Raw genomic sequence first — 144,179 nt, 5'->3', positions numbered from 1 at the left:
CCGCCATCTTGTCCGTCATTTTGGCCGCCATCTAGTCCGCCATCTTGTGTTCGCCATCTTGTCCGCCATCTTGTCCGCCATCTTGTGTCCGCCATCTTGTCCGCCATCTTGTCCGCCATCTTGTGTTCGCCATCTTGTCCGCCATATTGTCCGCCATCTTGTGTCCGCCATCTTGCCCGCCATCTTGTGTCCGCCATCTTGACCGCCATCTTGTCCGCCATCTTGTCCGCCATGTTGTCCGCCATCTTGTCCGCCATCTTGGCCGCCATCTTGTCCGCCATCTTGTGTCCGCCATCTTATCCGCCATCTTGTCCACCATTTTGTCCGCCATCTTGTCCGCCATCTTGAACGCCATCTTGTCCGCCATCTTGTTTCCGCCATCTTGTCCGCCATCTTGTCCGCCATCTTGTGTCCGCCATCTTGTCCGCCATCTTGGCCGCCATGTTGTCCGCCATGTTGTCCGCCATCTTGGCCGCCATCTTGTCCGCCATCTTTTCCGCCATCTTGTCCGCCATCTTGTCCACCATCTTGTCCGCCATCTCTTCCGCAATCTTGTCCGCCATCTTGTCCGCCATCTTGTCCGCCATCTTGTCCTCCATCTTGGCCGCCATCTTGACCGCCATCTTGTCCGCCATCTTGTCCGCCATCTTGTCCGCCATCTTGTGTTCGCCATCTTGTCCGCCATCTTGTCCGCCATTTTGTGTCCGCCATCTTGTTCGCCATCTTGTCCGCCATCTTGTCTGCCATCTTGTCCGCCATCTTGTCCGCCATCTTGTGTCCGCCATCTTGTCCGCCATCTTTTCCGCCATCTTGTGTCCGCCATCTTGTCCGCCATCTTGTCCGCCATCTTGTCCACCATCTTGTCCGCCATCTTGTCCGCCATCTTGACCGCCATCTTGTCCGCCATCCAGTGTTCGCCATCTTGTCCGCCATCTTGTCCGCCATCTTGTGTCCGCCATCTTGTCCGCCATCTTGGCCGCCATATTGTCCGCCATCTTGTCCGCCATCTTGGCCGCCATCTTGGTCGCCATCTTGTCCGCCATCTTGGCCGCCATCTTGGCCGCCATCTTGTCCGCCATCTTGTTCGCCATCTTGTCCGCCATCTTGTGTTCGCCATCTTGTCCGCCATCTTGTCCGCCATCTGGTGTCCGCCATCTTGTTCGCCATCTTGTCCGCCATCTTGGCCGCCATCTTGTCCGCCATCTTGTCCGCCATCTTGTGTCCGCCATCTTGTCCGAAATCTTGTGTCCGCCATCTTGACCGCCATCTTGTCCGCCATCTTGTCTGCCATCTTGTCCGCCATCTTGTCCACCATCTTGTCCGCCATCTTGACCGCCATCTTGTCCGCCATTTTGTCCGCCATGTTGTCCGCCATCTTGGCCGCCATTTTGTCCGCCATCTTGTCCGCCATCTTGTCCGCCATCTTGTCCGCCATCTTGGCCGCCATCTTGACCGCCATCTTGGCCGCCATCTTGGCCGCCATTTTGTCCGCCATCTTGGCCGCCATCTTGTCCGTCATCTTGTTCAACATCTTGACCACCATCTTGTCCGCCATCTTGTCCGCCATCTTGACCGCCATCTTGTCCGCCATCTTGTCCGCCATCTTGTGTCCGCCATCTTGTCCGCCATCTTGTGTCCGCCATCTTGTCCGCCATTTTGGCCGCCATGTTGTCCGCCATCTTGTCCGCCATCTTGGCCGCCATTTTGTCCGCCATCTTGAAAGCCATCTTGTCCGCCATCTTGTCCACCATCTTGTCCGCCATCTTGTCCGCCATCTCTTCCGCCATCTTGTCTGCCATCTTGTCCGCCATCTTGTCCACCATCTTGGCCGCCATCTTGACCGCCATCTTGTCCATCATCTTGTCCGCCATCTTGTCCGCCATCTTGTGTTCGCCATCTTGTCCGCCATCTTGTGTCCGCCATCTTGTCCGCCATCTTGTCCGCCATCTTGTCCGCCATCTTGTCTGCCACCTTGGCTGCCATCTTGTCTGCCACCTTGGCCGCCATCTTGTCCGCCATCTTGTGTCCGCCAACTTGTCCGCCATCTTGTCCGCCTTCTTGTTTCCGCCATCTTGTCCGCCATCTTGTCCACCATCTTGTCTGCCATCTTGTCCGCCATCTTGGCCGCCATCTTGTCCGCCATCTCGTGTCCGCCATCTTGTCCGCCATCTCGTGTCCGCCATCTTGTCCGCCATCTTGGCCGCCATCTTGTGTCCGCCATCTTGTCCACCATCTTGTCCACCATCATGGCCGCCATCTTGACCGCCATCTTGTCCGCCATCTTGTCCACCATCTTGTCCGCCATCTTGTCCACCATCTTGTCCGCCATCTTGACCGCCATCTTGTCCGCCATCTTGTCCACCATCTTGTCCGCCATCTTGTCCGCCATCTTGTCCGCTATCTTGTCCGCCATCTTGTCCGCCATCTAGACCGCCATCTTGACCGCCATCTTGTTCGCCATCTTGTCCGCCATCTTGTCCGCCATCTTGGCCGCCATCTTGGCCGCCATCTTGGCCGCCATCTTGTCCGCCATCTTGTCCGCCATCTTGTCCGCCATCTTGGCAGCCATCTTGTCCGCCATCTTGTCCGCCATCTTGTCCGCCATCTTGTCCGCCATCTTGTCCGCCATCTTGACCGCCATCTTGTCCGCCATCTTGTCCACCATCTTGTGTCCGCCATCTTGTCCGCCATCTGGTTCGCCATCTTGTCCGCCATCTTGACCGCCATCTTGACCGCCATCTTGTTCGCCATCTTGTCCGCCATCTTGTCTGCCATCTTGTCCGCCATCTTGTCCGCCATCTTGTCCGCCATCTTGTCCGTCTTTTTGTGTCCGCCATCTTGTCCGCCATCTTGTGTCCGCCATCTTGGCCACCATCTTGTCCGCCATCTTCGCAGCCATCTTGGCCACCACCTTGGCCGCCATCTTGGTCGCCATCTTGTGTCCGCCATCTTGTCCGCCATCTTGTCCGCCATCTTGTTCAACATCTTGACCACCATCTTGGCCGCCATTTTGTCCGCCATCTTGGCCGCCATGTTGTCCGCCATTTTGTCCGCCATCTTGTCCGCCATTTTGTCCGCCATCTTGTCCACCATCTTGTGTCTGCCATCTTGGCCGCCATCTTGTCTGCCACCTTGGTCGCCATCTTGTCTGCCACCTTGGCCGCCACCTTGGCCGCCATCTTGTCCGCCATCTTGTGTCCGCCATCTTGTCCGCCATCTTGGCCGCCATCTTGTGTCTACCATCTTGTCCGCCATCTTGTCCGCCATCTTGTTCGCCATCTTGTCCGCCATCTTGTGTTCGCCATCTTGTCCGCCATCTTGTCCGCCATCTGGTGTCCGCCATCTTGTCAGCCATCTTGTTCACTATCTTTGCCGCCATCTTGTCCGCCATCTTGTGTCCGCCATCTTGTCCGCCATCTTGTGTCCGCCATCTTGACCGCCATCTTGTCCGCCATCTTGTCTGCCATCTTGTCCGCCATCTTGTCCACCATCTTGTCCGCCATCTTGACCGCCATCTTGTCCGCCATTTTGTCCGCCATGTTGTCCGCCATCTTGGCCGCCATTTTGTCCGCCATCTTGTCCGCCATCTTGTCCGCCATCTTGTGTCCGCCATCTTGGCCGCCATCTTGGCCGCCATCTTGGCCGCCATCTTGGCCGCCATCTTGGCCGCCATTTTGTCCGCCATCTTGGCCGCCATCTTGTCCGCCATCTTGACCGCCATCTTGTTCGCCATCTTGTCCGCCATCTTGTCCGCCATCTTTTCAGCCATCTTGACCGCCATCTTGTCCGCCATCTTGTCCGCCATCTTGTGTCCGCCATCTTGTCCGCCATCTTGTGTCCGCCATCTTGTCCGCCATTTTGGCCGCCATGTTGTCCGCCATCTTGTCCGCCATCTTGGCCTTCATTTTGTCCGCCATCTTGAAAGCCATCTTGTCCGCCATCTTGTCCACCATCTTGTCCGCCATCTTGTCCGCCATCTCTTCCGCCATCTTGTCTGCCATCTTGTCCGCCATCTTGTCCACCATCTTGGCCGCCATCTTGACCGCCATCTTGTCCATCATCTTGTCCGCCATCTTGTCCGCCATCTTGTGTTCGCCATCTTGTCCGCCTTCTTGTGTCCGCCATTTTGTCCGCCATCTTGTCCGCCATCTTGTCCGCCATCTTTGCCGCCATCTTGTCCGCCATCTTGTCCGCCATCTTGACCGCCATCTTGTCCGCCATCTTGTCCGACATCTTGTCCGCCATCTTGTCCATCATCTTGTCCGCTATTTTGTCCGCCATCTTGGCCGCCATCTTGTCCACCATCTTGGCCGCGATCTTGTCCGCCATCTTGTCCGCCATCTTGGCCGCCATCTTGTCCGTCATTTTGGCCACCATCTTGGCCACCATCTTGGCCGCCATCTTGGCCGCCATTTTGTCCGCCATCTTGTCCGCCATCTTGGCCGCCATCTTGTCCGCCATCTTGGCCGCCATCTTGGCCACCATCTTGGCCGCCATCTTGTGTTCGCCATCTTGGTCGCCATCTTGTGTCCGCCATATTGTCCGCCATCTTGTCCACCATCTTGTCCGCCATCTTGTCCGCCATCTTGTGTCCGCCATCTTGTCCGACATCTTGTCCGCCATCTTGTCCACCATCTTGGCCGCCATTTTGTCCGCCATCTTTGCCGCCATTTTGGCCGCCATCTTGTCCACCATCTTGTGTCCGCCATCTTGACCGCCATCTTGTCCGCCATCTTGTCCGCCATCTTGTGTCCGCCATCTTGTCCGCCATCTTGACCGCCATCTTGTCCGCCATCTTGTCCACCATCTTGTCCGCCATCTTGGCCGCCATCTTGGCCGCCATCTTGGCCGCCATCTTGGCCGCCATCTTGGCCGCCATCTTGGCCGCCATCTTGTCCGCCATCTTGGCAGCCATCTTGGCCACCATCTTGGCCGCCATCTTGGTCGCCATCTTGTGTCCGCCATCTTGTCCGCCATCTTGTCCGCCATCTTGTTCAACATCTTGACCACCATCTTGGCCGCCATTTTGTCCGCCATCTTGGCCGCCATGTTGTCCGCTTTGTTGTCCGCCATTTTGTCCGCCATCTTGTCCGCCATCTTGTCCGCCATCTTGTCCACCATCTTGTGTCTGCCATCTTGGCCGCCATCTTGTCTGCCACCTTGGCCGCCATCTTGTCTGCCACCTTGGCCGCCACCTTGGCCGCCATCTTGTCCGACATCTTGTGTCCGCCATCTTGTCCGCCATCTCTTCCGCCATCTTGTGTCCGCCATCTTGTCCGCCATCTCTACCGCCATCTTGTCCGCCATCTTGTCCACCATCTTGTACGCCATCTTGTTCGCCATCTTGTCCGCCATCTTGTCCGCCATCTTGTCCGCCATCTAGACCGCCATCTTGGCCGCCATCTTGTCCACCATCTTGTCTGCCATCTTGTCCGCCTTCTTGTCCGCCATCTTGTCCGCCATCTTGTCCGCCATCTTGTCCGCCATCTTTGCCGACATCTTGTGTCCGCCATCTTTTCAGCCATCTTGACCGCCATCTTGTCCGCCATCTTGTCCGACATCTTGTCCGCCATCTTGTCCATCATCTTGTCCGCTATTTTGTCCGCCATCTTGGCCGCCATCTTGTCCACCATCTTGGCCGCGATCTTGTCCGCCATCTTGTCCGCCATCTTGGCAGCCATCTTGTCCGTCATTTTGGCCACCATCTTGGCCACCATCTTGGCCGCCATCTTGGCCGCCATTTTGTCCGCCATCTTGTCCGCCATCTTGGCCGCCATCTTGTCCGCCATCTTGGCCGCCATCTTGGCCACCATCTTGGCCGCCATCTTGTGTTCGCCATCTTGGTCGCAATCTTGTGTCCGCCATATTGTCCGCCATCTTGTCCACCATCTTGTCCGCCATTTTGTCCGCCATCTTGTGTCCGCCATCTTGTCCGACATCTTGTCCGCCATCTTGTCCACCATCTTGGCCGCCATTTTGTTCGCCATCTTGTCCACCATCTTGTCCGCCATCTTGGCCGCCATCTTGTCCGCCATCTTGGTCGCCATCTCTTCCGCCATCTTGTCCGCCATCTTGACCGCCATCTTGTCCGCCATCTTGTCCGCCATCTTGGCCGCCATCTTTTGTCCGCCATCTTGTCCACCATCTTGTCCGCCATCTTGGCCGCCATCTTGTCCGCCATCTTGTGTCCGCCATCTTGTGTTCGCCATCTTGGTCGCCATCTTGGTCGCCATCTCTTCAGCCATCTTGGCCGCCATCTTGTCCGCCATCTTGTCAACCATCTTGTCCGCCATCTTGTCCGCCATCTTGACCGCCATCTTGTCCGCCATCTTGTCCGCCATCTTGTCCGCCATCTTGGTCGCCATCTCTTCAGCCATCTAGGCCGCCATCTTGTCCGCCATCTTGTCCACCATCTTGTCCGCCATCTTGGCCGCCATCTTGTCCGCCATCTTGTCCACCATCTTGTCCGCCATCTTGACCGCCATCTTGTCCGCCATCTTGTCCGCCATCTTGTCCGCCATCTTGGTCGCCATCTCTTCAGCCATCTTGGCCGCCATCTTGTCCGCCATCTTGGTCGCCATCTCTTCCGCCATCTTGGCCGCCATCTTGTCCGCCATCTTGTCCACCATCTTGTCCGCCATCTTGGCCGCCATCTTGTCCGCCATCTTGGTCGCCATCTCTTCCGCCATCTTGTCCGCCATCTTGTCCGCCATCTTGTCCGCCATCTTGGCCGCCATCTTTTGTCCGCCATCTTGTCCGCCATCTTGTCCACCATCTTGTCCGCCATCTTGTCCGCCATCTTGGCCGCCATCTTGTCCGCCATCTTGGTCGCCATCTCTTCCGCCATCTTGGCCGCCATCTTGTCCGCCATCTTGTCCACCATCTTGTCCGCCATCTTGTCCGCCATCTTGTCCGCCATCTTGTCCACCATCTTGTCCGCCATCTTGGCCGCCATCTTGTCCGCCATCTTGGTCGCCATCTTGGTCGCCATCTCTTCAGCCATCTTGGCCGCCATCTTGTCCGCCATCTTGTCCGCCATCTTGGTCGCCATCTCTTCCGCCATCTTGTCCGCCATCTTGTCCGCCATCTTGTCCGCCATCTTGGCCGCCATCTTTTGTCCGCCATCTTGTCCGCCATCTTGTCCACCATCTTGTCCGCCATCTTGTCCGCCATCTTGGCCGCCATCTTGTCCGCCATCTCTTCCGCCATCTTGGCCGCCATCTTGGTCGCCATCTCTTCCGCCATCTTGGCCGCCATCTTGTCCGCCATCTTGTCCACCATCTTGTCCGCCATCTTGGTCGCCATCTCTTCCGCCATCTTGTCCGCCATCTTGTCCGCCATCTTGTCCGCCATCTTGTCCGCCATCTTGGCCGCCATCTTTTGTCCGCCATCTTGTCCACCATCTTGTCCGCCATCTTGGCCGCCATCTTGTCCGCCATCTTGTCCGCCATCTTGGCCGCCATCTTTTGTCCGCCATCTTGTCCACCATCTTGTCCGCCATCTTGGCCGCCATCTTGTCCGCCATCTTGGTCGCCATCTCTTCCGCCATCTTGTCCGCCATCTTGACCGCCATCTTGTCCGCCATCTTGTCCGCCATCTTGTCCGCCATCTTGGTCGCCATCTCTTCAGCCATCTTGGCCGCCATCTTGTCCGCCATCTTGTCCACCATCTTGTCCGCCATCTTGGCCGCCATCTTGTCCGCCATCTTGGTCGCCATCTCTTCCGCCATCTTGTCCGCCATCTTGTCCGCCATCTTGTCCGCCATCTTGTCCGCCATCTTGGCCGCCATCTTTTGTCCGCCATCTTGTCCACCATCTTGTCCGCCATCTTGGCCGCCATCTTGTCCGCCATCTTGGTCGCCATCTCTTCCGCCATCTTGTCCGCCATCTTGTCCGCCATCTTGTCCGCCATCTTGTCCGCCATCTTGGCCGCCATCTTTTGTCCGCCATCTTGTCCGCCATCTTGTCCACCATCTTGTCCGCCATCTTGTCCGCCATCTTGTCCGCCATCTCTTCCGCCATCTTGGCCGCCATCTTGTCCGCCATCTTGGTCGCCATCTCTTCAGCCATCTTGGCCGCCATCTTGTCCGCCATCTTGTCCACCATCTTGTCCGCCATCTTGGCCGCCATCTTGTCCGCCATCTTGGTCGCCATCTCTTCCGCCATCTTGTCTGCAATCTTGTCCGCCATTTTGTCCGCCATCTTGTCCGCCATCTTGTCAACCATCTTGTCCGCCATCTTGTCCGCCATCTTGTCCACCATCTTGTCCGCCATCTTGTCCGCCATCTTGTCCGCCATCTCTTCCGCCATCTTGGCCGCCATCTTGTCCGCCATCTTGGTCGCCATCTCTTCAGCCATCTTGGCCGCCATCTTGTCCGCCATCTTGTCCACCATCTTGTCCGCCATCTTGGCCGCCATCTTGTCCGCCATCTTGGTCGCCATCTCTTCCGCCATCTTGTCTGCAATCTTGTCCGCCATTTTGTCCGCCATCTTGTCCGCCATCTTGTCAACCATCTTGTCCGCCATCTTGTCCGCCATCTTGGTCGCCATCTCTTCCGCCATCTTGGCCGCCATCTTGTCCGCCATCTTGGTCGCCATCTCTTCCGCCATCTTGGCCGCCATCTTGTCCGCCATCTTGTCCACCATCTTGTCCGCCATCTTGGCCGCCATCTTGTCCGCCATCTTGGTCGCCATCTCTTCCGCCATCTTGTCCGCCATCTTGTCCGCCATCTTGTCCGCCATCTTGGCCGCCATCTTTTGTCCGCCATCTTGTCCGCCATCTTGTCCACCATCTTGTCCGCCATCTTGTCCGCCATCTTGGCCGCCATCTTGTCCGCCATCTTGGTCGCCATCTCTTCCGCCATCTTGGCCGCCATCTTGTCCGCCATCTTGTCCACCATCTTGTCCGCCATCTTGTCCGCCATCTTGTCCGCCATCTTGTCCACCATCTTGTCCGCCATCTTGGCCGCCATCTTGTCCGCCATCTTGGTCGCCATCTCTTCCGCCATCTTGTCCGCCATCTTGACCGCCATCTTGTCCGCCATCTTGTCCGCCATCTTGTCCGCCATCTTGGTCGCCATCTCTTCAGCCATCTTGGCCGCCATCTTGTCCGCCATCTTGTCCACCATCTTGTCCGCCATCTTGGCCGCCATCTTGTCCGCCATCTTGGTCGCCATCTCTTCCGCCATCTTGTCCGCCATCTTGTCCGCCATCTTGTCCGCCATCTTGTCCGCCATCTTGGCCGCCATCTTTTGTCCGCCATCTTGTCCACCATCTTGTCCGCCATCTTGGCCGCCATCTTGTCCGCCATCTTGGTCGCCATCTCTTCCGCCATCTTGTCCGCCATCTTGACCGCCATCTTGTCCGCCATCTTGTCCGCCATCTTGTCCGCCATCTTGGTCGCCATCTCTTCAGCCATCTTGGCCGCCATCTTGTCCGCCATCTTGTCCACCATCTTGTCCGCCATCTTGGCCGCCATCTTGTCCGCCATCTTGGTCGCCATCTCTTCCGCCATCTTGTCCGCCATCTTGTCCGCCATCTTGTCCGCCATCTTGTCCGCCATCTTGGCCGCCATCTTTTGTCCGCCATCTTGTCCACCATCTTGTCCGCCATCTTGGCCGCCATCTTGTCCGCCATCTTGGTCGCCATCTCTTCCGCCATCTTGTCCGCCATCTTGTCCGCCATCTTGTCCGCCATCTTGTCCGCCATCTTGGCCGCCATCTTGTCCGCCATCTTGTCCGCCATCTTGTCCGCCATCTTGTCCGCCATCTTGTCCGCCATCTCTTCCGCCATCTTGGCCGCCATCTTGTCCGCCATCTTGGTCGCCATCTCTTCAGCCATCTTGGCCGCCATCTTGTCCGCCATCTTGTCAACCATCTTGTCCGCCATCTTGTCCGCCATCTTGACCGCCATCTTGTCCGCCATCTTGTCCGCCATCTTGTCCGCCATCTTGGTCGCCATCTCTTCAGCCATCTTGGCCGCCATCTTGTCCGCCATCTTGTCCACCATCTTGTCCGCCATCTTGGCCGCCATCTTGTCCGCCATCTTGTCCACCATCTTGTCCGCCATCTTGACCGCCATCTTGTCCGCCATCTTGTCCGCCATCTTGTCCGCCATCTTGGTCGCCATCTCTTCAGCCATCTTGGCCGCCATCTTGTCCGCCATCTTGGTCGCCATCTCTTCCGCCATCTTGGCCGCCATCTTGTCCGCCATCTTGTCCACCATCTTGTCCGCCATCTTGGCCGCCATCTTGTCCGCCATCTTGGTCGCCATCTCTTCCGCCATCTTGTCCGCCATCTTGTCCGCCATCTTGTCCGCCATCTTGGCCGCCATCTTTTGTCCGCCATCTTGTCCGCCATCTTGTCCACCATCTTGTCCGCCATCTTGTCCGCCATCTTGGCCGCCATCTTGTCCGCCATCTTGGTCGCCATCTCTTCCGCCATCTTGGCCGCCATCTTGTCCGCCATCTTGTCCACCATCTTGTCCGCCATCTTGTCCGCCATCTTGTCCGCCATCTTGTCCACCATCTTGTCCGCCATCTTGGCCGCCATCTTGTCCGCCATCTTGGTCGCCATCTTGGTCGCCATCTCTTCAGCCATCTTGGCCGCCATCTTGTCCGCCATCTTGTCCGCCATCTTGGTCGCCATCTCTTCCGCCATCTTGTCCGCCATCTTGTCCGCCATCTTGTCCGCCATCTTGGCCGCCATCTTTTGTCCGCCATCTTGTCCGCCATCTTGTCCACCATCTTGTCCGCCATCTTGTCCGCCATCTTGGCCGCCATCTTGTCCGCCATCTCTTCCGCCATCTTGGCCGCCATCTTGGTCGCCATCTCTTCCGCCATCTTGGCCGCCATCTTGTCCGCCATCTTGTCCACCATCTTGTCCGCCATCTTGGTCGCCATCTCTTCCGCCATCTTGTCCGCCATCTTGTCCGCCATCTTGGCCGCCATCTTTTGTCCGCCATCTTGTCCGCCATCTTGTCCACCATCTTGACCGCCATCTTGTCCGCCATCTTGTCCGCCATCTTGTCCGCCATCTTGGTCGCCATCTCTTCAGCCATCTTGGCCGCCATCTTGTCCGCCATCTTGTCCACCATCTTGTCCGCCATCTTGGCCGCCATCTTGTCCGCCATCTTGGTCGCCATCTCTTCCGCCATCTTGTCCGCCATCTTGTCCGCCATCTTGTCCGCCATCTTGTCCGCCATCTTGGCCGCCATCTTTTGTCCGCCATCTTGTCCACCATCTTGTCCGCCATCTTGGCCGCCATCTTGTCCGCCATCTTGGTCGCCATCTCTTCCGCCATCTTGTCCGCCATCTTGTCCGCCATCTTGTCCGCCATCTTGTCCGCCATCTTGGCCGCCATCTTTTGTCCGCCATCTTGTCCGCCATCTTGTCCACCATCTTGTCCGCCATCTTGTCCGCCATCTTGTCCGCCATCTCTTCCGCCATCTTGGCCGCCATCTTGTCCGCCATCTTGGTCGCCATCTCTTCAGCCATCTTGGCCGCCATCTTGTCCGCCATCTTGTCCACCATCTTGTCCGCCATCTTGGCCGCCATCTTGTCCGCCATCTTGGTCGCCATCTCTTCCGCCATCTTGTCTGCAATCTTGTCCGCCATTTTGTCCGCCATCTTGTCCGCCATCTTGTCAACCATCTTGTCCGCCATCTTGTCCGCCATCTTGGTCGCCATCTCTTCCGCCATCTTGGCCGCCATCTTGTCCGCCATCTTGGTCGCCATCTCTTCCGCCATCTTGGCCGCCATCTTGTCCGCCATCTTGTCCACCATCTTGTCCGCCATCTTGGCCGCCATCTTGTCCGCCATCTTGGTCGCCATCTCTTCCGCCATCTTGTCCGCCATCTTGTCCGCCATCTTGTCCGCCATCTTGGCCGCCATCTTGTCCGCCATCTTGTCCACCATCTTGTCCGCCATCTTGGCCGCCATCTTGTCCGCCATCTTGGTCGCCATCTCTTCCGCCATCTTGTCCGCCATCTTGTCCGCCATCTTGTCCGCCATCTTGTCCGCCATCTTGTCCGCCATCTTGGCCGCCATCTTTTGTCCGCCATCTTGTCCGCCATCTTGTCCACCATCTTGTCCGCCATCTTGTCCGCCATCTTGTCCGCCATCTCTTCCGCCATCTTGGCCGCCATCTTGTCCGCCATCTTGGTCGCCATCTCTTCAGCCATCTTGGCCGCCATCTTGTCCGCCATCTTGTCCACCATCTTGTCCGCCATCTTGGCCGCCATCTTGTCCGCCATCTTGGTCGCCATCTCTTCCGCCATCTTGTCCGCCATCTTGTCCGCCATCTTGTCCGCCATCTTGTCCGCCATCTTGGCCGCCATCTTTTGTCCGCCATCTTGTCCGCCATCTTGTCCACCATCTTGTCCGCCATCTTGTCCGCCATCTTGTCCGCCATCTCTTCCGCCATCTTGGCCGCCATCTTGTCCGCCATCTTGGTCGCCATCTCTTCCGCCATCTTGCCCGCCATCTTGTGTCCGCCATCTTGTCCGCCATCTTGTCTGCAATCTTGTCCGCCATTTTGTCCGCCATCTTGTCCGCCATCTTGTCAACCATCTTTTCCGCCATCTTGTCCGCCATCTTGGCCGCCATCTTGTCCGCCATCTTGGTCGCCATCTCTTCCGCCATCTTGGCCGCCATCTTGTCCGCCATCTTGGTCGCCATCTCTTCCGCCATCTTGGCCGCCATCTTGTCCGCCATCTTGTCCACCATCTTGTCCGCCATCTTGGCCGCCATCTTGTCCGCCATCTTGGTCGCCATCTCTTCCGCCATCTTGTCCGCCATCTTGTCCGCCATCTTGTCCGCCATCTTGGCCGCCATCTCTTCCGCCATCTTGTCCGCCATCTTGTCCGCCATCTTGTCCACCATCTTGTCCGCCATCTTGGCCGCCATCTTGTCCGCCATCTTGGTCGCCATCTCTTCCGCCATCTTGTCCGCCATCTTGTCCGCCATCTTGTCCGCCATCTTGTCCGCCATCTTGGCCGCCATCTTTTGTCCGCCATCTTGTCCGCCATCTTGTCCACCATCTTGTCCGCCATCTTGTCCGCCATCTTGTCCGCCATCTCTTCCGCCATCTTGGCCGCCATCTTGTCCGCCATCTTGGTCGCCATCTCTTCAGCCATCTTGGCCGCCATCTTGTCCGCCATCTTGTCCACCATCTTGTCCGCCATCTTGGCCGCCATCTTGTCCGCCATCTTGGTCGCCATCTCTTCCGCCATCTTGTCCGCCATCTTGTCCGCCATCTTGTCCGCCATCTTGTCCGCCATCTTGGCCGCCATCTTTTGTCCGCCATCTTGTCCGCCATCTTGTCCACCATCTTGTCCGCCATCTTGTCCGCCATCTTGTCCGCCATCTCTTCCGCCATCTTGGCCGCCATCTTGTCCGCCATCTTGGTCGCCATCTCTTCCGCCATCTTGCCCGCCATCTTGTGTCCGCCATCTTGTCCGCCATCTTGTCTGCAATCTTGTCCGCCATTTTGTCCGCCATCTTGTCCGCCATCTTGTCAACCATCTTTTCCGCCATCTTGTCCGCCATCTTGGCCGCCATCTTGTCCGCCATCTTGGTCGCCATCTCTTCCGCCATCTTGGCCGCCATCTTGTCCGCCATCTTGGTCGCCATCTCTTCCGCCATCTTGGCCGCCATCTTGTCCGCCATCTTGTCCACCATCTTGTCCGCCATCTTGGCCGCCATCTTGTCCGCCATCTTGGTCGCCATCTCTTCCGCCATCTTGTCCGCCATCTTGTCCGCCATCTTGTCCGCCATCTTGGCCGCCATCTTTTGTCCGCCATCTTGTCCGCCATCTTGTCCACCATCTTGTCCGCCATCTTGTCCGCCATCTTGGCCGCCATCTTGTCCGCCATCTTGGTCGCCATCTCTTCCGCCATCTTGGCCGCCATCTTGTCCGCCATCTTGTCCACCATCTTGTCCGCCATCTTGTCCGCCATCTTGTCCGCCATCTTGTCCACCATCTTGTCCGCCATCTTGGCCGCCATCTTGTCCGCCATCTTGGTCGCCATCTCTTCCGCCATCTTGTCCGCCATCTTGACCGCCATCTTGTCCGCCATCTTGTCCGCCATCTTGTCCGCCATATTGACCGCCATCTTGTCCGCCATCTTGTCCACCATCTTTGCCGCCATTTTGGCCGCCATCTTGTCCGCCATCTTGTCCACCATCTTGTCCGCCATCTTGGCCGCCATCTTGTCCGCCATCTTGGTCGCCATCTCTTCCGCCATCTTGTCCGCCATCTTGTCCGCCATCTTGTCCGCCATCTTGGCCGCCATCTTTTGTCCGCCATCTTGTCCGCCATCTTGTCCACCATCTTGTCCGCCATCTTGTCCGCCATCTTGGCCGCCATCTTGTCCGCCATCTTGGTCGCCATCTCTTCCGCCATCTTGGCCGCCATCTTGTCCGCCATCTTGTCCGCCATCTTGTCCGCCATCTTGTCCACCATCTTGTCCGCCATCTTGTCCGCCATCTTGGCCGCCATCTTTTGTCCGCCATCTTGTCCGCCATCTTGTCCACCATCTTGTCCGCCATCTTGTCCGCCATCTTGGCCGCCATCTTGTCCGCCATCTTGGTCGCCATCTCTTCCGCCATCTTGGCCGCCATCTTGTCCGCCATCTTGGTCGCCATCTCTTCCGCCATCTTGGCCGCCATCTTGTCCGCCATCTTGTCCACCATCTTGTCCGCCATCTTGGCCGCCATCTTGTCCGCCATCTTGGTCGCCATCTCTTCCGCCATCTTGTCCGCCATCTTGTCCGCCATCTTGTCCGCCATCTTGTCCGCCATCTTGGCCGCCATCTTTTGTCCGCCATCTTGTCCGCCATCTTGTCCACCATCTTGTCCGCCATCTTGTCCGCCATCTTGTCCGCCATCTCTTCCGCCATCTTGGCCGCCATCTTGGTCGCCATCTCTTCCGCCATCTTGGCCGCCATCTTGTCCGCCATCTTGTCCACCATCTTGTCCGCCATCTTGGTCGCCATCTCTTCCGCCATCTTGTCCGCCATCTTGTCCGCCATCTTGGCCGCCATCTTTTGTCCGCCATCTTGTCCGCCATCTTGTCCACCATCTTGTCCGCCATCTTGTCCGCCATCTTGGCCGCCATCTTGTCCGCCATCTTGGTCGCCATCTCTTCCGCCATCTTGGCCGCCATCTTGTCCGCCATCTTGTCCACCATCTTGTCCGCCATCTTGTCCGCCATCTTGTCCGCCATCTTGTCCACCATCTTGTCCGCCATCTTGGCCGCCATCTTGTCCGCCATCTTGGTCGCCATCTCTTCCGCCATCTTGTCCGCCATCTTGACCGCCATCTTGGCCGCCATCTTGTCCGCCATCTTGTCCGCCATATTGACCGCCATCTTGTCCGCCATCTTGTCCACCATCTTTGCCGCCATCTTGGCCGCCATCTTGTCCGCCATCTTGGTCGCCATCTCTTCCGCCATCTTGTCCGCCATCTTGTCCGCCATCTTGTCCGCCATCTTGTCCGCCATCTTGGCCGCCATCTTGTCCGCCATCTTGTCCGCCATCTTGTCCACCATCTTGTCCGCCATCTTGTCCGCCATCTTGGCCGCCATCTTGTCCGCCATCTTGGTCGCCATCTCTTCCGCCATCTTGGCCGCCATCTTGACCGCCATCTTGTCCACCATCTTGTCCGCCATCTTGACCGCCATCTTGGCCGCCATCTTGTCCGCCATCTTGTCCGCCATATTGACCGCCATCTTGTCCGCCATCTTGTCCACCATCTTTGCCGCCATCTTGGCCGCCATCTTGTCCGCCATCTTGGTCGCCATCTCTTCCGCCATCTTGTCCACCATCTTTGCCGCCATCTTGGCCGCCATCTTGTCCGCCATCTTGGTCGCCATCTCTTCCGCCATCTTGTCCGCCATCTTGTCCACCATCTTGTCCGCCATCTTGTCCGCCATCTTGGCCGCCATCTTGTCCGCCATCTTGTCCGCCATCTTGTCCGCCATCTTGTCCGCCATCTTGGCCGCCATCTTGTCCGCCATCTTGTCCACCATCTTGTCCGCCATCTTGTCCGCCATCTTGTCCGCCATCTTGTCCACCATCTTGTCCGCCATCTTGTCCGCCATCTTGTCCGCCATCTCTTCCGCCATCTTGGCCGCCATCTTGGTCGCCATCTTGTCCGCCATCTTGTCCGCCATCTTGGCCGCCATCTTTTGTCCGCCATCTTGTCCGCCATCTTGTCCACCATCTTGTCCGCCATCTTGTCCGCCATCTTGGCCGCCATCTTGTCCGCCATCTTGGTCGCCATCTCTTCCGCCATCTTGGCCGCCATCTTGTCCGCCATCTTGTCCACCATCTTGTCCGCCATCTTGTCCGCCATCTTGTCCGCCATCTTGTCCACCATCTTGTCCGCCATCTTGTCCGCCATCTTGGCCGCCATCTTTTGTCCGCAATCTTGTCCGCCATCTTGTCCACCATCTTGTCCGCCATCTTGTCCGCCATCTTGGCCGCCATCTTGTCCGCCATCTTGGTCGCCATCTCTTCCGCCATCTTGGCCGCCATCTTGTCCGCCATCTTGTCCGCCATCTTGTCCACCATCTTGTCCGCCATCTTGGCCGCCATCTTGTCCGCCATCTTGGTCGCCATCTCTTCCGCCATCTTGTCCGCCATCTTGTCCGCCATCTTGTCCGCCATCTTGTCCGCCATCTTGTCCGCCATCTTGGCCGCCATCTTTTGTCCGCCATCTTGTCCACCATCTTGTCCGCCATCTTGTCCGCCATCTTGTCCGCCATCTTGTCCGCCATCTTGTGTCCGCCATCTTGTCCGCCATCTTGGCCGCCATCTTGTCCGCCATCTTGGTCGCCATCTCTTCCGCCATCTTGTCCACCATCTTTGCCGCCATCTTGGCCGCCATCTTGTCCGCCATCTTGTCCGCCATATTGGCCGCCATCTTGGCCGCCATCTTGCCCGCCATCTTGTGTCCGCCATCTCTTCCGCCATCTTGTCCGCCATCTTGACCGCCATCTTGTCCGCCAGCTTGTCCGCCATCTTGGTCGCCATCTCTTCCGCCATCTTGGCCGCCATCTTGTCCGCCATCTTGGTCGCCATCTCTTCCGCCATCTTGGCCGCCATCTTGTCCGCCATCTTGTCCACCATCTTGACCGCCATCATGTCCGCCATCTTGTCCGCCATCTTGTCCGCCATATTGGCCGCCATCTTGGCCGCCATCTTGCCCGCCATCTTGTGTCCGCCATCTTGTCCGCCATCTTGTCCGCCATCTTGTCTGCAATCTTGTCCGCCATTTTGTCCGCCATCTTGTCCGCCATCTTGTCAACCATCTTTTCCGCCATCTTGTCCGCCATCTTGGCCGCCATCTTGTCCGCCATCTTGGTCGCCATCTCTTCCGCCATCTTGGCCGCCATCTTGTCCGCCATCTTGGTCGCCATCTCTTCCGCCATCTTGGCCGCCATCTTGTCCGCCATCTTGTCCACCATCTTGTCCGCCATCTTGGCCGCCATCTTGTCCGCCATCTTGGTCGCCATCTCTTCCGCCATCTTGTCCGCCATCTTGTCCGCCATCTTGTCCGCCATCTTGTCCGCCATCTTGGCCGCCATCTTTTGTCCGCCATCTTGTCCGCCATCTTGTCCACCATCTTGTCCGCCATCTTGTCCGCCATCTTGGCCGCCATCTTGTCCGCCATCTTGGTCGCCATCTCTTCCGCCATCTTGGCCGCCATCTTGTCCGCCATCTTGTCCACCATCTTGTCCGCCATCTTGTCCGCCATCTTGTCCGCCATCTTGTCCACCATCTTGTCCGCCATCTTGGCCGCCATCTTGTCCGCCATCTTGGTCGCCATCTCTTCCGCCATCTTGTCCGCCATCTTGACCGCCATCTTGGCCGCCAGCTTGTCCGCCATCTTGTCCGCCATATTGACCGCCATCTTGTCCGCCATCTTGTCCACCATCTTTGCCGCCATTTTGGCCGCCATCTTGTCCGCCATCTTGTCCACCATCTTGTCCGCCATCTTGGCCGCCATCTTGTTCGCCATCTTGGTCGCCATCTCTTCCGCCATCTTGTCCGCCATCTTGTCCGCCATCTTGTCCGCCATCTTGTCCGCCATCTTGGCCGCCATCTTTTGTCCGCCATCTTGTCCGCCATCTTGTCCACCATCTTGTCCGCCATCTTGTCCGCCATCTTGGCCGCCATCTTGTCCGCCATCTTGCCCGCCATCTTGTGTCCGCCATCTTGTCCGCCATCTTGTCTGCCATCTTGTCCGCCATTTTGTCCGCCATCTTGTCCGCCATCTTGTCCACCATCTTGTCCACCATCTTGTCCGCCATCTTGGCCGCCATCTTGTCCGCCATCTTGGTCGCCATCTCTTCCGCCATCTTGTCCGCCATCTTGTCCGCCATCTTGTCCGCCATCTTGTCCGCCATCTTGGCCGCCATCTTTTGTCCGCCATCTTGGCCGCCATCTTTTGTCCGCCATCTTGTCCGCCATCTTGTCCACCATCTTGTCCGCCATCTTGTCCGCCATCTTGGCCGCCATCTTGTCCGCCATCTTGGTCGCCATCTCTTCCGCCATCTTGGCCGCCATCTTGTCCGCCATCTTGTCCGCCATATTGACCGCCATCTTGTCCGCCATCTTGTCCACCATCTTTGCCGCCATTTTGGCCGCCATCTTGTCCGCCTTCTTGTTTCCGCCATCTTGACCGCCATCTTGGCCGCCATCTTGTCCACCATGTTGTGTCCGCCATCTTGTGTCCGCCATTTTGTCCGCCATCTTGTCCGCCATCTTGTCCGCCATCTTGTGTCCGCCATCTTGTCCGCCATCTTGGCCGCCATCTTGGCCGCCATCTTGGCCGCCATCTTGTCCGCCATCTTGTCCGCCATCTTGTCCGCCATCTTGTCCGCCATCTTGTCCGCCATCTTTTGTCCGCCATCTTGTCCGCCATCTTGTCCACCATCTTGGTCGCCATCTCTTCCGCCATCTTGTCCGCCATCTTGTCCGCCATCTTGTCCGCCATCTTGTCCGCCATCTTGGCCGCCATCTTGTGTCCGCCATCTTGTCCGCCATCTTGTCCACCATCTTGTCCGCCATCTTGGCCGCCATCTTGTCCGCCATCTTGGTCGCCATCTCTTCCGCCATCTTGGCCGCCATCTTGTCCGCCATCTTGTCCGCCATATTGACCGCCATCTTGTCCGCCATCTTGTCCACCATCTTTGCCGCCATTTTGGCCGCCATCTTGTCCGCCTTCTTGTTTCCGCCATCTTGACCGCCATCTTGGCCGCCATCTTGTCCACCATCTTGTGTCCGCCATCTTGTCCACCATCTTGTCCGCCATCTTGTCCGCCATCTTGTCCGCCATCTTGTCCGCCATCTTGGCCGCCATCTTTTCACCGCCATCTTGTCCGCCATCTTGTCCACCATCTTGTCCGCCATCTTGTCCGCCATCTTGGCCGCCATCTTGTCCGCCATCTTGGTCGCCATCTCTTCCGCCATCTTGGCCGCCATCTTGTCCGCCATCTTGTCCGCCATATTGACCGCCATCTTGTCCGCCATCTTGTCCACCATCTTGTCCGCCATCTTGGCCGCCATCTTGTCCGCCATCTTGGTCGCCATCTCTTCCGCCATCTTGTCCGCCATCTTGTCCGCCATCTTGTCCGCCATCTTGGCCGCCATCTTTTGTCCGCCATCTTGTCCGCCATCTTGTCCACCATCTTGTCCGCCATCTTGTCCGCCATCTTGGCCGCCATCTTGTCCACCATCTTGGTTGCCATCTCTTGCGCCATCTTGGCCGCCATCTTGTCCGCCATCTTGTCCGCCATATTGACCGCCATCTTGTCCGCCATCTTGTCCACCATCTTTGCCGCCATTTTGGCCGCCATCTTGTCCGCCTTCTTGTTTCCGCCATCTTGACCGCCATCTTGGCCGCCATCTTGTCCACCATCTTGTGTCCGCCATCTTGTCCGCCATCTTGTCCGCCATCTTGTCCGCCATCTTGTCCGCCATCTTGTCCGCCATCTTGTGTCCGCCATCTTGTCCGCCATCTTGACCGCCATCATGTCCGCCATCTTGTCCGCCATCTTGTCCGCCATATTGGCCGCCATCTTGGCCGCCATCTTGCCCGCCATCTTGTGTCCGCCATCTTGTCCGCCATCTTGTCTGCCATCTTGTCCGCCATTTTGTCCGCCATCTTGTCCGCCATCTTGTCCACCATCTTGTCCGCCATCTTGTCCGCCATCTTGGCCGCCATCTTGTCCGCCATCTTGGTCGCCATCTCTTCCGCCATCTTGTCCGCCATCTTGTCCGCCATCTTGTCCGCCATCTTGTCCGCCATCTTGTCCGCCATCTTGTCCGCCATCTTTTGTCCGCCATCTTGTCCGCCATCTTGTCCACCATCTTGTCCGCCATCTTGTCCGCCATCTTGGCCGCCATCTTGTCCGCCATCTTGGTCGCCATCTCTTCCGCCATCTTGGCCGCCATCTTGTCCGCCATCTTGTCCGCCATCTTGTCCGCCATCTTGGCCGCCATCTTTTGTCCGCCATCTTGTCCGCCATCTTGTCCACCATCTTGTCCGCCATCTTGTCCGCCATCTTGGCCGCCATCTTGTCCGCCATCTTGGTCGCCATCTCTTCCGCCATCTTGGCCGCCATCTTGTCCGCCATCTTGTCCGCCATATTGACCGCCATCTTGTCCGCCATCTTGTCCACCATCTTTGCCGCCATTTTGGCCGCCATCTTGTCCGCCTTCTTGTTTCCGCCATCTTGACCGCCATCTTGGCCGCCATCTTGTCCACCATCTTGTGTCCGCCATCTTGTCCACCATCTTGTCCGCCATCTTGTCCGCCATCTTGTCCGCCATCTTGTCCGCCATCTTGGCCGCCATCTTGTCCGCCATCTTGTCCACCATCTTGTCCGCCATCTTGTCCGCCATCTTGTCCGCCATCTTGACCGCCATCTTGGCCGCCATCTTTTGTCCGCCATCTTGTCCGCCATCTTGTCCACCATCTTGTCCGCCATCTTGTCCGCCATCTTGGCCGCCATCTTGGCCGCCATCTTGTCCGCCATCTTGGTCGCCATCTCTTCCGCCATCTTGGCCGCCATCTTGTCCGCCATCTTGTCCACCATCTTGTCCGCCATCTTGGCCGCCATCTTGTCCGCCTTCTTGTTTCCGCCATCTTGACCGCCATCTTGGCCGCCATCTTGTCCACCATCTTGTGTCCGCCATCTTGTCCACCATCTTGTCCGCCATCTTGTCCGCCATCTTGGTCGCCATCTCTTCCGCCATCTTGTCCGCCATCTTGACCGCCATCTTGGCCGCCATCTTGTCCGCCATCTTGTCCGCCATATTGACCGCCATCTTGTCCGCCATCTTGTCCACCATCTTTGCCGCCACTTTGGCCGCCATTTTGTCCGCCATCTTGTCCACCATCTTGTCCGCCATCTTGGCCGCCATCTTGTCCGCCATCTTGGTCGCCATCTCTTCCGCCATCTTGTCCGCCATCTTGTCCGCCATCTTGTCCGCCATCTTGTCCGCCATCTTGGCCGCCATCTTTTGTCCGCCATCTTGTCCGCCATCTTGTCCACCATCTTGTCCGCCATCTTGTCCGCCATCTTGGCCGCCATCTTGTCCGCCATCTTGGTCGCCATCTCTTCCGCCATCTTGGCCGCCATCTTGTCCGCCATCTTGTCCACCATCTTGTCCGCCATCTTGTCCGCCATCTTGTCCGCCATCTTGTCCACCATCTTGTCCGCCATCTTGTCCGCCATCTTGGCCGCCATCTTTTGTCCGCCATCTTGTCCGCCATCTTGTCCACCATCTTGTCCGCCATCTTGTCCGCCATCTTGGCCGCCATCTTGTCCGCCATCTTGGTCGCCATCTCTTCCGCCATCTTGGCCGCCATCTTGTCCGCCATCTTGGTCGCCATCTCTTCCGCCATCTTGGCCGCCATCTTGTCCGCCATCTTGTCCACCATCTTGTCCGCCATCTTGGCCGCCATCTTGTCCGCCATCTTGGTCGCCATCTCTTCCGCCATCTTGTCCGCCATCTTGTCCGCCATCTTGTCCGCCATCTTGTCCGCCATCTTGGCCGCCATCTTTTGTCCGCCATCTTGTCCGCCATCTTGTCCACCATCTTGTCCGCCATCTTGTTCACCATCTTTGCCGCCATTTTGGCCGCCATCTTGTCCGCCTTCTTGGTTCCGCCATCTTGACCGCCATCTTGGCCGCCATCTTGTCCACCATCTTGTGTCCGCCATCTTGTCCACCATCTTGTCCGCCATCTTGTCCACCATCTTGTCCGCCATCTTGTCCGCCATCTTGGCCGCCATCTTGTCCGCCATCTTGGTCGCCATCTCTTCCGCCATCTTGGCCGCCATCTTGTCCGCCATCTTGGTCGCCATCTCTTCCGCCATCTTGGCCGCCATCTTGTCCGCCATCTTGTCCACCATCTTGTCCGCCATCTTGGCCGCCATCTTGTCCGCCATCTTGGTCGCCATCTCTTCCGCCATCTTGTCCGCCATCTTGTCCGCCATCTCTTCCGCCATCTTGGCCGCCATCTTGTCCGCCATCTTGTCCGCCATATTGACCGCCATCTTGTCCGCCATCTTGTCCACCATCTTTGCCGCCATTTTGGCCGCCATCTTGTCCGCCTTCTTGTTTCCGCCATCTTGACCGCCATCTTGGCCGCCATCTTGTCCACCATCTTGTGTCCGCCATCTTGTCCACCATCTTGTCCGCCATCTTGTCCGCCATCTTGTCCGCCATCTTGTCCGCCATCTTGGCCGCCATCTTTTGTCCGCCATCTTGTCCGCCATCTTGTCCACCATCTTGTCCGCCATCTTGTCCGCCATCTTGGCCGCCATCTTGTCCGCCATCTTGGTCGCCATCTCTTCCGCCATCTTGGCCGCCATCTTGGCCGCCATCTTGTCCGCCATCTTGGTCGCCATCTCTTCCGCCATCTTGGCCGCCATCTTGTCCGCCATCTTGTCCACCATCTTGTCCGCCATCTTGGCCGCCATCTTGTCCGCCATCTTGGTCGCCATCTCTTCCGCCATCTTGTCCGCCATCTTGTCCGCCATCTTGTCCGCCATCTTGTCCGCCATCTTGGCCGCCATCTTTTGTCCGCCATCTTGTCCGCCATCTTGTCCACCATCTTGTCCGCCATCTTGTCCGCCATCTTGTCCGCCATCTCTTCCGCCATCTTGGCCGCCATCTTGTCCGCCATCTTGGTCGCCATCTCTTCCGCCATCTTGGCCGCCATCTTGTCCGCCATCTTGTCCACCATCTTGTCCGCCATCTTGGCCGCCATCTTGTCCGCCTTCTTGTTTCCGCCATCTTGACCGCCATCTTGGCCGCCATCTTGTCCACCATCTTGTGTCCGCCATCTTGTCCACCATCTTGTCCGCCATCTTGTCCGCCATCTTGTCCGCCATCTTGTCCGCCATCTTGTGTCCGCCATCTTGTCCGCCATCTTGACCGCCATCATGTCCGCCATCTTGTCCGCCATCTTGTCCGCCATATTGGCCGCCATCTTGGCCGCCATCTTGCCCGCCATCTTGTGTCCGCCATCTTGTCCGCCATCTTGTCTGCAATCTTGTCCGCCATTTTGTCCGCCATCTTGTCCGCCATCTTGTCAACCATCTTTTCCGCCATCTTGTCCGCCATCTTGGCCGCCATCTTGTCCGCCATCTTGGTCGCCATCTCTTCCGCCATCTTGGCCGCCATCTTGTCCGCCATCTTGGTCGCCATCTCTTCCGCCATCTTGGCCGCCATCTTGTCCGCCATCTTGTCCACCATCTTGTCCGCCATCTTGGCCGCCATCTTGTCCGCCATCTTGGTCGCCATCTCTTCCGCCATCTTGTCCGCCATCTTGTCCGCCATCTTGTCCGCCATCTTGTCCGCCATCTTGGCCGCCATCTTTTGTCCGCCATCTTGTCCGCCATATTGTCCACCATCTTGTCCGCCATCTTGTCCGCCATCTTGGCCGCCATCTTGTCCGCCATCTTGGTCGCCATCTCTTCCGCCATCTTGGCCGCCATCTTGTCCGCCATCTTGTCCACCATCTTGTCCGCCATCTTGTCCGCCATCTTGTCCGCCATCTTGTCCACCATCTTGTCCGCCATCTTGGCCGCCATCTTGTCCGCCATCTTGGTCGCCATCTCTTAAGCCATCTTGTCCGCCATCTTGACCGCCATCTTGGCCGCCAGCTTGTCCGCCATCTTGTCCGCCATATTGACCGCCATCTTGTCCGCCATCTTGTCCACCATCTTTGCCGCCATTTTGGCCGCCATCTTGTCCGCCATCTTGTCCACCATCTTGTCCGCCATCTTGGCCGCCATCTTGTCCGCCATCTTGGTCGCCATCTCTTCCGCCATCTTGTCCGCCATCTTGTCCGCCATCTTGTCCGCCATCTTGTCCGCCATCTTGGCCGCCATCTTTTGTCCGCCATCTTGTCCGCCATCTTGTCCACCATCTTGTCCGCCATCTTGTCCGCCATCTTGGCCGCCATCTTGTCCGCCATCTTGGTCGCCATCTCTTCCGCCATCTTGTCCGCCATCTTGTCCGCCATCTTGTCCACCATCTTGTCCGCCATCTTGTCCGCCATCTTGTCCGCCATCTTGTCCACCATCTTGTCCGCCATCTTGGCCGCCATCTTGTCCGCCATCTTGGTCGCCATCTCTTCCGCCATCTTGTCCGCCATCTTGTCCGCCATCTTGTCCGCCGTCTTGTCCGCCATCTTGGCTGCCATCTTTTGTCCGCCATCTTGGCCGCCATCTTTTGTCCGCCATCTTGTCCGCCATCTTGTCCACCATCTTGTCCGCCATCTTGTCCGCCATCTTGGCCGCCATCTTGTCCGCCATCTTGGTCGCCATCTCTTCCGCCATCTTGGCCGCCATCTTGTCCGCCATCTTGTCCGCCATATTGACCGCCATCTTGTCCGCCATCTTGTCCACCATCTTTGCCGCCATTTTGGCCGCCATCTTGTCCGCCTTCTTGTTTCCGCCATCTTGACCGCCATCTTGGCCGCCATCTTGTCCACCATCTTGTGTCCGCCATCTTGTGTCCGCCATTTTGTCCGCCATCTTGTCCGCCATCTTGTCCGCCATCTTGTCCGCCATCTTGTCCGCCATCTTGACCGCCATCATGTCCGCCATCTTGGCCGCCATCTTGGCCGCCATCTTGGCCGCCATCTTGGCCGCCATCTTGGCCGCCATCTTGGCCGCCATCTTGGCCGCCATCTTGTCCGCCATCTTGTCCGCCATCTTGTCCGCCATCTTGTCCGCCATCTTGTCCGCCATCTTTTGTCCGCCATCTTGTCCGCCATCTTGTCCACCATCTTGGTCGCCATCTCTTCCGCCATCTTGTCCGCCATCTTGTCCGCCATCTTGTCCGCCATCTTGTCCGCCATCTTGGCCGCCATCTTGTGTCCGCCATCTTGTCCGCCATCTTGTCCACCATCTTGTCCGCCATCTTGGCCGCCATCTTGTCCGCCATCTTGGTCGCCATCTCTTCCGCCATCTTGGCCGCCATCTTGTCCGCCATCTTGTCCGCCATATTGACCGCCATCTTGTCCGCCATCTTGTCCACCATCTTTGCCGCCATTTTGGCCGCCATCTTGTCCGCCTTCTTGTTTCCGCCATCTTGACCGCCATCTTGGCCGCCATCTTGTCCACCATCTTGTGTCCGCCATCTTGTCCACCATCTTGTCCGCCATCTTGTCCGCCATCTTGTCCGCCATCTTGTCCGCCATCTTGGCCGCCATCTTTTGTCCGCCATCTTGTCCGCCATCTTGTCCACCATCTTGTCCGCCATCTTGTCCGCCATCTTGGCCGCCATCTTGTCCGCCATCTTGGTCGCCATCTCTTCCGCCATCTTGGCCGCCATCTTGTCCGCCATCTTGTCCGCCATATTGACCGCCATCTTGTCCGCCATCTTGTCCACCATCTTGTCCGCCATCTTGGCCGCCATCTTGTCCGCCATCTTGGTCGCCATCTCTTCCGCCATCTTGTCCGCCATCTTGTCCGCCATCTTGTCCGCCATCTTGTCCGCCATCTTGGCCGCCATCTTTTGTCCGCCATCTTGTCCGCCATCTTGTCCACCATCTTGTCCGCCATCTTGTCCGCCATCTTGGCCGCCATCTTGTCCGCCATCTTGGTTGCCATCTCTTGCGCCATCTTGGCCGCCATCTTGTCCGCCATCTTGTCCGCCATATTGACCGCCATCTTGTCCGCCATCTTGTCCACCATCTTTGCCGCCATTTTGGCCGCCATCTTGTCCGCCTTCTTGTTTCCGCCATCTTGACCGCCATCTTGGCCGCCATCTTGTCCACCATCTTGTGTCCGCCATCTTGTCCACGATCTTGTCCGCCATCTTGTCCGCCATCTTGTCCGCCATCTTGTCCGCCATCTTGTGTCCGCCATCTTGTCCGCCATCTTGACCGCCATCATGTCCGCCATCTTGTCCGCCATCTTGTCCGCCATATTGGCCGCCATCTTGGCCGCCATCTTGCCCGCCATCTTGTGTCCGCCATCTTGTCCGCCATCTTGTCTGCCATCTTGTCCGCCATTTTGTCCGCCTTCTTGTCCGCCATCTTGTCCACCATCTTGTCCGCCATCTTGTCCGCCATCTTGGCCGCCATCTTGTCCGCCATCTTGGTCGCCATCTCTTCCGCCATCTTGTCCGCCATCTTGTCCGCCATCTTGTCCGCCATCTTGTCCGCCATCTTGTCCGCCATCTTGTCCGCCATCTTTTGTCCGCCATCTTGTCCGCCATCTTGTCCACCATCTTGTCCGCCATCTTGTCCGCCATCTTGGCCGCCATCTTGTCCGCCATCTTGGTCGCCATCTCTTCCGCCATCTTGTCCGCCATCTTGTCCGCCATCTTGTCCGCCATCTTGTCCGCCATCTTGGCCGCCATCTTTTGTCCGCCATCTTGTCCGCCATCTTGTCCACCATCTTGTCCGCCATCTTGTCCGCCATCTTGGCCGCCATCTTGTCCGCCATCTTGGTCGCCATCTCTTCCGCCATCTTGGCCGCCATCTTGTCCGCCATCTTGTCCGCCATATTGACCGCCATCTTGTCCGCCATCTTGTCCACCATCTTTGCCGCCATTTTGGCCGCCATCTTGTCCGCCTTCTTGTTTCCGCCATCTTGACCGCCATCTTGGCCGCCATCTTGTCCACCATCTTGTCCGCCATCTTGTCCGCCATCTTGTCCGCCATCTTGTCCGCCATCTTGGCCGCCATCTTGTCCGCCATCTTGTCCACCATCTTGTCCGCCATCTTGTCCGCCATCTTGTCCGCCATCTTGGCCGCCATCTTTTGTCCGCCATCTTGTCCGCCATCTTGTCCACCATCTTGTCCGCCATCTTGTCCGCCATCTTGGCCGCCATCTTGTCCGCCATCTTGGTCGCCATCTCTTCCGCCATCTTGGCCGCCATCTTGTCCGCCATCTTGTCCGCCATATTAACCGCCATCTTGTCCGCCATCTTGTCCACCATCTTGTCCGCCATCTTGGCCGCCATCTTGTCCGCCATCTTGGTCGCCATCTCTTCCGCCATCTTGTCCGCCATCTTATCCGCCATCTTGTCCGCCATCTTGTCCGCCATCTTGGTCGCCATCTTTTGTCCGCCATCTTGTCCGCCATCTTGTCCACCATCTTGTCCGCCATCTTGTCCGCCATCTTGGCCGCCATCTTGTCCGCCATCTTGGTCGCCATCTCTTCCGCCATCTTGGCCGCCATCTTGTCCGCCATCTTGTCCGCCATATTGACCGCCATCTTGTCCGCCATCTTGTCCACCATCTTGTCCGCCATCTTGTCCGCCATCTTGGCCGCCATCTTGTCCGCCATCTTGGTCGCCATCTCTTCCGCCATCTTGTCCGCCATCTTGTCCGCCATCTTGTCCGCCATCTTGTCCGCCATCTTGTCCGCCATCTTTTGTCCGCCATCTTGTCCGCCATCTTGTCCACCATCTTGTCCGCCATCTTGTCCGCCATCTTGGCCGCCATCTTGTCCGCCATCTTGGTCGCCATCTCTTCCGCCATCTTGTCCGCCATCTTGTCCGCCATCTTGTCCGCCATCTTGTCCGCCATCTTGGCCGCCATCTTTTGTCCGCCATCTTGTCCGCCATCTTGTCCACCATCTTGTCCGCCATCTTGTCCGCCATCTTGGCCGCCATCTTGTCCGCCATCTTGGTCGCCATCTCTTCCGCCATCTTGGCCGCCATCTTTTCCGCCATCTTGTCCGCCATATTGACCGCCATCTTGTCCGCCATCTTGTCCACCATCTTTGCCGCCATTTTGGCCGCCATCTTGTCCGCCTTCTTGTTTCCGCCATCTTGACCGCCATCTTGGCCGCCATCTTGTCCACCATCTTGTGTCCGCCATCTTGTCCACCATCTTGTCCGCCATCTTGTCCGCCATCTTGTCCGCCATCTTGTCCGCCATCTTGGCCGCCATCTTTTGTACGCCATCTTGTCCGCCATCTTGTCCACCATCTTGTCCGCCATCTTGTCCGCCATCTTGTCCGCCATCTTGTCCGCCATCTTGGCCGCCATCTTTTGTCCGCCATCTTGTCCGCCATCTTGTCCACCATCTTGTCCGCCATTTTGTCCGCCATCTTGGCCGCCATCTTGTCCGCCATCTTGTCCGCCATCTTGTCCGCCATCTTGGCCGCCATCTTGTCCGCCATCTTGGTCGCCATCTCTTCCGCCATCTTGGCCGCCATCTTGTCCGCCATCTTGTCCGCCATATTGACCGCCATCTTGGCCGCCATCTTTTGTCCACCATCTTGTCCGCCATCTTGTCCGCCATCTTGTCCGCCATCTTGTCCGCCATCTTGTCCGCCATCTTGTCCACCATCTTGTCCACCATCTTGGCCGCCATCTTGTCCGCCATCTCTTCCGCCATCTTGTCCGCCATCTTGTCCACCATCTTTGCCGCCATCTTGGCCGCCATCTTGTCCGCCATATTGACCGCCATCTTGTCCGCCATCTTGTCCACCATCTTTGCCGCCATTTTGGCCGCCATCTTGTCCGCCTTCTTGTTTCCGCCATCTTGACCGCCATCTTGGCCGCCATCTTGTCCACCATCTTGTGTCCGCCATCTTGTCCACCATCTTGTCCGCCATCTTGTCCGCCATCTTGTCCGCCATCTTGTCCGCCATCTTGTGTCCGCCATCTTGTCCGCCATCTTGACCGCCATCATGTCCGCCATCTTGTCCGCCATCTTGTCCGCCATATTTTCCGCCATCTTGGCCGCCATCTTGCCCGCCATCTTGTGTCCGCCATCTTGTCCGCCATCTTGTCTGCCATCTTGTCTGCCATCTTGTCCGCCATTTTGTCCACCATCTTGGCCGCCAGTTTGCCCGCCATCTTGTGTCCGCCATCTTGTGTCCGCCATCTTGTCCGCCATCTTGCGTCTGCCATCTTGACCGCCATCTTGTCCGCCATCTTGTCCGCCATCTTGTCCGCCATCTTGTCCGCCATCTTGTCCACCATCTTGTCCGCCATCTTGACCGCCATCTTGTCCGCCATCTTGTCCGCCATCTTGTCCGCCATCTTGGCCGCCATCTTGGCCGCCATCTTGGCCGCCATCTTGGCCGCCATCTTGGCCACCATCTTGTCCGCCATCTTGTGTCCGCCATCTTGGCCGCCATCTTGTCCGCCATCTTTTCCGCCATCTTGTGTCCGCCATCTTGTCCGCCATCTTGTCCGCCATCTTGTCCACCATCTTGGCCGCCATCTTGACCGCCATCTTGTCCGCCATCATGTGTCCGCCATCTTGTCCGCCATCTTGTCCGCCATCTTGTCCGCCATCTTGTCCGCTATCTTGTCCGCCATCTTGTCCGCCATCTTGTCCACCATCTTGGCCGCCATCTTGGCCGCCATCTTGTCCGCCATCTTGGCAGCCAGCTTGTCCGCCATCTTGTCCGCCATTTTTGAGGGGAAGGGGGAAGGGGGATGGAAGATGTTACCTCTTGAGCAACATGCTCTCCTGGTATCGGAAATTTGAAAACAGCTGGTTTGTCTGAAAAGTTAGTGTATAAACATTGCATACCTTACGGCGGAAATTTGGTTGCAAAGATAGTGTATATACATTGCATACCTTACGGCGGAAAATTGGTTGCAAAGTTAGTGTATAAACATTGCATACCTTCCGGCGCAGTACCAGGAGCTACCTCTTCCGTGCATGCTCTCCTGGTACTATACATTCAAAAACTGGTAGTTTTCGAAGAATTTTTTCACGACCAACGGGAAAGTTAGTGTTTAAACATTGCATACCTTTCGGCGGTTTTCGAGCAAAATTGCTGCAAAATTTTACTCGACCCACGGGAAAGTTAGTGTTTAAATATTGCATACCTTTCGGCGGTTTTCCACCAAAATTGCTGTACAAGGTGCTACCTCTTCCGTAAATGCTCTCCTGGTATCGGAAATCGGAAAACAGCTGGTTTTGTATGGAATTTCGTACCAACCGACGGAATGTTTGAGCGAAATGAAGGATGCTTTCCGTTTTATTGATCATCCTTAAATTAGCGATCGTTCTCACGTGTTTGATAGTATGCAATAGCAATTGTGATGGGCAAATTTGTCCCAAGCTGCAGATGTCACCTCTGGGAAACCATGCTCTCCTGGTATCGTAAATCTGAAAACAATTGTGTGCGCGGCTACGGCATAATGGTTTTCACACTTGCCCAGCTGATTCTGTCACTGGGCAAATTTGTCAGCATTTTGTCAACTCTAGTGGCACATATTAATGTGAATTTCGATCGTTCGCTTGATTTTCGCGTATAAAGTTTGATGCTCCAATTTTAAGTCGGTTGTCCGTGCGTCAAAAAATCCAAGAATTTCTGGGCCGATCTCTTCGCTCATTGTGAAGACACTTGCGATCATTTCGTCACATTTACACTTGCACATTTACATCAGTATGAAACACACTATGTGCTCCTCAGGCACAATTTGATAGTCAGTAGCAAATTATAGGGATACAACACCACAAAGCACTCACTAATTTTTCTCAAACAAACTGAGTGTTCAATGCAAAAAACGAGACCGCTTTCAGCACGCACGACAATGTTTTAGCAAGACTACTATGATAGGTTCTTCACTGAACACATCGTTTTTATATCAATGTATCGATTTCTTCAAGTATCTTTTTTCGTGTTCTTTTTTTAATTTAGATCAACGATTTCGCAGTGATGATCTTCAACCGTATGGATTTAGAGTTGGAAATTTTAAAACAATTTCAGTCTAACAACGATGCAAATGTTACCGAGATTACAACAATGTAGTTTGAACAGTATTCTACACAGGGATATGATGAAGTGTTTGGACAGTTTGGAATGGGTGGACATAAGTTGAACCTACAATCCAGCTTCGAATAAGTAATAATCAAGAAAGACAGAAATCGTATTCCAAGAACCATGAAGTATTAAATTACGAACGGAATAGAAAGTTCTAATGATTGCAATATGATTTTATTCATATTCTATGACAATGCTAGCTATGTCGTTGTACACTGAAAGATTGTGTCAATTATAACATCATTACCGGCTTGCAAACTTGCAGAAATTGTAACAATCGAAATACTAAACACAACACTCCACCACAATACTGTTTCGAAATACGTAGGCTGGACATTTTCACGGTTCAATCGGGGAGAGAAAACAATACCACACCACGAGTATCGCAATGGCAATAGCTTGCGAATATTGCGGAAGTGAAAACAAGCATGGTTTCTATTCTAGCATCTAACGGTAGGATCATTTACGAACAGATTAAAAAATCCCGTTGAAGAAATAGAATACATGAATAGGTTGAAGTAAAAGGGCATATAAGGGTTCACGGGGCGGCCAGATGGTGTATTGGTAGCGCAGTCGGTCTGTACAAGACAGGACCACGGAAAAATTTCATTTGGACTGACTATCCTGCGGGTAAATAAAGTAAAAAAGCCAGAAATGGTAGGCTTCAACATCCTAAAGATGTCGTACCGATAAAGAAGAAGGAGTTTGAATACACTGCATACTTCTCTTGCGTAGCCGTGTAACCGGGTCGATATAGCTAATCAAATAAAAAAAATTATCTAACCAAGGATAACCGATTTTCTACCTTTTTAATTAGATTTTATGTTATAAATTAACTCTGCTCCTAAATTTCCAAAAATCGCACAATCGGCACAAGTTGTTTGGGGCCCCCAACACGGCGAGGCCCTAGGCGACCGTCTACTCCGCCTACCGTTTGATCCGCCGCTGCGTTCATTCCAATGCTAGTGGTTAGTTACCTTTGTGTTTGTGGCTCAAATAGAATAAGAATTGACCGTTCATGTCTGTGGCAAAAATAGGTTACTAATAAATACTAAATCACCACATGTATACCACAGCCACTCTTACAAATCGCCGTTTTATAATAGTACTTAAGTTATTGTTTTCTGTTGATGGATGGAAATATTTCTTTTGTATCTTTCCGCATGGCAGCTGACGCTGTTGCTGCAGCTCACGGGCAATGGAGCATGTATCGCATGAGCAAACATATTGCGAAAAGAATTTATTTTGAGCTGAAGTTTAAACCAAAAAAAAAAACTAAATGTAATGGAGCGTACCGGGACGTAACAGCCGTAGGTTCAAAGATTTGGTTTTTGTTGTTGCTGTCCTACATGGCTTTAGGTGCCCGTCGTTCGGAGGCGATAAGATTTTGTTTTTCTTTGATCAGTAAACAAGTAAACAAACAAACGTACTATTGGATTTTCCCACCAACTGACGGCCTAACCTATCCTCCGTGCGATGCTACCGAACAATGAAGCCGAACCGGGAAAATGGGTCGAACGCAAGCATTCTTCTTCCTCGACCATGTTGTCACATGTTTTCTTTTCACGGTCTCGATAAGAGCAATGGTAAAAGCAAGGCAAGGGACTAATGGTAGCCGCCTTCGCTGACCATTCATCGTTTGGTAAATTGGCCCATTGAACAAGTAAAGTTTTCCCTCACCACTTTTCCTTTTGGGGAGATCGGTTAGAAAACGGGGACCCTAAAATATCCCCTCAAGAGCAAGACTTTTAGCGGAGTCGTCTGCTTTTCAGCCTCGTTTTTTCTACCCCCCCACCCGAGAAGCATATGTTTTTGGGGTGAAAGTCACACGCTTGTTTGGTTTGAACCCGTATAGAGCTTCTGTGAGCACCCGTTAGAGCATTCGATTCTATCATAACAAAAAAAGGGACACAACTCAAGGTAAAACATTGTTCAACAAACTTTCGCTTTGGTGTTAGTGTTGTTTTCAATCATTTTCTTTTTCCAGTATTGTGGAACCATGACCGGAAGGTGTTACGGCATCGCTACTGAGCGATGTAAGTCAGGTTTGCTAACTACGCCATCTCTTAAACAAATCGTTTACTTGTGTGTTCACGTAGTGCAACATCTGGTCGATCAATGAGTTTTTCCACTGCAAGAAAAACACTCGAAAAAAAAGAATCAACGCATTACATTTTACCTATGCCGCATTGTGTCGTAAACGTTCTCCCTCTAGATGGTGGCGAAGCTGTGCAAAACACGTTGTTGTGCAGAGAAAAGAAACTGTACAGAGAAAAAAAATACTTTGCGTCTTACTAAAATTTTATGCCGAAGGTAGCAATAGGTAGGTTATGTGATAGTACTTTTTCGATTTTGTTATCGTTGCTTAACGTTACAAAATCACATTTATCACGTTGCTTAGTCTGATGTCTCCTTCCGCGAGATTTAATGCCAAAAGTTATAAAAATAAAAGTAACAATATATCTACTTTTGGTGTAATTATGGGGTAAACAAACTGTTGCACCCTGATTCCAGAACTCTCGCAACGTTGCATGGGAAAAGTTTCAACAAAATTCATGTTTCAATTCTTGGAAACATACAGTTTGTAGGGAAACTTGGAGGAAAAACGTTCAAGCTTTTTTGCCTGAAAAGCTGTCGCAGTCAACCAAACCAAAGCTCAAGGAAGCTTGTTTCACTGGAAAGCTAAGGACATTGCTATAATTTTGTAAGCTTTCTTTCCTTTGCGGTGTGATAAAGTTTTTCCAATTATGGACCCAACACGGATCATGTTTCTGTGTTTCAGTTTAGCACTACCGCATAGTTGGTCCTTAGGCTAGGTTATTGCAAATAAAACTTTTTATAATTTTATTCATGCATACAGGACGGATTATATTGCTGAAATCAATTAGAAATTTAAAATAAAGTATAAAATTCACATTAGTTTGGAGACATTTCCGTCTCCGCACGGTGAAAGGGCTTCTTATCTCGAGAGTAGTTGACAGTGCAAATATAACTTATGTGGTTTATTCTCTTGCTTTAGTTAGGAAATTTAGTTTGTATAGTGTAATTTTATTTGTACAGTGGATGCTTTCACTTCAATTTTAATAATTATTCAATTTCCGAACTGATCCATATTTGTTAAAGCCTTAACTATATCTCACTATATTATCAATTACGATCTATTATAAGTCCAGCTTTCAAAAACATCAGTACCGAACATGAAAAGCCTCGATTGTATAGCTGTGTTACGACACAACTTCAACATCGAGTAAACTTTTGCACCACACTGTCCAGCTCCTAGGAAACTTTCTTATCGCTCTATGATCAAAGAAGCATCTTATCAGGATAAACATGAGCGGATGCAACGGCACTTAAACGACTCCGTGCCCGGTTCGTAGAAGAGCTGATTGGACGAGCCTTCTGCCGAACGCATGGCGAGAGTAACGTCTACAAAACCCCCCCAAACAGAGAGTTCCGGAAGGATAATAGAATTCTCGACTACTGAGCGCTTCATACCGAGTGAAACGCAAAATAACACGCATTGCGAGCAGGAGCTAGACGCATTATCAATTGAACGGTTAGTTCGCGAGTAATTTAACTGTTTAAAAAGGGCTCCAGATAAGCGGATGTCCTGCGAGAGAGCAAATGGGAGAGTAACCTGCTCGCACGGGAGAACAACCGAGAACGTGGCAGTGCTGGCTCCGTTATCCTGACCCGTCCAAGCGGTGGCTGTACGGTTCGATCTTTCAACAGGCCGGAGAATCCGCGATTCAGCTTCAGTTACGGTGAGCAGCTCGTGCGATACGGACAGACCGGAATTTCGTCCAACGGCGTGCGCGTCCTGCGAGTGTCCTGATTGCTGCTGCTACTGCTTTAAGTACTTCAGCTCAGCATCACCATCACCGCTGGTGACTGCAGTTTGTGTGTTTTTGGTATAAACTGCGTTTGTATACGCGAGTGGTGGCAAACGATACTCATCTGGCGGGTCGTTTCCGGAGCTTCGGGATTACGTCCACCTCGCTTGCACAGGCCTGACACACACACACTTGCGACGGGACCAGACGAGGTGTGGATTTTGAGCAGAGTGATGTTTAATTGAATTTCCCTATCAGAAGGCGCACAGTCGCTCGGGTTTCAGTCGCTTCCCAGTTACCAACAGTTGGTTCCAGTGCACGGGCCACGGAAAGCCTAGCGGGAGTGTAACGCTTCCCTTCGCAGTTACTCCCAGCTCGGTTCGTGACCGGATGTGTATGTGTACAGGTTTCTGTTAGTGCGATGTGTTGTGCTAGTTTCAGCAAAATTTGAAACGTGTGTACAAAAGCGTTTTTCAATTTAATTCTATTAGTTCAATTTCACCGTGCGCCATTCACGTGTGCCAGTGTACCGAGGTGAGGTTTTTACAAGCAGAGGAAAAAAAATATATAATACCGAGTGTCACACGTGCCATCACAGCGGGAAAAGGTGAACCATTAGTGTCAGCGCCAGCCACCTAGCAAATCATTCACCTGGAGCTTTATCGGCACAGCGCAGGATTCGGCGAGGGATAGTAACATCCTCCAGGTATGTCGTTTGCTACCGGGAACCACACGATCTCTGCAGCACATGTTGCTACCGGGTTGCTACCCACATGCACACAGGAAACGGGAAAACATCCGCCGATTGGCGGTGGAAATCGACTTGATTCATTTCTTTGCTTTCCGAAGCCGCACGAAGTCTTGTATTATTTACCAGTGCGTTATTGTTTCACGCCTCCCAGTGCGCCATTATGTGAGTGTGTGCCGGGCGTTTAATGCGAGGGTGTTGGCTTACATGTTTACCAGCTTCAGCCGCTCGGCAAAGATGCGAACCCCTTTGCCTGGTGCCCGCGCGACCAGTACCCGCCAGGGTGAATGGTGTATGTTTATGTTACGTTTCCGTTTATTATGTTCACTTAGCTTAACGAACGACGTACGAGCGACTATTGCCCCCGGGGAAGCTGGGGAATTGCCCGGCCGCGGAAGGTCAGAAAGGGAACGGTTTCACACCGTTCAACACACACACTGCCTCGTATGCTTTCATTCCGGTGGCGATCGATGTGCGTCTTGCGTCCTGCACGGATGGCAAACTAAAGTTAAAAGGGTCAATCGGGCAAAGCGGTCGAAGTGGCTACACCCCATCGCCATCGTTTGATGGTGGCCACTTCCAACCGTGTGGCTCTGTTCCCATGCCGCCCAACCCACTATTTCCCCACTATTCGCCTACCGATGTGCCCCGTTTAAGAATCACCAGCACCGAATAAACATTGTCCATTTCCGAATAGGAAAACGGGCTAGTGCTGCCCGTGTACGGTGTGTTACCGACCAGCCCGGTACACCGTACCCCAATGGCAATCGTGGCCCTTGGTGCCTCTTAAGTGGTTGTACAGCGCAGAAAAAAAACGGTACGCCGTCTGCTTCCAATTCGTTTCATCGCTCAGCATCCCTTCTGGAGCAACAACGTTTCATCCGTGTCCGGTGAAGAATTCTTCGCCCCATCGCGCTCCCACACATTTCAGCAGCGAATGGTTCCGTGGGCTAGTCCACACTAGTCCACCCAGTGTTTGCGACTACTGTGATGGGAAAAAGCGTTGTAAGGATAGATAAGAACGCGGTGTCACTGTGTGTGTGCTGAAGCTGGGTCGTTGTTTGGTAGTGTGAGTGTGCAGAAAGCAAGCAGGAAAAGCAAAAACACTTAAAGTGACACAATTTCCATGGAGCAATCCCGCCAACGCTAACACGTATCCCTTCGGAATCGGAAACCGAGCGTGGAACGGAGCTGAATGGATTGCAGACTTTGGGGTAGGAAAACTTTGTATTTCGCTCCAAGTGTCGGCAAATGGGCGGTCAGTAAGGGAGTGGTGGGAACGGTACTCACCCTGCAGGAAGGCTACGGCCCAACTACAGGACCGGTTGTTGATCGTCTCGTGCTTGATGGAATGGAAAATATCGACGACGTCGGGTTGGACTTCGCTGAACAGCTGCTGCCTACTGTCGACCGGAGCTAGGACCGTGGTGTGTGATGTGAATCTTGTGGAGCAAAGAAAAACTGGACCGCACGACCGTCATTTTTGTGCTGGTCGGGAGAGAGGGTGAAACAAGAAACAGAATAAGCTCACACGAAACGAAACCAAAACAAAATTGTCCAGGGATCGCTCCGGTCCTGGGTGGAAGTGGTGGACATATCAACCGGATATGTCCGACCGGCTTCCGTCGTCTCCCCGTCTCCCTCGTCATACGGGCAACGATGAAGACGTCCAATGAAGTAGAAACGTACGAACCGTGTAATGCGTCCGGGATTCCGGGATCTCATCTGCCTTTGGGCGCTGGTGACAAATCGGATCACCTAGAAAACGCGCTCACCCGTTTACGAGCGAGTCGGCGCAGCTTGGCGACCAAAAAACCCTTCCAGGAAACCTCACATCGTAAGCAACAGTTTGCGAGATCTCAAGATTTTGGATCTCCGCCAGCGTTAAGTTGAGGGGACACAAGTTGAGATGTGGAGAAAAGGTAACTAACCTTCCGATAAGCGTGATGGAGCATTATGAAGCGAGAATAGCGAGTTCAAACTTCCCAGAAAGGAATATCGTTAATTTCTTGTTGTCGACCGTCGTGAATATGCTCTCCGCTTCGATCGGGTGACACATTTTCAGTCGAAAGGGTTTTCAAAAAGGGTTCCCGAAATGGCTTTTGTGGTTGGTGAAGAATGAAAATGTTATCCTAAACATCTTCCAGTCACCTTACAAGAACTGCGATAGAGTTTCATGCTGGTAGGATGGGGCTAACAATTATAAATTGAGCATGATTCCGACGTGACGTTCGGAATCGTTACATTATTTACAATTCTATTACGCGCAGTTCTTGATGATGGTTTTTGAATCGATTAACACATACATAAGCTGATTCGAAGCATCTATTTCAAGTCTGTTTCTACTTCAACGGGCCCTGTAATTTACACGAAAATCCTATAATAATTTGACGTTATCTAAAGGGTGATAGTTGTGATGATTTTAAATCAATCGAACTGGCATAAATTCTATTCGGACTTTATACGCGATTTTATATAGAAATTATAAAATATCCGGCGATACAAAACGCTTCGTTATCTAGGCGTGCTGCAGGAGTCCTCTAAACCACTCACTTCCTAGCACCGCTGCCTACCAATATTCAGGCCTTTTCGGTGAACCCATCAACGCCATCACTCAATCTCAATTTGGCCTATTACGCCTGCCACGAATGACTTAAAAGGACTTTACGAGGTGGGTCGCCCGGTGTCATTTTAACGACATGATTCGGGATGCGAGTACTCATACTCGTACAGTTCGCAGAACTAGTTGTTATAATAACTCCTAAATGGAAGGTTAACGAGGCCTGAACATTTGTAGAGACATAAAAAAATCTATGAGATGCAATTATTTTTCTAAAATTCTTGCTTATTTCTTATCTTAGTTTCAAAATCAGCATAGTCCCAGAAGGATTTTTTCGCCGTATGAGTGGAGGGAGCATAATGACGAGCTCTACGAGTTGTACGACGAACTGTCTGTCATTCAGCGGATTAGACTCCCCAGGCTCCGGTGAGCTGATCACGTCATTACAATGACACCGGACAACCCTACCCCTAAAGTTCTTTTAGGTCGCCCACATTGACAGAGAATGCGTGTTAGGAATTAGAAATTAGAATTATAAATTGAGATACAGTGATAGCGTTGATGCGTCCGCTAGAAAAGCTAGAATTATGGGTTGGCTGACGACGGTGCTCGACCGTGATCAGTTCAGAGGACTCCTACAGTAGGCCAAGACCGCGTAGAGGTTGTAGCTCCGGACTAGTAAGAACGAAACTCTTCGTTTCGAAATGTTTTTACTTGTACTCTCTTAAAATATGACTTGCATAGTTTCTCTGATTGCATTGCAGATTTTATTTTATTCGCAAAAAACGGACAGATACTATTACCTATAGCTAATGAAATCTAAATCTAAGGTAAAATTCACATTAGTTTGGAAACATTTGCTTCTCCCAAACAGTGAAAGGGCACTGTATCCTGGATGTACGTGGCCAACATACTGCCGAATAGTTTTATTTATATTTTATTTTATTTTATTTCTATTATGACGGCAATGCCGTATTTTCAACACCGCTTGTGTTGAGAGAAAATAACAAATGGCACAAGGCATTTCCTCTTTGCGATTTGCCTTATCCCGGACATGCTCGGTTGTATTGGTAGTTGGGAATAGTTTTATATTAAATATTATTTTAGTTATATATTTAATATAAAATTAATAGCGAAAATATCTATAGCTATTATACGGTAGATTTTAATAAATACTGTTTGAAAATTTAATTAGTAGACAATTATTATTGTAAATAACATGTTAATGAATTTTCATATTATATTAATACCTTTTGAAGGATCTCACTATCTCATGCTCGTGATATAATGCTCATTTCATTTTACCAAGCGTGCTTATTTTAATGGGCATCTATTTAACTGAAACTATTTTTTTCCTATTCACGGATACTCTTTCGGTCGTCTTCTTCATGAATCATTCACCGAATGAAACTGAAATCGGAAATGGTATTTATTTTTGAATTGATTCTCGCAATTTAAACAAACCGATCGCTCATCATAAACCCCAAACCAGCTCTCTCCCCACCTAAACTGCACAGTGCTTTTGTGTGTTTGTGTACGTGAGTGAGTGTTTGTCGGCCGCCAAATACATGACAGCATAATAAAAGCGGCACACACCGCAAGGCATCCGGCTGACGACGACGTTACGAAGCGCGCACGCCTCGAGCCGTTGTTATGAGAAATAATTAAATGCGGCCTGCCCGCAACCACTCCTCACAGCACAGCGAACGGCGAAGCTGTCTAACTGCTGCCGCATCGAAAGGATGGTGTTATTCTCCGGCTCTACCACCAGCCAAGCCTTTTCGCATAGTGTCTCCGTCCCTGGCATCGGAAAACTCAACCAGATCCGGGTGCTGTTTGCTAAAAGGGGTGTTGGCCGAAGCGGCAGGGAATTTTATACGCTGTCAAGCTACGCCACGGCCCGATGCCAAAGCGAAATTGAGATTTCGTGGGTAATCGTTTCGCGGATTTCCTTCGCCATTGCAAGAGGGGCTCTGCAGGGGCTGGTGTATTACCCTCCCCGCGGCCTTCACGTACGTTTGCATTCCGACCATTGCCGGCACGATGTCATCATTGACACAACCATCTCTGTCAGCTTCTCTGGCCCACTGGCCGTGTATGGGGTATTCGCGTGTGGCCTTGTCTCGCATTGCGCGACCCGAGGCCACCCGGTTGCAAGCGAAATTTCCACACCGATCCGTTTACCGACGCTGCGAGGCAAACGGAAAGATGATCGATGGCACAGGTCCGATGAAATGGGAGCAATTTATCTAGTCGACAACTGTGGTGTTTTAGGTTATTTCTTTTTCCCTTTTTTTCCTACTCAACGATCGTGCTTATTTTTCAGCACAACTAGCCAACCGCCGGGCCGGGTGCTTTGGCTTTCGATTTTCACGGTCATGATTTATGGTCATGATTTTCATCGATGATTTTCTGGCGTGTGGGCAGGTCAGTGACGTTGGTGCCGGTTGGGGGCATCGCTCACATGTGTCACGACACCCGGTGACCGGCTGAAACGACCGGGATGACTTAACTAGACGGTAATTAACTGGCAAATGATGATATTCATTAAAGGTTGATATAAGATGTGATACTTGTGCACTTGAGTGTGGAGAGAAGATGGAAGTGAAAGCAAGCAAGAGAAATGGTGACGGTAATAACCGATATGACACGCGCTGGTTGACATTTTGACTGCCGGGTGAATTTGTTCCAAGCGCAATAAAGCGACCAGCGAAAGGACCGTAGGCGTGATTGATGGAGCCGCCTGGTGTTTTTGTGTTTTTTTTTCTGGCAGATGGTATTGTTGACGATTTTTATTATTCGTTTTGTGTGTAGCATGCGACTTATGGTAATGAAACACCGATTAATTAAAGAAACATAAATTTAATATGAACTCATTTTAAAAACATTTTGCACAACAGTATCAAAAGGCAAAAGACCTCCCAACGAAGAGATCATCGAACAATAAAATTGTGACATTTTGTTGGCCTGAGTTCCATAGAAGCTTTCCATTTCTTTCTCATTTTGAAATTTTCAATTTACTTCAAGTAGTTTTATTTGTTTAAAGTTATTTCTGTGACATGAGCATATTGTTTTTGCATTTGACAACACAGCGAACATTACTGCTAGTAATTTACTACTCAAAACTACTTACTCTACCACTTAAAATAATAATTTGTTTTGAAGAAACAATTGAAATTAATTTGATTTAATTACAATTATGACGGCTACTTTGCCATTTAGCTGCCATATTATCAGCTGTATAATGGCTGAGAATAAAAATTCCTCAAGGCATTACTTCCCAGTCGTTTGCTTTATCCAGGGCAAGGTTAGCATTTTGAATTACAGGCAGTCCCCGAAATACGCAGTTCCTCTTATATGCGGATTCGATGATACGCGGTTTTTGGAAATTTGACAGATGTGCTAGTCTATAGCACAAAATTTAATCTAAAAGGTGAGAATTTGGACGAAAATACCTTTTTCGTTATATAACAGGTGGGCTGATAATTGTTTGGCCTAACACATTTATCGCGCTAGAAGATTTTTATCCATATCATATTTCGTTTGTACCAACCTTCAAACGAATTCTGTCCAAATTTGACAGCACTCGGGCCACAACCTAATGAGCTAGAGCATTTTGTGTGACGCAACTTTTGTGCTTTGAGTAATCATGGAAAAGAAGGAATTTCGCGTGATGATAAAATATTAGTTTTTGAAGGGGAAACATATAGTTAAAGCCAAAAATTGGCTTGATGAAGAGTCTTCGGACTCTGCTCTACCAAAATCAACCATCAGATATTGGTATGCTAAATTTAAAAGTGATGAAATGAGCACTGAAGTTGGTGAACACAGTGGAAGCCCAAAAGAGGTGGTTACAGAAGAAAACATTTAAAAAAATCCCAAAATTTTTAAGAACACCCATAATGTGAAGCTGATCGAGATAGCTGACACCCTAAAGATGTCTAAGGAACGTGTTGGACATATCGTTCACGAGTATTTGGATATGAGATAGCCCTGTGCAAAATGACTGCCGCGCGAGCTCACATTTGACCGAAAACAACAACGAGTTGATGATTCGGTGCAGTATTTGGAGCTGTTTAAGCGAAATAAATCCGAGTTTTTGCGTCAGTATGTTACTGTGGATGAGTGTTGGCTTCTCCACTTCACTCCAAAGTCCAATAGACAATCATTCGAGTGGATAGGACGCGAAGAACCTGCCCCAAAGCGGGGAAAAACGCAACAATCAGTTGGCAAGGTTATGGCCTCAGGTTTTTGGGATTTGCGAGGAGTAATCTTCATCGACTATCTTGAGAAAGGAAAAACCATTAACAGCAACTATTACATCAAATTTTTGGAGCGATTGAAGGACGAAATCGCCAAAAAACGGTCGCATTTGAAGAAAAAAAGTTTTGTTTCGTCAAGACAACACACCGTGCCACAAACCAGTGAAAACAATGGCAAAAATTTATGAATTAGGCCTCGAAATGCTTCGCCACCCACCGTATTTCATAGATCTGGCTCTCAGTGACTAATTTCTATTCTTAGATCCCAAAAGGATGTCCTCTGAGAAGAAATTTTCGTCGGATAAAGAGGTGATCGCCGAAATTGAGGCCTTTTTTGAGGCAAAGGACAAATACTACTACAAAAATGGTATCGAAAAATTGAAAGACCGCTATAATTGGTGAATCATCCTTGAAGGGACGTATGTTGAATACAAAAAAAAAATTTGGTCAAAAAAAAGTGTTTTACTGTCATAGGCCTAACAATTATCAGCCCACCTGTTATAACGAATGATTTTTACTTATTTTAATGCAATCGTTCTAAAAATCGATTGATTTGCTTAATAAATCAATTTCAGAGACGGAAGTCGACTCGTTGACTTTGAAGTATAAACGAAATTGCACCAGGATTCGACTTACGCGGAAATTTGAGTTACGCGAATTTTTCCCGGGTTATAGCGGTCCGATATAATAACGTATCTCGGGAACTGCCTGTAATTGAATAAAGTTTCATTATACTGCAAAATTTCGGGTGTTTTGAATTTATAGCCACATGAAATGGTTTTTTTCCTTCTAGTGTCACAACAAGACCGTATTGCTTCATGTTTGTATGTCGTCATTTGAATCAATTGATTACAAAGTTACCCTATTCGGTTAGTGACAGATACCTTATTGAAAGCTGCATACAATTACAAAGCTTTGCAGGATATCAATGCACGCTTGACGATGGCTCAAGCAAGGTACCAAGTGCCACACATTATACAGCTATCGATAGAGGAAATTGGTTCTGTGGTCTGTGGATAGCTGTCGCAGGCGAAACCAACTTCAAACAGCGTTTAACCACACGCACTTCAGTGAGTTGCGGTGATGTACAGGGCTGTTTTAAGGGGCTTAAGGGTGATTTCATTTGATTAAAACCACTCCACAAATCCCACACACGTGCTGGACCAGCTCAATAGTGGAGAATGGAACTGCACTGGAACTGAGCGGCTTGTAATGGAATGTTAGTACTTGACATAACACATGTACATACATGAACTCGACTTGTTTGCTGTTTTGTTTTAACACGTCCACTCTTGACATAATGAAATATATCACTCATAACCTTTCAATAAAACTATGCTATCCCACATGCCACGTGCTTTTTTTTTTCTCCAAAACACATCGAAACGATCTCTCAACATGCGAACATAGGCTAAAAAATATTTGCTCTTCCTATCCTCGCTGCTTGATAAATCATGGGTCAGTGTTTGTGTAACAAATTTAAGCGGCACATTAAACTGTCTCACATTTCAGCACAACCTATCGCCGCCTGTCAATCAGCGCACCGGCGGAATAGCATCACTTTCGGCCGTACATTTCCATTTGCAACTGGACCTGGATACCGCGTTCACATCAGCACGTGTATTCTTTTTTGCTGTTTTGATTTTCTTTCCCGATCAGCTTTATCATTGAAATAAAACTGATCGGAGCGAAAAGCGCAAAGGTTCGCGCCCGAAACCCACAATCCGTCACAGGGGTCAGGGCATCCATTTTCTCACCTGTTGCGTTCGGGCATTTGCACAGACCTTCAGTCTGTACTGCCCCGGAGCGAAAGCATTATAAATTTTCAAGCTGTCAAAACAAAGGAAAATAATGTACTACAGCCGAGCGTGCAATCTCCCTCTGGAGCTCCCCGGGTCAGATATACACAAATGCTACCATCCGTGTGCGTCCGCAAAAGTGCAAGGGCTTCGCGCTTCGGGGCACACCGGCATCGCCAGGACGGTGGAGCGGTTTATTGTTTACATCACAAGACCCATCACAAGTAAACCCCTTTGCTCGGCGTTCTTATTCTGTGCAGCCGTTTTTTTATCCCATGGTATCTTGTTTCTTTTTTTTCTGTGTGGATTATGTGGTGCCTTTTTGCCTATTTATTGTAGAGCTAAGCTCTAAAAATTCAAAACTACCAAAACGGAAGAAGCGTGATGCGAGCGAGGGCTACATAAACAGAAACAACCACCCCGCATGTGTAGCGAGCAATCTCGGTTAGGAAAACATGTCTGGCGCTATTTTTAAGCAACCCACCACCGAGGTCATGAGTGTGTGTGAGTGTGTGTTTGGGTGTTTTTTTTTGTTTTCGTTCTTCCCCACCCAGTACGTCCGATAGGTCAAAACCGAGTGAACGGATGCCTCGGTACGAATATGGGGGGGCGATGGGTGAAGAAGCCCAGGTCACGATCGTGTGCTGCTACCGGTCAATGTTTGAACTTTTCCAGTCAGCATTGATAAATTTTATGGACTCATAAATGTTGAGATGTTGTTTCCACCTGCCACCACGCCCATTGCCACCCCTCCCCCAAAAACCGCCACATGTCCGAGGCGCCACGGGACGGCTTTCAACGGTTGATCTTTAAAACCATCGTTTGGCAGAAACCATGAACGCGAGAACATTAGCAGCGACCAATTGGAAAGCGAAGCGCGCAACGAGCCATTAAATTAGATGGGGTTTTGGAATGGGGCAATGGGTACCGGCCAAAGTTTATGTAATTGTTAGTTCCGCTGGTGCTGTTGTCCACAAACTTACGTAACGTGAATCGGGTGATTCTCCGCACCGGCAAAGGTCTTTGTACTTTACGGTTTTAAAAGGTTTCCGGAAGTTAGGACTGCAGGAAGTTTCACTTTGTTGCCTTCTGTGTGACAGACACTGTTATTGTCGATGAGAACATTTCGACAACTTATCGATAAACGTGTAATTGAATCTTCAGGTTCTATTGCGGCTCTTCAACAACAGAGTAAAGCTTTCGGCAATTGGTTTCGTGAGATATTTACAGTTTGTTGAATACAATTTTCCTTACACTATGATTACTTAAGTAAACGATAGTTATTTAACGATAGTTACTAAAGCGCTTTTCATTTAGAATTCGGTCAGACAATTTAATGTATAGTAGCGCCACCAGTGGTGCTATATGGAACTTTTTGACATTTATGTGTAGGTATTGGAGCACGTCATTCAAGCTGTCATTTAAGTAGTGCAATAGTTTTTGCAAGTCCGTGCAAGTTTACAGTTGATTTTGATCATGGAACTAGAACGACGTAAATTAATTGTGCACACCCACTTAGAAAATCTAATTTGGTCCAGGAGAAAAATTGCCAAATTTCTTGAAAATTGTCGCTTCTACAGTTGGATGTGTATTAGAACGGTTTCGGGAGTGCCCAAATACTACTAGAAAGATTCAACAAAATCGTCGATCGAAAACAGTGAATCGTAAGCTGAACTGGAAGGTATTGAAGACACTGAAAGCTAACCCTGGACTATCCGATGGGGATATTGCAAAAAAAAAAAACGGTGCCAGCATAAGTACCGTCAAAAGAATCCGGTTAAAAGCAGGCTACCGGGCTAAGCAGGCTATATTGGCGGCCCGGTGGCATGATGGTAGCGGAGCCGGTCTTCACACGAACGGACCGGACCAAAATCCCATCCGGACCAATCCCCCGTAGCAAGGACTGACTATCCTGCTACGTGGTAAAATAAGTCGATACGGCCAGGCCGTTCTAACGAATAAAAAAAAAAAAAAGCAGGCTACCGCTCTTTTCATGCATCAAACAACCCAACAGAACCCTGAAGCAAAATTTAATCGCAAAAACATGCGCCCAACTAGGTTTGACGAGGTACACGGGTTGCATTCTCATGGATGACGAAACGTACATGAAAATGGATTTCATACAGGTTTCTGGCCAAAAAATGTATGTTGCCACAGCTCGGGGTGATGTCCCCGATAAATATTAGTTCGTTTTTGCCGACAAATTTGCCCGTAAATTGATGGCAAAGAAAGCCATCTGCAGCTGTGGCCTCAAGACACGGGTTTTCATAACCAATAAATCTATGAACTCAACAGTTTACAAAGAACAGTGTCTGGAACAGTGTGTTTTGCCTTTCATCAAGGGCCTCACAAAGGCCCAATAAAGTTCTGGCCAGATTTGGCAAGCTGTCACTACAGTCGGGATGTAGTACAATGGTACACCAATAACAACGTGGACGTCATATAGAACCGATAGAACAATGTTGGACGATAATGAAAATAAAATTGAAAAAGACAGGCAAAACCACCAAAACAGCCTCACTATTGGCATATTAGTGGAAAAAAAAAAATGCTGCTGAAGTTGCTAAATCGGTTGTGCGAAAGCTGATGGGAAGCATCAAAAGAAAAGTCCATGATTTCATCCGTACATCAAAATTATATTTTTTTGCTTATTTTAGTAAAAAAAAACAATTAAAAAACCTATCATTTGATGTGAAAATTATACTTCTATGTTAAAGAATGGTCCTTTTACAGCTTGTGGTGAGTGACCGAATTCTAAATGAACAGCACTTTATTACAAACTTCCTTTTATTGTACAAAAAAAAAATAAAAGCTTTGATAGTAACGTCTTATATTGCAATTTTTGCCAATACAAAAACAAACCTCACAGAAGAAAAAAAACAAAATCCACTTTTGTCATCTTTACGGCACATTAACACCAGTCTCGCTACGGTTGATGCTTTTGGTCCGATCTTGTGTCGGACGGGGCTGCATTCGATAGCAGTGTCGTTCAATTATCACTTCATCGTCTTGTGTGTGAGTGCGAATAGTTTAAATTATATGAAACAAAACAACTGCAACTACCCAGCGATGCGGTTAGCGAACCTTTCGCAAACGGTGGCCTTGTTATCCGCTGAGCAACCTTTAAGAACAAGTTCACCACAGTGGCCGGGCACCAAGCAAGGCAAGGGCCGGTAGAGCAGCGAACGGATCGCATTTTAGTCTTGGTAAGCTGCCAATCCGATTTCGCCTCGAATGCAACCGCAACGTACAGGTGTTATATTTTATGTGCTTACGGTTTCGCACACGATCTTGCGGTTGCTGTTTGTCGTGTGGTCCGCCACTTCAGCACGATGGTATTGCCAGCGTGGGGTGTTCGGTTACCACCGTCCACGGTACGATGCCAAGATTCATCGTGTGGAATTATTCACAAACGCAACCAGTTAGCGCTACGTTTCCCCCCGTGCGTACTAGGTGCCCGTGCCGATAATATTATTACCGATTGACGGCGCGACTTCCCTTTCCGGATTGCGATGCATTACCGTCGATCAGGCGATCCGCGATGAGCGGCACAATTCCGCACTGGCATAACATGGCGTACCGAAATCGAAAATGGCATTCGCGAGCTCGTTTGTAGCCGAAAACAGGTGGAACAACTCGCCGGTCCGGACCGTTCGTGAAGATATTTATTTTTAACCGATACCGAGAGTGAAATGTCGATAGCGTGATGTTCGGTCTATGCTACCACTGTGCCACAGCCCGGGACCATCAGATTGCTCCGCCAATACCGCGGTGGCGTTTCACAAACCTGACGTCATCTGTTTACCGAACTTCGATTGTTGTGATGCGCGTCGATGAGCCGATGATGATGTACAACGCTGACAACTAGCGCTCTCGAACCCGGCACTGGCACACATGGCACTGGCCCCAAAATGTGGTCAAACTTTAAAAATATTCACTCAACCCAACACACCGCCCTGACCCTGGCCAAACAAACGAACGCGTCAAGTTGGGCAGCGCAACAGACCGCGCGCAAGAAGCGGTGCTGCGGAGAAGATGCGCGCTGAAGTGTCGACATGTCGAGTGCTCGAGTACTTGAAACCGAGATCTCTTCCCATCGGTGCTACAGTTCGTTGGGTGAGCAATTAGAAAGGCAAGACAGGGCGAACGTTACGGCGAACGACAGCGGGACAAATCGCAAAAAAAAGCCAATCCGGGCTGCCATGGTTGCCGAAGGAGCTTGTACAAACTGCTTCATTTTGCCAATTCATTCCGGCTTCCGGTTATCATCCATCCGTCCGTACTGCCATCACCCACACGGTACGGAGCAACGGTGAACGTGAATGATGTGCTAGTGTTGAAGCGTGTTCATTAAGTGCGTCCCTGCTGGACGTCGCGGTGCGGGACGTGTGATAAATCGGGGCGGCAAACTTGAACCAACTTTGCTCCTTTGCACCACTTTAGCAAGCTAACCGCATAACATGACAGGCGCAGCATCATGACAGATTCTCTCGAAATCATTCAACGCGTTGTCGTTTGCTTGTTCGTCGATCAGCTCATTTACTTGTAGTACGTAATGCTCGCCCCTTTCCACTCGCAACCATTTTCGGTGGCCTTATTGCACCATGTAGCGTGAATCTTTGTGTTTTCCTTCACGTTCCTACGCTTTCCGCAAACAACACGCGAACGGACGCTTACATCTTAACGCTTCCGTTTAGCACGTCGCACGAAAGGGGTGAATATATACAACAACTCAACAACACCACCCATAACCGGTTGCGGTTGCGGCTGGTCGATGGGTAATATTTCAAACCCAAACCCAATACGAAATACAGCTATTGGAACGCTCAGCTGTCAGTAGTTCGCCGTTTGAGTATTTTTGATCTACAGTAAAATACTTTCATTCATAGTTTCAATTGGGAGGTCAAACGACGTCATCAAAGTGTTTTTTAAATAACATTTCGAGTTAAATTATGTGTCTGACATGCTCACACAATTATTTTTCCACTTCCAATCTCCGATAAAGGTAAAACTAATAAGTAAGTTAGAATCCAAACAGCTAAGCTAAGCAGGAAACTTAAGTGTAATGAGGAAAGCCTCAAGGCGAACCCATTGTAAACATTAAGAAATGTTCATGTACATAATTTAACGCTTACAATAAATGTTAGTTTGCGACCTACAGTGCGAAGGTACTTCGGTCGTGTACGTTTATCGCGATAACGGATCCCTTTCTCGAGACTCCAAAGATTTTAACTTTCGAGGGTTACTTCAGAGAAGACCAAAACGCAGTGCTTCTCGGACAAACATCCGTTCTTGAACCCTTGTTGATTACAACCAATTTTCAACCAAGACTAAACGCTTTAAACAGGCGGAGGTTTCATTCAATGGATTACTTCGGAGAAGACCAAGTGCAACTTGCATCGGGCAAACATCCGTTCTCGAATCCTATCAAGATCTCTACCAAATCAAAGACGAAGTCGATCTTTCTGTGTCTGGTGTAAAAAGGATGATTTATTCTAAAATTTCGTTTCTTATATACTAGTAACTTTAAACTTAACTTAATTAAAACTTAAAACTTAAAATAAACTTTGAAACGTATTGGTGAAGTCGATCGCGACCTTTCTTTTCTGCGATATTCTCCTTTTGATCCTAATCAAATAATTAGTCTAAAGTCAAGTGTTATCTGGTTGATAAACCATCAAGGATTCAGTGTTTTGCCTAAACATGTGTTAGAAGCACATATCCTATCCGCCTAGCAATTTGTTTTGACTGAACGAGCCTCTTTTATGGCCGATCATTGGTTTGTTTTTATGGCCGATCCGCATGGTTTGGTTCATTGCGTTGCTCTTGCCTTTGCGCTATTTTCCCATAACCTTATGCACGCGCGTTTGTTTCCGGTTTCGTGAATCGCGCCTTTCGATGTTCATATGTTTATTTAGGCAAACGATAACGATCCTTCCACAAGTTACAAGTTAAGCGCATTTCTTTCAAATCAAAATAATCAAAATTAGTTACATAACAGAAATATCGTCTCGTTCTCAACAATAAACGAAATATTACTACTACTACTACTACTACTACTACTGCTACTACTACTACTACTACTACATGCTCACACAATTGGCTAAGATAAACACAGGTTAATGTAATATTAGAATTATTTTGTAATGCATTTTTACTCCTACCTTGGTACGTAGATAAGCTAAGGAAACGACTCATCATTGATACATGATTACTTTAAGGACTAAAATCCATTAACTTTAGGATTCTTTCATGTCTTGACCTTATTATTTACAATAATTAGTCGTAGGGAAGATCATTTCCCTAACAATATGTTGACACGTTTTTGAATGATTTACAAAAGCTTGATAGTAAATAGTTCTTTTATTGGCTCAATTGATGGCCAAAGATTTCCTACAATAATTACCAAATTAATGATTAAAAATACTCTACGTCCAAAGCAGCAATACTTAAATCAATATTTCTACCTTCTTACCGTAATTCAGTTAAATATCATACGCATGCCCAACTACTCTTAACATATATAGGCAGAAAGCAAACGTTAATTCGCATTATATTTAAGTTAGCAAAAAATACAATCCAACTATTTTCCAACCCCCCCTTTTGAAGTACCTGATGCAATGTAAACCAACGACAAAGTATCAGAATAACGATTTGCTACCACAGCAGATGTTCTCAACAACAATTCGCTGATACATATATAAATCCCTGCCTGGTGTCATCAATTGCTACAGCAGTACCTCTAATAGATTTTAATTTCCCATAAGCTTTAATTGAGTTGTAAAATCCCGTCAAAGCGTATATAAACACGAACCATCTGCCAGCGGCCTGCAATTAACAGCTGTTCTTACCGCAGTACACTCACGAGCAATCGTGCTAACCTCTGGATGGCCATTCAATCTAACAGCGGTCGTCATAGAAATCGATACGTTCTCGTCTGGCTGGGGAAATGATCATAAAATGAGCATCAAATTAACTCCCCGTTTTAGTTAATGTCCATCCCGGGTACGGAATGAAGCGAACGTGTAGCAAATTTATTTCCCTCTTTCCGTTGTTCCACGGAGACGGCATTTCGTACGACATTTGTGCATTAACCGGAGGCTTTTGAATGGTCATAAACATTGGTGCATCTGCATTTTAGTACGATGCGATGATACCGTTTGTTTATGAACAATGCAACACGCCAATACGTCCGACCTAGCTCACGCGAACGAAAAAGGAAACCGGCTTAGCAATTCTAAATGACAAGCTACCGGGACAGAGATAGAAACGCGTGGAAGCAAAATTCATTTTAAACGTCGTGTTTATATTTATTGCGCGTTTTATTACAAAATTCAAACCGACCACTCCCAATACTATCCGTGCGTAAGGTTGATTCGTGAGCAATAAATTTAGAACTGTCCGAGCCAAATATTTCCCGTAGTCCGTTGACGATAGTGGAAGAGAAGGAAATCTACAATCGCATGAAACAACGCAGTATAAACGGATTAAAATAAAGATTTTAAACTTTTGGTAAACATGGTTTATCGTGAAAATTGTAATTTTGGTTCTAAATGATAGACAAAGCTTCATTCTTTTGTAGCATTTATAACAGACAGTTATATAAGTAATCTATTCTCAATTCATTTATTGAAGTTCATGGTATCATCTGCAATACTTTGATAAAGCATGAGCTTTTTTGTTTTTCGGAATTCTAGCTACAAAAAAGATTATTTCATTAATAGCTTTTAAATAAGTAATCAGATCTCATATCAGTTATGGCACTAGGATTTTCAACCCAAACAAAACTTCGAAGTGGCGATCATAAAATAAAACAAATTCAATCTGTTCCGATAACGGTCTCATCGTCACAACCAATCCTTACGTTTTCGTTAGATAATCCAACCTTATGGATTGCATCGACCGCACCTTCTCAACTGAGCCATTTTAGAAATCATTAACCGAAGCACACAAAAGGACTTGAGCCGTTTGTTTGATATTTCAACCAGTTGTATCTAATCACAATCACTATAAGGTAACGAGCTATTGAAAAATTAAGAATAAAAGGAAAGTGTAAAGCATGAATAAGTCTCGTATCGATTCCTGGCAGCGCCATAAATCCCTCAAGGTTACACAATTCCACGTCCACTACCGTGGCTGACCTTTAGCTGCATTAGGCTTTGATCAACTGCTTATTAATATTAATAGGATTGGGCACGGTGTGAACTGCCAGACTAACGTAAAACGCACTGCATTCCAAGGCATGTTAGTGACACTGCGTACAGTGTAGCATCGAACATCTTCCGGGTGTTTTTTTTGAAAAGGAACTAAGAAAAGTGGTTAGTGTTTTTTTTTTGCTTTCATGGACACCCTCATCCAGTCTCTGCGGATGTGTAATGTGATGCAACGATCCATTCCGCACGTTATGATGCAGCCGGTTGGGTTGGGAATGTTTTCATAAGCCCGCTAGCAGTACCTTCCCGTTTGTTAGAAAACTAATGCTCCGTCTTCTAAAGTGCCCGGTAAAGCGTATTTCATCCCGAACGTAATAAAGGTTACACATTTTATTTCACGCTCCTCTTCATCTATTCGCTGTAAATCCATCTCACCGCTGCTGTCCGCTTGTCAACTGGCCACAATCATACGCCTTATCCGTGGCCATCACCTATATCATCATCGACAGTGCAACGTGCAACATCGGTTGCGGTTGTGTAGCGCGCAGAAGGATTCATTGCTCTCTGTCGCATCCACTTCTGGGATCCACTTCCGCCTCCATGGCCATCCGGGTGCAGTGACGGAAGAAAACGTTCTCGCAAAAGGATGGGCGTGCACACAGGGAGTAGCGATTATGCGCTTCATTACATATGCATTTATTTTTACGTAACCAAGTTGGCATCCTTTCCGGTCGAGAGCTGGAAGCTTATGCCCCAATGCCGTGCACCGAACACTCCGAAGGTCCTATGCAATCGGTTATGAATGTGTCGCCGCTTGCATGTGTGCATCTGCCCTTGCATCATTTCGTCCCGCTGTTGCCGTTCCTCCGAGCGGCGGAAGTTGAGTCGGTTGACGAAAGATATTATCCTTCAGCGAACGCCAAACGATGGTACGGATAGTCTTTGCACCGGGTACCTCCCGAAGGCAACAACTCGTGACACATAACGATTCAGGTTTCTTTCCCTACATAATGTTTGCGTGTGTGCGCTTTTTTTTCTCACTCCGTCAGCCGTATTTTATTCATACGCCGTTCCTTCCCATCCTTCCTTGCGCATTTCATACCACAGTCGACTGTTTCACGTCGAAGGTTAAACGTTGTAAGGATTCCCCGGAGAGGATCACCTTCCGGAAAGACAGAACGGGGCAGCAGAAACGCGCACGAGTGCTTATGAATGCTCCGCTTAACCGAGTGGTTGCTCAGGATGTGGCAAACCTGTGTTTCCACTGGCCGTGCAACCCGTCGTGGAATTAATTAAAAGTCCTTTGAAAGTGCTTTTGAGAAAAGTAATTATTTCAACATTTGATCGGTATGGCTTTTGCCCGCACTCCCGTTCTGTTGCGCTCCCCTGGCAGTTCCTGCGGTATCGGTAGGTGATGGTTATGTGGGTTTCAGGGTCGACCATCGGCGTTCGAAAGGATTTTTACTAAAGTTCACTGATATGATGCAAGGGCACAACCGCATACCGGCAGGCTTACGTGGCGAACTTGCTTGCCGCCGACGAGTGAAAAAGCCTCCCGTTGAGATCACTTCAACCGGAGCATTGAGCTGTAGTGGGATGCTGGTCTACTGTTTGATAGTATCCTAAAAACAACATGGAAGTCCCCTGTAGCTGGCATTATTACTGCTTTCATTGGAGCACCTTTGGAAACTGTGAACTGTGGTTTGTTTCTTGCTACACTGTTGGCTTATCGATACTTTTTAGATGCCCTTGGAAAAGCTTTAAAATCAGACTGTAGGTTTACTTCATTGTTATGAGTTTGCGGAAAGCTTCATCTTCTTCTTGGTGCAATTACCCACAAGGTCATGCCTGCCATTTCTGGCTTACTAGATGACATACAGTAGAAATTTATCAAATCACATTCAAAATCCACCATACATAGCAGACATTCCAAAACAGAATCCGTGTATCAAAACTATTAAAATTGAGATGGCTTATCTATCAGATAAAAAACTCAAGCACAAAAGCAGTCCAAAAATTCATCAGTAGTACAATTACAATACCACAAATAATACAAAAACATCCCACATTGCAATGGCACAAGGTAAGGAGAAACATCAATGTAAATAAGGTTAGTTCTAGCGAAAGAAGTATTATGTATAAGTTGGTTAATGAAAGAATGTACACTCAGGAATTAAAATTTAAATATAAAATGGTACAGCATCCTAACTGCGAAAATTGCAAATGTGTGGAAAGCATTGAACATAAACTAAAGGATTGTGAAATTAGAAACAAAACTTTGGGAACTATTTTTGCCAATTCATTAAAGATCACGAAATTAAAATGCTAATGAAACCGGAGCTAAAACTTATGAGTACAAAAAACCGAATTACAATATTGTCAATTTTTAGTAAATACGTCCAGTGTGTTTTAAATAATGAATTAAATCATAACGTTTCAAAAGATGAGCTAAAACAGCTGACAGGGTAACAACGGCATGGTGCATTAATAGGAAATTCATAATGTAAGCAAATGTATACGAATAAGGTAATAAACTTTGAAGTATTGTTTTATACAAAAAAAAATGACTTATTTTACCAGATATTCAATCCTTTGCTACGGGCTTTGATGGGATTTTAAACCAATCCGGTCGGGTAAAGACCGGTGCCCTTCAAATCTTTCATTCTCAGAATCAAAAATACACTGGGTATATTTTCTAGGATAAAAAGGAACTGTTTCGATAGCTAACAAAATTGCGTGTAATTCGCTTGATGGTTCGACTTAGACTACTGTATTTCAGGTACCGTAATTACAATTGTGCCTTACATACTAATACTAATACTATATCACGAACTTCCTGCAACCCAATTACCAAATGTACGTAATGCGGATAGCCTACGCATAGGCGCGAACATCCCGACCACCTTAAAATTACCCTTTTTAACAATTCAAAAAAAAAAAAACTATCTTTTTCAATTCCTCTCTATTCGTTCGCATTGTCTTCTTCAACCTCTTCAAAAGGAAGTATACATAATTTAGCTACTGGCCTCTTGACTTTATCTGAGTTAGCCGTGCGTAACGTGGCTACTCTTACAATTCCATCTTTCCCTGGATGAATCTCCGTGATTCTCGCTAACGGCCAGCTATTCGGTGGAACATTATCATCGCGTATGATAACCATCATCCCAGGTTGAATTTTCGTAACCAGACCCTTCCATTTATTTCTCGACCGTAGTTGTTGCAAATAGTCCACACGCCATCGTTCCCAGAAGTGTTGCAATCGTTGTTGTGTTGCTCTCCAGTGATTTAAACGATTCTCGGGAATATTTCGTATGTCCACATCCGGAACTTGCTGTAAACTCGTCCCGGTTAGGAAATGACCTGGCGTCAACGCTTCCAGATCCGAAGGGTCATTTGACATCGGTGTGATCGGACGGGAATTCAAGCACGCCTCAATCTGCGTCAGAAGCGTGGTCATATCCTCATAGGAGACGGAATTGTCTCCAAGCACTCGTCGCAGATGATGCTTCATAGACCGGACCGCCGCTTCCCACAAGCCTCCGAAGTGAGGTGCACCCGGCGGGATAAACTTCCATGTCAAGCCTTGTTCGGTGCTCCAAGAATGTACCTGTTCCTGAAATGCAGATGACTTAAGCAAATCAAACAGCGATTTTAGATCATTGGCTGCTCCCCTAAAGTTAGTCCCGTTGTCCGAATGAAGTTCAGCTACAAGACCCCTTCTGGATACAAATCTCCGTAACGCAGCGATAAATGCAGCAGTGCTGAGGTTTGAGACCAGTTCTAAATGAACAGCACGTGTGACGAAACAAACGAAGACGGCAACATAAGCCTTCGTAGGACTTGCCTTTCGTGAATTCCCCTTTATATAAACTGGCCCGCAGTAATCCACGCCAGCTACTGAGAACGGTCGCGCTTCCGTCACTCGCGATGTAGGAAGATCTCCCATGGGTTGTACAATCGTTTTCGGTTTACACTTAAAGCATTGTACACACTGCCGATGAACTCGCCGGACCATTGTTCTTGCGCCTAACACCCAAAACCGTTGCCGCAACGATGTCAGCATCAATTGTGGCCCTGCATGTAACAAGCTGAGGTGGTAGTGTGTTGCTAACATTCTTGCCAACGGATGATCCTTCGGTATGACAATAGGGTACTTTATTGCCATATCCAGCTTTGCATTTTTCAGCCTCCCATTCACGCGAATCAATCCGTCTTCGTCCACATAAGGATTACACGCCCATAATGCCGAAGAACGTGGGATCAATCCCTTTTGGTGCAGCTTTTTCGATTCATCGCTGAATCTCTCCCTTTGTGCCAGTCGACATATTGCTACTTCCGCCTTCCTCAGCTCCTCGGTGCTTAAATATGTCGTGAGCTCCTCTGTTGCTTCTGGTGCCTTCGTACGCCTTTGTAAGGCATTCAAGTATCGCAAACAATATCCAACCACTCTGCGAAGTTTCGTATACGCTGAATATCGCGAAAACACACGATCACCAAAACTTTCTTCCGCGTTCGTCGAAGACACTACTATCACCTTTGCTCGTTCTTCACCCGTCATAGGAATCAGTCTGGCCTTACTTGGAACCTCTGGCCAACTGTCTTCTGATAGAGAAAGCCATGATGGCCCCGACCACCATAACTGAGCCTCGATGAAAACTTGTGGATCAACACCTCTAGACACCAAATCAGCGGGATTCTCCTTCCCTGGAACGTGTCTCCATTGGCAACCTTCTGTGAGCTTCTGGATCTTCGATACACGGTTCGCCACGAACGTTTTCCAATCATTATGTGACGAGCTTATCCAGTGCCAAACCGTCATTGAATCTGTCCACAACGTAGTTGATACTAATACAGGTAACGCTCGTTTGATTAACTCAATCAACTTGCTGCCAAGGAGTGCTGCGCATAGTTCTAGTCTCGCTATGGTTAACCTTTGTGCCAACGGTGCCACCTTCGATTTCGAAACCGCTAACCTCACTGTCGCTTCATTTGGTGATGAATAGCTACGGATGTAAACGCAAGCCCCGTAACCTTTCTCCGATGCATCGCAAAATATATGGCATTCAATTTTACTAGCGTCGATGGCTATGATTGTTCTCGGAAACTTCACTCCAGCCAGTAATGGCAACTGTGACCAATACGTTTGCCATTCCGCGAGCAATTCTGTTGGCAGCTTAGTATCCCAATTCCACGGTTTTCCTTGTTCATCCTTCAACCTCCAAATGTGCTGCATGTAGAGTTTGGCCCTCATCTTCACCGGATCAAGGAAGCCTAGAGGATCGTAAATCCTTGCTATACTAGCTAAAACTTCTCGTTTTGTACATACTTCCTTGTCTGGTACCCGTACTTGAACTTGAAGGCTGTCTACCGTAGGTGTCCACAACAATCCCAACGTTGATATCGAACTGTTAGATTCAATCGCCAACTCGTGATGCACTGCCTTTGCGATATGTTGTTGTGGTATGTTAGCAAGCACTTCTGGTTCATTGGAGGCCCACTTACGAAGGCACAGACCTCCCGCATTTAGAAGATTACTCAACTCTTCTACCACTTTACTTGCTTGTTCCTTGGTATCTGCACCCGACAGCAGATCGTCTACATAGAAGTCATTACAGCACCTCATTGCATTAGGAAACCTCTTTCCTTCATCTTCGAAAACCTTCCTCAGCGTACGTATGGCCAAAAACGGAGCGCAAGCAGTTCCATACGTGACCGTATTTAATCGATATACCGAAATAGGTTCTGAGGTGTTCTCTCTCCATAAGATTCGTTGTAGTTCTTTATCCTTCTCCGACACCAATACTTGGCGGTACATTTTCTCAGCATCAGCCACCACCGCCACAGGCCAGAAACGAAAACGCAGCAAAATCAACTCGAGATCATCTTGCAACCGCGGCCCGGTTAACAAAATGTCGTTTAAACTGTACCCACTGCTGCTCTTGCACGACGCGTCAAATACGACTCGACACTTAGTGGTCGTGCTATCTGCCTTCCATACAGCATGGTGAGGTAAGTAGAAATGTGGCCCATCATCTACAGCGACGGCTTCATCATACGTAGACACTCTTGTCATGTGTCCTAATCCTTCATATTCCGTCATAAACTCCTTATATGCGGCCTCAAGCTTGGAATCTCCTTCTAAACGCCGTTCAATTGCTTTAAAACGCCTTAACGCGGTTGATCGTGAATCTCCAAGCATCGATTCAAAATTCGAAACCTTCGGAAGCTCTACTACGTATCTGCCTTCTTCGTTGCGATGCGTGGTTTTCAGATACAAAGCTTCGCACTCTTCATCTTGGATACTCCAAACGCGCTCTTCAGGAACTGCCTCCAAACTTGCCAATCTTTCCATCAAAACTCCGAGGTCCTCTTCATTCACACAAGAACATACAAGCTCATCATTCGAATCTTCCTGCATACATTCTTCCTTGCCGATCACTATCCATCCAAGTCTTGTTTCTAGCAACGTGGGTAACTGAGGAGCTAATCTTAGTTGTCCTTGTTGAAGGAGCTCAGCGAACAACTCCGCTCCGATCAACAAATCAATCCGCTCGCTTTCGTAGAACAGTGGATCCGCTAATTCCACTTCCTTGGGGATGTTCCAATACCCCGTTCTCCTTGTCTGAGCCGGAAAATTGGCAGTTATCTTGCTCAGGACCAACCAGTCAATAGAGACAACAAACTCCGACACTCGCGACTTAATAGTTGCCGTCACAATATTTTCTGCCTTCAGGGACATATGTCCTATCCCGGATAGCGGTTTATGGATTCTACGTTTTTTCAACCTCAACTGCTGTACCAATCTCTCGCTTATAAAATTGGACTGAGACCCTTGATCCAACAATGCTCTAGCCGGCACTTCGCTACCTTCACCGTTGTATACTAAGACCTGGGCTGTCGAAAGCCAAATCATCTTCTTAGGGCCTACTGCAGTATGAGAAATGGCGGTAATAGGTGTGTTCACTTTGGCCACTTCTTGCTCCTTTTCACTGTTGCACACTAACGTATGATGTCGTCTCTTACAAATTCCACAATTCACCCTTGACTTGCAGAATCTGGCTTGATGGTGTTTGCCGAGGCACTTAAAACACAATAATCCCTCTCTGACGATCCTCTGACGCTCTGTTGTTGGTAAGGTTTTGAATTTGTCGCATTTCGATATAGGGTGATTAACCTTGCACACCAGACACTCCATTGAAACATCGCGTTGAGACTGTGCTGCACATGCTACGGAGGGTATAAATGCTCGTCGTTGGTTTGCCATTGCCTTCTTCTGCGTAGAACGGTCGTGTTGATGAGCATCGATTGGCGGCTTCGTATCGACCTTATTACTTTTGTTTCTGCTGTTCAGAATCTTTATTCTCTTCTCGCAAAACTGGAGCAGCTCGGTGTACATGTCATCCTTCTGGTCCGCTGCAATCAGTTCATAGGCCATTAGTGTCTCTTCATCAAACTTGTATCTTACCAGACTGGACAATGGTGTGTTCCAGTTTGCTACCGGTTCCTTTAAACGCTCCATGCCTAGGATCAACCGCTTTGATTCGTTGACAATGCGGGTCAATTCTTGAGCAGTTGGTCCCACCATCGGTTGAAGATCCACCAGGGCCCGGAAGTAATCTCTCTTCAGCATCTTTTGGTCATCGAATCGATCTAACAACGCTTGCCACGTAGCGTCGTAATTTTCCTCCACCAACTGGACGTGATCGAATAACCTAGCTGCATCTCCTTTCAGTGACGCCAACAGATATTGCAGCTTCATCGTATTCGATATTTCACTCACATCATGCACCATTGCCGTAAATCTATCTTTGAAGCTAATCCATTGCGTACTGTCGCCATTAAACACAGGAAGTTCGATTTTAGGAAGACGCACTTGTGAATTAATCGTCGAGTTGTTGGCCATTGTACTGTTCGCGATTGGTCTATGTTCGGTACTTTCTCGTTTCCCTTGCAAGAAACCTTTCACCTTATGATATTTTGCGTAAAATTGCTTCCTGTCCTTTAATAAGGCTTGTTCATCACACTCGTCATAGTCCATTATCAGTTTTTCACGAGCTTTTTCATACGCCATTTTAGCTTCTTCCAAAGACGCTAACTGTCCGCCATTTTGCGGTAGATCCTCATCGGTATACTCTCTCACAAACTCTTCAAAAATCTCTATACTCGCCAAGCGATCTTTGTACACCCTAGTAAGCTGTCGCACAGTTTTATCCGTTGTTACGGGCATTTTGCGTCACGTTGAAAAGTACTGCAATTTCGCAAACTTCCACTTGTGCGCACCACACTGTAGCTCCGCTACGCAATGGTTGACCTCTGCCGCTTACACAGATCTTGCACTCACGCACACTCCACCTCTATCGTTGCGCGTACGTCACGCACAAAATACCACTTATTACGGATTACAAACGGTCGGATAAATTCGCTTTATCTCGCGCACTGGTGTTAATCTGGTTGCTTCACTGGTTGATCTGATCTACCTCCACGTCACTTCCACGGACAACGTAACACACGCGTACCGGCACTCACGTAGAATGATCTCGGTTGACCCCGCCAGAGGTCAATGTTCTCGAGCACGTTTTCACGATGATCAGTTTCAACCTTTATCGGTCCTTGCAGCTACCGTGCAACCACACTAAACGTAACACCAAGTTCTCAACGGGTTGAATCCAAATCGTTCCACTCGATTACACTTAACTAGGATAGTTCTGCTGGATCCAATATCCTAATTATGATATCCGGTTCGAAGGACCAATGTTTCGATAGCTAACAAAATTGCGTGTAATTCGCTTGATGGTTCGACTTAGACTACTGTATTTCAGGTACCGTAATTACAATTGTGCCTTACATACTAATACTAATACTATATCACGAACTTCCTGCAACCCAATTACCAAATGTACGTAATGCGGATAGCCTACGCATAGGCGCGAACAGGAACCAACGGGAAGTTTTATTTTGCTATGATAGCTAAATCAACTGACGAATAACAAAAAGGTTGTGTATCTATCGCAAAGACAAAAGCCTGCCGCCATCAACTTCGGTGGCTGTGTCAGTTTTGATTGCTTTGTTGCTTTATGTTTTCTTTTCTCTGCTATTGAATGATTACTTCACGACCGATTGAAGGCACGGGCCATTCACGTCTTCTCATCTTAATGCTATTTCATACGTGAACAACTGGGTTTAGCAGGCGTTGATTGAATTTCCAATATAATGGTAAGTAAATTTGTCGTTTCGCGTATTGTTAAAAATAAATCATCGACCTAGAGCTGATACGGTTGGATGCTGCTGCGGTGCTTGCTGCCATTGCCTCGTACCGCACGGGAGAGGATGGAAAAATTCTCAATTTCCACGCATAATCGGTTTCCTGATCCTTGCTCCAGCAGGTTAACACAGCGTGAATTTTGCACAGTACAGCAAATCTGTGGATTTTTTATTCGATGTTATAACAAACAGTTTCCTGCGTTTTATCATCAACTGTTGATATAAAAATAAAAATTTAATCCGTACCCATCGCTGACTCCCTATATTTGAATTTGATTCCCTGAATCATTCATAATCGGTATATTCCTTTCTCTTTGTTTGGCTAGATTGGCTACAAATATGCAACCCCGCCTGCTGCCACTATCCGGATGAAAGCGAACCCAACTGCACGACCATCGCCATTTGCGCTAAGTACGGTGCCGCTGCTGGAACCATCTTAACGAGCTGATCATTGTAGCGCTAATTAAATAATGCAACACTAAGATAGCGATGGGTGTGCCACCGACCATCGTCGATGTCACCCGAGACGGGCGCGTTCATTAAAATGCACCGAGCGAACTAATTTATCACTGGCCACCAACGAACGAGTGGCGCAACATATCAAACGGGCACGGGTTGGGCGAGCGTACAACGAGGGTGGGGACGAGTATGAAAATTACTGCCCCGTTCGCTGTTTGCACTGGACCCCGGCCAGGACCGGCTTAGGAGACGTGTGCTACCCAATGAGAGCGAACCAATGGTCACCCACATGAAGCCACCATTGCGCCGCATGTACAACGTTACCCAAAGACTGCTGATCTTTGCAGTGCTCTTCCTCAATTCGTTCATTGATCTTGCCACTATCGATGGTCACGTCCTTCCACGTCCTCTCATCAGCACCACTAGCAGCAGCATCCCGGTACGTAACTTTTCCACCGCTGGCAGTGACAATATTGCTACGATCACCACCGGCGCTACCACTTCTGGCAGTTCTACGCCCTTCGACGTTTCCGGTTTCGCCTCCACGGGCGCCCCAAGCACCCGCGAACGTGTTGCGGTGTTGCCGTTCGTGCGCACACAGCCCCCAGCCCCAGCTACGACCGACAATCAGCATACCGAAGGCGATCCGCACAGTGACATGCTGAACAACACAGCCGGCCGGGTTTTGGTGGTTGCACCTGAAAACTTTTCCATCGACAAGCTACGCCAAGGATTTCACAACTTTGTCAAACTGCTGCAAACTAACCGGCCACCGGTGGCGGCGAGCGACAGCGACGACGAGAGCGACAATCTGACGCGTTCTCGCTTCGACAAGCTGATCCAGTTCCGGGCCTGGCGCGGTAAGTTCCTTGTCCGCGTTCGTGAACACACCTTCGCCCGATTATGCCTTCCAAGCTTGCGATAAGAAGTGTGTTTGAATGTGTTTCTTTTCCTTTACACTCGGGACACTGCTCGTGAATGTTTTAAATTGAATTCAAGCGTGAAAGTTTGAATGGTTAACTTCGCTTTGTCCGTACAGCTGACAATCTGGTTCGTTCGGGGCACTTTTCTTGTAAGCTCAACAGTTACATTTCCCGATTAGTGGACAAAGTTTGCGTGAATTATGTGGGCAAAGTTTAACTGCCAGTGCAAATACTATGCAACGAGCGTTACAGTGAGCCCTGCTGTAGGGATTGTAATTTCAAAACCATTTTTCCACCTTCGCACGGCGATACCAATTGACCGTGCGTCAATCACCTTACCCAGCACTCAATCTCAGGCGAGAAATGAAATTAATGCGATCCTGTTATCGTCAAGTTGTAATTACTTTATTTCGAATCGATAAATAACTTTATTTCGAACGAAAGCAATCTATTTTTTATTTTCCATAGCAGCCCTTTCCTCCCATGTCATTCGTGTGTTTTTTTTTTTGTTTACTTCTGTGCGCTAGCGGCACCCATTCGTACGACTTCATTTTCGAGCCGCGTTCCATGAACTTCACGACCTACGCTGATCGCTTAGCGTATCGCCACTTTAACCACTCCGACTGTTTTCCGACTTCCGATGATTGCCCCCAGCTGGTGACGCGTTTCGCTAAAATCGAAAGCAAAATAGCTAAGGAAATGGTTGATTCGTTCCTGCCAGTTACATCCCACGAATTCAACGCCCGGTTCCGGTACCCGGGTACCATCGGTTTTGCGATCAAGCAGAACACCATCCCCAGTAATTGATTTATCTATCTAATATATTTGCTTTTTTATTTTACGCAGACGTAATCCAATTTATCCGTCATCGCCGTTCCGTCAACGGTAGCGGGACGGGTTGAGAGCGTTGTGCCGTACCGTACCGTGCCGGGGCCTCGGGGCCTTGAACCGATTCTCGATAACCAACCTAGCCACCAATCTGAACCGAACAACTCGATTTCGGTTGGATCGTTTTCGGTTTCGATCCGTTTTTTTTCTCGTCTCTACACGCATGCTTATGGTTCTGTCTGTTGCTTCGTAAATTTCTGCACCGGAATTCATTTTCTAACGGTTGTGTTTGTATGGGGAAAAATCACGTTACAACATTTACCGCACCAAGATCCACCACTGAACGCATTATTGCATAGCATTTGTTTTTTTTTTTTTACTTGTCTGTTTAACTCTTTCGCGAGATTTTACTAAGAAGCACAATGAACTCGCTTTCTACGATTCCCATTTCGATGAGGTGTTTATTTGGCACACACGTTCCGCTTTGCGGACAACTTACCGATTCTCTCCTTCTATCATCACAGATATGGTTGCGTTCGAAAGTTGGCTGGACGATCCCGCATTTGCGACCGTGGTTTATATGTCGGACGAAAGTGACAGCTTCATCGGATACTGTGACAGCCTATCGACACACTTATCAACCGTCTACCGGAAGCTGGTGCTCTTTTGGCCTTGCCCAAGGATGAAGGTAAGCAAAGACAGCAAGGACACGTTTAGTTCTACACATCTGCACACTCCTATCGGCGTCGTAGAAAATTTCCACCAATGTCTGTTCGAAGAGTTCGCTATTGGACTTCACAGGCTGTCTCACTTCTTAGAGAGTTTTAAGCGTATTGGCTATGACAGCGGCGTCGATCTTGACACGAAAGGACAGGACTCCCGTAAGTAGGACTGAATTTCTTAGAGGAAAGCAAGAAATGGCAGGGTTAGACCTCTTCAGATTGTTATTGCGGCTAAGAAGAGAATTTTGTTGACAACATCCGACATCGGAAGAAAAAAATGGTTTTGGCTAGTAATGGATTAGTTGAAAAGCTTAATTTGTTGATATGCAGCGAAATTTGGGCTCAATGAACTCCTACAATCGAGAACACTCCATCAAGACACAAAATGTAGTCTAAATTACACTCTTTTACATATGGTAGTCCTCTATGGTCATGAGTTTTGAATGAAAATGACGGAAGACGCCAACGCTCTCGTCACATACGGCCAATTGAAGCTGCATTGAGAATGAACCACGAGGTAGCTTGCTCGGAAGGTTGCTCAGTGAAGCAAATATCCTCACGGACCTCAAGACCAAAAGAATACGATGTATCAGGCACGTGGTGAAGTCCATGTCCTACCAAGAAGGTGCCGGCTTGCATCCCATTCGGCACGAGGCACATTGATTTAGTTGGCACGATCAAGAGCAGCTCAACCTGTCAAAGATCGACCGTAGCCGGTGGTAGAGGACAGAAATGCTGGAGCGTGTTTCATGGAAAAGGATTGCTAACCTGGCCATGTCAGCATAACGAGCTCAACTGTCAGCGTTTCAAGATGAAGCAGGCGGTTCACAATTTCATTAATTCATGTGGCACGGTGCTAGTTTGAGAAACCAATTTTATCGTACCACTAAATTCAGTAAACTTTTTCACAAAACCGTTGCTTATTCAGGTGAACGCTTCTGTTGATCGATCACAAACAGATGAAGCAGAAAGATGGTACGTGATTTTATTTCATAGAATCAATCGAATACCAACAAATTTACCATTCATAAAAGTACGATGGAAACTGAAGAGGATTGGGGTAACACGTGCTGCAGACCTCTCCTCAAGGACTGCATGCTGAGACTTGTTTGGCTAATTAAGTCAGAGACTCACTCCTCTGCTAGCAAACACTTCGCCTACGTAGCACAAACAAAAAAGTCATACACGGTTCTCGAAGGCAAGAAGTTTTGCTCGTTTCACAATTCATGGTAACAGTGTTGTGATTTTCATGGTGATTTTTAATATCAAGAATCAAGACTTGGTATTTTTTTTTTGTAACGATTAAGATGATCTCATTAAACGTTGTAATATTTCCGTGAAAATGTCTTGGTTTACAACACTCCCTGAATAATTGGCAGCATACATCATACTACTTTCTTACATTTTCCACCCCCCAAAGGAAGGCAACCTTTTCGACAATGCCAGTGCACAGAAGATCATTCTTAGTGGAGGTCAGTATTCACCACCCGTTTCAATGATTGTCTGCTGAAATTTTCTATGTAGTGTGATTATAAACACGATAGGTGCGAAAGAAAAACACCACACCACCGTGCCAACCATCCCGTCGAATACCTCCCCCGACCGAGCAGTATCGCAGTATCTCCCGGCACCAAACCAGAACCAGGCTTCCAGTTCGAAGGCAAACGAAATGAAACGAAGCAAAACATAATTTATGCAGTTTTATTTACATAATCACGCCGCAATCAACTTCTCGAGAGTGAGCAGCGGGCGAAGTGTTCTGGGGTTTTCATATTTTTTGTATTAAGCTTTCTTGCGTTTAAGGAAGGAAGGAAAATGAGGAAGAAATAGAATAAGCACTGTAATGACGATAACGTTGATTATGATTGTACCGGGTGATGTAGGTAGAACGGAACAGTACAGCCGCTTGTACCTTTCAATCCTGCCATACGACGTCCAGTTTAAATGGCAGCACTTTGAACTGACGAAAATATGTCGGATAATTCACATTTGATTATATTACGTTCTGTTTGTTGTGTGCCCGAAGATGGTTCTTTCTTTTTTCTGTACAAACGTGCAAAAAGGACGGTCTTTCATTTTGCATCCCAATGGTATTTTTTGGAAGTTTCTTTTTTTACTTTCCTTAGTTTTGTTCGTTCTGCTCTCAATGAGTTCTCTCTTCTTTTTTTGACCCTTTTTTGCCCAAAAGAATTTTTTAATGGAGCATCAATTTGGCTGCATCTAATTACCTTGTACTAACCGTTTGGGTTTGGTTTGGTACACACTGCGGGGTTTTTTTTTCAGTGTAGTATGTATAATCATCTACGGACGATAAGTAAGGCTTTGATGTTCGCTTCGTTTAGATTATAAACTCATTGCCATATTTTTTTTTGCGCCTCCGCTGTGAAGATCGTGATTCTAAAATAGCACAGGCACATCTGCGACTCGTCGTGCGACATTTGTGCCTGTTTACACTATGGTTCGGTCGTTCGCCAACGTGCGCCAAATTGGCCCGCTATTGCCCCGCTGTTTTGCTTTTCTTTTTTTATTCTTCTTTCATTAAAAGAACCTGAACATCTGTATCCTAAATCTTCGTGCCACACATGGGCGAGGAAACAAACAATAAATCCAACACGTCTCACCAAAATGGCAAACATACCCTGAAATGGCACCAACAGCGAACAGCTCAACGGCCGGACAGGCAGCATAGGCACTTGTTAATTGATTACATCATTATCGTAATGAGCGCTGCAAAAGGTAAACATAGAGCAACGCTGCGTGAATTTCAGTGTGGTCCACCTTTGCGACTGAAGCTGGCATCTTCACTGGATGCTGTCGTTATCACTATCGATTTTCATGGAATTCGCTAATGGCGAATAACGGCAAGCATCTGGCTATCGGTCCACCAACTTCCGTGTGCACTGTTCGTCATGGTATCGAATACGAATCCATCTTAGTTCAATCCACACGTTCCAAAATCCGAACAGCAACCGTACACGCAACGGAAAACTCCGATCATGGAAACTCAGGGTCCTTTCCACGACGGACATTATACGGAAGGATTCGCTTTTCCGTACCTTTCTTTGTAGATACAACAACCACTTCAAACGCGACAATACCTGTAAAATATTGTGGGTTTGCTACACTCCGAAAGTTAGCTCGATTGGAACAACTTTTTCTGAAGGCTTCTCAAGTATTTCCAGCACGCCTTGTGGTACACCACAAACGCAACACAACCTGCCAGCCAAATCGCTCAGAGTTGGTGATAACGAATATATGATGGGAAAAAGATAGGTATATATAAAGATAAAAAAAGAGAAAGGGAGAGAGAGATAGAGAGAGTAAAACAAAAAGAACAAGAAAGAAAAAAAGTTGAGTGACAGTCCGACTCTCTTCACGCATAAAGTCACCCGCGAAAAACGGCCACCCTGTTCGGGAAACGGCTGGAGGTATCTTTTTTTTTTTGCATCCAGCCCGTTAAATGGATTTCTCAGCAAAAAACACATAAATGGGGGAAAGTTTCACAGCTTGATCTTTTACTTTTATTTGCACCTTTTTTTTCCTTCCTTTTGTTGTTGTAATGGCTTAAAGAGACTTTGAATTCCTGTGGAATTCTTTCGTCTCTTCCTCCCCCTTGGTGGCGCTCACGCACACTTCAAAGTCAATCAAATATTTCGTACGTCTTGCGGCTTGCTTCTCGAGTGCCTGCTGAATTTGTAATAGCTTTTTCACCAACGAGCCTGGCGGAAGTTTTTCAAGGGCTGCAGTACTTCCTGCAGCTATGTGTGAGGAACTTAACAGTATCATATTATAATTTAAATACTGCCTTGAGATGAAGCCCTTTTTCTGTACTAATTTGACCTAGTTCGATTTGCACCATGTGGAGAGAAAAAAGAAAAACATTCAAAGATTGTTAACGTATTTCGGTCAACTATATCGTTCAATATCAATAGAACAGCTTTCATCGACATTGCCATCGTTTGGCTAGCTGGAACGTCTTTGCAAGGTAGTAGCAAACAGGCGCTAGAACTTGGTAATGATACGACGGAAACGTAAACTTTCCGTATCGTGTGTCACTCAACGAAAGAATGAAATGCTTGTCAAGGGCACTTTCCGTCGCGTAGGCAAACCTCCCTAGCAACGGTCACGTTGGCCGACTGCCTGACCGTTTCCAGCCACTGACATGCCAGTCGCCGAAGCACTTCACGCCAAACTCGTATTTCATCCTTGGGACGTTTCAAATTTCCAGAACTTAGAAAATCACCTCACCGCCCAGCTCGGCGGCCCATCGTGGTCGCATTCGCAGTCTTTTCATTACGGTCTCTATCGCTCGGTGCAGTACTCGTGCGTTCGGTGACATTTTCACGGCCCGTCCGCTGCTTCTCTGCTTTCACGTATTTTTTTTCTGTTTCTGGTCCATCTCTTTTCAGGCGACGGAAAAGTTCATTCCCTCTTACGAAACAGTTTCGTTCGCTGTGAAAAGCATCGCGCAGCAGCTTAATTGGACCGAAGCGATCCTGCTAGCGACAGGTAAGTGTCTTCTGCAGGTTCACAACCAAACAAAGCAGCGGTGCGCGGTACCGGCAAGAGACGCATAAATAAATCAATCCATAGCCCACGCTACGCTAGCGATTGGTTTAAACGGTTCTGATACTTTGCCATTTTTCACCGTGTCCGGGTGCCGGTCAATACATGAGTTGCTTTCGATAGATAGTTTTGGTCAAGCAAAAAATGTTCGATTGCTGCTTAAAACATGAGTGAAACTTGCGCTAAGTTAAAAATTCGCTATGACTGCTTACAAGCCTTTAATTTTTGTTCAATAGTTCTGTTTTTGATACACTTTGAGACTACTTTATTACTGAACACTCTCTGATGCCTACATGCCCTACTAAAAATTTGTATCATTCTTTCTGGCACAATGGTCAATTAGGCCATGTCAGCTAAAACTCGACTCGCTTTAACCACCGATTTTAAGGATATTCCATAATTTTTGCTGTTTTCTGTTGGCCAACATTTTTAAAAATATATGAATGGGTATGTAAACTGAGTGAATTTTTTAAATTGTGTCTACGGTGAACTTATTATAACGATCTAAATGTAATGGATGGTAAAATTCAGGACCATTTTAAACATTTATTGATAATATGATTCAAATCCCAATCCGACGGCCCTACGCCAACTGCCCAGAGTCTTAGCTTACGCCAGGCTAATCAAAAATGTTTGCATTTTTTAGCTTTTCGTGTTGGCCTAAAAGTTATAAGAGTTGATTCTCTTTTTGAGGTTTCCCGTGAAAATATCTACTCTTCGCATTTGACTGCCACTAAGAGGCTTGATTTCGTCGGATAAACGTTTCCGAAAAGATTGTTTTTTTGTTATAAACCTGGCCTGTTGCCATTAGACAATAAAGTTCACCTTGATCAGGTACTTTGTCACTGTTTGGCCGATTGTTTCAACTTCCACGGAGAATGCGGAGATTACTTTGTCATCGATCTTCGTCTTTAGATGATGCTGTTGTTTGTTATTTTTATAGAGACTTCGAGAATGGCAGCTTCATTCGCCTCTATCTTTAGATGAACTGTTTTGTTACGGAAATTCTGATGTGGGATGAGCATCACCATCTATCAACAGGACATCTATTTGACAATCTAGACTTTCTCCAAACGGGAAAAGATATTATAAATGCCAGATCGACCGTATTGGGCGAATACGGACGTGGTTTCTTGGAAAATTTCTTCGATCCGACATAACGCCGGTCGTTCGAATAAAACCTCAAAAGCAGTTATTTTATTGGATCCGTAGTGGCCGTTACAAATATTATCATAAATGAAAGTTTTGTAAAATTTTAACTATTTCTTATTCTTCTTTGTCGGCATGATAACACCTCAAGAGGTGTATGACCTGCCGTTTCTGGCTTTCCTTGACTTTATTTACCCGTAACCGAATAGTCAGTCTTGCGCACGAGGGCTTGGTCCAGATGCAGTGGAGGATCAATCCCCTTGGAGGCCCTGGGCGGAATTTTTAAAGGGAGGCCTATAAATTTGCTACGGCATTATCGGTGTTAGCGAGGTGTACTTCAAACATGATTTAACAACACCAGCAAAGTCTCGGAAAGAAAGCTCCCTTGCGTACATCTCAGAGTTCTGTTGCGTAGCCCTGTAAACGGGCCTAGTAAGCTACTCTATATATAAACGTTTGTATGCGCTAAGGAGAACCATAACGCCACTACTTGGATCACATTTTCTACGATTTACGTACATTTACGATTCCTAATTAGCCCAACGCCTTCTACGATTTTTCGCCCAAGGTACAGTTTTCAATCGGTTTACTTCACGGTAACAATCAGAGAAATTTCTTAGAAACCTGTTTCGCTCATGTTGAAGATTTAGGCGATGAACAACACAGTTGTTTACAGATTTGCGAAATCAGGAAAGCATGTTTTTCAAGAGGTGACACCTGCAATGTGGAATAAATTTGTCCATCACTATTGCATCGCATACTCCCGTGAGAGCGATCGCTAGTGTAAGGAAGATGGATGAAACGGAAAGCATTCTTCATCTCGCTCAAACTTTCCATTAGCTGGTACGAAATTCCATACAAAACCAGCTGTTTTCAGATTGGCGATACCAGGAGAGCATCCACGGAAGAGGTAGCACCTAGTACAGCAATTTTGGTCGAAAACCGCCGAAAGGTATGCAATGTTTAAACACTAACTTTCCCGTTGGTCGTGAAAAATTTCTTCGAAAACTACCAGTTTCCGAATTTAAAGTACCAGGAGAGCATGCACGGAAGAGGTAGCTCCTGGTACTGCGCCGCAGAAGCAAGAAACTTGCAGCAAGATGGCGCGCAAGATGGCGCCCAACTTCGTACTTGCATGCAACAACCTTGCATGCAAGCTTGCATGCAAACTTGCATGCAAGTTCTTGCAAGCAAATTCTTGCATGCAAACTTGCATGCAAGTTTGCATGCAAGTTTGTATGCAAGTTTGCATGCAAGTTCTTGTATGCAAGTTTGTTGCATGCAAGTTCTTGTATGCAAGTTCTTGCATGCAAACTTGCATACAAACTTGCATGCAAACTTGCATACAAACTTGCATGCAAACTTGCATACAAACTTGCATACAAACTTGCATGCAAACTTGCATACAAACTTGCATGCAAACTTGCATGCAAACTTGCATACAAACTTGCATACAAACTTGCATGCAAGTTTGCATGCAAGTATGAAGTTGGGCGCCATCTTGCGCGCCATCTTGCTGCAAGTTTCTTGCTTGCACCAAACTTGCATTGCAAGTTGGTTGCAAGGTTAGTGTATAAACATTGCATACCTTACGGCGCATTGCGTGGCAAGTTGGTTGCAAAGTTAGTGTATAAACATTGCATACCTTACGGCGCAGTACCAGGAGCTACCTCTTCCGTGCATGCTCTCCTGGTACTTTAAATTCGGAAACTGGTAGTTTTCGAAGAAATTTTTCACGACCAACGGGAAAGTTAGTGTTTAAACATTGCATACTTTTCAGCGGTTTTCGAGCAAAATTGCTGTACTAAGTGCTACCTCTTCCGTGGATGCTCTTCTGGTACTATACATTCGGAAATCCTGGTTCAATTTCGTTTATTCTTTCAAGACACAGAGTCGATATTCTTCCCTGCATTTAATTTATCTAACCGTGCAAATAGACATGCAGCGATTTTTATTAGAGCGAAATTTCGTAAAGTAGCCCAATTTTCAAAAAAAAAAAAATACCCACATTTCATTTCGAAATAATTTAGCGCCTACTGAGGCTGTCAATTCATTACATTGTTTTACAAGCCGGCTCATTATCCAGCTCCTCATACAAAATCGAACGCATCAGTCGGCTCTGTTTTGCCCAAATGCGTGTCCTCGTTCTTCTCATTGTTGAATAAATTCGTTTATAACCTACAACTTACAAAAAACTATAATTTTATATGTTACGCGTTACGCGTTATAGTGTTTCTTACGAAAATTGATACATAGAGACTAGCTTACTAGACCCGTTTACAGGACTACGCAACAGAACTCTGAGGTGTACGCAAGGGAGCTTGCTTTCCGAGACTTTGCTGGTGTTGTTAAATCATGTTTGAAGTACACCTCCCTAACGCCGACAATGCCGTAGCAAAATTATAGGCCCCCCTTTAAAAATTCCGCCCTGGGCCACCAAGAGGATTGATCCTTCACTGGACATGAATCTCCATTTCTCCACAAAATTAATAAATCCTTTCTAAAAATGCAAGTGGAACCGAAGTGTCTTTGTATCTATTCTATTCCAACTTTTATCATGCTCTAGCTGGCAGAGCTGTTACTTTCATTATCGGACGCTTTGGTACTGTCGAAATACCATCCCGGCGAGCTGTGGGCGATTATAAATATTACCGATGATGAAGCCACTCGGAAATCGACAAGTACTACCCACAATCCATCCCTATGGTCCCTTGTTGACGGTTTGAATTACACGAAAAAATTGTTGCGTTGCTGGCGTCCTACGTTTGCAGGGTTTACTATGCTCGGTGCCGTAATAACCGTAAAGAAGCATGAAACAACCCACCGAGCGCTTCCGACGGTAATCAAATAAAAATGTTGAAATAGGCCACTGTGGAAAAAAGACCGCCAAGACGGCAACGATCCGTTCGGCATACACACCAACATTGTAAGATCGGACCAACATGACCTAATCCAAGTGAACGGTCCTGGTCAAACTTTGAGCATACAACGAAAAGACATATTTTGCTACTGAATGGCGAGCAAAAAAAAAAAAACACACACACACAAATAATTCTGCCCCGGAACCGCTGTAAGCTGGGGAGCTTAAATTTTGTGCCACTTGTTTCTTGCTTGCCGTGGGCTGATGATAAGATGATAAGCAAACAAACGGGCCAAATACGGAGCGTTCCAGCAGTGTGGTGGTACATTAACCGCATAAAAATAGCGCTGCTGAACAGTGACGCTGCCCTGCTTGCCCGTTTTCCAATTCTTGTCTATGCATTACGATAGATCCTGGTTTAGTTCCATAATTGGTCGAAAGGTTGTAGAAAAACGAACAATACAAGTAGTATAGAACATCCCCAACGCTGTGCATTGGACATGTTTTGCCATCCCAAATGGCCTTCACAATGATCCAAGGGTTTTGTTAAATTATATAGCAAAATTATATGCCACTCGTAACGTGCCCAGCGCCCGCACAGCTTTTGATTCTTCGTCAGATCGAATTTGGCGTGCGAAAATTTGATCCCATTTCAATTGTACCAGCACCTCTGGTAACCTTCGAGTTACCGAGCATGAAAAATTAAGCATTTTATCTTACCAAGAGGCAAGCGCTCGGTAAAGTACGACCAGTCCCGAACAATAGCGAACCGTTTGAGGTGTTTCCGGAAGTTGCCGACCAGTGCAACGATGGCCAGCGTTTTCCATTAAAACTTATCAGGGAATGAAAAATGAAACACTTTCTGGCTGGCTGGTACGACTCGAGTGGAATGTACCGTCAGGCTCACGATCGTAATGGCGACGTTACTTCGTTCAGCTTGTTCCATCGGGACCATTTCCGGGACCACGCGCGCGGTGCTTCGTACCAGTTCCGATCCTGAGAATGTTCGCACGTGGCTGCAAAGTACACGCCATTGTTTATTTAGGGCCGTGCTACATTTTGTTTGGATTTATTTGCAGCTTTGGACGATTCACAAATTTCAAAACTGTTTCTGTTTCTGCCGATCTCCGCGGTGGCAAAGTGTGCGCGGTTTTGAAATCACTTTTCCCACCGCGTGTTTTTTCGTGATGGAGATTTCGAACACGACGCCCCAACCACAACAAGGAACCGAACAATAAAGCTACCCCTTTTAACTTTGCTCGTTTATTATTTGAACTGACCCGCGGCTGTTTATATGCAGACTGATGGTGATGAATCTGACAAATGTTCATCATTCTTCGCAAACGTTACCAGTGCACAGAAGATGCGCAGAGTATGTGAATCACCGAGTGGGGCCACATTCAAACCGACTCACACAGCCAACTTTGTTGGAATCCTTGAATTATTTGCTGGTGTCAAAATTCAATTTCATTTCCTTCTTTTGTTGTACATGTGTTACAAGCACGCAAGTAAGGCGATGTAAATCACCTTGCAAATAAATTTAGAACACACTGAAACTTCCTCCTTTCTGCGCCTTCTACATCATTCAACAGTAAAAATTTCATACTTTGTATAGGTTCTATTGTATATCCCCTACTTCTACAGGACCTTTGCTGAAAAGAAGCGGTTGGAAATGTTCCCCTTTTTTTCATTGCAATTGTTCCCATTTTCACATTTCCAAAATCCGGTGAAAGAAAATCGATCGTAAAACTGATTAAAGTTTAAAATGCTGACTCACGGGATGCTTCGTCGCTGTTAACATTCGTGTTAACGAGTGTCGAAAGCCGTTTACTTGCAGCCTTTTTGCAAAGAACTTCCATTCCACGACGTTGGTTCGTATGCGAGTAGGTGTGTGACCGGCATTGTTACAATAGTCACCTTCGGCTTCAATTTAAATATTCATTCTTCTCTTCACATCGTTCCGCGATCGCATCGCCAAATCGATTCACCTGCACCGGTAAGCCGTTTTTCTTGCCTATCCAAAGGTGGTATGATCACCGCAAGAAAAATGGTGAAAATCGAACGGTTTTGTTGAACAATCCATTGTGCGATTCATCCTGCCCACCCAACATGAAGTCGACGATAGAGGGACCATCGGGCTAATGTCGGGCTATGGAGCGTTTGCAAAATCACTGACTGATTTGAAATTCCGTTCGTCGCACAATCCGCACCAGTCAGCTGATTGAACACTGTTACAACACCGGGCTTTTTGCTGTAACCTCTGCTTCATTCAACAGGCGCACCTCCCAGGGAGGCACCTACAAAATTGGGGTGGAATTGAAATGCTCTCCGAAGCGGTGAATGTGACGCTTGCCCGTACCAGCCATGGGGTGTTGGTATTGTTCGTGCGTGACTATACGCGAGAACCATGCGAACCGTCGGGGGGTTTTTTTTTGTTGCCTTCTTACGATAGTCCACGAGAGGGTTGGCAATACATTATCCGCCCCACGGTCGTACGTTTCATTTTCTTCAAGCATTCCAACGGCCATCCTTACCCATCCCGGTCGGGTGATAAATCTATAGCTCTTTCCTTTCGGTTGCCGTTCGGTGGCTGCCAGACTCATGTGTCAATCAGATCCACAGGCTCCATCCAGAGGCAAATGTGCCATTCCTGGTCGCCCCTTTTCGCGCTTAGGAAATAAAACCGAAGCTGACGGTATGCAATAAAACCAACACGTTCATCAATTTTCATTTGCCTGTCAAATCGAAAGTGTTCCAACGCGTGAAACCATATATTGAGGTCAAACTGAGTGGGTGACAATGGTGCACACACATGCATGCTGGACTACTCCATACTGTAGTATATATATATTGGTTTAGGAAAAGAGATGGGTGAACCCGTCCGTGAAATTGTTGGATTGTTGGAACGTCTCCAAAATTCGGCCAGCACTAAACGCAAACCTCAAGCAGCATGAAAAGGGAATATTTGACGGAACATAGTTCAGAAGCCAAGCAGGCAGCGCTTCCGGTCTCCGGTGTATTTTTTTTCGGCAAGCAACGTCCTTTAATGGACTTTTATTAAAAGATGACGGAGCTCTCACATCACAATAAATGAATCCTTTTTCAGGCGATGAAATGTGTACGGTAAGATGTTTGGACGATTGTTTACAGAAGGAATAAAAGCCAAAGGTGCTATGTGTTCCGTTGGTATATTTGCATTGGACACATTGTTTGGGTAAGGCATTAGGTTAAATAGTTGCTTTATTGAAGTAGATGAAATTATGGGTTGTTCACACAGTGTGTACAGTATGTACGTGCTATTCATGTTCTTAAATTTGTTACAAAACGTTTAACGTTACTACCGTACCCGGTAGTAGTAGTAGTAGTAGTAGTAGTCATGAATATTTTGTTTTTACAATAGTAATTTACATGTAAACTTTCCTCGCAATGTCTTTCCTCGCAAAGTAAATAACTTCACTCGCATTGCAATGTATAACGAATATTGCTTTCCCTGTAAGGCGTACGGAAAATTATGAGTGGGAAAACTTTACAGACAAAAACCTAACAAGTTCGAGAGAGAAAAAAAATTACCTTATCATAACTAAGCTTATATCTAAAGTATTATTTAACCTACCTAATCTAATTAAGTCATGTTGACTTGATTGTAAACTTATATGGTGATTATTTTCGACCTTTGGTATTGTTGAGGAAAATAACATTTCCTGTCTGAGAGATTGGTCTGCATAGCGGATTTGTTTCGAATTTTAGTATGTAGGTTTTGGTAATTTTTCGTGTAATAATGATGTCCGGTACCAAGAAGAAACATTTAGTATAGCATTTAGATATTTGTTTTGAAGTCATTGGAGTGGTTTTTTATGGCAGTTAGCGCAATCTGCCCAGACTGGAGACGCAAATGTAATTATTGGCCATATTGCTGCTTTATAGAGAAGGACCTTATTTTTAAAGTTTAGTTTCGATTTCCTGTGCAGAAAACTGTATAGGATTTTAAAATTTTTTTCACATTTTAGCAAGATAGCTTCAGTGTTGTTCTTAAAGGTTAACCTTTGTCCAACAAATTAAGTTAATTTTGAGCTTCCTTTTGGTGCAGTATGAAACATATTCTTGAAGTCCATTGTTCAGTGAATTTTTTATGCTTTTTGAATGTTTAGTAGTTGTTTTACAATTTTTCATCGAAGGGATGTCAGAGGTATATATATTAAAGAGAATAGGGGTTAATGTGCTGCCTTGTGGTACTCCTGCTGTGTTACCCGTACCCGAATAGTCAGTCCTACTCACGGAGGATTGGTTCTGATGGGATTTTGGACTGGTCCTGTCGTGTAAAGATCAGCACCCCTACCAATACACTAACAGGGCGATCATTATATTACCAGCGTAAATTAACCAGGGGGTGGCTTAAGGGAGAAATTTGCGAAATTTGGCGGGTTAGGTAGTGTATGCTGTAGGAGCGTCTATCAAATAAACGGTAAATAAAAATCTTTTCTCAATCTATACATTGCAAAAGTCTGGAAAAATAGAATAATAGAATTGAATTACAAAAATTCTACAATTTTCAATCCCTATTTTAATGCGATAAATGTTTCTTTATTAAAATATGCAATCATTAGCATCACATTGTCAACCTCAACAAGCTAAAGCATCACTACAGCCAGACGTAAATTGTTGAGGCAACTAAATGCAACCACCTTTACACTTTCGCCATAATACACGCTCTTGAAGAGCGAAAATCTGGTCCCCCAACCGACACATGTAGCCAAACTAATCCAAACCCGGTAAGACTTTCCACTATCAGTGGATTACCGGATTCAGCGAACACTGATAAAATCAAATCAATAGGAGTCCATCTTCCCCACCCGTGTGGGGCAACTCAAGACGAGCAAAAAAAAAAACACAACAGGGGACTGTCCTGAGAACAGTGAACAGGAGTGTCCAGCACGTGGGTAGCGGAGAAAACAATTTCTACTGATTGAAATTTATTTTTATGCGATCTGACTGTCACGTATTGATGACGATGCGCTACTCGCAGCATTGGCGACAAGCGTGCAACGGTCTACTACTATGTTGACGCTGTGTTGACCACTGGTGGAAAGATTATGAGCTCATAAACGATGGCTGGTGCCAACACGCTGCTTCTCGCTATCGTCCGCAGCAGTTTTCTGCTGGTGCGTTTTATATGGGATCGTCCCAAACATCGAGAACACCGGATTACCAGCGTAGCATCGATGAGGAAGCACGATCTGCCCGAGCGGGACAGCTTGCGCGTGTACCCGCACGCTACCTCACGCTTGGTGACAAATTGATACAAATTTATAACCGACGGAATTAGCTTCACTTCCAAGCAGGCTTCGCCCGGTTTGTATTCTGCTTTCTTGGAACTGACATTACTAAACGATTGCAGCTGGAATGAGAATCGCTTCCGATTACGCTTTCTCATGCCAACCGTTGAAGTGAGAAAGTTATTTCCAGTCTACAGCTTGATTTCGGGGGCTTCACCGTTTGGGGCTGTCGTGTAGCTTCCAAAACCACCCCCCAGAAGATTTCTCTCGGTCGAAAATAACGGTCTCAATTCCACGTATCGTATCCACTGCTTTGGGATTTGCCATCTTTTATCCTGCAAACCGATACACACGCATTCGATTTTGATAAACTTCTGGGCCCGTTCAATTCCGGGCGTTCGAAAACAACTTTGGATGGCAATCGGTACGCATTCCGGGTTTGATTTATTTCGCCACTTTACATTATCCAATTGCTGTAAGACTGTTTGGCATCTTTTCTCGTCCCGCTTCTTATCCGCAACCGAGCTATATCTTAATTTGGCACAATAATGTGCCAGCCTCTAGACTTTCGCGGAGGTGCAGGACTGTGACGCGTGCCTTTTACTTGTAATAGCTTATTGCTCACGATTTATATCGATCCCGCGCACCAAAATAAAGCAAAATCCCGCATTCAACCGAACGCGGGAAGATTTTGCAAGTGTACATAAATCATACTCATTTCCACACATTCTTCCACACGCGTGTAGATGCAGCCAGCGGATTGCTGAATAGCAAAATCTCGCCCAAGAGTTTTCCGACTTTCGCTTTCCGCCTCACAGCCGTGGACGCCCACGCGGAGGGAAACGCAATTCAACTTCGCATCCGTGTGTGCCACCAGCATGGGCGAAACAAATATTTACAATCTATCGAAGGACGGAAATTTGTACGGCAAAAGTCAACAGATTGGTTGCCAGCGTTTAATATCGCGCTATTGATGCCAAAACCAGTGCGAGAGAGAGTGTTTTAAATTGATTGGCTTTTTCGGCAAAAGACACAGAGCATCGTGATCGGGAAGTGTATCGGTCGATATTTGGAACTAGTTCGTGCTTGAGCACGGATGAGGTTTGTTTTTCCTTAGCCGCGTAAACAATGTGTTTAATTTCTAGTGTTGAACGGCTTCCTTTTTCCTGGAAACGAATTAAAAATAGTACTTTTGACTTATTTCTAGTGTAAGTTATTGTTGGATATTGTGATTCATTCACCACTGGTTGCTTATTTTCCTACATTTGCAGATGCCAACCGTGCATTATCGCTTGCCTTAGCCAGTAATCTACACATACCCTACACGATAGCAATGGACCCATCCAGCATTCCCTCCACCTTTAACGATAGCAATGGAAAAGGTAAGCTATAACTGGACAAACTGTTCCTCCATCTCATCCACTTCTAATCGCATCGATAAGCTGAAGCAATCGCTCGTTCAAAAAATGTGAAATGAACATAATTTCACGCCCTATTACCTTAATATTTCATCATCGATCGGTTGGCCGATGAAGATGGTGGAAAAAATTCAGCGAAATCCAACTCACTCCCTGTTACTACGTGAAAAAAAAAAACCAAAATTTGCTGAAAGCGAATCTTGAATTGAAAAATAAAACCAACACAAACCGCTATCGGAACCACACGGCGTATTTTCGCTCCCGATCACGGGAATACCTGGGTTCATCTGGCACCTTCGCCATCCAGTGAGTTCATAATGGAGAATGAAATGTGAATTCGAATTTCAATTATTACATTTTGTTCGTCGCCAGCCACCACTACCACCAGCGCCGTCAAACCCCCGTTGAGCAAGGACTTTTTTCTTGAATGGGAGCGTTTTTTTACGGCTGGTCGATTCAATTTGTTCGTGGCAAACGGGATTCCCTTTTTTGTTGTTGTTTGAGTCTTATAAATACACAATTTCTGTGTGTGTGGGTGTGTTTTCATATGTTTGGAATTGTTTTTTTTTATCATATTTTTCATTTTTTACATTTTCTGTTTTCCTGACCACAAGAAGGGCAAACAGTTTTGTGTATACAAACATGTTGATCAGAACGATCGGCAGTGTGTGGTTCGTATTTGGCTTGTGTGTGTTTTGTACGTGTGTGTATATTTAGTAAATCAACAATCGCAACACGATGATTACCATAATCAAAATTGGATTCCAGCAGCAGCACAATAAAGGCACCGGCATGAATTGGAATCCGTTTGGCTTTTCTTTTCCCGTCTTATGTCGATGCTTTGGAATGATTGCTAACGGTATAAGAAGAAACGAGTGAAGAACACAAGTACGAAGATCTGAAAGAAAACGAACACATATCAAAGCATGGGTGCTTTTATTGTGAAACTTCAATCGTAGTTTTTTTTCAATTTCTTAACACAATTTGGTATTGAATTGAAATTTTTCAAAATGTTGCAAATATTTAATAGATTGTCAACTGACGTTTTGATTTTTTTTATTCTTATTCTAAATTTTATTTTCAAATCAGTTCTTCTTTGTATCATAATTCATTACCAATCAGTTTTCACTATCAAAATATTGTATCATATTTTAAACTATTTTCAAACTGAACTATGCATACATGTTCTTAGTTAATGTCGAATTTCACATTTTTCAATTATCTTGCATAGAATAACAATATAGCACATACGAATAATAAAGGGAAACTTGTCAGAAAACTTGTGTTTAATATTGTTTGAAACTGTTATATATTGTTATATGAGTTGCTGACCTAAAAAAATGTTTTTGGCCTCAAAATGTTCCTGGAGCTAGGAAATTTGTTGAAGAATTACTGAGAATATACGGGGCATCTATAATTCCTGTAATAGTCTTATGAAGGAAAATGCGCTGTGCCATCATTTTTCTTTGTTATAATGATTCAAGTCCAGGAGCCAGACCAGTACACATTACTTGGCCAAGGAAATCGATAGAACTTTATTTTGTAAATTTCCCCTGAATAGCTTCAATTCTAAATACCCTATCTTGTTCACGTGGCGATGCACACGTTATGCAGACACCAATTAAAATCGAGATGTTTTATTAAAATCGACATTAAAACGTTTACGATGCATTTGATAGGAAGAGAGGTATATTTCTATGATTTTTATAATTATTAAGTCATTACAACTCTACTGAGCGTATTACTTATCAATCAAAGCAATTTAACTACATGAAAGATTAACATCAAATATTTGTTGAAAAGGTTCCAATCCAAATAAGAGAATCCTTGCTCAATAGAAAAACAAAATTTGTGCTTTTACGGTTGATTTTATTCTGCAGATCAAAGTCAAAGTCTAGAATTGGACAGACAACTACACAATATAGAGGTTTAAACTAAATCATTATTTAAAGCTTCTTTGATAAACCTTAATAAACAAAACAACTCTTTTATAACATTTATTTATTTTTTACAAAATCAACAATGTGTCTCCCCGTAAAAAAGATAAAACAACGACCTTAATTCAGTATTGACCTTAATTCAGGTCTTTACCTGAATAAAGTCTTCGAAAATAGCAAATTGATAAACAAATAGGCAACTTTCAGTTACTTACAATTAGTGACTAACGCTACTTTCATCCCTCTCCTATCTCGATTTAAGATAGTCCTTCGATTCGTGAAGGGCTTCTCTGCATTTGAAGATCATAATAAAGGTAACAAACGAATCGTAAAACACAATCAACAACAAAAAAAAGCATACATATTTGTCCTTGTTTTAGCCGAAAAAGGTAGCTCAACAACAACAAAAATTCTTGCCTTCAACTGTTAAGAACTCTGCTCTCTGAATCGAAAAATTAGATAACAGCGTGAAAAGCAATGTAATTCATTTGTGCAACAAAACCGAATGCCTTTAGCTTCGGAACATCGGTTTTGCAAATATCCAATTAATGCTCATATTGCTCATAAAACAGCAATCACACAAACGCAATGCAAAATTTTCTTCCAGCCAGTTGGGCAACCTACGTAATATCCTAAGAAATCCTGGCAAGGCACAAACCCAACGGAAACACAGAAACAGAAAACTGATTTGCAAACATGCTAAAAAAAATGATACTTTCCACGTTTGTTCGTTTTGTTTTGCCGTGTCCGATTACGAAGCATCATGCCTGATATGGAAAAGTAAGCAAACACAACCACAGCACAGGCCGGTTATTGGAATAGCTAGTTTTTGCTCTCGTTCTGCAGAATTGTCTGATTCCGAATTATCTCGCATTTGTGCACCAAAGTGTTCCCTTGTGCGGGTAACTTTGTGTGTCTTTCCCATCCCCCCCAAAAAAAAAACAAACTCCCCGTTCCGAAAGGACTTGTTATTTACAAACGCCTCATCAACTTATCCTGTTGCCCTATTCACGGGGTTTCCTACACTTTCTTGCTCAACTTTTGTTTCCTTTTCCTTATTGTTATATTTGATTCTGTTCTGCTTAACTTTGATGAACATTTGTGTGTGTGTATGTTTTGTTTTTTGTTTTTTTTCGTCTGATAATCTTTGCCTGTTTTCTGCGTCCGGCATGTAAAACAATGAATCCGCCTCGCTGCACTCGTGGCGATCATTTAATTAGGCTCGCATCTGGAAACAGAAATAAATTGTGCCCGGTAGCCGGCAGGGTTTGGGTGGTGAAAGAACAAAAAGTATTTCAGACGCTTTTTTTTGTATCCTTCTCATTCACACACCGTTCACGCTGCGACGCTACGCTTCGGCTGAATGTGGAGGATGATAAACTTTGAAAGTTACACTCATCAAATCTTTATTTCTTAACTCTAGCGAAATCTCATTAAAATCCTTATCGCTCATTAAGAATCTAATTTTCACTGCCCGTTTTTGCACGCTGTCCGTATCAGCATTATCTTTTTTCTGTGAGGGTTGTATCGAGCTCGTACAATCTGCATCCGTGTAATTATCACTTGACTGTAGCGGGAAACGTGTACGAATCGGTATTAAAGTGGAACTGGAATATATATTTTATCGCTTCGAACGAGAGCAAATCAAGAACTTCACCATCTCATCACCATACAGTAACGATGATTCATCGTGTTGTGCAATCAATTGGGACATTGATTGGACACACACCAAAAAAAAAAAGAAACAAATCATTTAACGAACTTTTATGATGGCTTGCTCTCATTGCGACGCATTTCGTTTTTCTCTTCCGACAGTGGTAATCATCTGTTCGCAAATCAACTCACCACAAACAATCAGCGTAATCAATCAACTTAAGCAGTACAGCAAAACGAAAATCCTGCTCGTCGACATGGTGGGAGCCATTTTCAACAGTAACAACGTGCTGTACCGCCGCCTGGCCGAAGCGGACGAATCATTCGGTGCAGCGCTTCGCCATCGGCGCAACCTGCTCGTGCTGACAATATTGACCGAAAATTTTCGTTCCTTCCTGCATCGTATGCACGGTGTCGATCTGGGCGACTATAAGCATATCAGCGAGAATTTGCTGAAAATACGTTTGGCGGAAGAAATCCCCATTGATGCGCCATCGTTTGATAGCGACGATGAAGGTGAAGGTAGCGATGGTTCTAACTCAACAAAGGACAGTAGCGTTTCCCACCTTTACCCATCGTATGACGACGATTCGACGGTGCCGGACCACGTGCAGCAGCTACAACCCCACCCACCGGAGTTGCTGCTGGAGCTCCTAAGCCTGGCCGCGAACGGGACGAACACATCGCAAAGCTGCGACTTCCATTACTTTCTCAGCCACGTCGCGAACTGGTACGAAATTCTCTCGCAAACGTTCGATTCAGCGCGCTGCCAAACACTATTTGGCAGCTATTGTGAAACGAGCGTGAGTCACGGTGCCGGCGCGACCTATCTCAATCCATCATCGTCGGATAACGTCACCGGAGAGGCGCGACACCTGCCATCTGCCGGCCGGTCCATGAATCAATCGGTCGAAGCAACCGTCGATGAAATTGAGCGATTCTGTGACCTCTTTCTCGCTAGCTACGATAAGCTGCTGACCGAGGGACTGGCCGCCGGGAACGTAACCCAAGATGCGGACAGCCTGGACGCTCCGCCAGCGACGGATCACCTGCTGATGTTTGGAGAGCACTTTTACTTCTTTGACTTTCTGCTCGCCGTATCGGACGACAGCCGGAAGCACCGCAAGTTTCAGTTCGATTTTGTGGCGTTTGACTTTAAAAACGTTTCACACCACCGCACGGCCGTGGTTTGGCGTCCGTTCCTCGTTCTACAGCAAAGCCAGCTGCATCAGCATCAGTTCAGTGTGCATCCGGTACCGCCCGGGTATGCCGATTGGGTCGTCGAGGCAACGCTCGAAACGAGCTGGATCTGTGGAGTGCTCTGCTGGGCCATCGTCGGGCTGGTGGCTATCACCGCTGTCGCCATGATCGTGGGCAGCATCGTGTTCAGTATCGCTGTGCGGTAAGTTTACATTTTGGCACCACATTTTTGCACAGTTTTTGGGGCGAAAAATTTAGAAAACGCAACACCGGAGGAGAGCTTTCAATGTTCCTGCAATGCTGACCATGGCCATAGCTCTGTGGGGTGCATCGTGAAGCATCATATCAATTTTCATTAGCTGTAATAGCGTTCGATAATGCACGGTATCGACTAAAAAGTGTTGGGGTTGGCGGTTTTTTTTGATAAAGAGTAAACAAATTTTGATAAAACCATTCCAGTTGAACATTTCAGCTATGGCTCTGTTCTTTGATCCTCCAAAAATCTATCGGAATATCTTGGTTTTACCTTCATTTCCTTGTAGCCAAATGCATAGCCAGCCAAATCTGAGCGGATAGCTTTAATACCAAGAAAAGCAAAACATTTCCCAGAACTTGGCCCAATTTATTTCGCCTCTCGTTTGCTATTTGCTGTACACATGCTTGGTTCTTCCAAGATTTCGCCTCGAATTCCTTCTAAAGATACTTGATCTTTTTCATTCGGTATATTTTTGGCACAGCTAACGAAGCTAATATATCTATCAGTCAAGGAGAAAAAGTTTCTCACGTATCTTGCCCGAATGCCCCAGCCCGGCATTTCGGGTACCGTTGATTCACTTAACACCTTCCACCGTCGCCCGGAGTGCGGAAGTTTTTGGCAGTACCTTTCCTAATAGACGCCGAGATCCCTTTTTGTCCATCATGCGTATTGCAGTGTTTCTACCCTGTGCGTTCATTCACTTCCATCTCGCTTCGCTTGACCGGCACCAGCTATTCCGGCAAACCTTTTCCAGTGTCAGAGGAGACCCATCAAATTACGGTCCTGTCCCATCCCACGCAAACCATCGCCGCTTCCAGTGTTCGGGTGCAGCAGGGCACTGTATTAGCATGGTGTACCAAACCGCTGCCATACCGTTTGGTTCCGTTCCGTTTCGGGTGCGTCCATCTGCCTTTTCGATTTGTTTAATGTTTTCATCCACTCGACCATTTTCGCTCGGATCCGCACGCTCAAAATTCTACCGACCTTTCCGTACGTAAGTGGGGACCGAAATTGAAATACTGCTTGAGCAGGATCGCTCCTTTGGCCCCGGTGTGTGGCCTTTCGCAAAGGTTGGGACCCTGGTGTGGTGGCAGCCCATCGGAATTGATTTCCCTCTAATTTCGAAACTCGGCGAACGCCGGGCCCTTTTTTTTTTTTTTTTTTTTTTGTTAACGGGGAGGGAACCTTCAAAAGGTACCCACCTAGAGGGGCATATCGTAGAACGCCGGGCCCTTTCGTTTGCAGAAACGATCTATTTCTGGTATCGCTTCACGGTTTCCGTTGATTGACATGCTGCCGGTGAAAAACATCAATGTTTAACCACCGTGACCTGAAGTTTGTTTGTTTCTCCCTGTTTTTTTTTTTGTTTTGTCTCACTACACTTTGACTCTGACATTTTTGTTGCCTGTACCGCCAGCTAAACATAGGTGATAAAGCAGAAAACACGAGAAAAACAACGACAAGTTGAACATTGTTTTTCATGCAAGCTTGTTCAATCAATTTCAACCCTACGAAAACATTGAGGTTTGGTTGGGTTTTCGTTTTTAATCAAATCGTGGTGGTTTTGTTTGTTTTTTTTTTATTCCTTGCTCCGAAATACACCGAGGCAGCCACAACGGTATGCCCTAGCACGCACCGTGCACTGTGTGTTAAACTCTTTAATACCACAAAATCCATCCGGCTTTAATTAGGAACACGGTTCTCATCAACCAATTATGATAATAAGCTGGCAGGTGGAGCGAAATGCTCTAAAGCTCCTAACATTTACTAATCGCCCAATTTCCTATCCAAACCACCATGTGCCGCAACCGTGGTACGAGATTTCCAAGTAATCGCACGTGGTTGTTTTAATCGCTTCCTACCCGATGCGCCCGCTGGGGAATTTATTTATTCAATCACCGGCAACCGGCAAAGGTTCAAGATTGGTCAGCACCGCTCGGCGTCGGCTCAGCTAATACTGGCTGGCTTCAGGACCGAGCACCAATCATGCCCCATAGAATAACGATGATAAATAATGCAACCAGGCCCGACCTGTTGCCACCCGCCAACCCTGAACAGATGTTCCACCGTTGCGTGCATTGCGGGGCGGCTCACACAAGGAAAAGAGATTACGCTTGCCAAATCGCATTCGCTAAAGTTTGCTTTATTTGTTACGAGTCACCGCATTTTGGGGTATCGTAAATTTATGATACTTTTTACCCCGTTCTGCAATCCTCCTCGTGGGCGATGCAATTGCGTTCAGTTCAGTTTTAAGCTTTCAGAATGGAGTTTTTAACGGTAACGAATGAATAATAAAACCGGATCGTTTTTTGTTTGGCCCTGCTTGAACAATGCGCCCGAGCAAATCGATAACGAGGTGTCGGAATAATTAAGCTCCCGTCAACATTAAAACTTTGGTACATTGGTTGTTATTTTTCATCACGGACGATAGAAACGTGCGAGTTTTGTAGTGCAAAATCCCCTTTGATGGTTAATGTTGTCATTCACCGCCGTGAATAGTTTATTGCACTTCTCATCTTCTCAGCTTTACTATCTGTGACAGCATTAATGAAAGAGCTCCTCCATGATGTTGTTCCGAAAGTGACAAAAGAGCTTAAACAACTATTTAGCAAATTATCAAAGGGATCTCTGAAAAGCAATTTCCTGCCTGCAGGCAACAACAGCAAAGTCCGTCGGTGTAGCATCGGCAGCAAATTACTTTACCGCCATTTAATGGTCCAATGCAGACAAATCCCAACAGGAAGCCGGATTCAGGTGCGCCGAAATGTACAGCCAACGCAGCACTCGCATCCTTTCAGTAATCAAAGCGCTGAACCACTCCAGGAAACTAGACTAGCTCACAGGAGTATCACAAAGTTAACCGACAAACTTATCCGATACTGAAGACCCACCGCTTGAAGAATTCACCCAAAAAAAAAAATAACCTCAAATTTATTACCGCCCCATCCGGTGGCAGCAGCAACACGAGAGACTGGGTTGACGGCTGGTGCGGAGCAAACTCCTACAAAGTATCCTCATCATCGAACATCCCGTTTGGGCAGCCAGTCAGCCAGTCGGGTTGCGAGACGAACGAAGACTGGACAACAGTATCCAACCATTCATAAGTAACCGTCTCAAGAGCGCTACGATGGAGTGTTTATCTCTTCCCCCCCGTTGGCGATGAAAGTATTTCCAACTTTTAATTCGGAACTTTCTCGCATTCAGCTCGCATACTCCCAACCCCCCTCCGGTATGAGCCGGCAGCCGGTCCACAAACAAACGTGTCATGCTTCTTTTCTGACCTGCCTGTATGAAATGATGAGGGTCCTCCCGGCATAAAACTCCACTGCCCGGAAAATTAATTGACTTCGATTAGGTTGACGCACTGTCGGTGCGGCGCTTGGTGGGTGGACCGAACGATTCGATGCTTTGGGTAAACCCTTACCGTACAGTGGAAAATATCCACTGGAAACAAAAAAAAAAACGTACATGAAACTTCAATTAGGGCGGGAGCTTCTGTACTCTAACCGGCGAATGTCGCTTTCGTTTAATCGGTTCACTTTGGTTATGAAACTTCAACTCCAGCGGGACACTCCAGGCAGTGTTAAGTATGAAGAGGGTGTGAAGAAGAAAAAAAAAAGGTTTCCAGACACCCGAAGGGCGAGGCATAACTCACTCAATTAAGTTTTCATCGAGAAGGAAAATGAAACATTGACCATCGGCATCGGTCTTTGGTTTTCTTCCTGCCTGGGTCGTGACCTATTTTATCCTGTTGCAGTCACTCTTCTCCCGTATTACATCTTCTTTGATCGTGAAGGAAAATTCAACACACTTCATGTTACCCAAACGTGCCAATGCCAGAAAAAAGTACAATCTAACGATGGAAAAGAATTGCGCGATGAACACCAGAACATTGAAACAAACTAAAGGTGCAGTATTAAGCTATTCACGCTGCACGAGTAGTGTTCATCTCGATCAGCATTGTTGCTCTTACAGCTTTATTCTTTGCATGAGCCCTTACGGGGTTCGAAGGTTGCAGCATTATCCTAGGAAAACCTCGTGCCGGGTCAGCTACAAGATCCACTTACAATTACGTACTCGTAGTCGAAATGCCGCCCCATGCCGCTGGGGAGAAATTACGATGATTTATGAACGTAGCACCGGAAACGGTGGCCCCATCCCCGTTTGCCCCGTACGGGAAAACAAAAGGAAACGGTTTTCTAGCATCGCTCTACGACGCTATGCAAATGTAGTGAAGCAAACAATGCTATCCATCGTGAAGGAAAAGGCCCATGCCTTTGCCGCAAACAATCGGAATTCATCCATAGCGTCAAATACGAGTTTATCTTTTAACGCATCTCCGAACGTATAGTCATAAATTTCTATACGGTGCGTTGGCTTTGCTACGAGAAAGAAACGGAGCTTTAATGCAGCCAAAGTCTGCCGCTAAAATTATATTGGATTGTTAAACGAAAGCACGTTGCTTCTGCGTATGTAAAAAATACCAAAACGGATTTTAAACGCCTGATTAAATTAAGCAAAAATTCTTAAGTCCTCATAACAAAATCAATTTCAAAAAGATGTCAAAACCACAAGAAGTTGTTATAATTACGATCAATTTCTACTTGCAATATCTTCAATATAAGATATGTTTACTATTTATTTAAGCACTTTTCTGAAACAAAACACAATTTAATATACACGACAGTCCCCGAAGTACGCGGTACCTCTCATGTTTTGGAAATTTGACATATCAGTAAGTTTATTGCACAAAATCTAAGCAAAAAGGTGAAAAATTGGTCCCAAATCCATTTTTTGTCACATAAAACATTTCTTTCTAATTTACTTTAACGTAATCTTTCTAAAAATCGAATGATTCGCTGAATAAATAAAGTTCAGAGAAGGAAGTCGACTGTGTGACTTTGAAGTATAAACGAAATTGATTCGACCAGGATTCGACTTACGCGGAAATTCGAGATACGCTGATTTTTCGTGGGTTATAGAGGTCCGCTATAATAGCGTATCTCGGGAACTGCCTGTACTTATAACTTTAAAGAACTTCGAGTTTATTATGGGCACTTTACTGCTTTCTGTTCGGTTTGTTATCAAGCGATGATTTGCATAATACTTAGCTGGAAAACAAACCATTATCAGAATGTTTACTTCCCACACACTATTTGCTTCGGTTTAGTCGTTGCAACATAGCTACAGTCATGAAGGTCAGAGCTGGAGAATAAAACTCATCGTAACTAAATTATTCCTCGCGTACGCACACCGCAAAGCGACCTGCGGAAGTAGCGGAAATAATTTGACACTGTTTATCTCGCTTGGTAAAAACCAAATAGTTGTTCCATCTGTTTGAAGTCATGCTTCCATTTCTCAGCTACCCAACCACAGCCAATTGCTTCCGCTGTCAACTCAGATCAAACGTCCCGTGCGCCGAAACATGCAAACGAGACATTTCTTACGAACTGCTTAAGATAAGGATGAAAGATACGCCTTTATCCGAGCAGAACGATCTATTTCATTACACAGCTAATTAAAATGTTCTTCGGTTTGCCTTTCTCCACTTGCTGCTCCTGCTTGCTGCAGGTGCCTGCGCAGGGTCGGTTTTCAAGCGTCCCGCGGTTTTTGGGCACGCTTCCAACGCTTTGCAAAAGTCTCAAAGCCACTAACAGTACAATGGTCCGGTTGCTCTCTCTCTTCCCCAACTTCTATCACAGAAACTACATCATCAAAACGCGCCTCTCCAAGGGTCCGAACAAAATCGTTCTCTCACCGTCGGATTTTGTGTTTCCAGTTGACATGCGAAGGGTAAGTGTTAACGTGCCCATTTTTACTTTCGTTTACCATTTCAGCGCCCAGGGAATGGCGTCCCGGGCGGCGCCCATTGTGGCAAAGCCGTTAATGAAGGTCTAATTTGCATGTATTTCCGCTTTTGGCTTCGCTTTCATACAGGTTGACGAGGGTATCGAGGCGATGCTGTGCTGCTGGCTCCAACAGCTGCAGGAATTCGGTGGTCCCGAGGTTGAGAAGCCCGATCTGCTGAAGGGATCGATTGGGTCGCTCAAGAACCTGGGACTAACGGCTCCGACGAAACCAAGCTCGGGCAGCGAAACGTTAATACGTCATCATACCGCTGCAATCGATCATAAGGCACGTTATAATGTAAGCATCCCTTTCTCTCAAGCTTTCTAACCGTTGGGCCTATCTGGGCCGACTGTGCCAGCATCCATTTTTTTTTTTGTTGTGGTAGTAAAATAATCTGTCAGCTTTTTCTTTACGATTCGTGTTCGTTCGCAGTCGAATGTTCGAACTCTTTTCATTGCACATAAATACATCCTAACAAAAACAGAAAAAAAACACGCACACACACTCAAAATCATCCGAAGATTACGCTTCCATCTTGAAGCAATGTTTTCGCCCTTCCTTTAACAGTTTTCTCATTTTCTTTATCTGTCTTTTTGGCACTCTCGGCACAGGGTGATTTAGTGCAGTTGAAGGAAATCCCATCGAGCTCGGCATCCCACGAACTGAAAACGAAGGCAATGGACCTGCTCGTGATGGCGCACAGTTTACGACACGAAAACATAAATCCTCTAATCGGTAATTTACCCCGCGTTGCCATGTTTTTCTTTTTCAGGTTGCATCGTTTGTTTCGCTTTTGCTAACAGATGCTGTTCGCATGTCGTGTGACTGTAACCGCGCGGTGCGACAACACGTCGCATGCAGCGCACTATGGGGACGACGACGGCGGAACACTGCGGCCGGATGTGTCGCGTTTAGTGCCTTGTAAACATCCACCTAGTTTTATGGCGTACCTGTGATTCGTCAAAGTGTGAAAGGAAACGAGCGTAGTTGCGCATCCGGAACCGTTTTTTCTTTTTGCTTGGGGGAAAACAAAAAACAATAACGACCCACTGCGTACACAAAACCCATGTCCTAGTAGATTTAAGGCTCTCAGCCCAATTCAAAACACTCAGCGACCAAATGCTACCCAAGTGCCTTTCGTGAAACAGTGCCGACAGCGCTTTCTAGCCTGCCACCATCCTGCCTAATGGACGCACATAAACTCAGATCATCTTATTCGATCTATTTGTCATCATTAACCTGCCCGTTTATCGAGCTCCTCAGTCTAGCAGCACTAGCGCTGCCGTCAAAGTTGTTTTCTGCGTCTCAACGGTAACCGGCACCGGCTCACTGGTGGGATTTTCCCCCGGACCCCAGCAAACAGGGGGGGGCACGATGGCTTTCGAGATCAAAGTCCCTCGATAGAAATACATTCATTATGCCTTGTTTCTGCTATTCTCTGCCGCTCATAATTGTGTCCCAGAAGCGGGTGAAACTTTAACCACTGCTGTAGGCTTCAGACAGATTTTCCAGTTTCACTCTTGGGCGGTACTTTAAATTTAGAGCAAGTGTGAAGGCAACTTCATACAAAGAGCTTCAGAGCTTTCGGTTAGTAATTTATTACACGAAAGATGCTTGAGAATGCCGAACGTAACGTAACGTAACGTATTAATGAAAGGTTTTCAATAGATTAAATAGTAGATTGATTCGTAAGTGAAGCGACTGCACGTCACGTTAGCATGTGTTTCTCGTGTTAAAGTAATGTCATATTATAGATATAACGTGTCACAGTAGCCTTGTAATATATTTGCTGACGCATTATATTATAGATGCGTATTGATCACTATGCAATAGTTCTTTCGGGCGAACTACGGGACAGAGCCCCCCATAACACAAATAACACTTGACTTCCTTGTTGGTTATAACGAGCTACTACGACAGTTACCGCGTGTAGAAGTAACTGCAAGTTCCTGCGAGTGACCTTCGAGTGAGTCTTTGTTTAAATCGTAATTTCCGGTATACATTGTGAGAACAATTTCGATGGAAATTTCTATTCGTCCACATACTGAACTCTCGGATATCTGATGCTTTTGTTTGTCCGAATTAAGATTGGTTGGTTTAACGTTTTCTTGCATTCAGTTGTTACTTGTTAGATGGAGTAGTTCTGTTTCCTATAAGCTATATGCTTTTTTACTTTTACTATTGTGGGAATCGGATTGATGGTAACCTTCCACGCGCCCGGTACATTTATGGTGTATGTTTTAATGTTTTTGCATAATGGATTTGCACCTGCAGCTTGTGTGCATTGAATATGTACTTGTGCAACTTGTGAGCGATTATGATTTGTTCTAATTGCGCCTGAGGTTTATGTTATTACATGCGTTACTTGTTTATTCCAGTTCTTGTTCTAATATCTCGATAGAGGAGCATGGGGTGAATTTAAACATAAACAGGTTTTGGAATGTTTTAAGACTGTTCAGCAGATATGCTACAGTAACTAGAAACTCGCTTAATTGAATTTCAATTGATACAGTAACAAATTTGAATTGTTGAATAACAACATCTTTTGCATTCTGGAAATGCCGCACTGCAACCGTAATACATTGCCAATAACATTCAATTGATGGTTTGTAATTGTCGAAATTTTAATGTCCTGCTCCAGTTTCACGAACGCATTCTGCGTTGAAGCGTATCCTCGCCATCAGCTCCTGAAAAATGAAACTGCATCCTGTACGATGTGCAGTTTATCCCATTACAGAAACTACCCGATAGCAGGAGCTAATTAATGTTGGTTTTTGTTCATCCAACATCAATCGAGCTGGTAGACGGTAGCACGGTACGGTAGCTTGCCGTTCACCACACACCACCATCAATTTCATTGATTTGGCTATCAAATTATCTGCTAATATGTGTTCGGAATACTTCACTGCAACGGTATTATGCAAAGGCAACGCGTAACGTTGGTGTTCCGCGAAAGGTTCTACGCTGCGGTGTGGTATATTTTCGTCGCTACCGAAGCATCTTGGGAAGTGTATTAACGACTCGAATATCTCGTCCTGGCTTATATTACTACCCCGCCAATTAGTGCTGACGGGGTGCAAAGACACGGAATGTAGAACGGCTTTACGCCAAGTCTCTCCAATGTCACCCCGTTGCAATAGTCTAAAGGCGATATGATTCGTACGCAAGCACCAGGATGAGTAGGTTTGCATTTTGGTTTGATGAGTGGTAGCTGTTGTTATGCTGTCTACCAATGTTAATGCTTCGATCTATTCACACCTCCTGTTCGGTCTGTTCTCACCACATAACTGATTCCACTTCAACATGGTGCGCTCTCTATCTCCATGGTGCATCTATTGGAGAAGGACGCAACGGTAAATGGTACACCTAAATCTTATTAATTAAACGTGTTATGTTGCTTCTTGCTTCATACACTAGCCTGTTGTTGCATAGTGCTGTGACAAGTTAAGACTGTTCATTCGATGTGCTTAACATCACGATGAACTATTCAATTGACGATGCATGCGGACAGGATATCGATCACCAAGGAAAGAATGATCCACAATGATTCTAGCCCAGCGGTGTGATGTGTTGATTTCAAATCAAAGTTATTTGCAAACTATAATGTCTGGTCCATGTCGCATTACGCATTATAAATAAAATAGAAAATATAATTATAACGTGGTCACCACATAAACATTATGGTTTATGGTCATTAAAGCAAATCATGCGTTCACTGTTCACCATACCGCCAATACATTTGTGGTCCCTAATCACATGACATTGAAATGCTCTAAATATAACAACCCTCGTTTGCGTCAAACATAGACACAAACTCCCATACAAACCCTTATCTTATTTTACTACCCAGCTAGGCCCTGCCAGAGCGAACATTGCCCCAGTCCTTTTTCTACATTCTGCCGCATGTTCGATGTTCTAGGGCAAGCCTGCGTTACCAATGTTCGCTGAGGTAAAAACGATGAGGCGAGAAAAGTTCCTTGCGTTCGGTTTAATTATTATCAGGAGATTACGTTTTCCAACCAACAACGTGTCCAGTTGGTAAAAATCTCGAATAACCCATGTGCAGAGCATACCTGAAACGTAAATGACCGTGTAGAATAGCTAGCTAAACATGTACATTTTAGCTTGATCCGGCGGTGTATATCGAACACTCTCATCATCTGAACTTTAACTTATTTTCGTTGGCAATACTCCAGCCGTATGTATGTAGATCACATCGATTCTTTTTGGGTAACCTTCTAACCACACGCCCGAAATGGAACAGTGGACCTATCTCTACTTTCTATGCTTCCAATGTTTCGATCGAATGCATCGGCCTATGAACAAATACGACCGAAATCATGCATCCACATGATTGTCATTTAGATGTCTTTTTCACGCTCTGCATAGGTCATGCGTATTTTCGACTCCATCACGAAACATACGGAGGATGAATTCGTAGCTTCCATGCGAGGCGAGGATGAACCGGCAGAACGATACGGCCGAAAAAACCTTCATACACTCCCATTTCCATCCCGTGCGGACTGTTGACCGGTTGCTGGTGACAGACGATAAATTTATCCAATGCATTAACTCACCATCGAATCCGATGAATCCTGGTGACACGTAATTTGCATCATATACTCGACTCCAGTCACAATTACGGTGCCATTCTTCCATGAAATGCCTTACCCGATGGGTGCCAAAATTGTTCGTCCAGTAGCCATTTGTGTGTCGCATTCGCCTCTGAACGAGCAATGTTCTACAGACTACACGACGTCCCATCAAGTCGGAGCTTCCCTGTCGTCCATTCGTAATATTACAACATCAGCTACCAACAGTCCAGCGCATCACACACGGCACCAGTTCCTCGAAGTCGTACAATTGCTTGACCAAATCTCCCACCCGGCACATTGAACGCATATTCACATTCACAGCACGGGTTGCCCCGCAGGGGGATACACTGGAGTGAATCCGTTTTCCAATTTTAATTCAATTAAAATTGTGTGTACAACCCGGGCACTGGCCGTTATACCGGTGGGGAAGAGCAGGGATCAACATCATTTCGTGCTGGCTTTTTTTTCCTTTTCGCAAGCATTTGTGTCTTTTTGTGGCAGCAGCTCCTATATGAAGGTTGAATATACACCACAGTATGCAGTGCACCTGTAGTGTTTCCCGAATGGAACGAATGCTTCCTTCCGAGCCCTTTTACCAACACCATTACCATCAAACCAAATGATCCTATCTGATATCAACATCATTAACTTTCCCGCTGACAACGTTGTGTTTAGCGCGGCAAGTAACAGGGAACTAACTTTCTTCGCATCAGTTATTCCACCAAATGATGACGATCTCCCCGCAAATACATTCACTAAGCACATACAATGTGCACAAAAGTGAAACTTTTAATGAGCGGGGTTCGTCAACTAAGCCGTAGTGCTCGCAGCGAAAGTAAAAAAGTACAAACGTAAATAAATTGCACTACACAACAGTGAAAAGAGCTGGAGTAACATTTTATATAAAACATGAACCTCCGCAAAGTGGCAAGAAGGCAACTCATCCCGGTGAACTAGACAAATAATGCAATTATTTGCGCTCGTTCTTAAGAAAAAGCTTGGAAAATAATATATTTTCCATTTTATGTTTGCCTTTTACTGATTTACTTTTTATATGTATTTTGCTAGAATTTTTCAAAGAGAATATTATCTGTTTAATTTATATTTTTGATTCGACGGATTTTGCCGTACAATCAAACGTTGCCTACTTATTGTATTATAAATAACGTTTGTTGTTGTTTTGATACATTGCGCGAATCAATTATCCGAGGTTTTTCCACTGAAAGGAGGATTTAGTCTTTATAAGTGTTTTTTCTTTTGTTCAACTATGGACATAGATCTCCCATCGCACTGCACTTTAGTCGTATATTAAAATCGTAACTCCGCTGACCGTTATCAACTACTCAGCGCTCACTCAAGAGGCAAAAAACAAAATGGTCGGTACTATTGCGCAATATGAACGGGAATAAACCGAAACGGTGAAATGCTTTATTATATTCGTAGAAAACTTTCCCCGCCACAGAAAAAGCTGTTGCGATCAACGCAGGCAGTTGTTGTATCTTCTTGCTTAATTGGAAATTTTGCTCCCGGGTCAAACAGTGCGGTTAAAAAACATTCATCAGAAACACAGCTCATCAAACGAGCAACCCGGCATACGCTGTTACGTGGAAGGAACAGAACCGATTGCCATATGATCTGAACACTGAAACAGCCTCGCTGGAACGTAATTTAAACCAAATGCATCCGTATGATTACCATCGAAACGAATGGCTTTATCATGGTTGAGTGTGGTGCAGGAAAAGCGATACTGACACTGAATGAAACCGGTGGAAAGCCGTATGTGATGTACCCGAAATGTGATATTTGAAGGAAAAAGTTTGTTACTATAGCGGTTTGCTGTGGATTTTTGGATTAATGTGTTATTCTCTCTTACCCATTGCAATACCTATTTATTACAATATATTGGGTATAGAAAAGCATGAAATTCTGTTATATCAATTTGGTAAAGCGAAAACTAAAATATACGATATGACAACATTTCCTTTATTGAAGGTAGCAACTACATTTCGAAATTCGGATGAAATGCGCTTAAATAATAGCTCCAAGCTAAAATGGAGGGGCATGGTGTTTTGAACAATTTTCATCACACATGTATAGCTTCAGCTTATTTATGTTTAAAAAATTGCTTTTTGAATGTAATAAGTTCTAAAATGTTATTGTCCATCCCCAACCCACAGGCTGGCTAAATGAACCGACCCGAACGGATACATTTTTTGGATTAATGTTTTATTCTCTTTTACCCATTGCAATACCTATTTATTACAATATATTGGGTATAGAAAAGCATGAAATTCTGTGATATCAATTTGGTAAAGCGAAAACTAAAATATACGATATGACAACATTTCCTTTATTGAAGGTAGCAACTACATTTCGAAATTCGGATGAAATGCGCTTAAATAATAGCTCCAAGCTAAAATGGAGGCGCATGGTGTTTTGAACAATTTTCATCACACATGTATAGCTTCAGCTTATTTATGTTTAAAAAATTGCTTTTTGAATGTAATAAGTTCTAAAATGTTGTTGTGCATCCCCAACCCACAGGCTGGCTAAATGAACCGACCCGAACGGATACATTTTTTGGATTATTGTTTTATTCTCTCTTACCCATTGCAATACCTATTTATTTCATTATACTGGGTATAGAAGAGCATGAAATTCTGTGATATCGTTTTGGTAAAGTGAAAACTAAAATGTTTCTACCGAATACGATATGACAACATTTCCTTTATTGAAGGTAGCAACTATATTTCGAAATTCGGATGAAATGCGCTTAAATAATAGCTCCAAGCTAAAATGGAGGCGCATGGTGTTTTGAACAATTTTCATCACACATGTATAGCTTTAGCTTATTTATTTAAAAAAAATGTTTTTTATATTGCAATAAGTTTTTAAATGTTATTGTGCATCCCCAACCCACAGGCTGGCTAAATGAACCGACCCGAACCGCACTGGTGTTTGAGCACTGTTCGCGCGGCTCGCTGCAGGATGTGCTCATAATGGACGAGATAAAACTGGACTGGTCGTTCCGGTTAAGCCTGCTGACGGATCTGGTTCGTGGGATGCGGTACCTGCATGCCTCCCCGCTGCGTGTGCACGGATCCCTTTCGTCGCGCAACTGTGTCGTGGACGCCCGGTGGGTGCTGAAGATTACCGACTACGGCATGTTAAGCTTCTACGAAGCCCAAGGCATTGCACCGGCACCGCGGGGCGCCAAGGAGCTGCTCTGGACGGCCCCGGAAGCGTTGCGCGAATCCAAAACCTACCCAAAGGCGGGCACTCAACCGGCCGATGTGTACGCGTTCGGCATCATCATGCAGGAGGTGGTGGTGCGGGGGGAGCCGTACTGTATGCTTTCCCTATCGCCGGACGAAATCATTGCAAAAATCAAGAAACCACCCCCGCTAATACGGCCCTCGGTGTCGAAGGGTGCGGCCCCGCCGGAAGCAATCAACATTATGCGCCAGTGCTGGGCGGAAAATCCTGAAATGAGACCTGATTTTGCAGCGTAAGTCGTTTGTGTGCGCGGACGCGATTGACCGTGACCGTGGGCTTAATAAACATTGATGGTCCTTCTCTGTGCCACCTTTTCTTACCCTTTTTTTGCACAGTATCTGTGAGCGTTTCAAGCAATTAAACCACGGGCGGAAGGTTAACTTTGTAGATACGATGTTTCAAATGTTGGAAAAGTATTCCAACAACCTCGAGGAGCTGATACGTGAGCGAACGGAGCAGCTAGACATTGAACGGAAAAAGACTGAACAATTGCTGAATAGAATGTTGCCAAGGTGAGTCCGTTGGGGATGTTCCAGTGGGCGAATGCAATAAACTGATCGTTCTACTACCACGCAGTTCCGTTGCGGAAAAGCTCAAACTTGGGCTAGCTGTTGAGCCGGAAGAATTCGCCGAGGTGACGATCTATTTCAGCGATATAGTGGGCTTCACGACGATCGCGGCCCACTGCACACCGGTGCAGGTGGTCGATCTGCTGAACGATCTGTACACCTGCTTCGACGCCACTATCAACGCGTACAACGTGTACAAGGTAGAGACGATCGGCGACGCGTACATGGTGGTCAGCGGTCTACCCGTCCGAACGCCCGACCATGCCGAACAGATCGCTACGATGGCTTTGGATCTTCTGTCGCAGAGTGGCCACTTCAAGGTTCGCCATCTGCCTGGCGTTCCGCTGCAACTGCGCATCGGACTGCACACCGGTAAGCATTGTGGCGAATGTGTTAACGTTCCTGAACATTTATGATTGAAAAAAATTTCCCCCACAATTCCACACGTACGGAAAATCTCTTACCGGTCCGCTTTGCTAACCGTGCGTTAAACATTCGTGCGTCCCGTGCGTTCGATGGCTGTTATTGGCGTCACCAAACATCCCTGCCAGGTCCCTGCTGTGCCGGTGTCGTCGGGCTAACGATGCCCCGATACTGTCTCTTCGGCGACACGGTCAACACGGCATCCCGGATGGAATCAACAGGTACTACCCCCGCTGTTGTGTGTGTGTCCCAAAAACCCACAACACACAACGCCTCACGTACATTACGCTCCGTTTTGCTCCATCACACTCACGCACACACCAGGCGCTCGCACATCAATCATTCATAGCTTCCTTTCGAACTCATTTTCCACCTCATCATGCTTCATTGGCACCTTATATTTCATGCCCCATCTATACCGTCCACCCGGTCTGTGGTGACCAACGCATGGGTAAAAGTAGAAAATTAGATTTGGCAGGCGGAAAGCTTGCTCGTTTTCCCCAAAATGGAATGTGTTCGTTGGGTCCGTTGTGGTAAATGTGATTTTTGTTCGGGATGGTTGTGCACTGTCAGTCAACGTCGTAGACAGTTTGCAATCCACTGCAGGGTTTGGGGGGGGGGGGAAGTTTTCCTGCTCGAAGTCTTCTGTGGGCACAAATAAGCGGTGAAAACAATAAGAAAAAAAATAGCTCTTTGAGTGGTCCCCATCGATGGTGCGGTCGGGTTGAAATTCTTTAGCAATTTATGCTTATCAAATATACATCGATCCGCTGGTAATGGGGGGAAAATAGACCTAATAGCTCGCAAATTTAGCAAATCATGTCTGCATTTTGGAGATATTTGCCTAACACGTAGCCGGGCGAAACAAAAAAATGGTATGAATCTTGAAATCATTCATCACCAAAAATAAATAAAGTTTTTAAAACTACTGAAAACAATGATTCATTACGTGCGATTAGCCTGAAAAAAGCACTGTCCTAATAAAACATGTTTTATTGTAACTAAATAACGTTTATTAGTACTGCGCATTGCTGAATTATGAACAATTCATACCAGACATTGCCTCCCTGCATTCTGCCATATACCGGTCATGCTTGGTTGATTTTTATCTATCACATAACACTAAAAAATGTCACAAGCCGAATATTACTCGTTAATGTATGCACATTACCCAGATTATTTAATGATTACTTAAATAACCAAACTTTTTGAAATTACAACATAATAATCTTTAAATTATATCCTCAAAGTATTATCGATCGATCGAAGTCAATCTCCTGGCACCAATGCAAAAATATAAAAATGCAACCCCAATATTCACCCTCACTTGAACTGCCCCTTGCCAAACAATTTAGAAAGAGATTTCATTCATTTGTCGTGAAATGTTGTAGAATTTCAAGTACAAACGAATACAGTTTGGAGATGAGTTTAGCCTTTTCGTAAATTTTAATCGGCAAAACCTTCAAGAACAAAATCGGTAGCATATTTCTTTTCCAGTAGCTAGTCCTAACCACACTTCTTCCTATCCCATTGTTGTAAGCTTTGTTCCATAAATCCAAACATAAAATCGTTCATCTGTACACACCACTGGAAGTCCTTTGCTTTGAAGAGTTAAGTTATTTTGCTTTGCTTTTGAGTTTTCCTTAATTATTTAGGTATTTTATTTTATTAACACAACACCAGGTATAGGATCGGTTAGTTGGCCTTCTATGCGTTTGTTTTCCACATAGGAAGTATGATTATTGATATTTTCATACATATTGTTTATTTGTCTTAGTTCCTGTACATTATTATCCAGTGATTTGAGTTCTTGGAGTGGCTTGTACGTGGCATCGCTCGATTGACTGTTGATAAGATTCTCCTCCTCAAGTACGAATAAAACCACAAACTATTTTTGATAAAATTTAGTTACTTCATGAGGCTCGTAACACCTAACATTGTATCTTTGAGGAAATGATTTCCATAGGGCAAAAACATTTCTTCTATGACATCCCGCTAAGTTGCGCCTAAGCCATGTGTACCATGCGGCAAACATACAGCAAATTTGTTAAATTGCAACTATCACACCTGGAACTCCACAATGTTTTACAGTCCTATGTACATGTGCTCCCACTGTATTAAGACTGATGACGGCAGTTTTGAAAATTCAAGAATGCGCCATTTTTCAACTGAAAGTCTTGAATCTTTGAATTGAAAAGGTGTACTGTGTAACATCCGTGTAATAATACTTGCATGTCTCTACGCTTCAAAAGATTCTTTGACCTTGCGGTTTATGATTCCTTCCCATTATGGCAGACACCCGTGGGGCGGCAAACATGATCAACCCCACGATACCACACAGTACATCGAGATTATTAATTTTCGAGTTTGGTGAATTACACAAAATAATATTAAGAAACGAGATTTCTCTTTATTCGCCATCTCGTCAATCACTGAACAGGCACAACGAAAATACAATTGTAGCCATGGTGGCCAGATAAACGTTCCTAATCAAAAAGTCACATCTCGCCCCCAAATTATCATCCCGCAGTGAGCAATCAATGAACAAATGATCAATAATCACATTTCCCACCCCCCACAATTTGATGAACGTTTGTCGATGTGGGAATCAATTACGTTTCTTCTCCAGCCGCGGTATGGCATTTAGCGATTATAGCTTATCTTATCGCTGGTCTACGATCGCTTCCGGACCACGGCCGGTGCAGTTCGGGTCAGGTCAGGAGTTGAAATAGGCATAATCAGCGGTAGCGCGACTCCCCCGGTCCAATTTGTAGACAACGAAAATCGCATTAATTAGCAGATGTGTTTACCAAACACGTCCGACTGCACGCCAATTTATCGATGCACACGCGTACAAATTTATGATCGATGGGCTTTTTTATGGCCAAACTCTTATCATTCCCGTTTTCAGCTTTGCAACTGAGTTGCATCCCGTTGTGCTCCGCAACAAATTCATACTCTGAAGTGCTCGGAAGCCGCAGTGTGTTGACGAAAATGAACAAAACACAGTGCAAACGTCATTGCTGCTTCTGTCAACATTGATAGTTATCGTTAACGGGACGTCTTGCTGTTTTTTGCACAGTTTTACGTCATCCACGTGCCAGCTGGTGGCAGGTACAAGACAGTCCCTGTTACGTGCACAGTACGATTCATGCGAATAAAATTACCCACTGTCGTTCTTTAGTGTCATAATTTCGCATTTTTTTTTTGGTTTGCTTCTTCTTTTCAATGGTTTCCACCGTTCCCATTCAAGTGGGTTGAAAATTTTAACCACGAGTTCGCTCCGTTTCCCCGACCACATTGGCCCATTAAAAGGTTTCCGGGAATATTCGCTTACAAACTACTGGGCGCCTCCACGTACACGCTGGTTGCAGCATCATCGATGTCCTTCGCCTACCCGTACCTCATTCATTCGCTTCAACTCGCATGCATTTCTTCACTCACGTACACCGAATGTGAAACATCACCTTGCATTCATTTTTGCACTCGTAGTCGACCGGCGACAAAAAAAATGTGAGAAAAAGCGCCACCATTATGAACGGAGGAGTGAAAAAAAAACCACCCCCAAAACGACGATCCATACAGATCCAGCTAACAACCATACCCGTGGTTTGGGTTTGGTTTTTTTTCTATTTTGTACTTTACATCCCCATCCTGCTGCGCTGCACACCGCGTTCGCTGCCGCTCGAAAAAAGGATCGTCCTGGAGGATTCACATGTCCCAGCAGACGTGCAATTTGCTCGAGAAAGCCGGCGGATACGTAATCGAGCCCCGGGGGCCTATCGAAATCAAGGGCAAAGGCAAAATGCACACGTACTGGTTGCTGGGCAAAAAAGGGTTTGACAAGGCACTACCACCACCGCCACCGATCGGGTAAGCACAGCCGTCAGTGGCCGTGATTCATGGTCACTTTAAATACCAACCTCAAAACTGCTCTATCACTACTACCAGAAAAACTTATCTGTTTGATTTCCTTTCGTATTGTTACCGATAATTAAATTGCGCCATTTTATTTATTGCTAAAATCATTGAATTAATATTACCATTGGTCTCTAACATAACAGGTGAGCTGATAATTGTTTGGCCTAACACATAGATCGAGCTAGAAGATTTATATCCATATCATATTCCGTTTGTTCCAACCTTCAAACGAGTTCTGTCAAAATTTGACAGCATTCGGACAATACCCTAGTAGGCTAGAGGCTTTTGTGTGACGCAACTTTTGTGTTTTGAGTAATCATGGAAAAGAAGGAATTTCGCGTAGTGATAAAGTGTTGCTTTTTGAAGGGTAAAAATTCAGTTGAAGTCAAAAATTGCCTTTATAAAGAGTTTTTAGACAATTCTCCACAAAAATCGACCATAAAATATTAGTATGCTAAATTTAAACGTAGTGAAATGAGCACTGAAGATGGTGAACACAGTGGGCGCCCAAAAGAGGTGGTTACTGACGAAAACGTTTAAAAAAATCCACAAAATTATTAAAGGCATCCATAATGTGAAGTTTATGGAGATATCTGACACTCTATAGATGTCTAAGAAACGTGTTGGACATATCATTCACGAATATTTAGATATGAGAAAGCTCTGCGCAAAATGGCTGCCGCGCGAGCTCACATTAGACTAAAGACAACAACGATTTAATGATTCGGAGCAGTGTTTGGAGCTGTTTGAACGAAATAAATCCGGATTTTTGCATCAGTATGTTACCATGGATGAGTCTTGGCTTCTCCAATTCACTCCAAAGTCCAATAGACAGTCATCCGAGTGGACTGGACGCGATGAACCTGCTCCAAAGCGGGGAAAACGCAACAATCAGCTGGCAAGGTTATGGCGTCAGTTTTTTGGGATTCGCAAGGAATATTCTTCATCGACTATCTTGAGAAAGGAAAGACCATTAACAGCGACTACTATATCAAGTTATTGGAGCGTTTGAAATCGCCAAAAAATGGCCACATTTGCAGAAAAAAAAACGTTTTGTTACATCAAGACAACGCACCGTGCCACAAATCAGTGAAAACAATGACAAAAAATCATTAATTAGGCCACGAAATGCTTCGCCACCCACCGTATTTCGTAGATCTGGCTCCCAGTGACTAACTTCATTTCTCAGATCCCAAAAGGATGTCCTCTGAGAAGAAATTTTCGTCGGATGAAGAGGTGTTCGCCGAAACTGAGGCCTTTTTTGAGGCAAAGGACAAATACTACTACAAAATGGGTATCGAAAATTTTAAAGACTGCTAAAAAAGGTGTATCGCTCTTGAAGGGACGCATGTTGAATACAAAAAAATAATTTAGCCAAAAAACTGTCATAGGCCAAACAATTATCAGCTCACCTGTTACATACATTACCATTTTTAAGATATCAATGCAATAAAATCTGTTAAATAGTTCCGAAGGCTGTATACTTGCACGCGACCTCAAAATATTACGCTCATCTTTATTAATCATTGAAAGGTCAAATAAACAAAAGAACTTCTTTCCTCCTGAGGTTACAAACTTTGTTCAATCGTAACCTCGGTAGAGATTATACCCATTCTACACCTTAAAAGGATCTTAATGCCTACAGTTTGCGATTTTCACCCTTTCCCCCCAAAACACATTGTTCACCACCGACTAATGGCCACCCGACTGGCCCCCGACCATGGCGAACCATCTCGTGAAATACAACCCTTTCATCACATCAGGGAATCGCACGGGTAAGTTTGGGACGGCTAATCCATCCTCCTAAACAAACATCCCAAGAGCTAGATCCCCTCCTCCCTCATCCTCCATTCCAACCCATCTTTGGGTTCGTTGGCTCCCGGGTTTGGTTCCATTTGCTCTCGGGGCTGGTTCAGATTCAGCACGAGCTGTAACGCTGTATATCTTCTTTTATTACCCAACACTGGCAGGCTCGACGTAGCGATCCTGAAGCACTCGCTCTTCCAATCGCAGCAGAACCATACGAAAATCAATAACGCCTCCATCCAGAGCAACACCTGCTCGACGGCGAACCACTCGTCCAGCCATTCGCCGTCGGTCACGGGTGAATCGATCGATGTGAAGGTGGAAATAACGCCACCCGTTCCGCCCGGGCCGGAACAGCAACAGCCACCGGGCCACGATACTGCCGTCCTCTCGACCTCCTTCTCCATCGACTCGAGCTCGAGCAACAACACGTTCACGCTGAACCTTGGCGACTTTGTGCAGCCGAAGGCAACGCCACTGCCAAGCCCGCAAACACGCAAACTGTCCGAAGTCATCGCCGACGGTTCGTTCCTGAATGCGAACGCGAACTTTGACCGGCTCAACCCTTCCCCCACGTCCACCGCCAGCTCGACGCGGTTGTTCAAGCGCATCGAGGAACTGATCGACCTTAGCTCGCCCTACAACTACTACAAGTGTTTAAGCCCGAGCGAGAACAATCTGTCGCAGTGTGCGGAGTCGCGCTACGGCAGCTACCAGTTGCGCTCGGACAGTTGCTCCAGCAAGCCGGGCTCCACGCGCTTCCTACGCCGCCAGTTCAGTCTCGACAAGGACGACGTCGGCCCGTCGTCGGGTGGAGCAACCAGTGCAGGTGCTACGATGAGCCAGAAGGCGACGCTCGATACCATATCATCCATATCAGTCGATCGGGAGCAGCTGGCCCGGATGGGCACGCTCACCTCCATTCCCTCGATCAGCTCCACCAACTCCAGCTCGCTGCCGCTGGGTGGTGGTCAGAAGCAGCGAGGTCTCGCCATGCACCGCCAACAGTCGGCCAGCGTTGCGCAGGATCTCGAGAAGATCGAGGAGATCCCGCTGTCCCCACAGTCCTTCATCATCAATCACACTGCCAGCAGCAGCACCTCGAGCCTGCAGTCGGAGATCAACGAGCGGGGCCGAGCGTTCCGAAACGGTGGCGGACCAACCGATCGGGCCCACAACGGCAAGGAGCTGCGGCTCAGTGTGGAGGCGCTCGGGCTTCGGTGAGTGCACCAGGTCAGCTCGGTGTCGTTGCTGTAATACGCGACCGGCCAAACGACAACCACCATGCACGACTGAACCAAACAACCAAAAACCCAGCAGCGACAAATACAAACCGCTCGATAAAGCGACGGACGACGGCGTGTACGAATGTGTCCAGATTTGCGCCAACTCCGGATGATATTATTTACAGTACACGGCTGTGTACAGTGTGAGCAAGCACGTGTTCAAGCATGTGGCTATGTTATCCTACACGGCTTTCAGCACCTAACCTAGTAGCCTGCTAAAACTTTCGCCGTGTTTTCTGCCGCGAGTGCCACAACAACCGTGCAACAACAGTGGAGAAATGCGACGTTATCCCCCCCGACCATCACCCCCGGATGCCTGCCGGGCTGTATGTGTGTTTATTTTCTCCCTAGCGCACACGAAAACAATCAACAAACGCTACCAACAACAAACGGCTTCGCCGCTCCGAACGGACACAGAGCTAGGCGTATCAATTTCGATGCCGCAAGACACTTTTCCAGTGGCGTTAGGAAGTGGCAAGCACATGGGTGCACAGTGGGGGAGGCTGGCACGTTCGTGGAATGTGGCAATGAGTTGTTTGGCCAACAAAAGTAAGAAACAACTGAGCGGCGAGTAGATCGATGTCCATCATCTTTTGATGTGCAACAGTGTCGAACAGTGTGTTGAAAATAAGTTTCAACTCAGCCGGTTCGAATGGCGCCCGCGAATGTTTGGCCTTTCTGTGCGCCCGTTCGTGGAGTTTCGTGGAATGAAACGAATTCATCACAAACACCGGCACAAACAAACCTGCCCATTTCCTTCAATCGAAATCTGCTGCAATCTTGGAGAAAACAAAGTAGCCGACAGAGTTGGTTTGCTAATGGAGAATAGCTAAAATACGCCATAGAATGTTACAATTATTCTCCATGATACACTCCAAACTTATGTAGGAACGGGTATTTAAAAAATGCAAGTTCCTTTATTGTAATTGCAACCAACATCGCGCAGTTCCCGAAACAGACTCTGTCCTCAGCTATCTTCGCTAACTACCTACTGACAACCGTGTTGCCAGCTATCGCCTCAACTGTCACCAAGCACAGGGTGATTCATTCCCTACACTTATTTACTTTTTTCAAATCTATCAGTTACGCCACAGTAATTTTCGCGAGAAACTTTTGAAAAGTCTTAAAGACGCTTTTTTCACCCTTTCAATTAAAGTACACTATTGTTTTAAGCAGTCAGTTCCATCGTTTCAATTCTCTATTAGGAGTCACAAACTGAATTTTATAGTCATATCTCTGCGATTTGTTATCATCATTTGTTTGATCGGTGTACTTCCCGGGAAAATGACGAGGCACTAGCTTAAATTGCACACGTTCTTAAAGCATTACGAACGCATGAAGAGCTCGACTGGTACAGCAAGACAAACAAACAAACAAAAATGCAAGAAAAAAGAAGTTAATCCTTTGAACTCGCTGATACTTGCCTCACATTCTAGCCCCACCCGTTCAGCATAACACAAACGGAACATCATCATTTATTAATTTAACTCTCACGCCTCAGCTGACTTTTGCATTTCCAACATTTGCTTCCGAGCCGTCTGATACCGACACGGTTTCCTGCAGCCAAAACTGTAAGTAATCCGCTTTCGACCTTCCAAGGCCTTACCATTGAAAAGTGTGTACGTTCACACGGCGTGCACTGTTCCGGGGCGTCTCCTTGCGATCCAAAGGGCGTCTCCTAGCCGGTGCTGTTGGCGTTGTTGGTGGTAATTTAATTTAAACACTACTTATTTATTCACGACAGTCAACAAACAGTTTCCCGAACCTGGAGGAATGCCGTACGCTTACGGTGGTCTAGTGAAACGCACAGGCCAAGAGAGCAGAGCACTGTTCCTACGTGAACATTTCTTTACGAAAACCAGCAGTAAGGTCAAGCCGTTTGCTCCGCACGTACATGGGTGTGGAATTAATTAGTTCAAACTATTTTCACAGCCACTTTCACACAATATGGCACGCGCTTTCAATCTGACTGAAGCGTCCATTTGTTGGGTGTGTTTGCTTCCCTTGCTTTCTACTTCGTTTTGGCGCACCCCGTCACGATATGCTCTCGTGTGAACTTTTGGGAACGATGTCAGGGAGCTATAAATCGGGTCAAACGTTTGATAAATATTCCCACGCGACTGCACACATACGCGCGGAAGGCATTTGGGCACGTTTGCAAAAGCAATAAACGAAATCCTGATCCGACAATTAGCACCGGACATTAACAAACGCTTCCGCCAGTACCGGCAACGCACAGACCGATCAGGGGGTCATCAGACCATCGTTTCGTAACAATAAATTGAAACAGATTGGGACGGAATCTATGCAACAGCTGACGCTAAGCAATTTCCTTTAAGATTTTTGCGCTAGCGTTTTTTGTTGAGCCGCCACCATAAAACCTGCTGGAAAATCCGATCGTCTATTCTATTATCGCTAAAAGGTCGCTATGGTCCCTGATTACAGTGATGGGAATGAAAATACCCAGATGAGTTCAGATGGAGGATAAAGATTAGTTCTTTTTTAATACAAATTCAAACCTTTTCCGTTATTTTTATAAGGAACCCCTTCAGATTCAAAATGATTTTCATTCAAAACCGTGTCAGTTAAAGTAATCCCGCTATCGGACAAATCCTGTTTATGTACATAGATTGTAATTAATACATGTAGCTGTGACCGTGTACGTGTTCTAGCGAAACATAAATGCCAAACTGAGTGGTAATACCACATATAGCTACATTACATTGTATAACAAAACAAAAGATGTTTTAATTTATATGCCATTCCCTCCTTTACCCTGTTCAGTCGACTGAAGCTTAGGATGCAGATGAAATTAAACATAAAACCTTATCAGTTAACGTTGTTCTTCTGCTCTACGCCAAGATATAATCTATGACGAATGGTGAGATTGTTAAAATGTTATAACGTGTTAAGGTAGTCAATAGTTGAACTGTGCAAAATGTCAAACATACAATGTAACAAAGCTAGCGCAGGTGATAGTTAAGCAAACGCAAACATCTCCAACCGCTTTTGTACGTCGTAGTGCGCATTCTTTAGCCGCGTGGTTAACCGGAACAAAGAAATTACTTTCTGGATTTGTGTGTTATACAAGCGAAGCATTCGAGCTGTTCCCACTATTTCCCCGTGCCGTATGTTCTTTGGTCTACTAAAGAACCGTGAATAAATACCGTGAAAGTACAAACTTTCGCCAACATGTCCATATAGCGTGCCAGTATGTCATACAGTGTTTCTCAACCCAACTCAAAACTTTCGACAAGAATCTCAACACTGTCGATTTCAATGCGAACATGTTAACATGCCCGATTCATGGCGACAGTTTTGCGTTGGGCAGAGATACACTGTAATTCAAAGTGTTTAGAGTAATAAAAAGTAAAGCAAACAGTGCTGCATCTTTCCTAGAAGTCTTGGATGCTGGAATGCATCAATCCAAACAAGCCATGACTAACCGTCAACCGAAGACGCGCTGGTGGCGTTGCGTTACAGTGCGGGATGTTGTTAGCGCAAGTCGCTCGTCTTATGTTGACAATTGTTTTTTTTTATTGAAGTAACAGATTTCTGTGCCTGTGTTCACATTCACACACATAACCCCGCGACTTCCTGGCAACCCTGCCAGCCAACCGACTGACCGTTTGGTCAGTTGCGGTGTAACAAAAGAAAAGTTAAGTTTCTTTCGAGATGTCATTTTGTTGTGTTTGTACCCGCCAAGCGGCATCATTCGTCTCAACAAAGGGCTAGTTAGTGGGGTACAGAAGCGCAAAAAGTGCAAACTAAACAGCGCCAAACGCACAGTTAGGGCAGTGAGCAATTGTACAATGTAGCACCATGAAGCGCTACGTTATTAGCGGAAGCTATTCTCCAAACCGAAGTGTACAGTCACGTCTCTAAGAGAATACGATTTATATCATCTTGTGCTGTGTAGAACCGAACTGAATATGACAAGGAGGTACGTTATTAGCACACGTGCGCGTGTTTGTGTGACTGTGTGTGTGTGCGTGTATGAGAACATACATATTTACTCTAGTTAAGGGGGAACGTTGTCCCCGGCCTGTCGATTGCGGATGGTAAACTATTCAATCATGTTTATATGGATGTTAGAGATTATTTTATATTTTTCCACTCTCCAGAACATTTATTGGATGAAAATAAACAATGCCAAACAGAACTTTATTATGGTAGCGCGAAGTGGACCGCTTTTGTGTGGGTTTCTGTGTAATTTAATTTATTTTAAATACATGCGAAATTCGTGTGGCACTACAACTCTTAGCCTACTACCTGAAACTGAAATTATTCGGCAATTTTCCATATGCTTCATTATGGCTTTCCATTTATTTTTCCACAAGTTTCCACAGTTTTCCGCGTTTTCCTTATAGTTTTTTAGTAAGATTATCCATAGTTTATAAAATAATTTTCCTTGGTTCTCTATCGGTACTTCAGTACTACTCTATGATGTGTTTCTCAGTTTGCATTGAAATTTTCGTCGAGTCTTTCATAATTTTCAATCAGCAAATATTTTATCTCTTGCTAATTTTTGCTGTTTTCCATGGTTTTTAGTGGAAATTTTCTATAAATTTTTACGAGTTTCTAATGTATAAACCGACTAATGTAACATAATATAAGACGCATTATTATGTTTATTTGTTTAGGGCATTATTTTTGAATACGTAGTGTGGTTTTCGCTATGGCTGTTGCCTCATTTTTGTTTCTGTTCTAATGTACTTGTTCTAATCAATAAATGAAAAGCATGAGGTGAAATTCACTCACTGATTTGTATTGATTTAAACTGTATAGCGAATGTGCTACACGGTGACACAAACATATGGGTTTTCATGAAGTTTTCGTTGGATTTTTATCCGCATTTTTAACATTATTTTGTTGCTTATCTCACAATCTTTTTCAGCATTTTTCTTGCCTCAAACCTTGTAACATTTTTCATTTGATTTTTTCGTTTGTTCTCCATTTTCCTTTGGTCTCTCACTGCCTTGCATTTTCACATTTTCCATCAGCTATATACACGGATGAATAAAAATTATCCCGAATTTGACTCCGTAATGTACCCCAGTTGGATTTTTCCGATTCGAAACATTGCCATTTCACCCGTTACTAGTTATCTCTCTAATTTCCAATCAAAAATACTTTTCATATGCAACGTGCCACATAATGCAACAATAAGCCATAATACCGCTTTAAAGATACAATAAATAAATAGCTTTTCATGTGCCTTTATCATTTTTTTTATCTCGATTATAATTATCTCGAGCTCATTGTTATTTTAAATGTTAACAATAAACTGCTTTTATTTTTACTATTTTTCACTCATTCATTCCGCAATACTTGTACACTTTGACATATTTTTCTTGCCTTGCTGTTTTTTTCGGTTAAGGATAACACTATGTACACGTTTGTTGTGCTGAATGTTGAATATTTTTCTTTAAGTTTTTGTTCGAACTTTTAAGAAAACATCTACTTAAGAAATGAGAAAAACATGATGCCTTCCAAACTAAACCTATAGACGTTACTTTCAGCTTCAGCAGGAGTACATACACGATCGATATCAAGCTCGAGTACATTTTTAATTTAATTGTGTTTCAGTTAGCGCTTTTAGTTAATCAAAAAAAGAAACAAACAAACAAACTTTTCACTCAGCTCTTTTTCGCAACAACTTCACTTTTGCACTGCACGGCTAACCCTTTGTGCACGGCTGCTACATACTTTATTCCAGCACGGTCAGCATCTAGGTGTAATTTCATTACAAAACTCTTGCCTTAATGCCAATGTCCTGCAGCATTGCGTTGACCTTCGCACCGGATGGCATTCTACCACGGCGCAGGTAGCGACAAGATTCCTTCACCAATACCATTCCGGTCCTTAGTTTACGTAGCCCAAAACCGGCACAGCGGCGAGAGTGCACAGCATTTCGTGCACATAATTAGATTCTGCTCGCACTAACCACATTCCATGCCCAGCAGGCGCCCAGAAGTGCGTAATGCGTTGCCCGAAGGAATTGGGTAAATAACGGAGCATCCTTTCCACCGGCGCAGTGTGCTACAGTTTCGTTAGAATAGTTTCCAGTGCCAGCCCATCATCACTAATTACCTCCCGCAGCATCGCACGGACGGCAAATTCGTTAAAACGCAACGCCACGGTTCGCAAACCAAGCAACAGTTTCCCCAAACGAGCCGCTGCACTTTCGAGACCGGCAGGATGTGCAATCGCCTCCGGGCCTACCAGCGACCGTAGACCCCCGGTGCCGGTGGATGTGTACCGGACTTCCCGAAACTGCACGCCGGCCCCACACTGCAGCTCCTTCGGCGAAGAATGGGCCGGCTGCTGCTGCCAGCTGTAGTGGCTGAGGGCGGTAAGTGCTCGCTCGGCAAGATGTTCCAGCTGGTTGGCTTCCCGTTCGCTGAGAGCGTACTCTGTTGTCGTTGACGTACCGTCCCAGGTACCGTCCATTTTGTTTGGCCAATTTGCGTGCGAGAAGAAAGGAAGAGGCATGAGCGATAGGGGGCAGCGGGTATTTCCTTACAAAAACCGTAACGAACCTTTCCGACACAGGATCAGCGTCTCGAGCAATGATAGTTCGATGAGATCCACCCGCAATGCCTTAATGTCCTCCACCACCGAGCGCAGATGTCCGTCGCAGCAGCTTGGGAAAGATTGAGAAACGGTGCGGTACATGCATTTGCCGGTGGAATAGTGAGCGGGACAGGGGCACGCTTTGCTTACCGTTCGACCAGCGAGGATATGTCGATGGACCAGTTGGCCACGCGAAGCAGAAAGCATTCGTACCACACGTGCCGCAGTATCTCGTTCTGCTGCATCCGGCTCAAGATGGCAAAGTGCTCGTTATGACGCACTTGCCGGATGCACGCCATCAGCACCTGCGACAGAATCTGCACCGAGAATCCGTCTGGGGGGGTGAGAGCAGAAGAACAAGAAATGAGCGCCTCACTGAGGGAAAGCTGAGCATTGAAGAACTGCCATCGAAGGATGATGGTGTTTGATTAGCGTTATTTGCAAGCGGGGAGTAGCAGTTGGCCAGAGGGTGAGCTGTTCCACTGAAAGAAGGGAGGTGATAGAAAAGCGGTCGTTTTTCACATTACTCTCACTGAAAGCCGATCGGTTTCCACTGCAAAATGGATACGCTTCATTGATTACATTACTCGGAATTCGTTTATCCAGCACAATGCAAAGTGTGGATTGATTGAAGCAGACAGGTGATTGCCTGCATCGATTCCATCAGCCGTCTGTCGCACGACCCGGCGTACGGATCCGTGTGTAATCTACTTCAAACATATCTTTGGCAAAACAATAAGCTTCCCTCTCATCTTCACGATGCACAGCACAGTTGATTTGCTAAAGCATTCGAAACCAGTAAGAATGCATCCGGCTACCGGAGGGAAAGGAATGTGGAAGCTAATTATTCACCTACTTATCCATAAGCTCATGCATCTGCAGGGTTTGCTTGTGCAGTCAACAACATTCCCGATATGTGTACCGTACGAGTTGGTGCGTATTTCACATGTGGTTGCTAAGGGCAACGATTTGATTCTTCCAATACACGTGTTGGGGAAAAAGACATTTGCTATTTAAACAATTCAGGCGACGTAATCATGAGAAACGCTTGGAACTTTGTTATGCATTCATGTTCCACTTGGTCATCTCACTTACCCGCGTTGGTCCTATGTGACACTTTTCTCGACCGTTCGCCATTCGATGGCTTTCTTGGGTGTAGCTTCTGCGGCACCAGTTTCCGTCCCTTCCTTGGACCCCGTTCTTGCTGCACGGCCGCTGCATTCATGCCCACCAGAAAACACTTCTGTAGCCGACAAAACGGACACCAATTGCGACGTGCCTTATCCACGGAACATTCTCCTTGGCCGGCTACAAACAACAGCAAACCGCGCGAAAAAGGGAAACAAGGGTTTGATTTTTTTTGTATACTTATATTGCTTTTAATTACGCACAGTTCCCACAGTGGGATGCAATCCCGATGGCTACACTTACAGATGCACGAGTATATTGCACGTTTGCGAATACTGCGCTTGAAGAAGCAAGAGCACCCATCACAGCAAACCGTACCGTAGTGCTTGCCGGAGCTACGGTCACCACAGACACGGCACACCAGCGCTTGCGAGTGGTGGACGCTCGGACATCCCGGAGTGGACATCCCTGTCCGTTGTCCGGTTGCCAAAAATGTACTACCTGGTGGGCGCGTTTGCTAGCCGCGTTTTATATCGCGCCTACCGGGTCCTTACAAGACGCCACCGCAATCATTTATGCATTATTTGCTTTCCCATCGACGGTCACCGCGTTAGTTTAATAGACGAACGTGTTCTTGGTCTATCCCATCGGGCAGACAAGTACCTGCCTTGGAACCATCGGGAGACACGGTGGCTTATCCGTGTCAAATCGGTGTAGTAATTCTTCCATATTTACACGAAATGTCCTTATGATTGTACCCGGTTATACTTGCGGGGTTTTGCTACGTATGCAAGTCATAGCTCCATACAAAGGGTGAAAAGCACCCCTGGATAACACCCTCGGATTTCCATCTAGTAGCCCAACTTTCCATCTAGTAGCCCATGTGGGACTCTTGTCAACTGGCGCCGCTAAACGTCATGAACTTTACACTTGGTCTGATAAATAAATCAAAAATCAAAACATTATTATTAATAAAACTAGTTGAATCTAATTATCTGTTAATTGAATAATTTTGATAATTATTATTATCAAAAAAAACCCTTTTGTTTAACAATATAAACTCAAAATTCTTCCCTTAACAACAAAGCATAACTTGATGGAAACAATATTTCCCTCCCCTGTACTGTATTTTCCGTCTGATAACAATCAGCAAATGAAACAGTTAAACCAACCACTCTGACATACCCTTCGGAAGGTTCAGCCCCCGGGTTGGAATAAATACAGAGCTCCTTCACCTTTAACAAGCAATTCAAATCAATGCAATCCCACCGACAATCGGGACAATCAATTCGCGCCGGTCGGTGATCGGAAACGCGGCGTGGAACCGTTCATCGATCAACCGTCATTCTTCATTCGTCACAATCAAGCGGAACCATCGCGAGCACGACCCCGAGCCGGTGGATTACTTCCGCACCTTCGAAGGAAATCATCTACACGTGGCCTGGACGACGGGTGGCTACGTATGTGGGTTAAAGCGTTTCGCGAGTGAGAGGAATCATCAAAATGTCACTTCAAGGCATGGAAGCAACATCGTTATCGATGAGCAAAAGGTTGACACATCGTCCCGCGTAGCCGCGCAACGCATGGTGAGGGTGCGGTGTCGCGTGGGGAATGTATATTTACTACGAGTAAACATTGATCCCTGCGAGCGTCAGGACAGCTCATTAGAATCGAGCACATGGTCAATCAAACACTGTGCACATGCTCGTACGTGCGATTTCTTACCATTTTCTTCATAAAAATAAAAATGGAACCAATGATTTGTGCAAATCAAACGTGATTAACGTGATTAACGAATTGTTTACTGCAGTCAGCTAAGCATTTTTAAAAAAGTTATTCAATAATTAAGCCAATTAAGCTTGAATGTAGGTTGAAATAATTCGTAATGTAATAATATCCATAGTTAAACTTTCTTAATAGTGCTTTATTCTTCAATACTTCTGTCCGTTATTCAAATACCTCCCGTTACGGTTCGTAATACAGTTCATTTATCGGCATATATTAAATATGTTTCTACTGTTACCTGTGGCTCACTGTATCACTAACTCATCTCTCTCTCTCTCTCTCTCTTTCTCTCTGTCTAATGTCTATTGCAACACGAAAGAAGCCAATGGTACTTCATCCTCTGCTATACGCGGCGTAGAATATTCTAGGTTAGATGTTTAAGTTCTCAAGTTCTGATCCATTCTATCTAATAAACTAGTCTCTAGCTGTTTAATCTTAAATGCAGTGCTCTCTATTCGGGGAATGCAATGTGGACAGTGACTTTTTTTCGTTTCGTTTCGCTCGCTCGCTGTAGCTCAATAAATGACTCCCCCAGTGCGAGGAGTTCGGAGCACTTTTTTCCCAACGTTGTAAATATAAATGCCTACGTAAATGTATATTTGCTAAATATATTTACAGATGCCTTTGCTTGTCAGGATACAAAATGTGCATGTCACATTTCACTAACGCTTAAGTATGTGTTAATACAGATAAAATACTAGCGACGATATGTACTTCTGCCCTCGTGTGCTCACTTGCTCACAGCTCTTAGTACGAGTTTTTGTGAAGGATCCTTCCGGGAAACCGTCGGCAGTGGGCATCATTTGGAAGTTGGAATCGACATCTCACACCACCGTCCCGTATGCTTGCGAGATCTGAGACCGTGTTTATATGCAATCAACTAAACGAAACTGTTATTCCTCTCCGACTCTTGCAACTTTCGCCATCTACTGCTCATTCCACCAATATGATCTTGTTCCGTCTTGTCTCGGGTGTCTTATTCTAACAGGGGGCATGCGACAAGCGAGGAACTTGTAACGGGAATTTGTTGCACCAACGCATAAGTACTGCATACTGCTAATTAATGCTTACTTTAGTTTATGAAGATGCCATCAACTTTGCCGCCTGAATGACGTTGTGCTGATGATGGTACCCAGCTAGATCCGCCGCGGTGGGATGATGGTGATGATGGTGGTGATGATGGTGCGGGTGCGCATGATGCGAATGTGACAGGGACGCACCGTTAACCGAGCCTCCCACGCCCGGTGACACGTGGTGCGGACTGTGGTGGGTGTGCAACGATCCGAAGCCGCCGCCGAAGTAGCCACTCTGCAGGCAGTTATTCATGTAGTCCCCGTACCCATTGCTGGACGGAACGGACGATGTCGGTGTGGTTGACGCGCCCAATGGATTCGATTCCGATTTGATCTGACCGAATGGTGTGTTGCCGGTGGGTGTGTTGCTATGCCCACCGAGGTTAGTCGAACCGGAAGCATTAGAGCCGCCTCCACCGCTGCTGCCAGTGTTGCCAGCAATGGACGAACCGCCGGTCGTATGATTGTAACCGTTGACGGGCGAATGACTGTGATGCGTCGACAGCGAGTTCGAGGTCGGTGTCGTGTAGATGTGCGATGCGTTCAGTCCCGCATGTTGCTGATGGGATGCTGACGAGGACACGACACCGGAAATACTGCCCGGCACCCCTCCCAGCGAACCGGGTGGCGAAAGGGCTGACAGATCGTACTTGCCTACCAGGGATCCGAGCGATCCACTGCCGCCGTGATGCGACGATCCCAGCGACGATGGCAGATTGTACGACTGTCCGTGATGGGGCGAAATGTGCAGCGAACGTATTGCGGGCGACGACAGGTTTTGGGACTTGGGACTTCCGGTCAGATTCTTCGAGTTGCCATTGCGATCGGTTTGCAGCAGGCCTGTCAATGGGAAAGCATTTATCAGCATTCACGCTCGGCACGCGACAGCTCCCTTTTAAAACACTTACCGTCACCAATGCCGTCATCCTTTTTGCCACCCACCAGTGCCATCACGTCCGTCGAACCGGAACCACCCGTTTTCTTCGGCTTGCGCTTACGCGTCTGTATGCCATCCTTGCGCATCGCCAGCGGTCTGTTGACTCCGTGCAGCTTGAAGTATAACCCGCAGGCGTTACACACCGGTTCACCATCGTTATTGCGTCGCCACAGGGTCGTCGTGCGCGTCCCACAGTTCGTGCAGCACAGCCCTAATCGTCGCGTGGCAGTCTGCTAAAAGAACGAACCGAAAGGGGAACATTGGGAAGAGAGAAAAAACAAATGGGAGCCTCATATCAGTTATGACTGTGTGTGTGTTTTTTTGTTTCTAAATACAATATCGACACCCCCAAAGCATCGAGCCAACTTCAACACCGGCAACCTGTGAGGGATGAGCTCCGAATGGAATGGAAGCGATAAATGGTGCTTCCAATTTATCATACAACACACACGTTTGCTTCTGATTGTTTTATCATGCTCACAGAATGTGTGTCTTCAAACCCAAACCAAAACCCATTCAATGCGTATTTTTACGTCAATTAGCAGTTTAAAAAGAAACAGCGGATTAACGCTGTACACGTTGGATACTTGGTACTTGGTACGATGAATAATTTTGCATGTTTAATATTAAACTGTTACCTTTCCCACAGTAAAACAATACATATTAAAAAGTGTAATTGTCGTTGAACCAGAATGTTTCCCTCTGGATAATTTATTTCGGCAATTGTCGGAATCATGACAGGTGAGGTTTTTTTTATCTCAAAATCATCATCAAATTTCTTTTAATTAAAACTGGAGCTTCCAGTATTTAAAAACAATCAGAAAAAACCATTTCCAATAGTTTTTCAGTATTAACATCTCGAAGGAAAATTCCTATCTCATATTAATGCATAGCGTCTGCCACCACCGCTAGAGGGCAGCACACGTCTAGCAAAGACACGACCCATTCCGACAATTTACCCTTTCCGACAAAGGGAACTATGGTCGAATAGCGTTACAAATTCTTATTTTCTGTTTGTCAAATCATTTAATTTAGCTAATTTTTCTTCTAGTCTACCTTATTCATTTAAAATTTATATTTAAAGACAAAGATGTATTGGTATAATTCACAGTTTTAATTAAACGAGAAAATAAAAAAAGAATTATACCAATTCAAAGCGCACTAGGCGCTCAGTTGAAATTGTTCAGTTAATTCTGATTTTACACCATGCAAGAATTTACAAATCATTTTCCATTTCGATTGACACAAAATTGTTCAAATTCATCCCGCTTTACATAACTTGTTATGTATCTACCAAATTCGAATATGCTCCTTGTACTTTTATATTTTCTTCACTTTTCTGCCCTAATTTCCTAACCTTTTCTACTCTTCCGAGCTACCCCATGCTAGGCCCGCAAGATGCTAAACGTTATAACATACAAATTAACAATGACAGAAACATGGGTAAGAAATTGGATACTCACACTCACCAGTCTCTTGCTGGGCTTTATCAACGGACGGTTCATACCGTTCATCTTGTGATAGAGCCCGCATGCATTGCAGAGATAGTGGCCGGTGCCGTCCCGACGCCAGAGCGGTGTTGAAATGGCCCCACAATTCACACATTCTCTTCCCTCGCCGAATTGGAAATCCATTGCGCTGTCTGCGTGTTGATTGCGTGTGATTTCGAATCGTGTGCGAGATTTTTCGTTTCCCGGACAATCGCAATACGCAAAAGGCGCACGGGGTAGGTTTTTAGCATGGGTTTTGAAAACGGTTTATGCGAATCATTTACCGTACGTAAGGACATACGATTTCCGCGTATACGAAATGCGCGAGCGAGAGTGAGAAAGATAGTAATAAAGAGGGAGAGAGAGAGAGAGAACGCGAGAGCGAGAGAATTGTTCGTTTGTTTAGAACGTGAATGTGGAGCCATCGCCACGATTTCGCAAAAAGTCCACGAAGGGAAGAAAACGGCGAAAAACCGGGAGGGAAAGAGAAAAGTGTGTTTTAGTATGATTTATTCGCTAGTGGCTATTACCTTTTTCAAATTACCATATGGCGAGGTGCGCTGAAAGCCGGTCGGATCGTAGGCGCGCCAGGAACCCATCATCACGTTCTGCGCATAGAACTGGGGTGGAAGCTGCGTGTGCGTCGTGCCTGTCCGCGTTTCGGCCCCCACCAGCGAGAAAGAAACCAAAGGGTAAGAAAATCAGACAAAATAGCAAATGGCGGATCGTGTGCAGCAAACTGCAGCACAAACTGGTCGAACAGGGTTGCGCCGGGTGACGGCCGTCGCACATGTGCTCACTTACCAAATCCATCCGCCGGCCAGCCATTTTGTGTGGAAAAGTTGGCCGAATGTGCCCCGTACTGGGAGTGGGGCAGGGCGCGGCTCGAGGGCACATACACGGGTGCGTTGGCGGCTGCGGCCGCGGCTGCCGCCGCCGACTGATGGTAGGAGCCCGTGTTCCCAGTTGCCACCACAGCTGCCGTCATGTCGGAGTATGCGGCAGACGTGTGAAACATGATCCTAGCCGGAACTCCGCCGTCGTCGTCGATGTTAACACGCTGCAGAACCGAAAGAGAGAAAGAAGGAGAAAGTGGTCAGAAGCGGACGACGGGAAAGGGAAGATAGATTAGTTTAGTGATCAGCGTGCACGAATTTTCCTCACGACCCATGAACTAACGACGGTGGAAAAATGTGTTCCAATGATAGCGATGACAGATTGCTGGTGTGCCCTGGAATGTGAACTATTTTCACGACCTTTCCAGCCAAATGAACGCAACAAGGGTTAACCTCATCGACACGGGCGGCACCTGCATCGTGGGAGGCCTTGCCCTGCAAATAGCAACTATGCCATGGTTTGACAAATGAAGTACATTTCTTTACCAATGTTTAAGCTGTGAATAAAAATGAACTCTGCCAGTTGGAATCATGGAACAACAGTTCCAAATTTCTAATTATAAAATAAAACTCACAAATGACACAAATGGTGCAAAGAGCTGCCTGAGACTGCTGTCTGGAGAGAGTGTATGAAGTCATAAGTGACGATCATAATAACACATGAATATCGACGAAATTGCATCAGCAATAAGTAACACATTGCTCATGCTTAGATAACTCTTAACAAAAGGACATGCCAAGTAAATTGTGGATTTCGTCTTTCAATTGTTGTATTCTCAAACAATATCCATTTTCCAGAACAGTAAAAACACAATTATTGAGCGATCAATCGATCGACCAATGTAACCAATCTTTTAATTTCTATTATAGAACAGTCAAGATCTTTTGCGTCTTTGTGTTTTGAAAACTTCGAGTACCAGAACGTTTTTTTTCATTTTTTTAATAAAAACGACCCAATATTTTTATTTAATAACTACTCATGTTACCGGAGATTCTACACAAACCAATAAAGATATTTATCCTATTTAATCGATATTTCTTATCGTAGTGTATTAAAGTTAGTAAAAAAAATATTAGAATATTTTAAACGAGTTCCTTTACATGTTCAGTTTTTAATATTATAATTTCACAATCTATATCGCAAGCATTGGTCCTAAAGGTTTGGAATACGGTTATAAGCAAGGCACAAGTCTTGCGAGAAAGTGTGCAGTACAGTTTAAATTAATTTGTTATTTTCTACAAACAGCAACAACTTACGTTAACTATTAATGCAGTTTAACTGTACAAATATACTTTATCGATGATTTCTATACACTTTTGCACATATATAAGCACACAAATTCAATTTTGGGAACAACCTCAACATTTTTACTCGCCAAATAAAATGTTCAACCACGAGGAAGACACTCGTCCACAGCTTATTTGCGCGTAGAGCAGCAAACTATTCGCCATTCACCTCTGCGCAAACTTCAGAAAGCATCGGAATCGCTCATCAAAGACCCATAAATTGGAATTAAGATTAGCGACGCCAAATGTCCATTTTCACCGTCCAGAATTTACGCCACCGAAAGATCACAGTTCATTTCCTCGATCGCATTGTAGCGGATCCGATTAACTTGCAATACACCCGTACACTGGCCAGCTTAAGGCCTTCGTATTTGTCACACTAGTGCGCATCGATCCTGTCCTGTCAACGGCAACAACAAAAAAACAAAACCTATACACCAACCGGGCAAATGGATGTCCGGAGCACGGAACAAACGCCACTACGCGTTCGGCGAAATGCTGCACGCAACGAATTTGCACATCTCTTATCGCACCCGCGCAACTAAACTAACTTCACCATCGGTTTGGACACTAAATGCGGTACCAAAGGCACTTTCTTTCCATCATCGTGCTATCGTTCCAGAATCGTTTTGCTGGAAGCGTGCTGGATATGTGTGTTTCTCCTGCGCCACACGTTGGCCGCCTGCTGACACTCGTTGCGCCCTTACACCGAACATTCCCAGTGGAGTCGTTATCGCTCACTGGTTACGCCAAGGGGTTTTTTTCTTATTTTTGGTTGACAACTTCAGCAAAGCACCACTGCGCACGATGGTGGATGACGAAAACCAGACGTAAAACAATACGGCCTCTAGCGCATAAACAGAACCCATAATGAGCCGAGCGAGAAGTGATCAACTCGCCTCGTACCAGCATATCTTTGATAAGGGACAGACAGTGCCCCAACTGCAAGGAAACGTACGAAAGGGGTACGGACTTGAAGTTCGGTGTTCTGCGTTATTCTTCACTTTTTTTTAAATACATAACTTCCGCCCCCCGGTTCCGGAGTGGCATATTACCAGCACACCATTATGATAAGCCGCGGCAGACATGTAGTGCCAGCACATCAACCCCGATGCGCACGGCACCCTGCACGGATGGATGAACATGGGCCCGGTACACGATTTATTCGATCCGGCCAGGTAAATCAACCATCGTGAACGTGCGGCCAGTATTGTTCGGCGGAGTGCAATTTGCGCACCTTACCTGTCCTCATCGCTTATTCACCATACCGTAACTGCGGGTTCTAGACGGTTGGACAAATGTTCTGCCTTCCTAGCTTCCTGGCAAACTTAACCACACACTACCGGAAACTTTTCCGTATGAGGGCGTTTTTTTCACGGTTTTTTTGTACGCAATTTCGTTCGTCTTATCGCACCGGGAGGACAGCTGCAAAGTTTCCTTGGAACTGGTTCCCTACACCCTGATAACCCGTACGATCAAGTTCAGCCGACTGTGCAGTCGCCTGTTGTTCACGATCACACACTTCACTGCACTGCAAAGCAGTACCATGCCGCTATGCTGAAGCAGTTAAATTTTGCTACGCAACACCTAAGATTACTATAGCTCAATGCTGTCATGTTGCAGTTTCATCTTCATCCTAATCTATTGCGTCGCTCGTTAACCGCGCTCCCGAAAGCTCACCGAAGCTGTCGCCGTGTGTCACTTTCTATCCTCGCACTATTCACCGTAGATCGCAGCAACACCGAACCGCCGTAACGACGCACGTGACAGGAGGAAACGCGATCTGCTACGAGATCGTTATCAGGTGCGATAAATATCTCGCTATCGTTCAGTCGCTAGATTGTGCTATCGTTTGCTGGTAGAGCTTGACAGATGACATGTGTTTTGGCACCCAGTCCAATGGGGCGCCCTATTCAGCTGGTAATCTTTGCTACCGGCGGCAAAAAAAAACAAGACACGTGAACAATATCTTCCGTTTCCTGCTGCTCGTATCACAATACAAGTGTTTGTTTGATTTAACGTATAAATTCTTTTTTAATTTTAATTTTGTTATCCTTTAGAAAAGCGTTAAATTAAATTGATGCGAAAGCGGACTAAAAGTAATAAAATCGTTTTGTAAGTGAATTACAAAAACTAAAGATAATATAACTCTCGTTCTTAACCGAGCATGCCCAGGATAAGGCAAATAGCAAGGTAATGCCATGTAAAATTTTACACCACTCGACACTACGAAGTTTCTATATGAATACCAGTGAATCGAAGGTCTCTTGTCTCTTGTTTATTAAAAAAAATATTTCCTGTCCGCCACACAGACGCAACGATCATCAAGCATCAAGTTAAATTAGAGTTTTTACAGCAGACCAATTCTAAAACTAAATCATCTCACCAATCCTGTTCTTATATGTTCTGGTACTCAGATGAAAATGTAAAAGGCTCGAATACTCATTGAATGCTTATAGGTACGTACGTGTGCCTGGTCTCGTGAAGCATTCTGTGTTGTCGAGACGTCAAGCGAGGGATTGAGAAACTAATTTTGTCAAGTAGTATTAATTCAATCAATTGTCGATAGTATTAAGCCTGCTATAAATGTGCCCTGAGCCATTTTTCGTCGTTTTTCTAATGATTGGAGACTTAGGAGTAACAGGCGTTCGTTGTAGTGCGGAAAATTCGGAAATTTCGTTCTCTCCAGTTTAATTTAGCAATGGCCATGTTGCTGTATCAGGGCACCAAATGATCAAACAAGATGTCAAAGTCAAGGATGGGCCCAACTAGACTACAGTATAGCTTTTTAACACAAACGGGATCGTCAAAGTCTTTGGTCGTCTTAAATATAAGCCCTAGTATTCGGTTATCGCGACCAATTATTTCTTCAAGCTGAGGCATAATAATCAGTTTTGTCATCAATATTACACCAAGCTTGACGTTTATTATCATGATTATTATTTGACGTTTAAACTGAACCCTTGTTTAATGAATGAGTTAACTCATTCATCACTTCTATAATTCAGAAGAGAGTTAATTCGTAGACGACAAATGAACATGCTTCATGAAGATTCAAATTAACTCACGCACTGGTAAGAAGTTACTCAAACGTTCAACACTACACATGATATAAACTACATTTGATATTATTACAAGTTAGTCTGATGATATTATAAGCAACATATTTGTTGCATTAAGTGAATGAAAGAAAATTCCCTTTGAATACCTCAACTGAAACAACCATTTGGCTAATGTGTCTCATGAATTCCTCATACTCACAAAATTGACAATTTTTTGTCTAAAGAAAAGGAAGGAACATTCCATTTCTCTTCGGCTCCATTCCCTCCCATCTTTCGCCCTAAACACGATTCGTTGCTTCAATACGAAACGTGCAGCCCTTGCAGCGTGTTCCGACCCAAAATGCACTAACCCATGCGCGTTAAGGAGCATATATTTCATTGCATCCCTTTGCACCCCGTCCCGATTGCCGTCGAAAAGTCGCTCGCGGTCGGGGCTGACAATCGGATCCGATAAGTGTGTTTGGCGCACGATGCAAAGCGATGCCTGGGTGGTTGGTCGCCCGTGCAGGCCAAAACACGTACCTTAAAAAAACAAGCAAACGTGTCTCGCGGCGTTCCAAAACATAAAACAGATTCTTTCCATTAACGTTCTTATCGAACTGCGAGGCGCCACGCGGTTTGCCGCCCTGTCCTGTCCCGCAAGGTGGCCCCAGTCGAGCCCTTTAAGAAGTCAATTGGACGGATCGTCGAATCGGATGGTGGTGGTAGTTCCATACACTGTTCAGGTTTCTGTTTTCAATGAACAATTTGACCGCATGACTGGCGTCGACACTGTCGTTCCTGGCGACTGTCCAATGATCGCTTTTCCGATCCCGGTTCCGGTACTGGTACGCGGTTTTTGTTTCATTTTTCCAAACAATTTCAAACGGAGTTAGTGTGGGGTTTTTTTTTTAATATCCGCCGAAAGCTCATTCGCCAGTGCGATTAGCCATCCACGGGAGGGCAACATAAGCCTAAGCATAAAGGCATTCGCGGCTTTCCACCAATAAGAACCGTTCGGCTACAGTCTCATCACCGCCGGAATCGCCACCGATCGCGACCACCTCCGGACCGCGTACCACCGCGTCCAGAATATGAAACACAGCATAAAGCAACCGATCTTCCATCGCACCTTAAGCCAAGGGAAAGACAAAGCCCACCATAGGGATTAACCAGCCGGACGCATTTATTCTCGTTCATCTTGTGCCGCGTTTCGCTGCGTTCGGGCCGGAACCGCGGAATCTAACCAACGCGGCGCGCCGTGCACGACGGGGAATCGACAATAAATGCGATGAAAGATGAAGATTCCGGAGATCCCTGTCACCCTGCCTGCTGTTCGGTAAAGCCACTTAACACAATCCTGCCACCAGCAAGGAGATCGATCGTTCGAAAAGGCCAGCACGAACTCAAACCGGCCAATGATGGTGAAGAAGGGCCAAACTCACAGCTCCCAGTCGGATCGTGTTTTCAGATGATTATGTTTTTTTTTTATTCGCAATTGCCGTTGCATCCTTCCACAATTCTTTGACTTCCACTTACAGGGATCGGTTTACTGCTTTTTCCGAACGCCAAAGTACTCGATCGTTGATGGCTGGGGACGCGTAATTTTGCAGTGCCAAGTGGATCTGTTTCGTGCTCGGAAATTAATGATTTATTATGCGCGGTTGCAAACATGAATTATAATCCTTAAAAATTATGATCCCACTCTGTGGAAAGAGGCCTGGAAAGAGATGCTGTTTCTTCTTACTATATGTTGGTGAGCTCTTAGAGTGATCAAACAAAAAAACAAACCTGTAATGGAGTCCACGGCCTTCGTTCAATTTGTAATAATATAATAGTGATGTTTTCTTTTATAGCGTATTTTCGGTAGCTACAGATGCTTCCTTCTTAGATTTTAAGAATGTTTTATAAGGAGGTTAAGTTTTTTAGGTTATAAGGATTAATAAAACCATTTAACATACATCTGTCATTCTAAAAGTATTAATAAGATATTTCCCAACAAAAAAAACAACGCTACCTGAACTTAAAACCCACTAACACTTTGTAATACTTTTTTCATAAATTATTGCGAAAAGCTAAATTGTCCTGAAAAAAGATAAATCGTTTTTCTATTTCAATATTTTTAACGAGCACATTTTCTACATCTTGATACATTTTCTACAACTGAAACTTTAATGTAATGCTGTCTCAAATTAATTAATAAATTTTTCTTCTTAAAATGCACAAAATAAGTGTGTATTAAAAAAATCATTAATTTAAATTTATTTTTTTAAAGTTCCTATACTGGAAAAGGTGCATTAGAAATTAAAGTTAAGATTGGGTGCTTTTAGAATTCATTTTTGATTGATAAAAAAAACCTTAAATCCTGCAAACTTCCACAAACATAACATCAAACGCTGTATAACACATTCTGCTAATTAATTATTCCATGCATAAAATGACTCAAAATCCCAAAAAAGGAAATGCTTATACCACTTATGCATACCGCATAAAAAAATAAGCTCAAGTCAAACATTGCCCCACCACTATGTATCATTACTAGCGTTATCAACCATTTCTTTTCGTTTCTCGTAAAAAAGAGAGCTTCCAACTACCAAACTTTAATCCGTCCGTACCCCTCGGTATGGCAGGCCCCCATCCAGTCCCAATACATCAAAGATATTCTTATATTTTATAGGTTTTTGATTTACTTGCTGCATTTGCCATGTCCTGGGAATGGTAAATGTATTCATAATTTTATGATCCATCTCTCAGCGTCAAACCTTCAACGAAAACTTAGCAGCAAACTACTTCAAATTGAATAAAACTCAAAAACACAACCACCCTCTAACGCTTACGCTTCTACCTCGACCAAACGGGTTCGCTAACGCTGCGCCTATCAGCGAGTCGTAAAACTTTACCGATAACACCACCAACGAAAGGAACAGTTTTACGACTTGGAATAGACTAAACTTTATAACCCTCATCTTTTTTTTTTTGTCTACTTACTCAAATACGTGCAAACGAGCTGCTTTGTAGGAGCGTAAAGCGAAGGCACAAACCCAGGAAAAAAAACCCACCCGCACAGAGACTCTTCACATGCCGCATACGCTCATTGGATGGAGAGTCGTAAAACCGAGCGAAACAAGCCCTCAAACAAGAAGCTTTGAGTGCGTAGAATTAGAATTAGGCTGCATCAAATAGCTGGCGAACGATTTTATTGAGCGGCCATTTTTCCACTTCATGCCATGGGTTTTCCCAAAACCCCCGTCGGCGACCGACAAGTTTTCCACACCATTTTCTCCAATCCATCTCGGTTGAATGATTGCGTCCAGCTGAAAATTCTTATCACTCGTTATAACAACCCTCCGCCCCCCTACCCCCCCTACCCCCCTGTTGCCGGCCTTTTCGAACGCTTCACGCAGTTGGCGAAGTGATTTCTTAATTTTTACGAGCCGAAAAGCGCAATTAACTTATCTGATACACCAATCTACGCAATCAAACCCGTTAATGTGTGATTCCGGGAACACTGCGCCGGTTCGGGAGATCTTCATTCAACGCTCCACAGCTACCGGGTTCAGCTGGATTCAGCCGCAATTCCAACGAAACATGATTCCGGGGAAATTCCTAGAAAATGTATAAATACTAACCCGTCACTTCGTACCCACCAGACTGATTGACCAGTTAGGTTGAACGCGAACTGGAACGGGAAGCGACATCGGGCCAGTACCGCGGTTCGGATGATTTGGAATTTCTAATTTCCAAGACATGAATCTTCACCGAAAGCCACTGTGAAAGTGCCCACAGCATTTCGGGGGAAGGGACGCGTGGCAGGTGGGAAGGTATCAAATTAGATGCCCAATTCCGGGGGTCGCGGTTCGGTTGCTTTGGACCTGTTTCCATTTCTTTATCAACACTCTTTTATACCCGAAAGAAACAAATGAAAAAAACGCCACAGCTATGAATAATTCGAATTCCCTCTGCTTAGAACGGCCATCTTTTGGGGCTCCCCGATACACATACCGGAAGCGTACGGACAACATTTTTACGACCATGTCCATTGGCGCACTGGATAAATACGTGCCAGATGTGTCTGTGTCGGTTTCTTTCATGTTAAATTCAGAGCAATAAACTATACGGCGCGTAGTGTGCATCTGGATGAAGAAATATACTCACAAATAGGCAAGAGCAGTGGTGTTTAATATTTAAATCTGCTACTTTGTGCAATCTTAAGCTCCAAAATCTTGCATCGTACAAATGGCATACTGATCGAGATCGTTACTTTTACGATCATCCATAAATGTCTACCATCCAACGGCAGTTCCTTTTAACAATTAGGTTGAGTGGATTAGGTTGAATGTGTAACCGAAATGATCGTTTTTGACATTTTGCAAAATAACATAACAAGGTATTGTGGGATTGACCCTCTCGGGGCTTAAATTGATCTCCACACATACATGGTATACGATGGTTCGTCGTACAAAGGTAGCATAAAACTCAGTAATAACAGTCATTTAAAATTATTACTCACAATTTAAGTTTTATGCGCTTACCGTGCATTATAAATCGTTTAATAACCTACTTCATACGAAGCAAATCTCCATTGAAGTACAAACATTATTGATACGTATTGCTGAATGTTGTGAAATTTATCAGGCCATTAAAAGAAGGGATACTGTAAAGGAGCAATATTAGTATGTGAGTCTTTACAATGAATTTTGGGGCCCGGAAAGAGGCGGACAAGTGATATCCTAATTGTGATTTGTGCATGCTGCAACTTAATTGAGTTACAGGCTTAGACTAAACTTCAAAACCCCCAGCATTATATTATATTCATACAGACACATTTTTATTTTTGCAATTAAACAAATGTTGCGAGAAAACCTCCTCACCAGCTAAGGTAAGTGTACCAATAGTAATATAACTCTTTCCGTATAACAAATTAAACACAATAACTTTGATGCTGGTAAAACGAAATGTTTTCTGGTCTTCTACGGTCCGTTTAAAGAATAAATGTCCACATTCTGTGACATACCGGCATGGCTGGCCTTTTTCACTGTGTTGCAACATAATGCTGAAAGTGCTAATATTCTGAAAGTCATACATTTATGCAAATTCGCAGTCTTTGAGTGTAATTTCATAACTGATTTTAGATTTTGGGCACTGTGTCACTGTAGGAACATAAACAAATGTTTAAAATCCAAATGCCATGTTCCAAAAGAGATCGTAGTAGCATTTTCATCCCAAAACTTTTAGGAAACATGTTAATGCGACAGCAGCGGGCACCTTGGGCTAAAAACAAAACTAAATTCCTGAATGAATCGGCTAAGGTTTACGACATTAGCAGTACCCAGTTTCTTGTCGTTTGAGCGACAAATTGACTTCCAAACCTCGAAAATAATTTAACAAAGATCTTACGAAAAATGAAACGGATTAATTATCACATTGTTATGGAAAAAAGTATTAATGATAAAGTAATAAACAATACCACTCTATTAGGTACCATACTAACATTATAGATACAACAGATCATTTACGAAATAGTTTATTTTTAACTATTACTGATGTTTCATGGAGAATATCGTTGATTTTTAAAGATAAAAACCTATTATATATCATAATCTGCAATAATATTCATTTAAAGCATCTGAAACATACTTTAAATAATCTTCATGCTTTCATTTTGCCCCACTGTTGGTAGACTTACTCTTTTATAACTCGCACAACGTACTATACAACTATATTTATAATAATCACACTGCATTGACTTCATCATTATAATTGTCACTATCACTATGATTTTAAAACGTCTGCCCTACCTATTGAAAAGCGCGGATAGTGTTTGGAAATTATTTAAAACAATTCTACCTTGAGCATCTTAAGTTTCGACCCCCAGCTTTCACCGCACCGCAATCAGCTTGTTCCAGTTTGACATTGCCAAACAGCGGTCTGAACAATGCTTAGTCAATCGGTCACTCTTGCAGAACACGGATTGGAAAGCGACCGTGCGTTGTTTGTATTGGAAGATGGAAAATTATTTCGAGCGTGTTCTGCCAAGGCTAGCTGGTCGGGATTGCCTAACCCATACAGTCGATCAGCTTCCTCAGCGACGGCTTGTGTGACCGGACAAGAAAAACAAAAACCTCCATCCCCATATAGGCGAACCACACCGCACGTAGTCTCAATCGATCACCTGTCACCGCTGGCTGTGGCCAAATCTGTAACGCCGTAACAAACGCACCCAGCTCGCCGACGATCGATCTGACCGCCCATTTGTCTTTCGGCAAGGATGGGTTTTGATGTTCGATAAAGCGGCGCTGAACGGCGCTGAACGATAGTGGCCAGCGGAGCTAGACCTTCGCCAGAAGCGCATCCCTGTCACCACGAAATCGAAACGCACACCGGGAGGCATTCGCGGTGACCTCGCACGATTTCGGTTTCCTTCGGGCTTCCGTTCCGAAATTATGTATGCCGCTTTTTCGACACGCACTTACCGGTCCGCCAGCTCGCACCCCGGGGATGGCCGCGGGCGTCGGTATCCATTAGTCCAACCCGACACCGAAGCAGTAATTAAATCATCTTAAATCACTCGCCCCAAACCGCACTCTAGCCGTCCACCGTGCGGGAGGGTCCGCGCGGAGTAAACACCCCGAAATGAAACTCCCTAATTGATTCAGCGAACGCAGCCAATTCCTTATGCAAATTCGAACCATTCGCTCGGTGTGTGGAGCGCTGAACACGATGGTAGAGGCAAACCCAACCAGAGCCAATATGTCTACCGAATGCGACACCGGCCTTACAAGCGGCTTGAACAGCGGACTTTCGTGACCACGCGCTAGCATAAATATGTCCATCAACGGATTACGATTACGGCGATTGTTGGCTGGGCAAGGATCAATCTTTCAGTGTCGCGGAAAACACCACGTGAGCCTGCGAAACGCGATCAAATCATACGCGATAAGGCGCGTTCGCACTGGAAACAACACTCAAAAACAACCCCCCAAAGCAGCTCGATCGGACATAGTTTGCATGCACTACCGATGCTACTAGCGCGAAACTAAACAACAACACATACCACATACACCGATGTGAGGGAGACTCAAGCTACATTCTTTGCGGTGTGGCGGAGAAGGGCTCTGGACATGGTGTCGGCTTCCTTCCTTTGTTGTGTGTTTGTTTTAAGTCTTAAGTTTGCGGCTAAACCCGAAGCATCTCAGCTATTCCAACCAGCCAGCCTACATTCAGTCGGTGGGATAGTGGAACGCGGTTCTAGGCATCGTTGGTCATCATTTCTTTTTAAATATTAAAATCATTCTATATTTTCCGACAACGAAAATCGATCCGACATCGAAACATTTTCCATGGAGAAGTAATCTTTATTCCTGAAAAGTATTACGATAAATATTTGCACCCGCCCAGTTTGACCACTGCAGAGCCCAATGGTGCTCAATCGGTATTCAGCAGTTCGGTGTTGTGATTAATTAATTCACTATGCTGATTCCCGTTAGTGTCAACGCTGCGTCGCCGCGCGATCTCACATTTCGGGCACCGCGTTTGGTCGATGTGAGCACCGCCGATACACGTTGAACAAAATCGCCCCGTGCCGTTGGCATCCCTCAACGCGCACCCAGCACCGCCTTCCTGACGCCCTCCAATATTCCATCGTTCACTCATTGACTCATTTGCAAATGAGACATTTTTACGATCACCATAACCGTATATTATGGCGTACTTAAGACCAGGGCTTTTACGACGACCAGTTGACTCTTGAGACTTTACGAAAACCCGGAACGGTGATCGAGTGGTCGGACAAAAAATGGGGGAACATTCGTCACCTTTTCCCTCCCTCGTCCCGCCCATTCTAGTAGGCGCTACGTCCTGTCCCTGCGCTGCAAATCATAAAAGTACACACGCACAAACAAAGGACATCAACGACCGAACAGGCAGCGAAAGCCCATCCACCTCGCTAAGAATCGATCGCTGCCCTCGGGACGATGGGGATGATCGCCAACGACAACGATCAACGCCACCACCGCGATCTTGATGGACCGCGAACCGGGGACCGTAAAAGTGCTTCCACGAGATTGATCACTGTAGCGAAAGTTATCGACATCACCGCGCGGACCGCAATCAAGCCAGAACAAAATGTGAACCCACCGTCCCACCGTTCCGGCGTGTACTGATGGTAAAGCAACACAGCAACAGCAAGAGGCAAAAAAAAGGCAAACGCATCACACAGTGTTTCAAAAGGCAGCGATTTTCTTCACTGGACAATGCAAAATTGCTCTCGAGGCGGGCACGGAGGGCCCTGGGACGGAAACGACAAAATGCATATTATATGATAATTTAGCACTCGATCATTTATTGATTTTAATGGAAATTGTATGTTTTATATGGTCACATGGCGTATGGGCATGGCGTCCGCTGGCCGTCGTCGTGGTCGTTTGTAAGTGTCGGCATCCTTTCTGTTTGTTTGTATTTTTTTTTCTCTCTCTCTCTCTCTCCTCTCCCTCTGTTTTTGTTCCGCAGTCGCTGAACTTTTGTTTTGTGATTTGCTTTGCGGCCGTACTGGCATTTCTTATTTTCATTTCATTTCCGTTTCACCCGCGGCAGATTAACTTTACGCGCCCATGGCTTTCGCTTAAGCTTTCAAAAATCTTTGTACTTTGTTTCTACTTAAGCAGCTATACTTTTGCAGAATATTTACGAACATATTTCTATAAACTGACAGAACAATTCTTATTCTATTGATCATACTTGGAAGTCCATACAGCACTTTTTAGAAAAAAAGATTCCTCCTGATCGATACAGCAAACAAAACCTCAACCTTACGGAGCACCGTGACCAATAGAGCAAATGACAGGAACAGAAACAAAAATGCCCTAAAGAATAGTTTAATCGGAAATGCCAAAACTAAAAAACGAAAACGAAGCGAAAGACTTCCAACGACGATCGGCAGAGGAGCGGCTCGACCACAAGAACGGCTCGTTCGCGCCAAGAAATATTAGGCTTTCAGGGACAGGCAAACGTGCCGACAAATTTGAAAAATGTTACCAAATATTTCTTGCCCGATTGTGCGATCATGGAGCGCGGATCGCGCCTGGATGACGCGATCGCACAATCGGAATCCATTACGCAAGCCCCATCTCCCTCGATTGGTTGGATGGGTTCGGACAGCATGAGACGGCACGGGATGCGCTCCAAAAAAACGATACCGAATGATTTCGAATGCGGACAGGATTCGTAGCAAAAACTGGAACCGAACGAAAATCGTCCGCGGATCGTTGCTGCGGCGGCGGCGGAAGAAATATCTATATAAATTAAATCACTGCAATTAATTTCCTTAATGTTTGTTTTCCTCCCAGCTGCGAAGCCGACCGTACGGAATGGCGTCTCGCGTGAACGAGACCCATTTACGAACGAGCGTTTGTTCAAACTCATTCCGGCACATCTTTTTCTCCCTAAACGTGCTTAATCGACCCCCGGAACGATTGACTCCAGAGGCGTCACCACCGATCAATGAGGATCCTCTCCCAGTTCGTTTTTCCCTTCTGCTTCCTGCATCCAACCGATCGATAGCACCAAATGGGTGTGGGCAAGTGGGAGCTACAGGAAATCTTGCTCCTTCAAGATTGATCAGATGCAGATAGCGTGAGGAGAAGAAAATCGAACCATCCACTTTGACAAAGGTTCTCTCCGCCCGATCGCGACTTAAGTGAGACCGAAAAAAGCTTGCCGACGATCGTAAAACTGCCGAATATATCAATTCCTAGCCGGGTGACCAAACACTCCATTCAACATTTTCCGCCTTTCCGGATCTCGCCGTCGAGGAGGACCATGATTGATCGAACCGTTTCGCTGTGAAACGCCAGCCAGCGTTGCTATACTCCGCCGGATAGACTTGTAACGCTTTTATGCTCGGAGTCCATCCATTTCCCAGGCTGTGGAAAAGTTTTCTCCAAACGTTTTAATACTGCTCTAATGTCTGCTTTGGGCTCTTTCCCTCCCAAAAACAAAAAACGTATCATGATGCTACTCAAGTGATCAAGGGTGCGCCGGATGTAAGCGTTTTATGCGTTGTGGGTTTTTTTTTGTTGTACACTTTTCTTTTAAAATATCAACCGAAACCATGGCAACGCGAGAACAGCATCAGCGCAAAGCGAAGAAAAGAACATTTCTCTCCCAAGAATCACATTCGAAAGAAAGTGCCCTCACACGGTATCCCTTCGTTTTTTTGGGTTTTGTTTTTTTATATTTTTGGTGACATGTCTTTCGCTGCTTTGTGCTTTGCCGACGGGGAGAAAATTTGGAAGATTATCGTTGTCGCCAGCAGCGAGATAGTGCGGCGCCGATCGTACCCTTAATTTCACAGCCCGGACCAGAGGGAAGGAAGATACCGATCGCTTCGAAATCTTGTTAATCGAAACCTTTTATTTATTGGGCAGCCCGGTTCGCAGGCCAACCGGGATGAGCACCAATCGTTCTGCTGGGATGGATGGGCATGGATGACAGTCATCAGCGTCACAACTTGTCACAGAGATCTTAGGGAAAACTTCCGACTTGGGGACGGCTTAGAATGCATCCTAATGCAAGCTAAATCCCACGGAGAAAGTTCTCACTGGCGCCTTCACATTCGTGGCATTGGAATGCTGATAGATGGAGAAACAGGTCATCTGACAAGAGTGAACTATTTGTCATCAAAACTATCGCCGGAAGAGTAACGAAAGTAGCTGGAAGCTTCCTTTGTTCAACAAAACGAGCTGAAACTACTTTATAAAACGTTGCGTCACAGTTTGAATGCATGGGAACACGTTAAAAATACGTTTTTATAAAATGTATTAAATTATTGTCTACATCAAGTAATTAAAGATGTGTGCTATGCGGTTAATGAAAATCACCTCAACACTGCATTTATGTTTTACTAATTATTCAGCCTATTTGTCATAATTACGGTAAAGAGTTGAAGCAATTATATTGAAGTGCATCTATTTGTACAAACCATTACAAATGCAGCATCTGAACCTTCTGTTTCAACAAACCGTTCACTTACGGCCTGCAAGCAGTTCCAAACCCTTTTCCGGGAATGAAACAAAACACCAACTCCAATTAGGTTTTTTTTTCACATACAACTAAAAGACAAAAGCCTTCCACTTTTCCTTCTACAGCTTAATCCATCCTGAACGGAATTACTGTCTCATCCGCTTCCGTTACGAAATGATGCGCCTCGTAAAGTTGTACAGTGCCGTCGCCCCGGCGCATAAGCGTCCATCTTGTTACAATTATTTGTTCATTAAAAACCGTCCGCGTACGCTTGAGTGAGGGTAAAAGCGAAACAACAATGAACTATTCGACAAAAAGTGCACTCAAATGCGTACAACACAACCAGTCACACTCCAGTTCGGTTCGACAGTAAGAACAGCAACACCTCCGTGGCTGTGACCCTCTGTTGAATGCACTTTTCCGCTGCTGCTGCTGCTGCTGCTACTACCATTAGTGAGCCCCACCATTGCGGTCAACCATTGACCGTGGTGGAACAGTTTTGTTTCTTACCAGCTTTGAGTTATGGTGAGGAATGGAAATTTATGTGCTCTCAATTGTTATTTTCAGACTGCTTGCTCTCTTGGGTTTCTCAGCTGCTGCAGTTTGCAACCCGACCCACAGCGTCATTCCGGCTGCATTCGGTCGATTGGTTAATGTTACGGCCGGAAGCCAAAAGAAAATATTAAAACCGATTAGCAAAACCACTTGGAAATTCGCTTCCCTACCAGTTGAGCGCGTCAATCGTGTTTGGTAGCGGCTGCAAAACGCCTTCTTTTCGCTCCGATCCGTCGATGAGCTCATGCGGTAGTTCACCCACGATGCCGCGGAAAAATGTTTTTCCTACCGAGCTGACGAACCCAGACCGACACACCGTTGACGATACGCGAGCGTCTTGAAGTGTTCTTTGTGTCCGGATGCGTTCCGGTGGATCCGGCCAGCTGGAGTTCATGACGGGTAGCCCATCATCATTTTTTGGACGCATTATTGAGATGTTCAATTAAAATTTATAAGGCCCGTCTGTGTATAGGACGCGCCTGTGCTGTGTGTGCCCTGTCTGTCCACGCCACAAACAGACATTTGACGGTCAGACCAGAGTGGGTCTGGTCCACGTTTGGTTGAGTTATGTTTTTTTTTTTGGCTTTCCATAGTCAACAGCATGAAACTATGATTCATTTAGAAATCCCCATCGTACACTTCCATTGCCACCATAAGAAGAAAAGTTATGATTTGAGAGAATTTTTTCCGTATCGCGCTCGGCTGGAATGGCAAAACAAGCCGGACGCCAGATGACTTTAAAATATGCGATTTTATACACATCGCTCTACTTTGTGAAGCTTCTCGTAGAGTGAAAATAGGTTTGTTCTACTTTGCAAACCGTTAGAGAGTATTATATTGTTAAATTAGTTGCATTATGATTGCTTTCCTTCCATAATATGTAGGTCTTTCCGCTACAGTTGACTCAAAATATTGACTCACTCTTCACTATGTTTAACAGGCGTGTTTTAATATGTGTTGTGAAGCATTTATGAATTTTTGTGCAAGGAAAAGGACAGCTACATCCACAGTATGAGTGTGAAATCAAGTAATTTTAACATATTCGTATTATCAGGAGTGTTTCCTTCACTATCGTCATAGCCTTCGTGCAGGAGATCAAAAGTGTTGGTTGGTAAAAAACGATGAGTTGGTAGGCCCCTTATTGGTAATCAATACTTTGAGTTGTTGAAATCAACCACAATATGGCACAGTGATTCTGTATAATGACAACACCCGTCCAATTGATGCCAAACTCGTGAAACACTAAATTAAAAAGGTAAGATGAGGAAATCTCTCTGATTCCCCAATTTATCTGATTTGTTCAATATTGATCACTTACATAACTTTTTATACAAAAATTATAATTACATCACACATAATTCTATATTTTTTTAAAAAGAATTTTGAAAAAAAGAAGAGAAGGTATCAACATATTTAAGGAAAAACTCTTTTATATATTACCAGGCCGTTACCAGTACCGATAAGCCAAGGAAGTGAAATTTTATTTCATTTGCTTCTCAATATCATGAAATATGTTTTCTTTTCCTTCTCATTTAATGCAGAAGTACAGAAGCTCAGAAGCTAATGAATTCACAGAAGCCTTAAAACTGTTCAGTCAGTATTGCACTGCTTATGTAGACTTTATGGATGAAGGTGCTTATCCAAATATCTCAAACATATCTCGCATCAAATATGGACTCAATTACTCTCGATTGCTTTAACCAATTCAAAAACCATGTACTATTATATATATTAATTCGCCCCAGTTCCCCAGATATCCCAGTTCTGCATTCTAGAAGATCTTATCGTTGATTTAAGTTAAATGGCTATTAAACCTAGTATAAGCATTATTTCTTTTACTCCTACAAAAGTGCAGTATTTAAAAGTATGGGAAGGACAATTTCATTACATTCGATTCGATAATATACCTCAAGCAATATAGTGTGATATAAATCGAGAACAAAAATCCCAAACCAAAAAACCCAAAGTGGCCCTACAGGACTGAAAAAACTGCTGCATATCAATGTCGGTGTCCCATTTTAACTCCAACGAGTTTAAAATAAATAACACTGACGCATAATTATGTGTGCATCATGGTAAAACACGCCATCACGGGGTGGACCCAAACTGCGCAACAAACACAATCGCACGCATTGGTCAGCACGAAAGAGTGAAATAAATCAACACACGTTACATACACATACCGTCATATCAACCGACTGTTCCCAGGAAAATTATGCTTCTCGGTCGATCCACATTGCTGTGTGCTGCGTACCGATCGGTCGTGTTATGTTTGCTCGCATGCTGTAGCGTATATTTCATGCTCGGTTCTTTCGACAAACCACCAAGAATTGGAAAGAAAGCAAAGTTGGAAGTGAACCAGACGAAAAAGAAAAAAACCACCTCACACACACACACACACACACACACACACACTTGCTCCGTCCAGAAGTTAATGGCACGCAGGGAAACACACTTGAAGTGAACGTTCGTCCGGATCGTGTGTAGCGCACTGGCGCCTTACCCAAACTCGCTCAGGTTCGGTTCCTGGTCGTCCTCGAACGGGCTGAAAATTCGAATGTCCCTTTTTTCCTCCACCCGTCGCATGTGGCGTTGCATGCAAACGCAGCATGATACATGGAAGTGCTTTATCCTCAAGCATTACATGAGCCAAACGCTGCTTGTACCTCGTCCTCCTCCGTCACGCGCACACCTTTTCCTGCTCCGGTGATGTTCCCCGCCAACATGGTGGAGGACAACCAGTTATGAGAAAATTTCACGTTGCTTCAACATTACGCCATCGATCAGGTAGCTGGCTGCGATATGTCTTACCGTTCCGGCAGACGCTCCGGACAACCGCCGCCGGGAAGCGAACGCACCAGGAAAAACTTTTACGAAAGTGGCAACAAATCCTGTCCTCGAAAATTCTACGATCGAAACAACCCGGTTTTTGCGGGTCTCGTTTCCTCCACAGCAGCCTTACACGCAGAAACGTTGCGGAACGATTGCCATAAATTTTTGCAACCTTCCCCCGGATGCTAACAAGCGCAAGCTGCACAAGCAAGCATGCACCTCACAATTCGGGGTACGATCTTGCAGGGCTACTACTAGCACTACTACGAAACGACGGCGTGCATGTGTTTTTTTTCCACGACGTCGACTGACACCGTGACTTATTAGCCACTCGTACTCACGAGATCCGTTCGCACCGTTCAACAAGCGGCGTGATTTATGATACCACACACTCTTCCAACCAAACGACGGCAGCTCAACCGTATCGGAAGCACCGGTACCCGGCGGGCTATAACAAACACTCAACACTCAACAAAACCGCACCATCTCGCGACTGGTAGTTCGATCCCGGTGACATTTACACCTAATATTCATTACCGCAAACGATGATAAAATGACTCCGACCGAGCAACGGGTTCGCTGAGCCCTAATCTCGCGGCCGGGCTGCTGGGATGCCATCAATCATCTATCGGTGAGCCACAGCGTGTGGGTGCTTCCAGGCCGAACCTCCGGTCTAAGTACTGCCCGATTAGCTACCGGTCGCAGCGCCACTGCCCTTAAAACCCCTTCTTCACGAAGCTCAGGTATCAACGGCGCTACAGCTGCTGCTCTTCCCATATCTGGCCGTAAACCTATTACGGAACATACCACGGTGATCGTGCGCTCGCCGACGTAGATCAACCAACACCATCCAGCAAGAGCTGTCAACGCAACGATCGGACTCGGACGTTGAGTTCAAACCCTTCTTGTCAACCTCATCTTCCGCATCAATCACTCCGTCCGCACCGGTTTTTGGACGGGAGGCCTGTCATCAACGTCACCGTTGATCTGCTTGCCTAATGAATGAGTCGAACAAACACAGCTTCTGTGTGTCTGGCAGAGATCTAGATCGTCTCCGATTGCCTTCTCGCTCTCTCCCTATCATTCCCACTGGCACATTGGCAGATCACAACAACAATAACATTAAAGGAAAAAAAAACACCAGAAGCACTCGCCCGACTATCGAAACAACAAAAGTTACTTATCTAATAGCGCTAATATTTTGAGCCTGCTCTTCAACAACATCAACAACCCTCCCTTCGACCTAAACCCCTTTTCGTCACCAGGCTGTGAAGGATTAGAAGGAAGCATGCATCAGATAACCTTACACCGGCCGTAACGTAACCTTCCCTTCTGCAGGACTGCCTACCTGCGTGGTCCTAGGTCTTGCTCGCTCAATCTATCCCAGAAACCCGTCGTAATATTGCAGAACAGACGCCAACGCACTCCCGTTCCGGAGCAACCGTACCGGTGGTTTTGGCAGACCGGCAAAGATCCCGTATCGCTCGGTGCAGACCGTACATACGATCGATCTGCCACTTGAGATTTTTCAAGATCGTATATACCTGCCAGATAAGTTGCACGAACCCGATCGCTAGACGATCGTGTGGACAAGATATGCACACGAAAACCGTACCGTAGGCAGGAAGAGAGGAAACACAAATTCTCAAAACACACACCCGTGCTCGACTACCTGTATTACGGATCATGTTCCTGTTGGGGTGTATATCGGTTTATTTCTCTGCTTATTTTGTGCTAGACTAAACCATAGCTGAAATCGTAAAGAACAGCAAATAGTCAGCCAAGTGGGAAAAACGGGATGATACCCGTGACCCTGCCGGAAATGATGATTTATTGACTGGGCAGGATTTTAACGTTTTGGAAGAGTCGTATCAACTTAACGCAACTTGTGCCCCTTGGTAAGGAGGTGTCCCTTATTTTTGACTAAACGATTGCAGTTTCGGGGGAAAAAAAGGTCAACCGGATATTACCTAAAGTGAATCGTCAGTTGAAAAGAACCTTTATTACAGCGGTAGGTGTTTAGTAAATGAGTGATCTCAAACACGAAACATGGTATTTGTCATCATAACAGCACCTTTTCTAGTTGCAACAAGTGGCAAAATAATACATTTGATCAGACGGTATATAAACTTAAGTACAGGCAGTCCCCAAGATACGCGGTTCCTTTTATACGCGGATTCAAAGATACGCGGTTTTCGAAAATTTGACAGATGGACTAGTTTATAGCACAAAATCTAAGCAAAAAGGTGAAAATTGGTCGAAAATACTTATTTTTGTCTCATAAAATATTTGTTTTTAACTTAATTCAATGTAATCTTTCTAAAAATCGCCCGATTCGGTGAAAAATTAAGTCCAAAGAAGGAAGTCGACTCTGTAACTTTGACGTATACACGAAATTGCATCAGGATTTGACTTACGCGGAAATGCGAGTAACGCGGATTTTTCCCGGGTTATAGCGGTCCGCTATAAAAGCGTATCTCGGGGATTGCCTGTACAGCATCTCTCGGGTCGTATCAACACTTTGCTATAAAATTATAGCTTACATTCCATAATAGTATTAAGTCATTTTTAGTCTGAAACGTTAGAATTGGATGTAACTCTACAAAGAATCTATTCTTCATTCCACCTCCTGCAGCAGTAAATACGGCATTACTTCACCAAAAAAAAAACACACACACACACACTTTTCAACGACTGTAACACTGTTCACACACACATTATCTCGAAGTCAAGTGAATTATTTATTAAACATGCTGAACCTCTACCAGCGGATATGCTTCAAAACTTTTGCTCCACTAATTATAACCACAAAAATGTCGTAACAAATTGCAGCCAACGTCCAAGATGCAAACCCCTCCCAACCCGCCACCGGCTTAATCACATCTTGTCTTCGAAAGTCAACGGGGAGCAATTTTCGAAAGTGACCCGAGTACAATGTTTCTGGCACCAATAAAGTGCAAAATTGATGAGACTCCTCGGGTTCTGTTGAAGTTGCACATCAACTTGAAATTTTTGAAAAAAGAAACAGAAACACACACCATCCCACTGCAATGGTAAGCGATAAGCTTAGCTTTAGCTCCCTCTTAACGAAGACGCCCGCGTCCAGGTGGGCACTCAGGTTGGGTTTTAATTGCATCTTCAAACGCAACCTTCGCATCGATCTTCCCGAGCACGAAATTCACGCAAAACCGCGGCCATAAGAAGGCCCCGGGGTCGGGCTCCATCTCGGCTGGATGGGTTTAGGTGGCGTCGGCCACTTGCTAGCTGGTCGCCAACGTTTCGTGAGCAAGCAGAGCAGCAGCACAGAAGCTTACAGTTAATCATCCAAATTGCTTTCCGTACACCGGCGCTACCCACGGTCGGTCCATCCCAAGTTCGCCAAATTAGGAAGCTTATTAAGAAACGTTAATTAATTGCCAAAAGTAGCTGGCGGACGGAACGTTACTTTCAACGCAACCATTCGTGGGTGAGCTGGCCGGCGTGGTCGGGTCAGTTTTTCGGGCACACCATTACACCGGAGTCAACTTCCTCGCATTCCCGCTTTTCCCGCACGCCCACAGCGTAAAGGGGTTCTCATTGCGCAACCCCGTGCGCCGAAATTTCATCGAAAGAAGGGGAGCTATGAAAACTATTCAGCATGGCCAACAAATTGTCTTACGACCGGACCGCATGCCATCGGCCCATTTAATACCACAAATTACCGCCGTGCGTCCCTCTGGCGCTGACCACCACGTGGCATGGTGAGTGGAAAATGGGAAACAATTTTCACCCTCCTACTTTTTTTTTGTCGGACTCTTTTGTTTGTTCTTCCATTAGTTCGTCAAGATGGAAGTTTCCTCTGGCTAGTGCGAGCTTCCCTCCCACACCAATGCCGAGCGTGCGCAATGGCCACACCGTTACCGACCTTTGTTAATTAAAATGTCCAAATGTTCCTGCGTATCGTGGCCGAGAGTAGGCATAGCATATGCTGCAGGAATGTTTGCGCTGTTCTGTAAATTCTTCGCCTCGCTGACTTGTGTTGAGTAAACGGAGCCACAAATGCTTCAATCACAATCACACCAACACGGCGAACTGGGTTGCATGCAACGGGCCAATATATCTCTTTTGTTTGCCACCATCGCTGTGTCACACACGGTGTGGACAGTTTTATGGCCCTCGTTCAATTTCTCCCGCCCGAACGAGACAGCCACAAGCTCGAGCTGAGCCCCAGCTGACAGACTTTAATTTCTTTCCAATCAATAGAAGCCAAACCGACCCGAGTGCGGTTCGCTTTGACGCCCATAAAACTCCCCCTACGGGCCACAATGTCACCAGCGACGAGGGTGATGAGGACGATGATGGCGCTCATTATCAGCACCAACATTCTCATCACCAGCAGGGACAGCAGTCCAAGCCTACACTTTATGTCTCTATTTGCTCGTGGACCGGGATGATTTGTCGCCCGGTAAGCACTGCACTACAAATTGCCTGGTGAAATGTTGTAGTGCCGTTGTTTTGTTTCCGCGGGAAATGGGCTCAATAAAACGTACGGTTAAATAGAAGCTAAACAAAACAACACACCGTACACACGAGGAGGACACTCCTCGATAGCGCCTCGGTAACTAGCAGGCTTGCTGAGGGCATTGCTGTTCGGGACAATCGTGCCAACCCACCGTGCCACCGTGTGGGATGCCTTACCAGATGGTAAACGGAAGAACGA

The 144,179-nt window shown here is 46.5% G+C and overlaps 3 protein-coding genes across 3 annotated transcripts; 1 reads left to right on the top strand and 2 right to left on the bottom strand.

Moving 5' to 3' along the window:
* Positions 1 to 62,627: 62,627 nt before the first annotated feature.
* On the top strand, positions 62,628 to 106,799 carry LOC128297467 (uncharacterized). Its single transcript, XM_053033110.1, has 15 exons — positions 62,628 to 63,210; positions 64,626 to 64,789; positions 69,233 to 69,332; positions 79,943 to 80,053; positions 83,842 to 85,081; positions 90,838 to 90,928; positions 91,073 to 91,282; positions 91,597 to 91,720; positions 98,503 to 99,088; positions 99,192 to 99,368; positions 99,433 to 99,797; positions 99,977 to 100,069; positions 103,544 to 103,721; positions 105,533 to 105,544; positions 105,740 to 106,799. The coding sequence occupies exons 1-15, from the start codon at positions 62,628 to 62,630 to the stop codon at positions 106,797 to 106,799; spliced, it is 5,094 nt and encodes a 1,697-aa protein (XP_052889070.1).
* Positions 106,800 to 112,903: 6,104 nt separating this feature from the next.
* LOC128310100 (retinoic acid receptor RXR-gamma) lies at positions 112,904 to 115,031 on the bottom strand. Its single transcript, XM_053046655.1, has 5 exons — positions 114,869 to 115,031; positions 114,623 to 114,745; positions 113,588 to 113,777; positions 113,404 to 113,507; positions 112,904 to 113,277 (listed from the first exon to the last, which is right to left on the bottom strand). Exons 1-5 carry the CDS (start codon positions 115,029 to 115,031, stop codon positions 112,904 to 112,906), a joined length of 954 nt encoding a protein of 317 aa, XP_052902615.1.
* Positions 115,032 to 117,427: 2,396 nt separating this feature from the next.
* On the bottom strand, positions 117,428 to 120,868 carry LOC128310681 (GATA-binding factor A). The gene is made up of 5 exons (XM_053047380.1): positions 120,655 to 120,868; positions 120,395 to 120,499; positions 119,824 to 120,002; positions 118,332 to 118,593; positions 117,428 to 118,263 (listed from the first exon to the last, which is right to left on the bottom strand). Exons 1-5 carry the CDS (start codon positions 120,866 to 120,868, stop codon positions 117,428 to 117,430), a joined length of 1,596 nt encoding a protein of 531 aa, XP_052903340.1.
* Positions 120,869 to 144,179: the final 23,311 nt, after the last annotated feature.

The sequence above is a fragment of the Anopheles moucheti genome, chromosome 2 (assembly GCF_943734755.1).
Source record: "Anopheles moucheti chromosome 2, idAnoMoucSN_F20_07, whole genome shotgun sequence".
In the NCBI taxonomy this organism is placed as follows: Eukaryota; Metazoa; Arthropoda; class Insecta; order Diptera; family Culicidae; genus Anopheles; species Anopheles moucheti.
This window is presented reverse-complemented; position numbering and strand designations above follow the sequence as displayed.

Coding starts and splice junctions, on each gene's coding strand:
- LOC128297467 (XM_053033110.1), top strand. CDS start 62,628: ATGGTCACCCACATGAAGCCACCATTGCGCCGCATGTACAACGTTACC. Junction 64,790..69,232: donor GGCCTTGCCCAAGGATGAAG/GTAAGCAAAGAC, acceptor ATCTCTTTTCAG/GCGACGGAAAAGTTCATTCC. Junction 69,333..79,942: donor AGCGATCCTGCTAGCGACAG/GTAAGTGTCTTC, acceptor CTACATTTGCAG/ATGCCAACCGTGCATTATCG.
- LOC128310100 (XM_053046655.1), bottom strand. CDS start 115,031: ATGTCCACTCCGGGATGTCCGAGCGTCCACCACTCGCAAGCGCTGGTG. Junction 113,508..113,587: donor ATATCCTCGCTGGTCGAACG/GTAAGCAAAGCG, acceptor ATCTTTCCCAAG/CTGCTGCGACGGACATCTGC. Junction 113,278..113,403: donor GCTGATCCTGTGTCGGAAAG/GTTCGTTACGGT, acceptor CAACGACAACAG/AGTACGCTCTCAGCGAACGG.
- LOC128310681 (XM_053047380.1), bottom strand. CDS start 120,868: ATGTTTCACACGTCTGCCGCATACTCCGACATGACGGCAGCTGTGGTG. Junction 120,500..120,654: donor CTGGCCGGCGGATGGATTTG/GTAAGTGAGCAC, acceptor AAACGCGGACAG/GCACGACGCACACGCAGCTT. Junction 120,003..120,394: donor TCAGCGCACCTCGCCATATG/GTAATTTGAAAA, acceptor ATCAACACGCAG/ACAGCGCAATGGATTTCCAA.